This window comes from Podarcis tiliguerta (genome assembly GCF_965153285.1).
Source record: "Podarcis tiliguerta genome assembly, chromosome: Z".
In the NCBI taxonomy this organism is placed as follows: Eukaryota; Metazoa; Chordata; class Lepidosauria; order Squamata; family Lacertidae; genus Podarcis; species Podarcis tiliguerta.
Window position 1 is genome coordinate 21,279,328 of NC_139553.1, and position 121,025 is coordinate 21,400,352.

The 121,025-nt window shown below is 41.9% G+C and overlaps 2 protein-coding genes and 1 long non-coding RNA gene across 15 annotated transcripts in view; 2 read left to right on the top strand and 1 right to left on the bottom strand.

The window, feature by feature from the left end:
* The window catches only part of LOC310669639 (uncharacterized protein), a 7,783-nt gene extending 6,373 nt beyond the window's left edge, over positions 1–1,410 (top strand). For 2 of the 4 annotated variants that reach the window (XR_014507246.1, XM_083424066.1), the window contains one exon: positions 1–1,410. This exon is cut by the window's left edge and continues 1,016 nt beyond it. Coding sequence is in view for 2 of the 4 variants with exons in the window: in XM_083424065.1 (XP_083280191.1) it covers positions 204–284 (81 nt within the window). In the remaining 2 variants the exon portion in view is untranslated. The other 2 variants (XM_083424065.1, XM_083424067.1) reach the window with 2 other exon arrangements.
* An 18,621-nt stretch (positions 1,411–20,031) lies between these two features.
* On the top strand, positions 20,032–110,393 carry ATRX (ATRX chromatin remodeler). 10 transcript variants are annotated; one of them, XM_083423288.1, is made up of 36 exons: positions 20,032–20,629; positions 30,680–30,752; positions 32,406–32,506; positions 34,787–34,854; positions 35,710–35,762; positions 40,200–40,324; positions 43,197–43,316; positions 44,548–44,657; positions 46,389–46,456; positions 47,581–50,342; positions 55,574–55,649; positions 62,279–62,409; positions 63,088–63,267; positions 66,761–66,854; positions 69,582–69,684; positions 73,017–73,196; positions 74,733–74,871; positions 75,089–75,198; positions 76,867–77,013; positions 77,226–77,403; positions 80,323–80,460; positions 81,474–81,649; positions 83,381–83,498; positions 86,786–86,916; positions 87,202–87,290; positions 87,469–87,635; positions 92,194–92,341; positions 92,535–92,635; positions 94,078–94,186; positions 96,327–96,504; positions 97,427–97,621; positions 101,008–101,157; positions 102,147–102,272; positions 102,705–102,800; positions 104,576–104,704; positions 107,372–110,393. In XM_083423288.1, exons 4-36 carry the CDS (start codon positions 34,798–34,800, stop codon positions 107,672–107,674), a joined length of 6,987 nt encoding a protein of 2,328 aa, XP_083279414.1. In that variant the 5' UTR covers positions 20,032–20,629; positions 30,680–30,752; positions 32,406–32,506; positions 34,787–34,797; the 3' UTR covers positions 107,675–110,393. The 10 variants fall into 10 exon arrangements, with proteins under 10 accessions (XP_083279414.1, XP_083279409.1, XP_083279411.1 ...); XM_083423283.1 differs by lacking the exon at positions 30,680–30,752 and having other exon boundaries at positions 20,032–20,671; XM_083423285.1 differs by lacking the exon at positions 30,680–30,752.
* LOC310669783 lies at positions 89,262–91,720 on the bottom strand. The gene is made up of 2 exons (XR_014507385.1): positions 91,615–91,720; positions 89,262–91,507 (listed from the first exon to the last, which is right to left on the bottom strand). It is a non-coding gene; the product is annotated as an uncharacterized lncRNA (long non-coding RNA).
* Positions 110,394–121,025: the final 10,632 nt, after the last annotated feature.

Here is a 121,025-nt window from a genome sequence, read left to right on the forward strand (position 1 = left end):
AAAATTATAAAACAAATAACTTTCATTTGAACAAGGTTTCCCTCCATGCCACTAAGTTTATCTCCTTCTCTTCTGTCCTAACCATCTTACTTAGTGCCACAAACACTGAAGCATATTTCCTGCATATTTGATGGGCGTAGGCCCTGATCCAAACTTTTTGAGAAATTATTTCTAAAGAAATGTCTAATATTGTACATCAACAGGTTGTTCCCAATACAGCACTATCTCTTCTTTCATTAGAAAGTGACAGCAATTCCTGTTGGCTGTGGCAAGGATATGCTTAATGTGCTTCATTCTCTCAATTCCACTTCATTAGGCAGAGCAGCCGAGTGGAAGATAGGTTCAGGTCTTACTATCCAAAACTGGTTTGCTAGAATTTGAGAAAAAGCAAACTTAGAGTCACTATCTCAATACAGTAGAATGCTTTAAGGGTCAAGTTAAAAAAGACATTTTTGTTACAGAAAAATGTGGGGTTGGCTTTTATAGCTCAGCTCCCCATCAAGGGGCACAGTGTCCCCTGTCCATTATCAGTCAGAGAAGAATAGATGAAGGCAGGATCCAGGGAAAACAAGGCAGATCTCTCTGTTTTTTCTCTTGTAGGAGAGCCCACCCTCCCTTGCAAGGCAGTGAGGACCCAGAACAAGGGTGTGCAAGAACTTTTAAAGACTTTAGAAATTGCCCAGCCCCTTAGCCAAAGACCACCCAAAAAAACATACACCTGTCACATAAAGAGAACAGAAATTTGAGAGTGTGTAGCTTGCCTCTTGTCTGGCAAGATATCTAATCATGGTCACTGATTGCATTTACCAGGCGAACCTGAGCCATTCTTTTGAGCTGGTAAATATCTTATTTCCTGAATCCAGGTCACAGGCCTACCCTATTCATACACAAAATATGTTCTTAAGACAGGATTTGTAAGTGAAAAGAAGTACTGGGAAAGGTTTTTCCAAGACATTTCCTTCTGCAGAAGAAATATTTAGAGTCATTAGGAGAGCCAAAATGGCTTTTGGGATTGTTCTGTTTGCTAAAATAAAGTGTAATCTTCGCAGGGAATATTTCCAAAACTCTGAAGGGTGAAGAACTGGTTTTTTGTGCAGTATATGTCTGCTAGGTGTGCGTACCCTAAAATTTTATAACAATTTGAAACAACATGGTTTATGTTTATTATTTATGTCAACAAGTCAGCTTCCTTGATTAAACTTCCATTGACACATGTATCCCTGGGGGAGGGGGGTTAATTTCACATGTGAGTTATGCTATTTGTATTTACCTTAATACAAATACATTTGTATTTACTTGGTACAGAAGACAGCTTAAACACCATTTTTGTTTGGTTATGCTTGGAATTCAATTGTAGTTTTTATATGTCTATTGAAAATCAATAACATACATTTTTTTAAAAAAAAGATTGATGCTTTTTGAAAGCACGTGTAAGATCTATTTATTTATTATCTTTCATATTCTGTTTTTCATCCTCCGCCACACCTGAACTAATTGCAAGGAGCCATAGCTCAGTAGCAAAGAATTTGCTTTGCATGTATACAGTCCCAGGCTTAATCACTGGCTCTCCAGGCAGCACCGGGTGATCACTGGCTGAAACCCTGGAAAGCTGCTGCCAGTCAGTGTAGACAATACTGAGCTAGAAGGACCAACAGTCTGGCTCACTATAGCTCAGCTTCATCAGTTGCTTATGCATACAGCCTTATCTGGCAAGGCAATCTGCACCATGTTGTTGTCTGCAAAATGAGGCTGGTAGCCTTCCTGAAGGATTATTCAGTGTTTTAAAATAGAACAGGTAAGAGCGAAAGCATAGGGTCAAGCTGACCTTGAATAACATAAGCCAATCAGAAAAGGGTAAGTTCCAGGTAACTTCACGTTCTGTACTATGACATCAAGTGTGGCCTTGCAGGATGGTAACCCTATCTCCCTGTTGCATCCACCGCTCAGGAAAGGCTCTCTGCTGTATCTTCACAAACAACATTTTGCACTGCCTGGTAAGAAGAGTGTCAGAGTTTAGTGACAAAAGCTGAAGACACTTTGCTGCCTGGAATAATACTAGGAAATGGCATCTCCAGGGAATGGTAGTTTGTTAAGGTTGTTGAGTTAGAGCGCAGATATGAAATGTGGGGCTCAGGGACCAAATACAGTGGTACCTCAGGTTAAGTACTTAATTCGTTCCAGAGGTTCGTTCTTAACCTGAAACTGTTCTCAACCTGAAGCACCATTTTAGCTAAGGGGGCTTCTGCAGCTGCCGCGCCGCCGGAGCACGATTTCTGTTCTCATCCTGAAGCAAAGTTCTTAACCTGAGGTACTATTTCTGGGTTAGCGGAGTCTGTAACCTGAAGCGTATGTAACCCGAGGTACCACTGTGCAGCCCTTACAGGTCTCTCTGTTGGGCCTCAGGCCTGCCTTGCACCCTCTTTGAGTGTGTTTGACGCACTGAAATGTGTCTTTGGCTGGAGAAAAGGTGCTGTGGTTTGTGGTCTCACTTTGCCCCAACTTTCTCACCCCCTCCCCCCGCTTTCTTTTTCAGTTCTGCTGAATGACCTCTCTCTCACCTTTGCACCCGTGCTTACTCAGTTGGATGGAGAGACTGAAGCTCCTCTCTTTCAAAACTGAGAGTGAGCCTGCCTACCAGGAGGCAGCTGCACACACGCTGCATTTCACTTCAGCAGGACTTTTCGAGTTGCTCATTTGAAAGGAAGGGAAAGTAAAGATGCTATGAAATGGGGAGGAGAAATGTTGTGCTGAAGCAAGGTGGAATGAAATAGTGAAGGAAAATGTGGGGGGCGGGTTGGGGTGGAGAGGGAAAGCATGAATGCAGAAAAGCAAGGAGAACAAACTGCGGAAGGAAAATAGGGTTCAGGGAGGGGAGGGAAAGCGAAGGGCAGCAAGGGGTGGATTGGTGGTGGGCGCACAGAGCAGGGGGGAAGAGGCAGCCACATCTGAATAGGCCCACCACCCTGCCAGGAATTGCCCATGCTAAATAACAGTCAAACCATGACCAGAGTGCATTGCATTTGGGGCAAATATAATTAATAATAATAATAATAGAGCCCTGGACACAGAATTGACCTGCGCCTCCATGGACAGCTGTGGGTCCAAAATGACCCCCAGGCTGCACACCTGGTCCTTCAGGGGAACAGTTACCCCATTCAGGACGTGCCCGCCCCGGCCCCCCAAAACAACTTCTGTCTTGTCAGGATTCAACCTCAATCTGTTAGCCACCGTCCATCCTCCAACCGCCTCCAGACACTCACACAGGACCTTCACTGCCTTCACTGGTTCTGATTTAAAAGAGAGGTAGAGCTGGGTATCATCCGCATACTGATGAACACTCAGCCCAAACCCCCTGATGATCTCTCCCAGTGGCTTCATATAGATATTGAAAAACATGGGGGAGAGGATGGAACTCTGAGGCACCCCACAAGTGAGAGCCCGGGGGTCCGAACACTCATCCCCCAACATCGCTTTCTGGACACGGCCCAGGAGGAAGAAGCAGAAACACTGTATAACAGTGCCTCCAGCTCCTCTAGACAGTCCAGAAGGATGTTATGGTCGATAGTACTAAAGGCCGCTGAGAGATCAAGCAGAACTCAGAAACAGCTTTCATCATTGTCAGTCAATAGCCCTGGGTAACTCCGCATTCCAGCGGGCCACCAGGGAATTGGCTTAAAGACCATCAACATGATATAACATCCCCTACCATTCTCTGGAAACCATTTGGATCCATTAAGTGGCGGGAACGAACCATCTGAATCGATCCCACCTCCTTGCAGAGGGGAAAGGTCGTGGAGAAGTCCAGTAGCACCAATAAGTGATCCAACCATGGCACTTCTTTTGTTTCGCTTTTACTTAGTGTCAGATCACCCACATCCATAAAGGTCTAACACCATGTCTAAGGCATGTCCATGACTATGACTTGGGCCAAACCTATTCAGCATGGATGGTAAAATCCTCTAGGACAGGGGTGTCAAACTCAAATTCATCGGGGGCCGCATCAGCAGTTTGGTCACCCTCAAAGGGGCGGTTGTATCTGTAGGACTATGCGTCCACTCTTTATTATCATAAATTATTGTCACTGCATTCAATTATTACTGTTTTTTGTAATAATGTAGACGGTCCACTTTACATTTATTTTAAGGGTGTTTGGAGTGTGCGCGCGTGCCTCTCTCTCTCTCCCACTCATTGGCGAGGGGGGAGAGCGTGAGAGCAGCGGGGGGGGGCAGAGAGGGAGAGAAGAAAAGAAGAGCCCCAAAGTTGGCGTTTCTGAGAAAATAATTTCAGATGTTGCAAGGGGACGCGCCTCGGTGGAGGGCGGAGGGGGAGACACGGGAAGCACGGCCGTGGGAACCCCCCGATGTAACGTGGACGTGCATGGATCTGCTCGCAGAGAAGGAGCCGCTTGGCCGGAGCTGAGCAGACATAACAAAATTGTGTTATTAAACCAAACAGCGGCCGTTTCAGACAGACGGGGCTGCCGCTGCTGCTGCTGGTGGCGGTGGCAGCAAGGGAAACCTTCCGCAGAAGCCAAAAACGCTTTTCTCCCACCAAGAGGGATTCCAAGGTGGCTGAGGATTGGAAGAAAAGGGGAGTTTGGGGGGTGGGCGGGGAGGATCCAGCATCCCCGGAGAAGATCCAAGGCTGGAATAAAAAAGTTTCTCCAAGGAGAAAGACTCCCCCTCTGCGGCGCGGAGAGACCTGACCTTCCGCCTGCTCTTTTTGAGCAGTGAGCGGGAGAGAGAAGCCAGCTGCCCGCCTCGCTTCGGCCCCCAACGAAGAAGGCGCAAGTTGAGAGACGCGGGGACATTTGAAGCAGCAGCCACGTCCTTAAGAGCAACGGGGGGAGGCGAGTAGGGAGCCGCACCATGTAAACTTTCTTGTGTCAAAAAAAAAAAGCGAGAATAAAAGGTGAAGGTTGGCAGCCAGCGGCGGCTACACGGGCCACATGACGAGGTCTGACGGGCCGGATTCGGCCCGCGGGCCTTGTGTTTGACACCCGTGCTCTAGGACCAAGCAAACTAGGTGTCTCCAGGAGAACATCCACCACAACCTGAAGCAGCTTGGGCAGGGAATCCTTGGTGCAGCGGGGAGGTCAGTACACCAAAAGGTGTACTGCCCCTATTGCCCACCTTCCAGAACATGCACTCAGAAAACTGGGTCTTCCCAATAGGATGCCGGCTATAAGCTAATGACTTCCTAAAAATCACTGCAACCCATCCTCCCGCCCATATGACCTGGGTTGCTGTGTGTAAGAGAAGCCTGGTGGGCAAGCAGTGGCAAGTACAGTAGGGTTACCAGATATCCCCGCTTCCTGGGGACAGTCCGTGGATTTGCAAATCTGTCCCCGGGAAATGTGGCAGTGGCAGCCTCAGCAGCCCGGAGCCAGCCTGGTAGCACAGTTGGCTCTGACTGGCTTCAGGAGCTGCGGTGGCGCCCACCATTTTTCCTCGCCGGAAGTTCCCATATGATGTGTCTTGTGCACAACAAATCATATGTGGACTTCCGGCGAGGAAAAATGGCAGGTGCCACAGCAGCAAGCAGCTCCCGAAGCCATCCAGAGCCAACTGCGCTACCAGGCTGGCTCCAGGCTGCTGCTTGCTGCTGCCACCGCCACTGCCAAAGGGGAACCGGTGACGTCTGGCAGTACAGATCTCCTGCCCCCTTCCCCCTTTGTTTTGACTCATCGGGGGAGGCTCGGGAGTTGCGGGTGGGCAGCCGTTGCCTAGTTTATGTTTCACAAGGTGTGAAAGAAGGGTTTTGCACCTTGCCTGGCAAATAAACCATGTGCCTTGCACCCCTCCTGGTCAACAGCCACCTGCCCGTAACTCCTGAGCCTCCCCCAATCAGTCAAAACAAAGGGGGCAGGGGGCAGGGGGCAGGGGGAGGCTCGGGAGTCACGGGCGAGCAGCACACCATTGCCCAGTTCTTAAAAAACTCTGTGCATTTATGTTTCACAGGGTGTGAAAGAAGGGCTTTGCACCTTTATACAATATGCATGAGTGCTTGGGTCCAGGAACTTTTGCCTCACCATCCCCACTACTGACTCCCTGTTGCTACTCGGCTAAAAAAAAAAAGTGTCCCCGGATTCATTGAAAAAAATCTGGTAACCATAAAGTACAGGCCCATCTGACCTGGCATTGCACAGCAGCACCTTAAGTTCATGTGCCTTGCCTGATGTGTTGGACTAGTGACCATTTGAGTGAGACCCAGAGTTGGCATGGAGACCATGAAGTCTTGGGCTGCTTCTTCAGCAGCCTCCATGTGGTTATTGAAGTCACCCCAAACAATTGTGTTTTGGTCATCCAACAATGCCCCAGAGACTACCTCAGCCAGCCCAGTCAGGGATGCAGCTGTGCACCAGGGTGATCAGTAGACCAGCAGCACCCCCAATCTGTTTCTCTCATCCAACTCCAGTTGCAGACCCTCTAAGCCCATTCTAAGGTCAAGCGATTTTCTGGTCAAGGAGATTGTACTTGTATGGAGAATGGCAACCTTTGATTAGCCTGGTGCTGTACCATGTACTCATTTGGGCACAGCTGGGTAAGTTCAGTCTGACCCAGAACACTCAACCAAGTCTTGGTAATGCAGATCTGCCCATTCATCCATGATCAGATCATGGATAAGCGTGGTCTAATGGTGGACTGGCATTCAGCAGCAGCACCACTAGACCTGAGGGCTCAGTGGATATGCTAAAGGAGTCAAAGGGCTGGAACTAGAAATGGAGACCAAACACTTGGGTGGTAGTCAGCACCTCCACTCCAACTGTACCTTCCTCCACCCACAATCAATGAGATTGGAGCAGCAATTTCACCACTTCTTGCTACCTGCCCAGTCAGAGACATTAGTGTACCGCTTTTCATCCTTGTATACAGCTGAGGGCCACAGGCAGAAAACGAAGGCCCAGTAGTATGTGCATCCCACATTGTCAGAAAGAAGATGATAAATCCTCTTCAACTCTCCTCCCCTTGCCTCTCACTTAAGGGGAACCCCACTAAACCAAACTCCCCCTCAATCAGGCTTTAACCCGAGTCAGGGTCACAGGCCTGTCTACCACAATGGCCTGCAAATTCTGTGGTACCTCGGGTTACAGATGCTTCAGGTTTACAGATGCTTCAGGTTACAGACTCCGCTAACCCAGAAATAGTACCTCAGGTTAAGAACTTTACTTCAGGATGAGAACAGAAATCGCGTGGCAGAGGGAGGCCCCATTAGCTAAAATGGTACCTTAGGTTAAGAACGGACCTCCGGAACGAATTAAGTTCTTAACCCGAGGTACCACTGTATTTTTTTTTTATGTATTCTTCATTAAAGATTTTCTTGATTTATAAAGGTATGTGCAATGTCTCTCGTATTTCCCCCCCCATGTAACATTTTTGATTTTGATTTTTTTTACAAATCGGTTTCATTTGTTGAGACATTAGGAAGAATAGGAGGAAAGAGGTGGAGGGGGAAAAGATGAGTGTGGTTGGGGTTGGTTGGTGATGTTTCTATTTTACTTACCGTATTTTTCGCTCTATAAGACGCACCAGACCATAAGATGCACCTAGTTTTTGGAGGAGGAAAACAAGAAAAAAAATATTCTGAATCCCAGAAGCCAGGATAGCAAGCGGGATTGCTGCTCAGCGATCCCGCTTGCTGTCCTGGCTTATGGGATAGTCGCGCATAGCCTTTCCCAGGCAAGGGGAGCTTTCATCCCCCTGCGCAGGAGAGGCTGCACGTGGCTAAGGCTCCCCCAGGAGCCACGCTCCCTTTAAAGAGCGTTCAAAATGTGTGTGCGGCTCTTGGGGGCTTTTCCCCATGGAGGGAGAAAGGCAGCCCTTCTCCCTCCTCAGGTAAAAGCCCCGAACGCTCCATGCGGCTCTTTAAAGGGACTGCTGACCAGAGCCTCCCGCCTGCATTCACTCCATAAGATGCACACACATTTCCCCTTACTTTTTAGGAGGGGAAAAGTGCATCCTATAGAGCGAAAAAAATGGTAATATATGTGGGGTTTTGTGTTACACTGTATTTTGACTGACAGTGGGGGCACTCCTGCCCTGTGGCAACCCAAAGTAGCAACCACATTCGGGGGCAACCTTGCTATATGCAGCAGGCCCTGGATCCCACCCACACCCCAGCTGTATCCACTCAGCCAGCAACCAAACAATACAAACCACCCATCATCAGCCAGAAAAGCTTCTTCCCAGCAGACATGCAGCAAACATACCAGTACAGACAACACACAAGATTGATGCAGGCAGAAAACACACACACACACACACACACACACACACTTGCTGGCTGGGGGAGCAACCCAGACAGGGGTCAAGGTGGTGCAAATGAGTCCTTTCTTGCCGAGTCCTCTGTAGGTCTTCTTCATAGAATCACAGAATTGTAGAGTTGAAAGGGATCCCAGGGTCATGTAGTCCAACCTCCCGCAAGGCAGGAATAAATACTTTTTACTTAACTTTTAACATTTTTTTATTTATTATAACATTTCAGTAAAGAAGTAATATAACAAAGGTGAGGGAAGGGGAACACAAAGCACAACAAATCGAAAAGTACTTAAAACTGTGGCACAGAACAATACGTAAGTCTATAACAATTACAATTATTCTAACAAGTGTAAATATATTAAGAAATTGTTATGCTTATTATAAATGGATTCTAAATATCATTATATTTATCAACACACAATCCACATCTAAAAGTAAATGGTTCGTATTTTGCAAGTGTACTCATATCTTCTATCCGTCCTCCAGAGAAGGTCATGGCGTTTTCTTTCCAATGTATCAATATCAGTCTTTTAGTAGAAGTAAAGGTGTGGAAAAGTCCATTTATGTTGGTATGTGGTTTAGAATAACACTGTCATCTGACAATTTTAATTTCTCTCCCAAAGTAACATTTATATATCTTAATTCTTCCCTCCAAAATTTTTAAAGCGTATGACATTGCCTAAACAAACGTTTCAAAGAAGCATTTTCTTTATCACATCACCAGCGGCGTGCTGTCGTAGAAAGTCCATTTCTGTATAAACGCAGAGTCCAATAAATTCTAAACATTACTTTTTGTTGTATAAGACACTGTTTATAATCTAATGACATGCTAGCTACCAAAGTTAAAACAGTGTCCCACTGCATCAGTTCATTATGCCATTTGTTTCTCAGAAGTTGTACATCAAATTGACTAATTGAAACCAGTAAAAAAAGCAACCACTGGCTTTTTCACCTCAGTGGATTTAGTCCATTGTTCTAATATCTGAGGCATCATAGTTGCTATAAAAGCTGCTGATGCGAACAAAATATAGTAACGTACAGTATGTTGCAACTGCAAGTATTGCCGTTGGGCTGAATCCGGGCCAATTGGTATTTTTCTTTTAATATAACATACCTGTAGAATTCATCATTCTCATCTAGCCATTGTTGTTTTAACTCTCAACATAGGTGCACCATATAGCATCTTGACCCATTTAATAAATTCCAAAGAGAACCTGGATCTGTTTAATGTATCCTGCATATAATGTTTATGGATTTTATCATAAGCTTTTTCAGCATCTAATGATAAGGTCACAAACTGGTCTTTATTTTTATTTAAATCTATTAGACCAATATTTTCTGATGCTTGCCTAGTTTTTATAAACCCTGCCTGATCATTTCTTGATATAGATCACCTGTAACCTCTGTTGGTCTGCTCTCCACATTATGATTTAGTCTGAGAACCGTTACAGAAATACGATAAATAATAAAAAATATTAAATAAACAAGATACACCTATATGCCCAAAGTTAGAGTCAGGTAACCCAACCGTCTGCACACTGATGTCAGGTGTGGCCAGGCATGATGGCAGCCCTATCTCCCTGTTGCAGCCAGTCATGAAAGGTAGCAATGTTGTGCCTTCAGTGCCTTCTCTGACATCAGTTGGCACTGCTTGAAACAGTTTAGAGGCAACACTTAGAATTTTGCTTCCCTTCCCCCTGCCTGCTAGCAGGTTCTGAAAGCACGACCCCAGTTCCTTGTACATCAATGAAGTTAGATTCAGTTAGGTAGCCATGTTGGTCTGACGCAGTCAAAATATATATAAAAATTGTCCAGTAGCACCTTAGAGACTAACTAAGTTTGTTCTTGGTATAAGCTTTTGTGTGCATGCACATGAAAGCTTATACCAAGAACAAACTTAGTTGGTTTCTAAGATGCTACTGGACATTTTAAATTTATATATATATATCAATGAAGTTATTATCCCCAGTATTTTGTGTCCTGCCCACACTCCCGCACTCTGAAATATTGTCTCTCTCCTCTTCAGGACTCATTTTAAAGTTACTGTATTCTGATAAGGTTTGCAAACATATTCTTCCCAGCCACTGCGAGGTGCAGTCAATCTCTTGCCGGACGTCCTCCTCCCTGGAAGTGGAGAACATGGTCCAAGAAGCCAAACCTTTCCTGACAACACCACCTGTGCAGCCAGTTGTGTACTTCCAATATTTTCCTCTTCCACCCCCCCCCCAAAGCCCTTCAGTTTCATACCTAGAGTCTCATAGTCCCATGCTGTACATTGTAGGTTGTATCGATGTCTGGCAATATCAATGCTGTACATTGTTTGGCACTATCATTTCTATACACGTGGATCAGAAGTAAGGGGTTGTGGTCGGTGGGCTTGATAAGACTTGACAACTTCTTCGTCACTTCTTGAATCCTTGCACCTGGAAGACAGCACACCTTTCAGGACATTCTGTCACATATACACACAGCTCCCTCTGCCACCCCCTCACCACACAGCCACCTAAAACCACCATACGTCTCTTTCTCCCAGTGTAATTTTTCTAGAAAAAGAAGTGCCAGAACTTACCACCAACGCCTCCCTTGTGCTCTTATTATCTTGGAAGCGTCTTCTGGCGAGTCATGGCTGCAAAAAAGCAATGGTTCATCTTCCGGGAAGTGGCACGAATCCTTCTGTTCGCTGAACCTTGTCCAACCACCGAGTTCTGCAATGGCTGACTTCGTTGCTGTGGCACAGGATCCACGTCCATGGAAATGACCTGGGTGGCAGCCTGGTTCCCGACAGCTCCGCTACTGAGCATCACATCCCCAGGGTTTGCCTTCTGCATTTGGTGCTCGTCTACCTCCATAGGGGTACCCTCACTTTGCTGCTCTTCCACAGTAGTCTGCAGCGCTTTTTTATCTTTCTCGATGACTTGCGATATCTGGGTTTCAAGCAGTTGTATCTTGTCTTCCAGGAAGGCAACTAGCTTACACCTGTTGCATGTGTAGTGCTGTACCTTCTCAGGCAAAATAACAAACATAAGACAGGTGCCGCAAGTTACGGCAGCACCTCCGTTAACTTCCATGTTTTTTGCCGCCATGTATACTGTGGTGCAGTTCTCTGGGGTCCGCTCTCGAGCACTTCAGCTAAATGCCCTGGCAAACTCTCCTGGTTGTGAGCTCCCGGAGACTGAGAGCAGCTGTGTGGTGGCTGATATATCCACTCCCTCGAAGGTCAGTGACTCACTCCTCCCTTCAGCCTCACCTGCTCTGAGCAGCAACTCCTCCCCTTCAGACTGCACACTGTATCAAGGACATGGTAAAGCACACAAGCAAGTCCCCAGACAGCTAAGAAAACCAACCCGGTTTTAACCCAAAATACACATGGTCACTGGGGTAAGCAGTGAGGAATAGTTAATACTGTATGTAATTTGAAACGCTCAGAAGTTAGGTATATGAACTGACTTGTGCTAGATCAGTCTATTACCTGGATGTGTCTTCCTGTATTAAGATGGCCAGTTCTGTTGTAGCTTAGAGATTGATTATTGCTAAATCAACATTTTTGGCCAAAAGTCACCAGAATTGTTTCCCACGTTTTAATTTCCTTATGTTAAATAAATGCCATATTGTAAACTAATGTTTCCAATACTTGTAAGGATGCATTGTGAACATAATTACAATCCTGTTACAAGATATTGTGATAGTTATCCACAGTGCTATTTTTTCTATTTTTCTAGAAAAAGAGATGCTGGAACTCACCACAAATGCCTCCCTTTTTCTTTTATAATGGCATGGTGCCCACCTGAGAGGTGCCAGAACTGAGTTCTGGTGAGTTCTGGCTGGGGGAAAAAAGCCCTGGTTATCTAGCATCTTTTCTTGAGGTGGGAGAAAGTGCTCAGTATGAGATCCAAATACCATATTTTTGCTCTATAAGATGCACCCGACCATAAGACGCACCTAGTTTTTAGAGGAGGAAAACAAGAAAAAAAAATTCTGAATCAAATGTTGTTGAAGAGGAAGGAGGATCAGGCTAAGGCATCACAACAAGAGGCGGCGCGCAGACCTCCCTCTTGCTGTGCTGGGTTCACTGAAGAGGCTTTGCGCTGCTCTGCTTTGCTGAAGAGGCTTTGCGCTGCTCTGCTGAACCCAGCACAGCAAGAGGAGCATGGGGCATCTGTGCGCAGCCTGCCCGCTGCTCCCAAACCTTCCCAGGGTTGCAGGGGAAGTGGAGGCTGCCGGCAAAGCACTGCCCCCCCCCCCACCAAAGAGCAGCTCAGGAGCGTGCCGCACTCCGGCAATTTGGCTCCAGGGACACACATTCGCTCCATAAGACGCACAGACATTTCCCCTTACCTTTTAAGAGGAAAAAAGTGTTTCTTATGGAGCGAAAAATACAGTAATTAGTTTGTGTCCAAAGGCTTAAGTAGTGGGCCACAAACTAAGCACACACTGGTTTTTATATGATAGCACAGTCACAGAAGGAGCTCATGCTTGCAAAATCTGGTTTGTATTTTCTAGGGCCCATGAAGCCCATCAACTGAAGACATGTGGGAAATGATGTTGTCATTTAAATCCACTGGTTTGGGTCCTACCCTCCAGAGCAGGAGGTAACAAGCTCACTCCATCTTCCATGGGACAGCCCTTCAGATATTTGAAGATGGCTATCATACCTCCTCTCCGTCTCACACACCTTACTCCCTCAGCAAATATGTTAGTTCTGTTGTGTTTCACTGGGCTTATCCCTAGCTCTGGGAGCGTAGAACTGCAGTCTGCAAGATTGTGACATATGTTAACCATAATAGGGTGTAATATTTATATATATGTATATATTACCCCTTTCCCACAAAGTGGCATAATTTCCCAATTTCATCCTCATAAGAAACCTGTGAGGCAGGTTAGGTTGTCATGGCGACTCTCCCAAGGTCATCCAGTGAGTTATGTGGCCGAGTAGAAATTAGAATCTTGGACTCCCCAGTTCTAGTCCAACACTCTTCCAACCACTGCACCTCACACACTCAACACTTAACAATTGTTCTTTGCCAATATTTGAGATGTTTCAATCTAGTTTCAGTTCCCAGGAGCTAAGCATGATAGTCTCAAGCAGCAAAAACAAAAGTCTTGCAGCTCCTTAAAGACCTGAATTATGGCACAAATATTTCTGGCATAAAAATGTGCTTGTCTTTTAAAGTGACACAAGACTATCTTCTGTTTTGGAAAGAGGTACAAGATCTAATCAATCAATCAATCAATTTTACTTTTGTGTTTTACAATTTAAAGTACTTATTTTTACATCAAAATACCAGTGACTTCTCTTATTCTCTTTCCATGGTTCATTTTACATATCATAAATGCCTGCATATTTTACAAAGACTATACTATTCAGTATTCCATTATTGCATCCATCAAAACTTATTTACACTGTTGAATTTATCTTAATGCTGCTAGCGTTTTCAGTTGTACAGTTATTTCCCATATATTAAATAAACGTTTCACAATCTTCTCTAAACGTATGTTATTCTTGCTCTCTTATTCTATATGTTAAATCTGCAAGCTGCGCATATTATGTCAACTTGAGTTGCCGTTCTTCTTTGGTTGGGACCTTGCTCCTTTTCCATTTGTGGGCTAACAAAACATGGCCCGCAGTAGTAGCATACATAAATAACCTGTTTTGACAGCTGGGAATGTCAGTCTGGATTATCCCCAACAGAAAGAACTCTGTTTTGGGGGGAGAGAAATGACTTTTAAACAATTTTTCAATTCATTATGGATAATTTCCCAATATTCTTTCACCCTTTTACAAGTCCACCACATATGAAAAAACATTCCCTCAACCTCTTTGCATCTCTGGCACTGATCTGATTCAGTCTTATACATCTTAGCAAGCCTACTTGGAGTTAAATACCATAGGTAAATCATTTTCAAGTAGTTCTCCTTCAAAGAATTAACATGCTGTGAACTTCAAATCATTTTTCCAGAGTCTCACCCCAGAGGTTAAAATCTATATTATGACCTATATCTATTGCCCAGTGTGTCATTGAGACTTTGACAACCTGCCTTTTGTTTACCAGTCTAATAACAAATTGTACATTTTGGACAAAAGTTATTTATTTATTCATTCTCTTTTCATATTCTGTTTTTCATCCTGCACCACACCTGAACTAATTGCAAGGAGCCATAGCTCAGTGGCAGAGCATTAAGACAGCTCAGTGGCAGAGCATGTAGACAGTCCCAGGCTTAATCACTGGATCTCCAGGCAGCACCGGGTGAGCACTGGCTGAAACCCTGGAAAGCTGCTGCCAGTCAGTGTAGACAATACTGAGCTAGAAGGACCAACAGTCTGGCTCACTATAGCTCAGCTTCATCAGTTGCTTATGCATACAGCCTTATCTGGCGAGGCAATCTGCACCATGCTGTTGTCTGCAAAATGAGGCTGGTTGTCTTCCTGAAGGATTATTCAGTGCTTTAAAATAGAACAGGTAAGAGCGAAAGCATAGGGTCAAGCTGACCTTGAAAAACATAAGCCAATCAGAAAAGGGTAAGTTCCAGGTAACTTCATGTTGTTTACTATGATGTCAAGTGTGGCCTTGATGGTGGTAACCCTATCTCCCTGTTGCATCCACCACTCAGGAAAGGCAGTGCTATGCTCTCTGCTGTATCTTCACAAACACCATTTTGCACTGCCTGGTAAGAAGAGTGTCAGAGTTTAGTGACAAAAGCCGAAGACACTTTGCTGCCTGTAATAATACTAGGAAATAGCATCCCGTGGGAATGGTAGATTGTGAAGGTTTTGAGTTAGAGCGCGGACAGGAAATGTGAGGCTCAGAGACCAAATACAGCCCTTACAGGTCTCTCTGTGGGGCCTCAGGCCACCCTTTTCCAATCCCCTGCTTCCCTGTTGCATCCACCCATGATAGGCAGCAGTGCTGTGCCCTCTGCTGTATCTTTTCACTGATACCAGTATGCACTGCTTGGTTAAGAAGTCGTAAAAATTAGGGACAAGGATTTTGATTTTGTTTAGGTTAAGTTTTGGGGTGGACACTGTTGTCTTTCTAGTCACAGCTGCTCAACTTGTATATTTCTCTTTAAAAATTGGTATTTTTGAGATCCTGTTTTGGTTAACTTTCCCCCCCTGCAGCTAATTTTAATTCAGGACCTAGGTAAAGGGACCCCTGACCGTTAAGTCCAGTTGCGGACGACTCTGGGGTTGCGGTGATCATCTTGCTTTATTGGCCGAGGGAGCCGGCGTACAGCTTCCGGGTCATGTGGCCAGAATGACTAAGCTGCTGCTGGCGAACCAGAGCACCACACGGAAACGCCTTTTTTTTTTACCTTCCCGCAGGAGCGGTACCTATTTATCTACTTGCACTTTGACGTGCTTTTGAACTGCTAGGTGGGCAGGAGCTGGGACTGAGCAACGGGAGCTCACCCTGTTGCGGGGATTCGAACCGCCGACCTTCTGATTGGCAAGCCCTAGCCTCAGTGGTTTAGACCACAGCGCCACCCGCACCCCAATTTAGGACCTAGGTTCCATTAATTAGGGAATTTAAGTAAGGACCAGGGTCCTTTCATAGGAGCTCTAAGATCATATTGTTGCACACCACCCCTATCTCAGAGTTGCACAAAATTCCAAGGGTTCCAGAAACTTCCCAGGGTTTGGTCTCCTTGGAATGAGGGACAGCGGAGACTGCAGTGTCTGTACAACCTGAGCCTACTGTACATTGGAAGGGTTGGGCTCATAGCATTATTAACCCAAAATGTCTTGCTTTTCTCATAGTCCCCTGGATATTCCCAGGGGAACTGAAGGAAGCAATGGTATGTCCGCTCTTAAAGAAAACTTCACTAGATCCTTTAGATCTATCCAATTACCGCCCAGTTTCAAATCTCCCATATCTGGGTAAGGTAATTGAGAGAGCGGTTGCTGAACAGCTTGGTAGGTTTCTGGAGGAAACATCAGCTTTAGATCCATTTCAGTCCGGTTTCCGTCCTGGTTTTGGGACAGAGACGGCTCTGGTTGCCCTAACAGATTATCTCCGTAGACAACTGGATCGAGGCGGGTCAGGACTGCTGATCCTTTTAGATTTGTCAGCAGCCTTTGACATGGTCGATCATGATCTTCTGGACCACCGCCTCACAGACGTGGGGATACAGGGCATAGCCCGTAACTGGTTGTGCTCTTTTATCTCTAGTCGGGGACAGAGGGTGGCACTAGGGAGGGAGATGCCATCACGCCACTCCTTGGTGCGTGGAGTGCCGCAGGGTGCAATCCTCTCCCCGCTTTTTAACATCTTTATGCACCCCCTTGCCCAGATTGTCTGGTGCTTTGGGCTGGGTTGTCACCAATATGCTGATGACACTCAGCTCTATCTGCTGATGGATGGCCATACCGACTCGATCCCGGACACACTGACCAGATGTTTGGAAGCTGTGGCTGGATGGTTTCGTGGGAACCGATTGAAACTAAATCCTTCAAAGACAGAGGTCCTCTGGCTGTGCCGGGATGGTATGGGGATGAGGGACCAACTCCCTTCTCTTGTGGGGGCCCAATTAGTATCAGGCTTGACTACTGTAATTTGCTCTACGCGGGGCTGCCCTTGAAGCTGTCCCAGAAACTCCAGCAGGTGCAGAATGCTGCAGCGAGGCTTCTCACAGGGTCTCTGCCATGGGAGCATTTCACCCAGTGCTTTTCCAGCTGCACTGGCTCCTGGTGGAGTACAGGGTCAGATTTAAGGTGCTGGTTTTGACCTTTAAAGCCGTTCACGGCTAGGACCCTCGTACCTACGGGACTGCCTCTCCCAGTATGCCCCACGGAGGACCTTAAGGTCCATAAATAGCAACACCCTAGAGGTCCTGGGCCCTAAGGAAGTTAGATTAGCCTCAACCAGAGCCAGGGCCTTCTCAACACTGGCTCCGGCCTGGTGGAACTCTCTGTCTCATGAGACCAGGGCCCTGCGGGATCTGATTTCTTTCCGCAGGTCCTGTAAGACAGAGGTGTTCCATCTGGCCTTTGGCTTACAATCAGTTTGATTCCCTCCCCCTCTTTCTTTTTCCTTTCTCCTCCTGTGAAGAGGCTGCATCCTAATGTTTTAATGTTGTATTTTAATCTTTTTTAAAATTGTATTTTAATGAACTTGTTTTTATTATTGGTTTTTAGCTTCCCTGAGCCCGGTCTTGGCTGGGGATGGCGGGGTATAAATAAAAAATTATTATTATTATTATTATTGTCACAGGCTTGGATTCAAACAGCCAGCTTCTGCTTTTACCCTGCTCTCAGCTGTCACACACTCAGGCTTTTGTCTACCAGCCAGGTGAGGGAAGGGCCCCATCCATTTGCTCTTCTTTTGTTATACTAACAACAGTACTTAGAGCCATTAACTCACAAATAAACTACCTGACAAACAATGGAATCCATCCCTTATATTTTAACCTTTGATGGATCCAGGACCCCAGAAATTACAAGGGTCTCAGGCATCATGGAGGCTAACATCCAAAACTCACAACACTATTGACAAACAAAATTTCATTTCCCTTTTGAAGGAAAATGGTTTCGGTGCTATCATTGCTGACTGGTTAGAAGCAATGGCTATAGTTTTACCTGCTGTTTCTTCTTGTATTTGTAAGCACTAAATTTAAATTCATTTTTGTTTAAACTGAAGTTTTCATCAATTGTATGATAATTTGGTTTGAGAAGCATTGTATGTTAAATATTTATGAATAATGGATAAAATAAATGCCAAAGAAAAGGAACATATTTAGCAGAAAACCCTGATTCTGAATCCATTAGCATAAGTTTAATAATAATAATAATAATAATAATAATTTTTATTTATACCCTGCCCTCCCCAGCCAAGGCCAGGCTCAGGGCGGCTTACAAGCAATAATAAAAACAAGTTGAATGATTACAACTTAAAAACAAAATTAAAATACAACATTAAAATATTGAAACATTAAAATATTAAAATGTAGCCTCATCGCAGGAGGGGAAAGAAAAGAAAAAAGAAAGAGAGGGAGGGAATCAAATTGGCTCCAAGCCAAAGGCCAGGCAGAACAACTCTGTCTTACAGGCCCTGCGGAAAGAAATCAGATCCTGCAGGGCCCTGGTCTCATGAGGCAGAGAGCTCCACCAGGCCGGAGCCAGTGTTGAGAAGGCCCTGGCTCTGGTTGAGGCTACTCTAACTTCCTTAGGGCCCAGGACCTCTAGGGTGTTGCTATTTATGGACCTTAAGGTCCTCCGTGGGGCATACCAGGAGAGGCAGTCCTAGTTCCCCTGGGAATGCCCCTTGTCAAGGGACAAATTGATAATTTCAATAATTTCTGGACACTCCCTAATCAGCCAAGACGGGCACGGATCAAGGAGGCAGGTGGTGGGCCTACCAACTTGGAGGAGTCTATCCACATCAGCAGGGAGTATCCGATCGAAATGGTCCAACACTGGACCTGAAGTCAGTCGAGGGGCCTCCAGTTCAGTCACTGTATCTAAATTGGCAGGGAGGTCACAGCGGAGCAACGGGACTTTCTCCGCAAAAAAGCTCGTGAATGCCTCACAGCTGTGGGTCAAATTTGTGCTTAAATTTGGTTGTCCTCCTAAGGATGTTATTGACCTAATTATTCTAAAAAGTTGTGCCGGGCGTGAGCTAGCGGATGCAATGGAAGCTGCAAAGTAAGACTTCTTAGCAGCTTTCATAGCCATCTCATAGGCTTTCATAAGCGTCCTATAAGATGTTCTTGAGGCTCCGTCATGAGTCGGTCGCCATACTTGCTCTAGCCGTCTGAGATCCTGCTTCATTTTCCGAAACTCCTCAGTAAACCAAGGGGCCCGGTTTCGATGGGGTCGCAGAGGGCGCTTAGGCGCGATCTCATCAATGGCTGCCAAGAGCCGGTTATTCCAGTCCTCAACAAGGTCATCTAATGAGTCGCCAGGAGGAGCTGGGTCCCGCAAGGCTTGTCGGAATCTATCAGGTTCCATCAGTTTTCGCGGGTGAGCCCAAATAGGCTCGCCACCCAAGCAGGGGTTAGGAGTGGGAAGTCAATCTTGGCTTTCAGAGTGTAATGATCAGACCATGGCACTTCCACAGGGGGAGCATGATCACATCTATGCCAGCCCCAAAGATCAGATCCAGGGTGTGGCCTCCTTGATGAGTGGGGCCCAAAACAAACTGGGAGAGCCCTAGTGTTGCCATGCAAGTCACTAGGTCCAGAGCCTGTGAGGAGGGAGCGGCATTGGCATGGACTTTGAAGTCTCCCAAGACCAGTAGGCTTGGGAACTCCAAGGCCCAGCCCGCCACCACCTCCAGCAGGTCTGACAGGGTGGCTGCCGGTGTGCTGGGTGGTCGGTACGCCAGCCAGACAGCCAACTCTCCTTGGTGCCCCACACGAGACCAACACATTCAATGCCGGAGATCGCCGGTGATGGCAGAGCTCTGAAAGAGCATATACTGTATACTTACATACTGTACTCAGCAATGAAAAATCCTTACCTACCCTTAGTTAAAATAATAACATCTTATATGAGAAAAAATGATATGTTTAATGCCTGTAATTCTGGATTATCTCTCATACAGACAAACCACTATGGGGTAGTCATGGCCAGTGCTGGACTTTTTTTTCCTCTCTAATTTTTTTTGTAAAATTATAGAAGGAATAAATGAAAATTCCAAACACACAGGGAAACAGTTTCTGCAATAAAAAAAAATTGAGATCTGGAATACCTAAAAAACTCTAGCTGGATTATCTCTCACAAAAGAGCCACTATAGGGTAGTTATGGGCAGTGTTCGACTGTTTTTATTTTTCTAAATGTTACTGCACATAATATTAAACGGTACAATAAAGGAAAATTGCAAAAAGGCAACAACCACCAGCCCTACGTATTGTGGGAAAGCAAGTTTCTGGCGAGGTCAAGATGAATCGGCTGACCTTCACTTGGGATGAGGAAAGAGCAGGTGACGGTGCGGCCGCAGAGTCAAAAGCTCAACTCATCCTTCCCCGACAACGCTGGAGAGCTGAAGCTACACAAGCGCAGAGCGCGAGCGAGGCAGCCTAACGTCCCGCGCCATGACGTCATGCGCAGGTTTGAATGACGGCAGCTCCTGCTGGGGCCAATCCGGAGTGGCGACGATGCCGGGATGACGCAAACGACCCTAGCAACAGACTGAGCTCGGCCTCGTCCAATGAAAAAAAAAGAAGCGGGCCTCCGGCAACCTATCAGGCGCACCGGAGTGGGCGAGGGAAGGCGGCAGGAGGCTGGTCTCACACTCGCCGACAAGATGGCGACGGCAGCGATGGGGATGGCCGCGCCAGTCGCTTTGTTTCCAACCAGGGCTTGAAGCTCGCCTCCCACAGACCTGAACGGAAGTGACTGGAGCTGTGGAGAGATGACTGCGGAGCCCGTGAGGTACGCGGCGGCGCCTCGCTACTCTCCCGGCCATGGCGGGCGGTGAGGAATGGGAAGGCGTGGGGGGGTGGGGGAGGAGCCGGAGCTGAGGGGCAATCGCCCTCTCTGCCTCACGCGCGTGGCCTGCCGAGAGGGCGCGGAGGACAGATTAGACAACACCCCCTCCCGCCGGCTCCTCCCGCCATTTCTTCGAGGTCATTTTCTCAGCGGCAGCTCAGGGTGGGGGAGGGAGGGAGGTTGGGGAGGGCCGGGTGTCTCCCTTCCTGCCTGCGCATGCCCAGTGTGAGGCGAACCTCCCCCCTCCCCCCTCCACTGCGCCCCCTCCTGAGAGGCCGTTTTCTTTCCCTGGCGGGCGAGGGGGCGGGGCCACTGCAGAGGAAAGGGGCGGGGCTCCCTGCGCAGATCCTGCCACCCGTCCCCGCCCTTCCCTGCCACCCCCGCCCCTTTTGCCGGTCACTGATCAGAGTTGCGGGTCCCCTTCCACGCCCACCCAACCGCGCGCGCTGCTCATAGGGCTCCTGAGCGGCCTGTCTTTTACCGGAACCAGGCCTCGGTCGTCGGGGGGCCGGCGGCATGGTTGATGTTGATCGGCGGCCTTCACACGCTTTCCCATAGACTTTGCGGCGCCCTTTTAAATAGGGGCATCGCCTAGGAAGCATAGCTGTCAACGTTTCCCTTTTTTTAAGGGGAAGTTCCCTTATTCCGAATAGGATTCCTCGGAAGAAAAGGGAAAAGTTGACAGCTATTCTAGGAAGCCGCCTCGTGCCGTGCTACCGGTGCACGGTAGCGCAGCGTTGACTGCGCCAGTAGCCACCCGGAGCTTCAGCTTAGGGTAAGATGTCGAGGGTTGAATTTGGGCACTTTTGTTCTGCCACCCAGCTGCAGACCACGTCCATGCTTAGGGAACTGCTTTGTACCGAGTTGTGGGGAGGGTCGTCTAGCCCAGTGTTGCCTCTGTGTGGATTGGCAGCAACTGCCCATTGTTTTGGGCAAGAATCTTGCCCAGTTGTACCTGGAGCGGCTTGGGCGTTGAACCCTCGGGCTTTCTCTATGTAAGGCAACTGCCTTACTACTGAGTTACAGACGTTCCTCAAAACGTGGTCAGTACTCAGGGATGATGGAAGTTGCAGCTGAACAGCATCTGGAGGAGTCACAGATTACAGTCCTGGCATCTTTGGAAGGGTAACAGAGAGGGTGGGGCTGTAGTTCCATGTTGCCTACCTGGTGGTAAGTGCCATTGTGCAAAAGTTGGAAGAAATCATAGTTACCTACATGTGCAGTAGAGAGAGAGTACTCACACACAAAAAAACACATATACATAATAGCAATTATTAACCACCACAAGTGTGTTCTGCGAGCAATTGTTTGCATGGAAAGCATACCAGATTTGTTGTCCTGTTTTTAACTAATGTGATATATTGGTTCATATATTGGTTCATATGAGAGATGCTATTTTCCCTTCCGAGCATAATAATTCATAGTACAGCACATTATCTATGTCATGGAAACATTTTGAATAAGTTATTAAGAGGTTGCTTGAAAATGGGATCTGAAATGGATATGTGAATAAATGTATATTGCTCTTTAAAATGCTGGTGATTCATCACATGTACATGCTAGGTTGACTATTGGTTATCTTACCTGTGTGCTTGTTTTGAACTAGTGCTTGTGCTTTGTTTATACTGTATTGTAAAACATTGGTTTCCAAATTTTATTTATTTGCAAATTATGTAAGCAAACATCTCATACACTTTATGTCCCTATGGTCTCCAGCAAAATAGTAAGATGACTATTACAGTAAGCATAATAACATAAAATAATAAAATGAAACAATACAGTAAATGCAAGCAACAAACCAAAGAAGCAACAGCTTACTAAGAGAGTAACCTCTCCTTCTTTTTCCAGCTTATTTCTAGAGTAATTGGGAGGCAAGGAGGGTGGATCTGGATCTGGACCCTGGTGGAGGGGTGGGGTACCCTGCTGCAGACCTGAATTGGATCTCCCTCCTACTGCATGGCTATTTACTCTGGGGAAAATGGTTAACATAATTGCTAATTGTGTGAATTACGTCATGTCTAGTTACTTTCTTTGGAACTCTTATTTCCATTGCCTCTTAACCTTGCAGTATAGTTCTTTGTAGGCTTCTTTCTGTTGTATCACAATTGATGATAGATGGCTGGTATATAAATTCTTGTTCAACAACAAATTATTCAGAGTGTAAATATGCACAATGCTTCATATGTACAAAGTGTGTGATGTGGTTTTTGTGGCTTGTGTGTAGTGCTAAGTATTTCACAATGTGACCATTACGAGTTGGCTGCACATGGAATTAAATTTCCCTATTGTAAATTATAGTGTTCACAATTGAGAGAGAGAGAGAGTACAGTGGTACCTCAGGTTACATACGCTTCAGGTTACATACGCTTCAGGTTACAGACTCCGCTAACCCAGAAATAGTGACTCAGGTTAAGAACTTTGCTTCAGGATAAGAACAGAAATCGTGCTCCGGTGGCGTGGCAGCAGCAGGAGGCCCCATTAGCTAAAGTAGTGCTTCAGGTTAAGAACAGTTTCAGGTTAAGTACGGACCTCCGGAACAAATTAAGTACTTAACCCGAGGTACCACTGTATAAATATATCATTTCTTTTCTCTTCCACACAGATTGGTGAATCCTAAAGCTCAGACTTCTCTGCATTGTAAAAAAAAAGAAACTGAGTTCTTCTGTATTGAAACATGTTCACACACCTACACTTGCACTTCTTATCTGTACCAAAATTCCATTCTTCCCACTTCATGATTTTGTAGCCTACCTATAAAATGCTCCCCCTGAAAGCTACAGCAGTCTGCCTGACAAAGAATTCCAGAAGAAGTGTCAGCAGTGGTGGTGGTGGCTGCTGCTAAGATAGCGGCATGGCAACCTCAGTGCCTAGGCGGTAAGCTTGCACCACCTTGCCTGCCTGCCATTGGTGAAGGGTTTTGGGGGTGTACACTCCCCCAAGGTGCCTGGGCCAGAGGCTGCCATGCCTGCCACAAAGCATCAACTGGGTGTCAAAGTTGGAAGATCAAATCTGGCACAGGGAGGGAGGCAGCCCATGGTATCTGGTGCCCCAGGCTTTTCCCTCCCTCTGCAGGCTCCCCACAAACCTTTGAGAGACTGCTGTGCATCCAAAGGGACCACCCAAAGCACCCAGCTCAATGAGCCCCGGCCGTCTGAAGCCCACCCCTGGGGGTGCTAGGTGGCTTACATCTCTGCAGCCCAGCCTAGTCGAACTCCAAGCGAGGATGGCTCCCACTGCAGCAGTTCCTAGTGTCCTGGAACTGTCTGCACTTAAATCACCTGCTCCCTGGGAGGTTGTGTTCCTCTGGAGCCCTGGCAACCTAGGGATGCTGCCAGGCTCCAAGCTGGCCTAAGAGCACAGCCTGGCGGCTCCAACAATCCTGCGCCTTTGGCTGTGGCACACGCTCTCCACCGGCCTTGCTCATGCTGCCCTGGGTGGGGTTAGAGGGTGGGGAGATGGAGGGCCGCTAAAAACAGTGGTTTGCATGTTGGACCACCCTTATCTATATTGTAATCATTGTAATCCATGATTTTTTTAAAAGGATTTTTTTTAAAAAAGTATCAAATTTTAAAAATAAAATGCTTCTGGAGAAAAAAATCTTTCTAAAGATAGTTTTCTATTTAAGTTACATTATAGTCCAAAGGCTTTTCATCAGGAAATAAGGATTTGTTTTAAGTTTTTCATGTGTGCTAAAACTCAGTCTTAGCTTTTTTCTTAATTAAAAAAGGTTTAACCACATCAGTTAACAAACATGGATACATATGCTATAATGTTATTGCTTTAATTAAATAAATGGTTTAAATTGTTATTAAGGAAATGATTCTTTTTCTTCTTCCAATAAAGTACAGCAGAAAAGTTGTACAAATATAAACAGTTAACTTATTAAACCTCACAATAATTTCATAATTATCTGTGTATTTCTAATAGTATAACCATTTTTGATATCTCTAAAAACTACTCAGAAAATTTATTCTTCCAAAAATGAAACCTTCATATGGTCATACCTCAGGTTGAATGTGCTTCAGGTTGAGCGCTTTGGGGTTGTGCTCCGTGGCAACCCGGAAGTAACGGAGCATATTACTTCTGGGTTTCGCCGCTCGCACATGCGCAGACGCTCAAAATGACGTCACATGCATGCGCGGAAGCGGCAAAACTCGCCACACGCAGACGCGCCATCACGTTTTACATTCCATTCAGGATGAGAACGGGGCTCCGGAATGGATCCCGTTTGCATCCTGAGGTACCACTGTAGTGATTTAAATCGTGATTTAAATTTTATAATTGCTAATACTGGAAATTACATAGTTCTTATAACATGTATGGTCAGTATTTTGAAGAAGAGTGCAGTAATCTTATGTGTGATTAGTATCTTCAATTTTTAATGGACTTTGGTAGAAACGTGGTAAAACAAAAGAATACTATTCCTGTAAAGAAACTAACTAAATTATTTATTTGTAAGTTTGCATCCTGCCGTATCTTCCGGCTGTTAGAGAGCGCATAGAAACATATTGATTAGAAGGAGTTATTTATAGTGGTACCTCGGGTTAAGTACTTAATTCGTTCCGGAGGTTCGTACTTAACCTGAAAGTGTTCTTAACCTGAAGCACCACTTTAGCTAATGGGGCCTCCTGCTGCCGCCGTGCCGCCGGAGCACGATTTCTGTTCTCATCCTGAAGCAAAGTTCTTAACCTGAAGCACTATTTCTGGGTTAGCAGAGTCTGTAACCTGAAGCATATGTAACCCGAGGTACTACTGTAATAGTTTGAAGAGAGGCCTAGATGACTATTCTACAGTGTAAGAAATCCTCAATTGGACCAACAACTGGTGTGGGTCCAGTTCCGACCATGTGGAGATCTCTGGGTGGTGACTGACATCTCCATCTGGCTGGCTCCAGGCTTCCTATGCAGGTAAGCAGAAGAGCTTATTTACTGCATTTATATCCCATCTTTTTCTCCAAGGAGTACACAGTTCAGCCGCCTCCTCCTCAGGTAATCCCTACAACCACCTTGTGAAGTTGGTTAAGAGGTTGTGACTGGCCCCAGATCACCCAGTGAGCTTCCTAGAGTACTTCTATGGGGCAGCTATATAAGTAGGTAAATCAATATGGAGAAAGAAAATACCACTTAGAGAATGATCTGAAATATTTTTCTTGAAGCTTGAATTTGTTTTATTCTTGATTGTTAAGATGTTTGAATGTGATGTAAATTACTTTGATATTTTTCTTTGAAATATAAAGCGGTATATAAATGAAATTAATAATAATAGTACAATCTGTTCAACTTCAGAAACATTCAAAAACCAAAGCGTGGCTTCTGATTGGCTGCAGGAGCTTCCTGCACTCAGTTGGAAGCCACATCAGATGTTTGGCTTCCAAAGAAAGGTCACAAACCGGAACACTTCCGGGTTTGCGGCATTTAGGAGCCAAAACGTTTGAGCCGCAATGCATTCGAGAACCAAGGTACGACTGTAATAATGTTTCATTGCAAAAATAAAATGACACCTTGACATTCTGTTGTGGTGACCGTAACTCAAGGTGCCATTAGGCGATTAGTTTATATACCTGAGTTTCTACTACAGTGGTACCTCAGGTTAAGAACTTAATTCGTTCTGGAGGTCCGTTCTTAACCTGAAACTGTTCTTAACCTGAAGCACCACTTCAGCAAATGGGGCCTCCCGTTGCTGCTGTGCTGCCGCTGCACGATTTCTGTTCTCATCCTGAAGCAAAGTTCTTAACCCGAGGTACTAGTTCTGGATTAGCAGAGTCTGTAACCTGAAGCGTCTGTAACCTGAGGTACCACTGTATATCCCCCCCCCTGCTGCTTCACCCCCCCCAAAGAAAAGGCTTAGCTGTTGACAGAACTGACACGATCCCTTCACGTGTCTCAAAACCCTGTCATCCCCACATGCTAACATACCAAACACAAGTGGAACAAATTTTAAAAAATTCTCTGCCTTACAGAAAGCCTTGATTGCCTTTGCTTGCCAAGGTTTCTCTTCCCCCAACCCATTCCATTTTAAATTAAGCCTAGAGAAAACTGGGAGAGAGCTTAAGTACAGGCACTTCCCCATTTAAACTGGGGTTATGTTCCGAGGCATCATGCATTTTAGAGAAATTGCGCATATTGGGAGCACCATTGAAAAAGCCTGCAAACACACTCTAAACCTCTGGAAACCCTTTAAAAAACCCAAGCTCCGCCACAGTTGCTCCCTTCAAACCTCTTAGATTATTATTTACACTGGTGTTCCATCCTTACCAGCAGGCTTTGCATCTCTTTGCCATACCTTTTTCATGTTTTTATTTTTTATCTATAGACAGAATGCTTTAAAAATGTTTCCATAGGCTCTTCCTTTTGACCACCAGCAGAGATTAAATTGGGGGATATCTAGAACCTGGGTACTGGGTTGCTTTTTCTTCTTTCCAGTGTCTCTGCTTTCTTTTTGCTCTATATTGGCCAATCACAGTAACAAGCAAAATTAAATTCCCAAAATAGATAGGCTGAAGAAAGATTTGAGCTGCTGCTGCTCTGCCTGTGAGTATTGGGGAGGACCGCTCTGCCTTGAAGCCCATTCTCCACTTTGGGCCTGGGGGTGGGCCCCATACTCACCACCACAGCTTATAAGGCTCTAATAACACCAATTCTATCAAAGGAGGCACTAATGGGGCTTGGAATTACTACCGTGGAACGGCAAGGGAAGTATGGCGGTGGGGGCAGATCTTGTAGGCGAAGGGGTATGAGATATGGATATGCTTGTACCCCTTTCTACCTGTGCCCCATCCCCAGGGACGAAGGTAGGATGAGCAAGGACCACCTGTTTCCATCACTGGTGGTGTGCAATGCCAGGTCTATAGGCAACAAAACCGCCACCCTTGAGATTTATTTACCTTGCAGGGGGTTGACCTGGCTTGTGTAATGGAGACCTGGGTGCGCGAAGGGGAAACAGTTACCTTACGAGAGATGGCACCCCCAGGTTTCTCCGTCCACCAGTTGCGGACTGTGGGTTGGGGGGGTGGGGTGGGTTGGCATTGTTAATCTGGGAAGATTGTTCTTTCAGGCCTCTATCATTGTCGTTGATCCCCGGCATTGAATGTGTTAGCCTGGTGTAGGGTTCTGAGGAGAACTTGGCTGTCTTGCTGGTGTACCGGCCACCTAGTGTACCAGCAGCCACCCTGTCAGACCTGCTAGAGGTGGTGACCGCCTGGGCCTTGCAGTTCCCCAATCTATTAGTATTGGGGAACTTCAACGTACATGCGGATGCCGCCCCTTCCTTACAGGCTATGGATCTGGTGTCTTCCACGGCGACACTAGGGCTCTCTCCATTTGTTTTGGGCCCCGCACATAAAGCAGGCCACACGCTGGGCCTGATCTTTGGCGCAGGCATAGATGTGATCACATCCCCCACCATGGAGCTGCCATGGTCTGATCACTATGCTCTGAAAGCCAGGATTGACTTCCTGCTCCTACCTTGCTTAGGTGGTGATCTTATTTGGGCTCGCCTGCGAAGGCTGATGGATCCTGATAGATTCCATCAGGCCCTGCGGGATCCTGCTCCCCCTGGCGACTCATTGACTGAGCTTGTTGAGGTTTGGAATACCTGGCTGTTGGCGGCCATCAATGAGATCGCATCTAGGCGCCCTCTGCAACCCCACAGAAACTGGCCCCCCTGGTTTACCGAGGAGCTCCAGAAAATGAAGTGGGACCTCAGATGACTAGAGCGAGTATGGCAGGATGCCCGCAACTGACCCTCAAGAACATCTTATTGGGCGTTTATGAAAACCTATGAGATGGCAGTGAAGGCTGCTAAGAAGTCCTACTTCTCAGCCTCCATTGCACCCACTAGCTCTTGCCTGGCGCAACTTTTTAGTATAATTAGGTCTCTAATGTCCCTAGAGGGACAGTCAATTTAAATATAAATCAAGCACATAGCTGTTAGGCATTTGCAAGCTTTTTTGTGGAAAAATTCCTGACTCTCCACCATGACCTCCCTGCCAATTTGAATACAATAACAGAACTGGAGGCTCCTCGACTGTCTTCGGGTTCACTATTGGACCACTTCAACCGGATACTCCCAGCCGATGTGGACAAACTCCTCTGTGCCAGAAAGCCCACCACCTGTTGACCCGTGTCTGTCCTGGCTGATTAGAGCATGTCCAGACGAGGTGCGGGCCCCCCGGGTGAGATCATCAGTTTGTCCCTTGGCTCTGGGACATTCCCTGGGGAACTGAAGGAGGCAGTGGTGTGTTTGCTCTTAAATAAAACATCATTAGATCCTTTAGATCTATCCAATTACCACCCAGTTTTGAATCTTCTGTTCCTGGGTAAGGTGATTGAGAGAACAGTTGCTGAACAGCTTGGCGGATTTCTGGATGAAACATCGGCTTTGGATCCATTCCAGTCCGGTTTTTGCTCTGGTCATTGGACCAAGACGGCTCTGGCCACCCTAACAGATGACTTCTGTAGGCAGCTGGATTGAGGCGTGTCGGGGCTGTTGATTCTTTAAGATATGTCAGCAGCCTTTGACATGGTCAACCATGAACTTCTAGACCACCGCCTCGCCGACATGGGGATTTGGGGCACAGTCCTTCAGTGGCAGCGCTCATTCCTCTCTGGTTGGGGACAGAGGGTGGTGCTGCGGGGGGGGGGGGGGGAGCTGTTGTTGCACTACTTGGTGTGTGTAGTACTGCAGCGTGCAATTCTCTCCCCAATGCTTTTCAACATCTTTATGCGCTCCCTCACCCAGCTTGTCTGGAATTTTGGTTTGGGTTGCCATTAGTATACTGATGACACCCAACTCTGTCTGTTGATGGAAGGCTGTCCTGGCTTGGCCCCAGGCACACTGATTAGATGTTTGGAAGCTGTGGTTGGATGGCTACGTGGGAGCCGGTTGAAGTTAAATCCTTCGAAGACAGAGGTCCTTTGGCTGGGTTGGAATGATATGGGGTTGGGGGGACCAACTCCCATCCCTTGCGGGGGCACAATTAGTGATAGCGCCTTCTGTCAAGAGTTTGGGTGTAATCTTTGACGCCTCCCTTTCTATTGAGGTGCAGGTTACAGCTACAACCAAGGCAACATTTTTTCATCTCTGTTGAGCTAAGCAGTTGGTCCCTTACCTCTTTTGTCCTGACCTTGCCACTGTGATCCATGCGACGGTCACCTCCAGGCTTGATTATTGTAACTCGCTTTACATGGGGCTGCCCTTGAAACTGACCCAGAAGTTCCAGCGGGTGCAGAATGCCACGGTGACACTCCTTACGGGGTCTCTGCCATGGGATCACATTCACCCAGTGCTGTAGCAGCTGCTCTGGCTCCCGGTGGAGTACAGGATCAGGTTTAAGGTGCTGGTTTTAAGCTTTAAAGCCTTAAATGGCCTAGGACTCTTGTACCTAGGGACTTCTGGTATGCCCCACAGAGGACCTTACGGTCTGCTAAGAACAACACTTTGAAGATCCTGGGCCCCAGGGAAATTAGACTGGCATCGACCAGAGCCAGGGCCTTTTTTCGGCCGTTGCCCCAGCCTGGTGGAACGCTCTCCCGCACGAGACTAGGGCCCTGCGCAATTCGACATCTTTCTTAAGGGCCTGCAAGACGGAGCTGTTCCCCCAGGCCTTTGGGCAGGATGCAGTTTGACTTATTTTCCTTTGTATAAAATAAACCCGAAGGAGGCCCCCAACCCGGTCACAGGTCCTTGTATGCTCAGTGGAAACAGTTGGTCCTGGCAAATATTAACCACTCTCAATTCCAACCTGGTAATTGCCACCTGCACAGATTTTAACTTGTATTTTAATTAATTGATGTATTTTAATTAATTGATGTCTGTTTTTATGCATATTGTGTTGTTTTTATGATGTTAGCCGCTCTGAGCCTGGCGTTGGCTGGGGAGGGCGGGATTCAAATCATTGTTGTTGTTGTTACTATTATTATTATTGTGCTGATTAGAGTGGTTCTCGTATGTTATATTTTGAGAAAAAATGTTAAGATTGTGTTTCATTCTCAGCTAGATGATTCTTGGAAGAGGAGTTATCTACCAGCTGCACTGACTCCCGGTGGAGTACAGGATCAGGTTCAATGTGCTGGTTTTAACTTTTAAAGCCCTATATGGCCTTAGGATCCTTGTACCTACAGGACCTCCTCTCCTGGTATGTCCCACGGAGGACCTTATGGTCTTCAAACAAAAACACCTTGGAGGTCCCAGGCCACAGAGAGGTTAGGCTGGCCTCAACCAGAGCCAGGGCTTTTTTGGCTGTGGCTCCAATCTGGTAGAGAGTTCTGTCACAAGAGACTAGGGCCCTGCGGGATTTGACATCTTTCTGCAGGGTCTGCAAGACAGAGCTGTTCCACCAGGCCTTTGGCGAAGGCACAGCCTGACCCCCTCCTTTGGTAATTCTTCACAGAACTCCAGCCCAATGGTTGCCATCAATGTGATATGAGCTGGTTTTATAATGAATTGATTTTAGAATGCTGTATTATTTTACTGTTGTTAGCTGCTCTGAGCCCAGCTTCGGCTGGGGAGGGAGGGATATAAATAAATTATTATTGTTGTTAACATGGGCATGAAAATGTAGCAGAAACTGTATTTTAAAGCTCTTGATCCATGTGGTGGGCTCTGCACACAGAGAAATTCCACACCCCAGTTATATGCTCATATTTGCAGACACTGCATGCCACTTGTGACCAATCGAAGATGCCTGGGCACCAGGATGGTACCTGATGTCTCCACTATCTGGAGGTTCATGCCTTGGGATCCTTGATTTTGCTCGTTTTCACAGACCAACACATCCTTTGGAATTCTATCCATGATATTTTATCTGTACAATCAGAATGAATTTCAGGAACCAAAAAGTTGAATGGAAAGATACAACTTTTGAGCCTTCCGGCTCCAAAATGGCAACTAGACATTACGTTTTGGTGAAAGTAACCCTGGCTTAAGGAGCCATTGCACCTAGCTTTGAGTTTCTGACACTGGTCCTGACTAGGGCTGGGCAATGTTAGGTTTTCAACATTGCAATGTATCCTCAGCCAAACATCGTGTTTGGGGTGAAACTGCTTTAGCTCTCATCGCGGGAGCTGAGGCACTTTCACCCAAGCATCTGGCGGGCTGGGGCCAATGCAGTTGACTCCAGTTTGCTGGTCACCTCCTGAGTTAGCCCTAATGTTCCTGCCTCAGGGCTCCTTTCTGAGGTTGCCTTCGCCGATGCAGGGTTGGCAGGCTACCCCGCACCTCTCTCCCTGATGTTGGACCATGCGACAGTAGCCAACTGCGGAGGGTCTTAGGAGCAGCGGCAGTTTCGCCAGCGATATATTGTTGAGTGAAGCTTTCATTGTGGTCTGTTCCTCATACTGGTCCTGGGTGATAAGTCGCTACATCACCCAGGCCTAGTCCTGACCCTGAAATGGTTTGATGAGAATGTCATTAGGCTTCTCAGGCATCGGGGCATAGAACATTCCAAGGAGGGTAGATAGAACATGCATAGCAGTCAAGTGTGTAGACCTTGGAAGACAGGAGAACAGAATGAGTTTGTTTCTCCCCCCATCCTTCACTCCCCCTTTCACTTGAGGCTTATATTTGTTTCTTAACCCAAGAGATGTCTCGAAAACTGGACACTGCTATTTTTGAGAGAGTTTGAGATTTCATGTCATAATGGAAATAAAGCTTGTTTCACACTGTGACAATATTTACAAAAAGGCAAACATTCAAATGGTGCAATTTTTTTTTAAAACAGTGAAAGCAAGTTGACTACATTGGTGCAGAAGCTTCATGACTTTTTGGCTCACTCATCAGAAGAATCTGAGGATGCAAAGTCTCCTCCAAGCTTAACTATAGGTAAAACAGCCTTACTAATTAAAACCTGTTCAGATCTGTGCTCCTTGTATGTTCATTCTGTCATGCCATTCAACAAAACTATTTAGTTCTGAAATAATAATTACTGCTGTTGTGTTCTTGATGACTCTGAGAGGGGAGTTGTACCTTCTTTGATGTATTGTTTAGGCATCTGTAACTTAGGAAGTAACCTTGTGCAGTTTGTATAAGTTAATCTGCACCAGATCCAACCCCCTGCTGTGCCTAAGCGTGGTGGATGGAAAACAAGCCTTTAGAATAGTGTTATAGGCTGTATTGCTAGGTTACATGACTGAGCTGAACAGGCTTCAGATCCAGCCTAAGCACCTCCTTTCTAGTATCGCTACACTCCTGAAACACCTTTTGGGGCCTTACACTAAGCTGGGCTGAAGCAGGATGAGCAAATTATGCTGGTGTGTCTTTGGCTGAACTGGAGTTGAAGACTTAATGCTGGCTTAGCCAGGAATCACCTGCATCCTAAACTGCTCATTCTGGCTGATCTTGCCACCAATATGACTAAATCATTCACTTTATTAATATATATGTTAATAAATATGTCAGATATGTTTACCTTAATATGTTCAGTGTTTCCATAGTTCTTTATATTAGTTCTTTATATTAGTTCTGCTTACACAGCTCTAAGTAGTTTACGGTATTATCTTTCTGCCCATGCCAACCTTAGTTCTCATGTATTATGTTGAATGTTGCTAGGAGTTTTGTGGCAAATTCAGAAACCGTTGCAAAATAACATAGAAATAACTGCTACATTATCAGATCTGGGGAATTCTAATGATTAATGCTAATTACTGTAAAATAAACCACCTACTAAGATCTGAGAGAGTAGGGATCCTTGCATACATGGGCAAGGTCTGTGCGACAAGGTCTGCTCATGTATGAAAACAAAACTGAACATGTTACATGAAGAAAAACCAATCATTTCAAGTTGATGAGAGTGTTTGCAGCCTTCCAGCTTTCTTTTTATTCTGTCTTCATTCTTTCAGTTTTCAGGTTACTTCATGTTCAGTATCTCTTTAGATTACTAGTGTCTAGTAGTTTGCACTTGGGATTTTTGAGGCTAATTTTATAGGTACAGGTATAGCCCCATCACTTTCATGAGGGTTGGGTCCCTGTGCAAAGGCGAAATTGCACAAAGTCAGGAACCCCTGGAACTACCTTCCTGCAGGTGGAGGACTGCTTACTGGAGTCTGGGAAGGTCACAGGAGAACTTTATAACTTTAAATTTTGATAATTTGCAGTTCTGAAAAATTGAATGATTTATCTTATTCTTGTGTTTGTTTTTTGATTTACATTATAAATTGCCCTTGGCTGTAAACAATAACAGTCTGACTGATTTACATTTTTATGCAAATATTGGTGCTAAAAATTATGACCATCTGTTTTTGCATTGGAGAATCACTCTTTTCCAGGAACTGCAGATATGGATTAATTTTTGTCTAAGCAAAAATGTGGTTGCCATGGAAATGTGGAGGGTTGGGGGCAGTGTTAGAAATTGATATATGAAAGCCAGAAGCTAAATGGCACCTTAGACCTAGATTATTGCCGCAAGAACGAAATGTCTAGGCATACTTTTTTTATAACAAGAATGGAAAGCTAAAAACGAATGAACTGCAGCTAAAATATTGTGTTCATTTTTCACATGGTCTAGTCTTTCACTTGCCCACCCCTCTAATATTCTCTTCTCTAGTCTTCAGAGAGTAGCTGGAAGGGGGGAGGCAGAAAAAGGTCTTCCTTCCACTCTTCAGGTTTAATATGAAATCTTAGGTGCAATACTGTACCCAGAGCTCAGAAACCGCTCGCACTAATGAAATTCCCTGTTGCAAAATGCACCTAGAACAAGGGGAGTTTCAAACACTGGGTGGGGGGAGCATGTACTGTTGTGTACCTTTGGGAAGAAGTACCCCTTTGTTCATTAGTAGCTGACACTCTTCTCTTTCTCTCCCTTGTCCCCCACTTTTTCCAGAGGGAAATGGGGAATCAGCCTGCATTGTTGGTTGTCACTTTCTAAAGGTACTCTGTGACAATCTGATTTTATTTTTTGAAGAGAATCCTTGGTTTTTAGTGTTTCTTTATGATTTGATCTAGTACTAAATAAATACAACCCAGCCAGGATCAGTTTGAGTTGTTTGTGGAAGATAGTACAGTACTTTGCCTACAGTGTAGTTATATGCATTGTTGCTCTTTTGTGTATTTTGAATCATTACTATCCATCTTTACGCGTGAACATATTCCATCCGTTTCTTACAGATAAATTTGCTATGACGGAAAATATTCCAACTCCAGTTCCAACTCCAATGGAAAACTGCAGGGAAGAAGTAAGAACAAATTAGTAGCTTAGTTTATAATAATGAAAAACAGTTGTGGAAAGTGGTGATTGATTTCATATGAGCGCAGATTGCTTAGGTTACTTTCTCCATGGTGTAAGAGTGAATTTGTATAGAGCATCTATTTAGAAATGATTTTGTTTATATTTTTGGAAATTACCAGGATGTATAGTGCAGCTTTAATAAGCCAGTGATAACAAATGAACCACAACAATAATAACTTGGTTTTATTTTTTGGTATTTTGAAAACTTGAGGAATTATCTTATATTCAGCATATAAATTCAGTATTTTTTCAGTTCTTTCATTTTTATGAGATCCAGCTATTGGTTTATGGTTTTTTGTTTCAGAGGCAATTTTCTTCTTACAAATAATTTTTAAAAATTGTTTGTGCCCATTAAGCATCTCAACTGTGACTTTTAATTTTGTGGAGGATGATAATTTTACTGATTTTAGGATTTCTTAACCTAGAAAGATTGTATGTTCTGGCCTGTGGTTCATAATATTCATGCAAACTATATTGTTCATATGGACAGTGCTTTCCTGTATGAGATTTACAGATGTGCAAACCTTCCTGCCCTTGCTATACTTTATTAATGTGGCTGAAAGCAGATGGTAAGATCATCGAGATTTGAAGTCTAGTGTTTACTTTTATACAATTATTTAATTCCATTGCATTTTATAGTTTATATTTAAAGCACAAGCCCAGTTACATTTACATATATAAAAGTAGGGTAGAGTTGTCCTTAAACTTCATAGTAAGTTATGTATAAATTGATGTGCATGCATAGGGATGTTTAATTGTATATGGCTTGCGATTTTGTGTTTCCTCTCCCTTTCATATTCAGGGTAGCAGCTCTTCTGAAAAGTCCAAATCGTTATGTTCACCACGTTCCAAAAGGTTAGTTTGATATTCTGTTTACCAGTTTGAATTGCTTGCTACAGTGAGTCTGAAGGAACAACTCACTGTCTGTTAGAATCCATGGTGGTCATTTTAAGAAATAGTACATGTTACTATGTTACATATTTTTCTGTTTTTATACTGTAACCTTCCCTGTGATCCTTGGAAGAAGGGTGGTATATAACCCCTCCTTAAATTCTTATTTATTTTTAAAAACTTAAATACAAAACATAAAAAGTGAGTTTTTTAATATAAAAAATGAAGAAAGAGAAAGAAGTGTTGTATATTACTAAAACAAATGTTAACAGTTAACAAACACAATTTTAAACCTTCTGTATTTTGTATAAATGAGTTCCAAATTTCATTATACATATCCATGCAAAGTCTATGTCAATAAGCAATCTGCTCATAGGTGGCAACAGTAGTCAGCTTCAATCCATTGAATAAGTGGAGCCATACATTTATCGTTCCAGTGTAGCAATATCAGTCTTTTGGCCATAGTAAGGGCACGGAGAATCCAATTACGTTGTCCAGTTGTCAAATTCCATATAGTAGGTATGTAGTTGAAAAGAACATTATCATCTGAAAATTTTAGCTTTTTTTGCACAGACATATTTATCAATCAATCAATCTTTATTACGGTCCAGAGACCCAACAAATCATTACCAAGCAATACACAGTTCATACAGCCTACCTCCAGGTTAATCAAGCATTTTGTTTAGAATATAGGGCTCATTCTTGCAACCACCGATAAAAGCTTTGCCACTGCTAACGTTCTAGCATTTGTCCGGTCTTCCAGTAGGAACCTGACATAGTGAGCCTCTGATTTTCCCAGGAAAGATACCAGCAAGGGTAGTATCAGTTCAGCCCTGGCCTGCTCATATTTTGCACAATGCAGCAAAATATGTTTTATGGAATCGATGTCTTGAGCACACGAGCAAAGTCTGTCCTGGTAGGGAACTCCTCTCAACCTGCCATCCAACACTGCAGAGGGAAAGACATTTAGTCTGGCTTTGGTGAAAAGCCTTCGGTAGTTTGGTACTGTCATGTTTTTTATGTAAGATGTTAACTTAAAAACATACCCATATTGAACTCCTACTGCCAGCGGACTACAGACTGCATGTGATCGAGATCGCAAGTCACTGTGTGCATTATCCCATAATCTTTGCTTTAAAATCTTTTGGGCGCCTTCATAACCCAGGTAATAAAATTGGGGGGGGGGGGGACAGACCAATAGAGGTGGCTTTTTAAGCCATGGTTTTCTGCCATTTGCTGACAAATTCCTCATTGGTCAGGTGTTGGTACAAACTCTTCCCTAGATTAAACACTGAAATCCTGAGCCAATGTTTTAGGGCAGCCCACCACGCTTTAGTTGAAATTGGGCTTTCACCAGCTTCTAGCAGAAGTACGGAGTTGGGGACGCAGTTAGGTACCTGCAGCAGAGATTGTAGAAATTTTTCCTGAAAGCCATCTAGCTTTGGCAGGTCCCCATTATGCCAGACATTTGCTGCATACAGAAGTTGGGAAACAGGCTTTGTGTTGAAAACCCTTAAGGCTGCTGGAACATATTTGCCGCCCTTTGTGAAGAAAAATCTAAGTATGGCTAGCTTTGCAATCTCCGCCTTTTGAAGGAGGTTTGCCAATGGTGCTTCCAAGATCCTGTATGATGGAATGTGAGCCTAGATAACTGAATATTGAATATTGCAGCAATATCAGTCTTTCGGCCATAGTAAGGGCATGGAGAATCCAATTACGTTGTCCAGTTGTCAAATTCCATATAGTAGGTATGTAGTTCAAAAGAACATTATCACCTGAAAATTTTAGCTTTTTTTGCACAGACATATTTATATAATTCACTACTTTTTTCCAAAACATAGTAAGTATAGGACATTGTAAAAATGTGTGTTTTAAAGAAGCATTATTTCCAACATAATGCTGTCTCAAGACAGTCCTTTTCTATACAAACGTAATGGAGACCAATAAATTATAAATATTATTTTCTGTTGTGTAAGTAATGATTTAAGGTTCATTGACACCCTTGCTATAGAAGTTAAAACACTCCCATTGTCAAGGGAGTGTCCAATTCTTTATTCCATTCATTTCTTAACATCTCCATATGAAATTGATTTATTTGTAACAAATATCTTTAAAAAGTAATCATGGGTTTTTTAGTTCTAAAGGATTTAACCAGTTTTTTTAGTATCTCAGGTGTCTCAGAAGCTGAAAATGCTGATCCAAACATAATTGTTAAAAAATGTTGTAGTTGTAATTGTAAATTGTAGTTGTAAATATTGCCATGGATTACATCCGATAGCTGATATTTGTCTCATAACACAATGTAAAAATTCATTGTTAAATTTCAGTTGATCCAAAGTCAATACATCCACGTCCATCCAAATTTCCTTATCACCATATTTTTCTTAATTTTTGATGGCTTTCTCCGTAAAGTCAATTTACTGTGGGAAAAGGGCTCAAGTTGTTTTTATTAGGCATCACATTCCATAACTTTCTAACAGACACACAGTCGTACCTTGGTTCTCGAATGCCTTGGTACTTGTACGTTTTGGCTCCCAAACGCTGCAAACCCTGAAGTGAGTTTTCTGGTTTGTGAATGTTTTTCAGAAGCCAAATGTTTGATGTGGCTTGCGCTTGAGTGCAGGAAGCTCCTGCAGCCAATCAGAAGCCACGCCTTGGTTTTCAAACGGTTTTGGGAGTCAAACATACTGCCGGAACAGATTAAGTTCGAGAACAAGATACCACTCTAATTATTTCGAGAGATACCAGAGTTCTAATGTATTTTGATCCTCATACTGTTTATCCAAACAAAAGTGCTATATGTGTATATTCCAAAGTTGTCCAAATTGGAAAAATACAGTGGTACTTTGGGTTAAGTACTTAATTGGTTCCAGAGGTCTGTACTTAATTTGAAACTGTTCTTAACCTGAAGCACCACTTTAGCTAATGGGGCCTCCTGCTGCCACCGCGCTGCCAGAGCATGATTTCTGTTCTGAACCTGAAGCAAAGTTCTTAACCTGAAGCACTATTTCTGGGTTAGCAGAGTCTGTAACCTGAAGCATATGTAACCTGAAGCGTATGTAACCCGAGGTACCACTGTAACACCAATTGTTGGCTTTCATCATTTAATGCTTGACAATAAATATGCATGATAATATAGCTCCAGATTCAGAATCCTGAATCCTTCCCCCTTAATTTGTAATTGCATTTTCTGTAAAGATATTCTCAGAATCGAAGACTCTCTCCCTAGAATTTTTTTTATTTTCTGAAAATACTTTCCAAGATAGATGAACTAGGATTCCCCTTAGAATATAAATTAATCTGGGAATAATGTTCATTTTGAGAGCAGTCCCCTTCCCAAAAGGAGTAAAGTTTAATGATTCCCACCTATCAATATCTGAAGAAACCTCTCTTTATATTTTATTTAAATTGCATATTACTAATTGAGTTATAGGGGACGCGGGTGGCACTGTGGTCTAAATCACACAGCCTAAGGCTTGCCGATCAGAAGGTTGGCGTTTCGAATCCCCACGATGGGGTAAGCTCCGGTTGCTCGGTCCTTGCTCCTGCCCACCTAGCAGTTTGAAAGCACGTCAAAGTGCAAGTAGATAAATAGGTACTTCTCCGGTGGGAGGGTAAATGGTGTTTCCGTGCGTTGCTCTGGTTCACCAGAAGCAGCTTAGTTATGCTAGCCACAAGACCTGGAAGCGGTACACCGGCTCCCTCGGCCAATAAAGCAAGATGAGCACCGCAACCCCAGAGTCGGTCACAACTGGACTTAACCGTCAGGGGTCCCTTTACTGTTACCTTTAATTGGTATAGGCATACCTAAATATTTAATAGATTCACTACAAATACGGAATTAATACTCCAGGTCAGGCATAGGCAAACTCGGCCCTCCAGATGTTTTGGGGCAACTCCCATCATCCCTATTTAACAGGACCAGTGGTCAGGGATGATGGGAATTGTAGTCTCAAAACATCTGTAGGGCCAAGTTTGCCTAAGCCTACTCCAGGTGGTATATAAATTGAATGAATGAATGAACTAATAAATAAAGGTATAGATACGGTATTTCTTGTTTTCTTTTTCTAATCATGTAATTCAGTCAGCCTTTAAGCTTTCAAAAATGGGTCAAATATGACTTTCTTAGCAATAAGCCACTTCGGCATATAAGCAATACACGTACTAATAAAAATAGTAATGGGTAATTAATACAGCATTATGTAAATTTGGCATTATATTTTCAGTGTTTGTAATCTGCGCATCTTACAGCTCAGTTTCATTGGCCATTAAATTGCCTATTTATATAATACTATTCACTAGATTCTGTTGTCTAAAAGAATGTTTTGATAAATAGTGGAGATAATTTGGCTTCACATGTACTGGTTGTAGTATAAATATATGTGTCTGCTGCTCATGCAGGAAACCTACAGTTGTAACAAAGTATGTTGGCTCAGATGATGAACAGACCTTAGATGAAACCACAAATCAAGATGTTTCAAATGAAAACTCCGAAAATGAAGTTGATATGAAAAGCTTGCCTAAAGGTAACTTATTCCATAAATTATGAAATATTCTAACAGCATACTGTGTATATTAAAATTTAGCTAGGATACTGCCTGTACATGCCACCTAGAAGCATTGAAACTTGTAATTTCAGTGAAACTGGGATAAAACTGGAAATTATTTTTGTTCCTTTTGTCAAGAACTCATCCCTGGGAATTTTCTTAAAGCTTCAGAGCAGCAAAATATCGAATCCCTCATTATGTAAAACATGTTTTCCCTCTCTGCTTTACTTTGTTACTTCAAGTTAGGGGTGGCTAGTGTGTAGCCACCAGACATTGTTGGATTCCAGCTTCTGTCAGCCCCAGGTAGCATGGCCCATAGGGATGGTGAGAATATGAATCCTGGAGCCCAGCAACATCTGTAGGATGTTTTTCTATGATAACTGTGTTGGAAGTGGGGCAAACAATTATTTGCAAAATCCTAGACTAATGGTTCCCAATTGGTGGCTCATGGCACATACACATCAACTGTCTGGGACAGCCTGCTTTTTTGACGGGGGGTGGCATCTTGCGTGGGTCATGTGACACCATGATTTCCAAAAGTAGGGGGTTGGCTTTTGAAAAAGAAGGGGAGGGGTCTGCTATACTTAGCTAATTGGGAACCAGCATCATTGGACTAGGAATGGATGTTGCGATATTGCTGAGTGCTGCTGCTTAAAAGAGCAGCGTCATGTTTATTTCTCATGTCTCATAGGATGTGGTGGATTCTCCTTCATTGGAGGTTTCTAAGCAGAGGTTGGATGGTTATCTGTCAGTGATGCTTTAGTTGAGATTCCTGCATTGGAGGGAATTCAGCTAGATAACAAACAGGGTCGCTTAACTTGACAATTCTATGATTCACAGGGAATCCATTCCATTGTTGAACAGATCTTACTATCAGAAAGTTATCCTCAGGATGTTTACTCAGAATCTCTTTTCTTATAACTTGAAGCTGTTGGGGTTGAGTCCTACCCCATCCCCCAGGGCAGGAGAAGTCTTTCATTCTTTCTACCGTTTATCTCACTTTTTTGAATGTTTTGCAATCTGCTGTAGGAAGGCAAATGGGTCACTCTTGTTTCACTCTTGTACATTTTTTACCCATATATCAATCTGCCTTCCATGCTCCAGGTAATGGTATATACTTGTGAAGAGATAATCTTTTACATATATTGCTTACATATATTGAAGGGTGAAGGGTGACAACTTTTTTATTCCCAGCGCCCACTAATGCATCTTTCTTGATGGTAAAATTTCCTTACCGCCCACCAGTGCTCTAGGGAAGAAGGATTCAGCTTGTGCCGTAGAACCCCCTACCACCCACCTAGAATTCTGAAATGCCCACTTGTGGGCAGTAAGGACCAGGTTGACAACCCCTGGTTTAGTCTGTTTCTTTTGAATCGGTTATACCCCCCAGTTTCTACATTCTAGTCATGAGTCTCATCCCACCAAGTTTCAGTAATGCCTATTAGGTCATATTTGACATCCTGCATAAAGAGCTCAATTTTTTCTTGCCTGTTTCCCATACTCTGTGCATTGGTATAGAGATAGCTTAAACTATGAGTTAATTCCTCCACCTGCTTCCTTCTTGTAGTTTTCTACCTTTTAGCAGCTTTCTGTAGCATTGCCTCAGTTTCCTATGCATCAATGAAGCTATTATCCCCAGTACCATTTGTTCCCTAGTCATCTCTAATATTGTCTCCCTCCCCTTCCGGATTTAATTTAAAGTTCTGTTAGTCAGGTTTTTGAGACTGTCAGCCAACACATTTCCAACTACTTTGAGGTGCAACTCCTCTCTTGCCAGAAGTCCTTCCTCAAGGAAATGGAGAACATGGTCTTAAGATGCCTATGCCTAACCTTTCCTGATGACATCACCAGCACAGTCAGCGGTCTACCTCAGTATTTTCCTCTCCCTGGGCCATGAGCTTCCAACAGGAAGAAATGATGAAAAAAACACCTGTGCCCCAAGGCCCTTCAATTTCCAAGCCAGAGTCCTTTGCTATACATTGAAAGCTGTGACTGACAGAATTGTTTGTACATGCATGACTCATAAGGAAGGGGCTGTGGTCAGTGGACTTTATAAGACCTGGCAACTTTGTGAATCTTTGCACCTGAAAAACTGCACACCTCCCAGGACATCTTGTTGCTTTCTGTCTCTATCCTCAGTAGAGAGTAATGTATCACCACCATTAACATCCTCTGGTAAAACACATGCCATTCTGTTTTGAATTTCCCCATTGTCTCGAGTGGCAGCCGGTAAAACAGCCCAGAAAGGGCATAGTCCATGCTTTGTATTACTGAATGTATTTTGAGAGAGGGAAGACCACTTGTACTTGCTGTGATTGGTTTCTGCAGTGCACGTATGACAAATAGTTGCAACCTTAATTTCAAATGGTCTAATATTATGACAGCTATTAATGTTCCTGGCCATTTCATGGGAGTGAGGGTAAGGGGAACATGGCAATTTAGTCTACTTTCAGCATAAGATATGGGGTGAAAGGAATGAGGACTAATAGAAGCATCACCGCCTGTTTATAAGAGTAGGAATAGACGGCTAGTGGCCTGAGGCTTAATATAACCCATAACTATTTTTTCCCTGGTCCTCTGATGGTCTTGCCAGAACTATGCTAAATTTCTGTGTGATAGATATGGAACATGAATGAATGCAATTTCTCTTTTAGGCTTTGTGTATAGTATGTTAATCTCCATATTTGTATGCCCAGCACTATGTGAGCCACATGTACTGTATAACTTTGATGCCTTTTGTGTTAGATGAGTTGGTCATCCTTTCAGTAAGAGTATAGGAAAACCCTGCTAGACTTTTATATTACAATTCTGCATTTAATAATTTGGTGTAATTTTTAAATTGTCATCTTAGGTACAATTGTTGTACAGCCAGAGCCAGTACGTAATGAAGACAAAGATGACTTTAAAGGACCTGAATTTAGGAACAGAAATACTGCTAGAACGAAACCTGAAGCTCAAAAGAAGCGTGGAGGTAAATGCACTTGAATTAAGTTCAATGATGCATTTAAATCATTCTATTATCATTATTAAAAAGTCTGAATTACCTCTGCATTCTTGATGCTTGTGAGCTTTCTAGAGACACTGGATTGACCACTGTAGTAAACAGACTGCTTGATAATGAGATGGGACCCTTTGTCTGACCTAGTGCAGCAATTCTTGTGTTCCTAGGCATCAATGAATTCTAGAATAGTTTCACCAGTGCAAGGGCAGCTGTGCCCTTAAAAGAATTTGGGAGCAAGGAGTAAGGCTGAGTTGTTGATGGGAAGAAAGATCAAGGGACTTTGCATAATTTGCCTCCTGTAATGTGCAACTTTACTTTTGGATGCCAAAACTGATGATTGCATCGTAGTGGATTTTTTTAAAGCTGCAATCAATACTTAAAAGATTTTTCAGTATCTTTAAGAATAATATAGTAATATGTTATGAATATTACGTCATAATAGGATTGCAGAAGAATTATAACTAAAATTAGTTTTTGAAAAGCAGCAAATAGAAAAGGGGAGCCCCTTTTGTGAATTACAGAAAATCCTAATATCAGTCGGATGATTAGGGAGATAGTGAAGCAGAAAGAAGATAAATGGGAGGTGGGATGAAGGGTATGTTATTGTGCGTTGGATGGAAAGGAGTCAGCTTAGCAGGTTACAAGCAATTGTTCAGGGGCAATATTTTTCTTTAGGTGTTTTTGTTTAGTTTTTAAAAATAATTTTAATACAACATTTCCCCCTCTGTTTTCTTTAGTCTTTCCTCATTTGAAATGTGAATAATGTTAAAAGCTTTGATAAATTTGTGCTCTTGGGTGAATTAAATGTTATTTTTATGCTCACAACGTAGACTGCAATTCTGCATCCCGTTGAACAATCAAATTCCCAATGCAGTTGTTAAATCTCTAGCAAAACTGAATGCAGGATTGCAATCTGTGAAGTCAATCTTTAAGATTTTTTACTGATTATTTAGGTTGCGCCATTCCATAAGAAGCTAATTTAATATTTATGTGAATCCAATGCTTCAGGGGGAAGAAAATAATTCTTAACTGGTTACAACAGTTTTCTTTAGCCTTTTAAAGATACCTCTGCAATTGGTGATATTGCAGAAGTAGTGACACTCAGAGTCCTTCTAACAATGACATGCAAGCTAAGTTGTGTTGGAAAAAGGAGGTTTTTGTAGAAGAAAAATTGATATGGTCCTTCTGACTTTTTTTGTAGAGGAAGGGCTACATGGTATTGTGAGCTGTACAGCTTGTGGTCAGCAGGTGAATCATTTTCAAAAGGATTCAATCTATAGACATCCCACATTAAAAGTACTTATATGTAAGGTATGTAAATGTTGGATGTGTGTGTATACCCTCTTATGTGTATATAGAATTCAAATTTTTCACTCAGGCTTAGAACAAAACCTGCTACCCACAAGAGACAGGGTTCATTGAGGCAGATGACAGGTGGTTCCATTCCCACAGTGTGTGTAGATAGATACATCAATTTACTTTCTCTCACATAAGGGAACGACAGTCTTTTATTTCAGTGATAAGTTTTAAGTTACTGCACTTGGTGACACTGCGTCCAAGGAGGGTCGCTTATGTATCTTTCCCATTCAAAATATTGGTATCCTAGCCTTCACTGAGGCAGATTTCTCTAGGGAAGATGCATTGGTTAGTATGATGAGGATGAACTGCAATGAGCCTTGGACATGTGCGCCTGCCCCTCCCACTTCACTGCAAGGAGGTATTCAGAAGCTTCCATTTCCTTAATCTCAGTCTGCTATGTTATATGGTTTGACAAACTTTGTAAATGTTTTGTAAAAGCCAATTTCATCACCTATGGTTTGATTCAAATTACTCATAACAGTAACCACAGTTTAGGATCCAGATGACCTAGCAAGGCTTTTGCTTAACCAGAAGTGAGCGGTTCCGAATTCCCCCTTGCGGTTATGTCAGGGGCTTGCTGTGGCTCATTCTTGTCATGCTAAACTATGTTTTAGCGTGACATCTGGGCACAATCTGGATGCATTAGTGAAAGAAAAAAGGAATGCATCTCTGTGCATATGACATATATATATATATATATATATATATATGTGTGTGTGTGTCATTTCTTGCTTCCACCAGATACTTGTGATATGCAGGTCCTGTCTCTGTGTCCCACTCTCCAATCCATTGTCATATTGTTCTATTGTGGATTTCATTTTTAGTCATTTCAGACATTTTTAAAATCGGAAGGCAGGGTATAAATGAAGTGTTAGATATTTTGATAGCCCCGCAGAAAAGCTAGCTGTCTACTTTTCCATGTTCTATAGTACTTTAGAGAGATGGCTTAATTATGGGGGGGGGGCTATTTTTGCATTCATTTAACAATAAACCATGCTTTGGCGCTCCATAGGCAAGCAGGAACAAATTTTATAATACGTTTACAGACAAATGAAAACACTAAAATCATACAATTTGTAACATACAAAGAGTTAAAATACATGTTATATAAACTAAGTATAAAAGCAAACTAAGATGCAATAAAATTAATATCTTTATAGAACTTTGCAGCAGAAAAGAGAAATTTAGCAAGTGTTTCTATTATTATTTTGTTCATGTCAGCCAGTAAGTTGCCCAGATGCCATTCAAAAGTTATTCTTGGTGTTTTAGTAGGATGAAAGTAAATCTATTTTGCACCTCTCTACAAAAAGGACATGTATTAATGTTTACATTGCTCCTTTCTTGTAGTGGTGGAGCTCTTTGTAAAACCCAGCCATCCAGTTGAGGAGAAGGAGAGCAATTAAATGTAGCCCTAGGGGGAAAAAAATCAGCCAATATTTCAGAACATTCAGGCTTGGTCCTTCAAAAAGGCAAATGACAGAATAACCCCCAGTATCCTTAATCTGCACATCAAGAATAAGTTTTGCCTGGCAGTGCCTTGAGTATGAAGAAGTTTCTTTCTATTGTGCAAAGTTTATTCACTTTAACAGCAGTATGAGGTCAATAATAATGTTTAGTGTATATTATTACATAGTCTGCAAAATTGTTAAGGTTTCTGAAAGAAGAAATTTATTTTCTTCATAGACTTGCTTCAAATATTATATGAGTGATGACATCAGCCGTGATGCAGATGGAATTGATGAACAGTGTAGGTAGGTGTATAAATATTCCTCAATATCCTAAAATTTTATAGTGAACAGGGGCATATTTGAGCCTACATTGATCAGTATTAGCGAGTACATTTCTTGAAGTGCTTGCCAGTATTTATAGTCCGGATATAAAGAACCATGCAGCTTGTTACTTGCACTGTAAGTGATTTCTGGACTTTAGTTTCTTCAACAGCACTTTGCCCTCATAACTCATGGCAAGCTGTTTTGAAACTGAATGAAATATCAGAGTAGTTATACTGGGGCTTCTTTGTTGAAAGAAAAAAGTCAAAAGCCCAAGTCTCAAGTGCTCTTTTGGCTTCTGACCTAAATTATGAATGTTATGTTAAAGTAACATCGTATATAGCATTGTATAAAGTTGATTAAAACATTTCAGTGGTTATGATATAACATTTTGTATATCATTTTTTTCTTGCTAGTACAAGTATATTCCAGCCAATTGGTTAAGTCAGCTTTTCCCAACCAAGTACCTCCCCTCTGTGTGTTTTGGACTAGAACTCCCATCAGCCCCAGCCAGTGATTGTGCTGTCTTGGGTGAATGGGAGTTATAATCTAAGGCAACTGGATGGCACCTAGACTGTGGGGGATAGCTGAATTCTAAAGTGCAGAAAGAAATGGAAAGTTAGTATGGAGTAAAAAATTATATTCAAGTTCTCCATGCTCCTGTGTACTTTGAGCCCCTTTTGGATGAAAGATTCCTGCACTGCAGGGGGTTGGACTGGATGATCCTCGTGGTCCCTTCCAACTCTGATTCTATGATCTATGATTTTTCTTATTTAACTTGCATGCTGTCTTGCCACTGTGCATGTACAACACAGGTGCAATAAAATTGAGGGGGGGAGGATGTGGATTTAGCGGTGCAGGACATTATGTGTGTTGAGGCAAATGTGTCACTAGCTCTGCCTGAAAGCAGTATTTGTGAAAATAGCACTAAATTTCTCTTGTTTTCTCTGGATACTTGTATCTTTCTGATACCAGCTTAGCTATTTGCACTTCTGAGAAATATTTTTGATGATCAATAACTGACTTTAGATACTTATGTAACAGAGTTTTCCTAATTTATGCCAACATATTTTTTAAAAAATATATTCAAACTTTATTAATTTCAGATGGTGTGCTGAAGGTGGAAACTTAATTTGCTGTGACTTTTGCCATAACGCCTTCTGCAAAAAATGTATATTACGAAACTTAGGACGAAAAGAACTGTCAACCATACTGGATGAAAACAGTCAATGGCATTGCTATATCTGCCAACCAGAACCTTTGCTGGACTTGGTTACTGCCTGTGATAGTGTGTTTGAAAATTTAGAACAATTATTACAGCAAAATAAAAAGAGAATCAGAGTTGACAATGACAAAGGTAAAATATATGATAATACGCTTAAATATTCGTCGAAGAAAAATAGTTCAAGTTGTAATGGAGAAGAAAAGAAACAAAACCATCCACATTCTGGTGCTCTAACCTATTCCTACAAAGCACTGATGGTGCCAAAAGTCCTGCTTAAAAAAACTAAAAAACTAGTTGAAACGACAACAAATATGAATGCTAGTTTTGTTAATTTTTTGAAGCAGGCAATTGAAAATTCTGAAATAAACCCGACGGTGCAATTACGTCAGCTGAAGGCTTTCAAATCTGTGTTGAGTGACATAAAAAAGGCTCATATGGCATTGGACGAAGATCTGAATTTTGAGATTCGGTCTCTAGATTTTAAAACCAAACAAAAAAACACCAAGGATAGTGAAACTGCAATTAATTTGGATACCGGTGAAGAGAAGAAAACGGAAGGGAAAGAAATAAAAGAGCATAAAGTTGGATTAGAAGTCAGTGAACATACAGATCCAAATGTACCAATAATCGATCAATCAGGAAGCAAAAAACCCAACTGCAAAGATAAAAAAGCTGTGAAAATTGATCTTCAGTATGAACCCAATAGAGCTGAGGCAACAGATATGGATATTGTATCAATTCCCTCATCAGTTCCTGAAGATATTTTTGAATCTTGTATGGAAGCACAAAAAGCTGCCGGTGAACAGGGCAGTGGAAGTAGAGCAACAGAGCAAGGGGCAGTAAATGCAGATATAAGATCTAAAGACAGCAGGAAAGGAATGAAATTGCTACCAACAACAAAAGTAACAAAAACATTGGTTGTGAAACTGACTCCAGTTTCCCTCTCTAGTTCTTCTGTAAAAGCTGAAGATCCAGATGGAAAGGCAGAAAAGGAAGATGAGCTCGAAGACGGGAAAGAAAATCATGGCACTGAATGTCCACCTGAAAGTAAAATTACTCCTTTGGTAGAAGATCATGATCTGAGAAGGTCTCCACGTGTTAAAACTACACCTCTGAGACGCCCAACAGACATGAACACCTTACTATGTAATTCAGAAGAGGACAGCAATGATGTGTACAGTGAAAAACAAAGGACAAAATCCACACCATCTAAAAGGAAAAAAGATAAGCCAGACTCTCCTGTTACTACAGTTCACAGTCCTCAGTCTAACACATTTTCTGAGACAAACAAACCAGACACAATGGACCAAAGCTCTGATTCTGATGAGGTGCCTGCAGTCCTGCGAGCAGCAACCGCAAGCAGCCACAGTACTTCAGATACTGACAGCAACAGTGAAACACCCAAGGATGTGTTAAATGCTTTAAAGAGGCGGCCAGTGAAGATGGACAATGGAAAGCGTAAAAGAAAAAGTTCCAGTTCTGGATCAGATTCCGATGCTAAAGAGGAAAAAGCAAAGCAGGATTTGGTTGCGGCTGCGAAAAAACAACGCCAGAACGGTTCAGATTCTTCCAATAATGATTCTGAGTTGGAGAGAGAGAATTTTAGTAAAACAGAGTCTGCAAGAAAAGCTGCAAAAAAAGAACCAAAGAAAGATAATGATTCTTCAGAAGAGGAACCAATTAAAGAAGGAAAAAGAAATTCCAAGCAGAAGGGTGAAGTGTGCAATGAAGTTGATGATGTTGAAGTCTCTGCTCCAGGAAAAGAAAAGCTAGACAATTCTTTGGAAGATGCACCTTGTAAAGAGCTAGGTGTTAAGGGGAGACGAACAAGGGATTTCAAAGGGAGAGCCTCCAAAGGTAAACAGAATATGTCTCCAGAAAAAGAGAGTAGCATTTCAGGCAAGATATGCGAACCACTGGCAAAGGAAGGACGTGATGTTTCTTCTGATGATATAGGACTGTCACTAAAGCCAGAACAAACTGGTGAATCATCAGATGATGCTAGAAATAAAGCTAAAAAAGGCACAGAAGGAAAGGAAAGTGGAAATCGGAGAAAAATTTCTACAAGGGGACAAGGTGATTCCTCTTCTGAAATGGAGAAGTTTTCTCCTGAAAAAGAGAGGAGTTCTTCTGGAAGTAAAGGCAAGAAACAAAGTACTGCTGAAAATAAAAAGAACTCAAGAGAAAGGGTTTCTAAGAAGTTGCAGGGTAACGCTTCAGACACTGCAAAGTCTCCCAAAAATGAACAGGTCTGTGATACTTCAGAAGATAATTTAAATGTAAAAAGAAACAATGCTAAAGAAAAGAAAAAAGTAAGCCCCAAAAGAAGAAATTCCAAACAAGTTAGAGGTGACTTGCTTTCCTCTTCTGAGGAAGACTCGTATGAGGAGAAAAAGAAAAAAAAAAGAGGGGCAGTCACTAAGGGAAATTCCAAGAGTAATCGTAAAGAGAGAGGGAATATTAATGTTAAAAAGGCAAAGAATGAAACCCTCAATTCCACTACCACATCATCATCATCATCCAATGAAGCTGAAAACGAGGACCTGAATTCAGCAGGCGAGGCAAGCAGTGATGAACAGAAAATTAAGCCCGTGACAGAAAGTTTATTGGCACCAGCAACAATTGGATTTTGTCAGTCTTCAGGTGTGCAAAAGTTTTAAATCTAATTTTTTTGTTATTAATACAAAAAAGTGTTTGCAGCCTTTTAGCATAATTTAGAAATTCTAGCACTTCTCTGATAAAACAAAACAAGTGCCTTAAAGTTTGAATGTAGTTGGAAATCCTTACTTGTATGGTGTGTGTATGGGTTTTGCAGTTTAAGATATGAATTTCCATTTTTTAGTTGATACTTAAAGGTAAAGGTAAAGGTACCCCTGCCCGTACGGGCCAGTCTTGACAGACTCTAGGGTTGTGCGCCCATCTCACTTAAGAGGCCGAGGGCCAGCGCTGTCCAGAGACACTTCCGGGTCACGTGGCCAGCGTGACAAGCTGCATCTGGTGAGCCAGCGCAGCACACGGAACGCCGTTTACCTTCCCGCCAGTAAGCGGTCCCTATTTATCTACTTGCACCCAAGGGTGCTTTCGAACTGCTAGGTTGGCAGGCGCTGGGACCGAACGACGGGAGCGCACCCCGCCGTGGGGATTAGAACCGCCGACCTTTCGATCGGCAAGCCCTAGGCGCTGAGGCTTTTACCCACAGCGCCACCCGCGTCCCAAGTTGATACTTAATCATGTATCAAAACCCCATTTTGGTTTTTAAATGATGTTCAAAAAATGCTGAAATGTTGATGATTTCTATAGCACTCAAATTGATTTCTATAGCACTGTCCTGTTTCCTATAGTGCCCAAGTCCTGGGGAGCTGACAAACAGGACATGCGTAAGAGCCCTCTCCTGCTGTTCCCCAGAAACTGATATCCATTGGTAGCCTTCTCCTCCATGAATTTGTCTAATTCTCTCCTGTGGTCTTCTAAGGTAGAGATATCCAGACATCTTGTGGAGGTGAATTCCAAAGGTTAATTATGTGCAATGTAAAGAAGTACTTGACCTATGGAGCTGTGAATTTGTCTTACTGCTAAAGTCACCTAGAATTGCATCCCTAGGTTCATGGTGTAACAATAATAATTCAACATGCACTTCCATTATAACTTCAGTTGTGAAATTCAGTCCAGCAGTTTTAAGTATATACAGTAGGAACCAGGACAAAGTATGTTACAGATGGGGAACCTGTGGCTCTTGCCTTATAGTTATCTCCAGATCACATCATTCCTGGCCATTGGCCATACTACATGGGGCAGACAGGAGCTAGAGTACAACAACACTGGAAACTACAGGTTTCCTGTCTCTGGGATAAGGTGAATACCAAGGTTTCAACCCTATACCCATTTAGGAATAAACTGCATGAAAGAAAATGGGACTGACTTCTGACTAGGCTTGTGTCTAGTTGTGCTGTGAGTCCAGTTGCATTTATTATTGAATGTCACCTCAGAATGTCTCACAGAGGAGCGTAAAGAACTGTGATAGCTGAAATCTGAATGTTCACCAGTTCATTAATTGGATATCCCCTTTGGATCCCCCCTCCCTTTATTCTCTCTAAAACTGAGTAAACTAAAGTTTTCTCATACCATCCTGTTGTCCACAGTTTATAATTTTCAAATACTCAAGAAGATAGTCACAGTTAAGCTGAATTTTGCTGTAGTATGAAAGATGAGCACTTATATGATGCTGTTCAGATTTATAAACATTCCTGGTAGTTTCTGGGTAATTGATTCCTGGGTGATTGAATTTATCAGGGCTAGAAAGCAGATGTGGTATAGCCCAGTGTGGTTTGTTTAGAGTTTGATCAGCCTTTAGGAGGATTGGCCCCCTGGTATACACCAGAGCTTAGAGCGAGGAAAAAAGCTGGGAGACAGCTTGAATGCAAGTGGAGGAAAGATCTGAATGAATGCAACCGAACACTGGTAAGGGCTCATTATCAAGCCTACCTAGTGGCAGTGAAGACAGCGAAGAAGGCATCCTTTGCTGCCTGCATTGCATCCTCATCATGTCATCTGGCAGAGCTTTTCTCTGCAGGGCCTTTTACAGGCTGGCCCAAAGGAGGTGATAGAACCAACTGTAGCTTGCTGTGATTTGTTTGCAAAGCATTTTGAGGATAAAATTGCTTGTATCCACCAAGACCTTGACTGTTGTTGTAGCAGATGGATCTCATGGGGTGTTCTGAGCACTGTCTAGTCCAGGCATAGGCAAGCTCGGCCCTCTAGATGTTTGGGGACTACAACTCCCATCATCCCTAGCTAACAGGACCAGTGGTCAGGGATGATGGGAGTTGTAGTCCCAAAACATCTGGAGGGCCAAGTTTGCCTATGCCTGGTCTAGTCCTGTTGTGTTGGATGAGTCTCAGTAAGGCTCGAGGATTGCACAAGGTGCTTGGTTCAGTCAGGCCGACCACTTGCACTCTGGACCCTTGCCCCTCTTGGCTGATAAAATTCAGCAGGGAGGGGACAGCTGCCTGGGCCAGGGAGGTGATCAGTGCCTCTTTACGAGAAGGGGTGGTCCCTGCCTGTTTGAAGGAGGCAGTGGCAAAACCACTCGTTAAGAAACCTTCCCTGGATTCGGAAAACCTAACTAACTACTGGCCAGTTGCTAATCTCCCTTTCCTGGGCAAGGTCCTGGAGCGAGTAATCACAGAGCAAATCCAGGTGCTTTTGGAAGAAACTGATTTTCTGGATCCATTTCAATTGGGGTTTAGGCCTGGTTTTGGCACAGAAACTGCCTTGGTTGCCCTGTATGATGACCTCTGTCTAGAGAGAGACAAGGGAAACAGGCCCCTTTTAATGGTTCTTTACTTTTCAGCAGCTTTCGATACCATCAACCATGGTATCCTTCTGGAGCAACTCTCCGAACAAGGGGGTGGGTGACACCGCTTTGCGGTGGTTCCAGTCCTACTTGAATAGTCGCTCCCAGAGGGTGTTACTTTTCAGCCCCGTGGAACATTCAATGTGGAGTTCCTTAGGGCTCAGTCCTATCCCCCATGTTGTTTAACATCTACATGAAACCACTGGTTGGGGTTATCTGGAGGTTTGGAGTACGTTGTCAGCAGTATGCTGATGACACTCAGCTCTATTTCCCCTTTACATCTGCAGGTGAGGCAGTGGAAGTGCTGGACCAGTGCCTTGCCTTGGAAATGAACTGGATGAGAGCCCAATCTGAAGCTCAATCCAGATAAGACTGAGGCACTGTTAGTGGGTGATTCCCTAGACCGGATGGGTGGGAGATTGCCTGCTCTTGATGGGGTTACACTTCCTCTGAAGGAGCAGGTTCATAGCTTGGGGGTACTCCTGGATTTATTAGGTATTTTGTGATTTTATATCTTGATTTTATTCTGTGAATCACCCTGAGACCCCCGGGTATAGGGCGGTACATAAATTCAGTTGATGATGATGATAATAGTTCCTTATGTAACTGAAATACTTGAAGAGAGGAGCACTGTTAGATTTAAATGTTGAAGGATAATAGCTTTAGCTAAAACATGTGAAAAGAAATCTAGTAGATACTGGTACTGCAAAATGTTGATGTTTGAAGTTTTGGAGTTTTTAAAAGCAATTGGATTCTGGTCAGAGCAGCCTAGGATTAGAGGTCTGTTTTAGGAAGGAAAATATGTAAATGAGGAATGGACAGCAGTGCAACACACATGGAAGGTAGGAAACTTAAATGTGTCCTAGTTAACTGCAGTGCAGCTTCTGATGATGGTGCACCGTCTCTTTTCTAAAACTGAAAGTTCATTTTGTCATTATTGGAACAGGTATTTGCATTGTGTGTTGACAGTTTCTTGGTAATTTGGAAGAGGGAAGTATTCGGGGTACTAACTAATTCCACCTTAAGCACAGAATAGCCATGCATAGAAAGTTGCAATATCGCTTCACTCCATAACAAGCGTTCCCAATCACAGCTCTGGCCAAGCACCCTTTCCTCTCAAATGGGTGACTTACCGCTCCTCTCAGGGCTGTAGGCAGTAGAAGCAGGACAAATTGCTTTCCTTTCACCCTCCTCTTACAAACTGACAGCATTCTGTAGCGCATGGTGATGACTGAGCATGCTTCATCTTCATTTGGTTATTTTCTTTCGAGAGAGGCGTGGCACTATGCTGATACTTCCTCCTTGCTTCTCAGTAGCTTGTTATAGCTCAATTTCTATTGGCATGGGGCACTGAATTCACTTGGAGTTACCATAGACATTTAAATAATATTTGCTATTCCTAGAGCATATGAATTTTAGTTTAAAAGATTGTGAATGGGGAGATCAGAATGAAAACATTGGGATGAGGTGGGCAGAAAGAGAAGACACACCTATAAGAGTAAGAGAGTGGGAGGTCTTGCCTACCCTTCTAACTGTTTCTTTTCCTTCCTCCCACCGCCAAGTCTGCAGGGAGCTAAGCTGAGAATGGTGGACCCTCTTTATGTTCTTCGTGTTTCTTGCACCGCTGTGCTTTGTAATTGGAGGGGCTGGTTCTTCTGGATGAGTGCGAATTGACCCAAATCTGTAGAGTACCAGTATATTACACACAGTGAATCTGGTTAATCTACAATTGGCAGCTATTTTTTTGTGCATGTAAACTGCAGTGATCATTACAAAGGATGTTACAAAAATGGTATTACCGTATATTTCGCTCTATAGGACACACTTTTTCCCCTTCAAAAATGAAGGGGAAATGTGTGTGCGTCCTATGGAGCGAAGACGCCATAGCCCCATGACCCTCTCCCGGCTGGAGAGGTGACGCGCGGCTGTGGCAGGAGCCTCTATAGCCGCGCGTCACCTCTCCAGGCGGGAGAGCGCGTGCGGGGCTAAAGAAGCCCCCCGCGACCCTCTCCCGGCTGGAGAGGTGACGTGCGGCTATGGCAGGAGCCTCTCCGCTGCGCCTTTCCGCTGCTCCTGACCCCTCTCGCTCTCCAGGCTTCCAAGGTAGCCTGAATGCACCTTAAACGGCACCTTGTTTTAGAGCGGGAAAACAAGAGGGGGAAAGTTCTCCCCCTCTCTGCGCAGCGCCTCCTGCCGCTTCGCTGAAGGGGCGCTGGGCAGAGAGGGGGAGAATTTTTTTTTTCTTGTTCTCCCCCCCCCCAAAAACAAAGGGCGTCCTATTGTCCAGTGCATCCTATGGTGCGAAAAATACGGTAGTTTTCTTTTCCTCTGTTTATTATTACTTTTATTATTCTGTTCTTAATTTTATATAGCAGTCCTTAGAAAAGGATGAGTTGCATTTAGTAACTGTAAGAAACGTTGACGATCACTATTCAGGTGATTGATGATATAGCATTTTATGTGATAAAAGTTTATTCTGCTTGTGCCAAATATATTCCCTTTACCCCTCCCACTTCCCAAGGAGACGAAGGAGACAATAAATCGCAGACTGTACCAATGGAAGAGGAGGAAGATGATGACGACGATCCTGAGAATAGGTATGATTCCATCCGTAAGGACTTTAAAAAGATTATAACACACCCTAGGCGTGGGCGCAAACAAGAGCAACGGAACAGCAAGCAGGTTGTAAAAACCAGAAGTGCCTGCCTTGTAAAGACTCGCTCACAGGCTTCCCGCAAGTTTGAACGAGGGGCCAGAAAACAAACCCCCAAATCCAGAAATGAAAAGAAACTAAGAAAATAGTGATAATTCACACACCTTGCATAGGGTGTGTTATAAATGCATTGCAGCACTGTCTGTTTTAAGTTTCCATGTAAAATGCAGATTTTGTGTAACTTTAACACAATTTGATAATTATGGGTACCTGTAGGAATAAGAAATACCGTTTAGCTGGTATTGTGACACAAATTTTTGTTTTGGGTATTGAATATTTTTGAATTGGTTTGCTCATTCATTCTTAAGAAAACCTGATTAGAAAGTAGAGCCATGCTTTTGAAGAAATCCGTTCTGTTGTATCCAGAAAGATTCACTTTTAAATTTAAATGTGAATATCTGGTGGCATTAATATAATGAATGACTGGTTTTTTTTAAAAAAAAACACACACACCCATTCCTGTCATTGAGGTTTTATTGGCATTGTTTGGGGGTGTTCAGTCACATGTTAAATTAAACGTGCATATATGCATATATGATATTGAAGTTCAATGTTAAAGTATTGCTGTAGTCAAAAGCTTTTAGTTTTGTAGGCCATACGATAGGGCTGGGCGATATATCAAAACATCGTGCAAAACAGGTTTGAAGTCCATATTGTAGTAATGGTTTCATAATTTTTGACCTGGCAATATATTGTGAATCATAATGTGTGCATGCGTGTGCACTATACAAAAATCACAATGTGCGAAAAACCGTAAAACCCACCACTGCTTCTCTTGATTCCTGCAGCCTCTCTTAACTCTGCTGGCTCGGCTTTCTGCTGTCTCCTGCAGGAGGAAGCGAATCACAAGAGCAGCTGCTGGAAAAATCACAATGTGGGAAAAATCATGAAGCCAGCCATTGTCTCTATATAGCTCCATCCTTATTTCAGACATTGTGATATATCAGTATATTGCCGTGTTTAGCTGATGATAGATTACAGTGTTGAAAACCAGATATCGCCCAGCCCTACCATATGGTTTCCTAATACCTAAATTCTGTAATGGAAGAAATTGCCAAATAGTATACTGGAGGGTGGGGGGAAGAGAAGAAGAAACAGTTGAATAAAGTGAATTTTTTATTGGGAGATTTGTTGGAATACCAAGAGTACTTACTACCAAGGCATCTAAATTCTAATGTTGGTTACCAGAAAGTTTCTTTTCTGGGCTCTGTTTCTACAAACTCAATAACTATGTTTTGGAATGAGGTGTCTTTGATAATGATATGTTCAATCAGCTTTGTGGGGTTAAGAATTGTTTGTTACCAATTTATCTGGCTTTTACATACAGAGGAGAGCTTTTTGTTTCTCCCTAAAGTGAATATTAATACTTGTCCTGCTATATGCACCTGGCTATAGATTAAAATGCTGCTAATCTAGCTGTTACTTGCTTTTCACACACAGCGTTAAAACAAATGTATAAAGGAATGTTTAAAATAATTGTTTAAAGATTGGCAGTATAAAACGATGAGCATACTTTTGAACAAAATGGGACTTTATAAAAAGGTGCAAACTTGAGTCCCTTTTTAATTACTAGATTTTTAATTTTTAGTAGGTATTTTTAGTTAGAAAGTTGTTAGGTGCTTGCTTGGAGTATTATACTTTATTACTTAATACATAGCATGGAGTATTATACTTTATTTCTTAATACATAGCAGATGTATCTTGAAATAATGAAGAATAATTATATCTAATACATCAGTTCCTGAAATTTTATTTAAAGGGGGGGGGGGGAACATAATGAATACAAGCAGGTCCCGCTATCGGAACAAAATGCGTTCCCAGCAAATTGTTTGTCAGCTGAGCATTTGCATAACAAGCTGATGATTTCCATTTTTTCTTATGGAAACATTTCTAACCTATGTTTTTTGCCTGAAACTGCTGCAGACAATTAACAAAAGCCAAACAAAAGAAAATCTGATTTGTTCAATCACTCCTGCTCCCTAATATGTCCGATCTTTTTAATAGAATCATAGAATTTGAGTTGGAAGGGATCTAAGGGTCATCTAGTCCAACCCCCTGCAATTCAGAAATCTCAGCTAAAGCATCCATGACAGATGACCATCCAACCTCCGCTTATAAACCTCCAAGGAAGGAGAATCCACCACCTTTCGTGGGAGTCTGTTCCACTGCTGAACAGCTCTTACTGTCGGAAAGCTTTTCCAAATGTTTAGTCAAAATTTCATTTCTTCTAACTTGAAGCTATTGGTTCGAGTCCTACCCCCCAGAGCAGGAGAAAACAAGCACGCTCACTCTTCCATGTGTTATTCCTTAAGACATTTGAAGATGGCTATCATATCTCCTCTCAGTCTCCTCTTTCCAGGCTAAACATACCCTGCTCCTTCAAGTTCTCCTCATAATGTTTAGTTTCCAGACCCTTGATCATCTTGGTTGTCCTCCTCTACACACGTTCCAGCTTGTCAACATCTTTCTTAAATTTTGGTGCCTAGAATTGGACACAGTATTCCAGGTGTGGTCTGACCAACGCAGAATAAAGTGGTACTATTACTTCCCTTGATTTCGACAGTATACTTCTGTTGATGCAGCCTAGAATAGTGTTAGCTTTTTTTTTTTTTTTTTTGGGTGCATCTAATTTATGGATCTAAGTCCCCTAGATCCTTAAGTCAGATATCTGAGCAGCCAGTTTTGCAGTTTGGCAGCAAACATTTTGGTCAGAAACCATGGATGAAGCAATGTTTTTTCCCGTTCCAGTGCTTTTTTCTGGGGGGTACTCAAGGATGTGCAGCACTAGCACTTTTTTCTAAAAGAAAAATACTAGTTAAAATTGTGGCACTTACTGTAACAACAGTAAGTGCCACAAGCACTTTTTTTTCTAGAAGGAAAAGCACTTCTCTATCCATGGTTTCTGCCCCAAATGGCTTCTGCCAAACAGCAAAACTGGCTGCTAAGATACCTGAATTAGACATTCTTGTAGTGAGGTTTGGGTATGTTCAGATAACTGAGATTTTGGATAACGAGCTTTCCAATAGTGGACCTGCTTGTACTGTTTAATCCAGGAAAGAATAAATCTACCTCTCTTAGATGGAGTTGGTGTTCATCAAATAGTCTTCGCCAGTATGCAAGGTGAATTTTGGCTGACTTGTATTATATCTTTTTGCAATGCTTTATGTTGTACCAGAATTAAGAAAATCATGTTGTACCAGAATTAAGAAAATGCAATTTAAAGAGTCTATTCACTGACTATGTATGTTAGATAGATCCAAAGAGCTGCTAAGGACTTCCATAAGACACGAGCACTTCTGGTCTTCCTTCCAACCCTTCATCCCCAAGCAGTGACTGCTGTGGAATAAAGGGATGCAGCTTGGGGTATTTCCCCATCCCATTTGCACACCAAAATGCTTTCTTCCAGCATATGGGGCTATTCGGATCTTAACCATAGTGATTACTGTTAAGGGTTTGGTGACTTCTTCCTTGATATACCAATCCCAGACTTCCAAGTAAATGCACTTAGGTTTGCAATTTAATGGTTGCTTGTTTTTTGGTCAAAAGACCCATTTCCACCAGGCCAAAGAGGGATGCTAGATATTTGTTGTAATGTTACAGCTTAGGCTGTACCTACAGCTTTCTTTTTCTGACAAAACTATTATTTTAACATGTTTCTTCCTAAAGTGTAGAAATAATCTTTTGCCAAAGTGCAATATTTTAGTGGGTCATAAAATAACACAGAGTGTCATATTTCATTGTGGTGTGTATTTGTTTCTTCTTGGTTTGTCTGAAATTTGAAATAGTACTGTTTTAATATGTTTGGAGTTATTTTTGTTCATTAAGAGATTCATAGTGTATTCATGCACAATGACTTTGAAGTATTTGATGGATGCAATAAATTTTTGTAAAACATGTTTCTTGTCCAAGCATTTAATTTAAGAAATGTAGACTGCCAGTTTTTCTACAAAGATGGTAGGGCACAATTTATTGAGGTATTTTCTTTCATATTAAAAAAATGTCCACATATTAGTCAATTTTGTGGTCCGCTAGGTTAAAGCTGTGTTAAAGCATGAAACATCATTAATAAACGAAACATGACTTGTGCATGCATTAAGGATTTATCATTTTCTTTCAGATGCAATAGTCTGCATGATGCAAGCACGTGTCCTGGCAAATTGCATAACACTTTCCTTCCCACAATATCAAGAGTATTTCATTGATTTGTTGGTTGTGTGAGTGAGTCAGCTTAGGAGCTGCCATTGATGTCTATGGAAAAGGCAGCAGGCACATGCGTGGTATTAATCTTGCATTGTAGTTATAACCGCAAATGACTGCACAGTATTTGAAATGGGGCAAAATGTGGTCTCTCTTCAGTGCTGTAAATGAAATGAGTATCAATGTGCTAATCAGCTATGCTTATTGGGGGCGGAGGCGGGAGGCCCTAGACACTGATAAAACTGCAAAGGAGTGCCAGTTCATTAATCAAATTCTGTATGAAAGCAGGAATTCATCCCTCAAATACTTTACAAATGATTGTTTTATTAAGGTACAGTGGTTGACCAGAACCATGATTTAAAACAGTTGCTTTGTTCACATGTTAGGGTAAACAAAGTTAATGATTTACCCAGAATGCACAGATGGCTCCTGTCCTAGTATGGGCAAGAGCAGCAAGTCATGAGGTGAAACCAAGTTTTCTTCTGAGCTTACCAATCATGGTTTGAGCATACAAACCATGATATCCAATTTGGATGCAACACTTAAACCAGAAATCATGGATTTGTTACTTCTGCAAAGTGGGAATGATCTCCATGTCTATGTTAAAGCAATAATTATTATTTACCATGACATGCAAACTGTACTAATACATATAATAAAGTTCAAGCAAGAGAAAGAAGTGAACTAAAGTCCCATTAATAAATAAATGGAACTCAGCTTATTTCATTGGGACTAAAACAGTGGTTCCCATAGTGAATGGTACTGCCCCCAGGAGGGTGATGCGATTTCCTAGGGGGGCACTATGTTGATCACTAGAGCCTTGTATTATTTTTAAAGTTTTACTCTTTTCACTTTCAAAGCTATTTCCTTTGATAATGTTTGTTTGTATTTATGATTTTGAGTTGTCATGAGTCACAAGATAGCCAATCATTGGTAATAGCTTTTGATTTTCTTATAAATTAGTTACAGTACATCTGTGATAGGTGAAGGTTTGTGCATGTTTGGTAAGTAGTTATATATAAACACTTTATGCTATAAATTTCCTTCACCTTACGATTTTTTAGTAATAATGCGTAAAATATTTTTCATGCAATATCTGGTATCAATGGATCAAATTCTTGAATTAATTAAACTAAATAGTTTTAATTGTATTTTGAATAAATGTGCAGTTACCATTTTGAATTTTATTGTGTTAATATCTTCCTTAGTGGGTTGTGCAAGACCCTTAATCTGAATTCTGCTTTTTATAGGGTAGGGGGCACTGGAAACGAGTTTATAGAACCATGGGGGTGGTGGCCTGAAAAGAATTGGGATCTAGTGGACTAATTTGGCTGGCTTCAGACTTGTTGCTTTCAGAATTGTGCCCTACATACACCAAAGCCATCCTACTGTGAGGGAGATGGTTTGTCTCTTCTTGTAAACAAACAAACAAACAAACAAACAAATAGGCAAGTAAATAAGTTAACTAAGTTAATAATTATATATATAAATAAATGAATAATAGGAAGTAAATGTTAGCTTAATAATAAGCTAATAGCAAATAAGTGAATAAATAGGTGAGTAAATAAGTACATAATAAATAAATAAGTAAATAAATTAAAAGTCATTCCATAAGTATGCAAACAAACAAACAAATGAATAAGTAAATGAGTGAATAAAGCTCACTTGATTGGTAATGGGATGTGGGATAGTTATTTTTTAAATTGAGTCCTTATCAAGAACTCGGTAACTAAATTCTGTTTGAATGCACTTTATTTTTTATAACTCATGCGACTCACTTCTGCATTTGGTGGCCATAGAAATACAGTATTTTTTTATAAACTGCTAAATGTGTAAGGAGATTGTTGGATAGACCAGTGCTATAATCTAAAATGCTTTCTTGGGATGTGGTTTTCTGCCCTTCAGAGATACGGATTTCTTGTGATATTTTGGAGGCTACCAAGATTGATGTGGGAATCTAATATTCAGTTAGATATTGCTGTGCAGCTATGATTATGACTCATGAGAGGGTGACACTGAAAGGAGGCATATAAAAGTGTAACCATGTCATGGTACCAAGTCAGCAAAATAAATACTTCTGAAATTGCAAGGCTGTTTGACATTATTAGGGGGAAAATCAGCCTTTTCTTCCACAAGCAGGTTAATCCACCAAATTACTCTTCCATTTCCAGCTTTACTCTTGCTCAGTTCTTAAAATTCTCTGTTCAGGTTTGTTTTCAACCATTAATCTTGCTTGGTTATTATGCATTTACTTTGGCATTTACTGATTTTTATTGCTGAACCAATGGAATACACCTTTTTTGTTTTACTTCAAAGAATTGCCAAGAAAATGCTTTTAGAAGAAATCAAAGCCAATCTTTCCTCAGAGGATGAAACTTCTTCTGATGAAGAATCTGATGAAGAGAAAAAGAAGAAAGGAAAGCATTATGAAAAAAGAGGTGACAATGGTGAGCACCACATAGTAATACAATAAGAGTACTAAAATGTGATTTGTGACCTGGGTGGGCATTCTACCATATAGAGGGACTGTTATTTTCAAATTCATTGTCGTTTCAAAATATTTAGTAAGAGACTAATCAGCAAAGCACCTTTTAAACAAAATATGTAAATTGACCAAACATAGAACTTAGAACTGTATTTCTCACAGTACTTAATGGTAAGTACTGACACTCCTTTTTTCCTGAACATGTTGCAGCCATTTTGTGCTGGTACCCACAGCACTTTCATCAATATATGAGTACCAGCACCTCATTTTAGACCAAAAGAAGCTCTAATTGAACTCATATCGCAGCTAGTTGTGAGCAGATAGCTATTATAGCCATCCGCTCACAGTGTAAGGTTGTGCTGAAGCGTTCATATAATGCCTTCAGTCCTATGACACTCTTAACTATAACTTGAATACTTAATTATTTGCACAATATCATTCACATATTAAAAAGAACTGAAATGTGTTCTTCTTAGTGAATAGATTTAATAAATAATAATAAAGTAATAACTGCTAAACTCAAATCCTTCATAATGTAGATGGTATGTATTGTCATTACCTCCCTTTGATACTGATACGAGCTGGAAAAATAAATTGTATGGGAGAAGCTTTATGTTGGTTCCCCCCCTTTTTGTGACAGGAGAGAATGAACAGGAAGATGAGTCTGACTCTGATTCAGATGCTGATGGGGCTAAGAAACCCAGATACAGACACCGCTTGTTAAGACATAAGTTGACCACGAGTGATGGAGAGTCTGAGGAAGAGAAAAAGGAAAAAGCTAAAGAGGCAAAAGAAGTTAAACGCAGGAACAGAAGGAAAGGTACAAAATCTAAAATGTGTGGTGTGTGTCTACATATCAGGGGCTGTATAGGCAGCCATTATTTTGCTAACATATTGGTCCTTGAAGATAGTGGTACAATTCTTATTGCTACTTTATTGGAATGCATCTGTCAAATAGCTGATAATCCATACTCTGGCAGTTCTTGAAGCAAGAATTAAAAATGCTTATTTATTCACATGAAAGGCTTATTTACCACTTTTCAGGAAATGGTCTTTCAAAGTTGTTTACAGTCTCATTGAAGTATATCAATAAAGTACAACAATAGAATACCAGTACTATTGGACAAATGAGCATGGACTAGTGGGGTAGATGCAGCAGAAACCTCTTAAGATGTGTGTGCCAATCCCTCACTGATAATGGCATATCTCCAAGGGGTCTCACATTGATTAGGGTAGATGAAATCAGGTAGGATGATGCAGAAGGTCAAACAATTCAGGAAAGGGATAATTTAGTTGTGTATTGGGTTCGGAGAGAAAGGCCAGTATTTTTAGAGCATTTTTGTTTTCCCAAGGTTTTGGGAATGCCCAGTGAGAATTGTTTACTTTGAACAGCAGATCTAATGATTCACAAACTTCTTTTCCTTAGTTCCAAAATTGTTTAGCCATGACATTGAGACAAATTATTATTGCTTGAGGCCGATGACCATTACAGTATAAAACATAAAAACAAAAATGCCAGTCCATATCACTTACCCAAACTACAACCATATCACCCTGAATATGGCCAGTTTTATCTGATCTCAAAAGTGCCATGTGAAACAGATTGTTGTTGTTGAACATGCAGAAGCTTAAAACCCCTTGACCTTGTGGAATTACTTCTGCATCCTGGTCATTATAAAAAAATAATTGAGCAGCGAGTTTAGAATTCTGTTGAATCAGCTGCTACTTGATAGTTGAAATCATGATGATTCAGCATGCGAACTTAAAAACATTGTATGTCTTGAAATGATAAATACATAGATTTAGGGAGTTCTCACCTTTTCCCAAATGTTTATTCTAATCTTAATTTAGAACTTTAAATTATCTTCCTGTTTTAGAACTAGCTTGCGCATCCCCAGGAGGCTCTTGACTTGTGTTCTTTGTTTGGGATGGGAGATTACTGTGGAAGAGGAAATCCCACTGGATGCGTGCCAGGCAACAGACACACATACCGTGCAATCCTATGTATATCTACTTGGAAGTATGTCTCGTTATCAATAGAGCGTACTCCCAGGTAGGTGTGTATGGTGTTGCAGCCTTGTTGGGCCTAACATCTGAGTAGACATTTCTAGGATTTCACTGTTAAGTAAGCTCTTTGGATTCTGGCCTTAATAAGTATTTAGAGGGCATGAATGCAAGCAGATTGAGACTGCACTGGTGTTTTGCATCCGGTGTCACTTTCTCTGTTTATTTTCTTCCATTTCTTCACAATTAAAAAAGAAGTTTACCAAAGTCAGGTATTGTCTGCTACTGTTTGTTTTATTTTTATACAAATAAGATAATTACATTTCATTGTTCTGCCTAATTCTGCTGAACTGTTTTAGCATAAGTTTTATTTTGGATAGCACTGAAAATAATATACCTGTTGAAACAGCTTTATATCTTTACTCAGTAAGCACTAGGATGCCACCATCCTTCACTTGCTTAAAGGTAGGAAAAAATGAACTGCCTTCAGGCAAGTGGAGGATCATAATACCCACTTGGTAGTGTCCTAGTATCTCTGAAATTCCTTACAGGTAAATACCAGCAGTATCTTCTGTACTTTTCTTAGCCCCTTTCCCCTGTTTTTTGTTAGAAACTCAGAAGTCCTAAACCCTCATTATTCTTCACCCACATTTAAATAATGAAATAAGTGTTTCTTCTGAAACATGCCAGTGTGTGATCAGCAGGTGGCACAGGTTCTACTTTTCTCTTTTTGTTATTTTTTGTAATATTGGACATATTTCTACAGTTGTCTCACAACTTGTGTGTGGGGGTGGGTACATTCTGGGGACGTAGTCAAAATTACATATAGTTTAAAAGAACCCCATTGAACATACCCACATGGCCACCCTTACCTTCTGGAGCCGGCACACTGATTGAGTCCTACCCCCTGAAGCAAGGCCCAGGCTCTGGAAGGTTCCTGCAAAATCTCTCAGGGCCATTTGAGTTCTTAGAAGAGCCTCCCAGAGCCTAGTAAGCAAATCTGAAAGCTTAAAAGCTCTTTATGGCTGGAGAAGCCTGTGCAAAAAGAGCTTTTCAGCTCTCCACCTTCCATGCATTTGATTTGTGTGATTTCAACTGGCCAGACATCACCTACTTAAAGGTTTTGTATTAATTTTTAAAGCCCTGAAGATTTCAGGTCCAAGGTGCCTCAGGGGTTCCCTGAGTCCTTAAGTCGCAGCTCAGTCACTGTGATCATCTGCAGTACCGTTGTTTGTCATTCCCTGAGTTGGTGAGGCTGATTTGGCAAAAATGAGAAACTGACCATTTTGTGTCATCAGTATTCTGTGGAATACTCCTTTCGTGCAGGAGGCACACAAAGAAAGGTCTTAAATTATGATCTAAGGGTTCATATGGAGAGAGGCAGTCCTTGAGGTATAATGGTCCTGAGCTGCTGAAGCCTGTATAGGTTGAAACCAGTACTTTCCAGGCAATATATGCTCAAACCATCTTGCTTTGGTGAGCAATCTGGTCACTGAATTCTGCGCTAGCTGAAATTTCCAAACCACCTTCAGAGGCAGCTCTACATATAACTAATTTAATCTAACCTAGAGGTTACCAGAGCCTAGGCAACAGAAGTTAGGCTACTCCTGTTTAGAGAGGGGCACAGCTGGGCCACCAGCTGAAACTGGAAGGCATGCCGCCCCACTGAGGCAACCTGTGCCACAAGTGACAACAGTGGATCCATAAGTATCCCCAAGCTGCAGTACTAGCTGCATCAGAGGGTGTGTAACCTCCATCAAGAGCAGGCAACACCCCATCTATCCAGTCTAGGGAACCACCCACCAACAAGTTGCTCAGTCTTATCTGGACAAACCCCACATGAATTGAAGACAGTTAAAACAATTAAAAAACACTAATACAGTCAAAATGTAGCAGTGGTCCAGTCTCTGCTTTTAACTGGTTCCACACTCCAGAGATGTACATTTCAGGTGCAGAGGTTACAAGATTACTCCTGCTCTCAGCTGTGGGCTGGCTTGCGTGAAGCTGAGTATTTCAGCAGTTGGAATGTTAGTAGCAGGGAGTGGGTAACTGTGGTTGGTGAAAGGATTGAAATCCCTCTTATTACCCTCTCTCCTGTTTGCCCTTTGCCACAAACTGAATTCTCTTGGTTCCTGGACCAAAATAAAAAAAGTTGAAAATTTGCAAATTAATTGCATTCAAGATGTGAGTCAACTGTACTTCTAGTGGCTTTCTATTAAAATGTTGATAAATGATGGTCAAGTACTTAACTACAAATGTTTTAATACCGATGCAGCAATTATGATACCAATTTTTGTTTAACCTTAAAGTAAGCAGTGAGGATTCAGATAATTCGGAGGCAAATGAATCTGGAGTCAGTGAAGAAGTCAGTGAATCTGAAGATGATCAGCGTCCTAGAACAAGGTAAGGTAAAGTAAAGGTAAAGGTACCCCTGCCCGTACGGGCCAGTCTTGACAGACTCTAGGGTTGTGCGCCCATGTCACTCAAAGAGGCCAAGGGCCAGCGCTGTCCGAAGACACTTCCGGGTCACGTGGCCAGCGTGACATCGCTGCTCTGGCGAGCCAGAGCCGCACACGGAAACGCCATTTACCTTCCCGCTAGTAAGCGGTCCCTATTTATCTACTTGCACCCAGGGGTGCTTTCGAACTGCTAGGTTGGCAGGCGCTGGGACTGAACAGCGGGAGCGCACCCCACCGTGGGGATTCGAACCGCCAACCTTTCGATCGGCAAGCCCTAGGCACTGAGGCTTTAACCCACAGCGCCACCCGTGTCCCTTAGAACAAGGTACTTCACTCTAAAAATATGCTCTTGAGAGTTTGATTTTCAGCCCGGAACTGTATTGCATATCTTTCTTTCTGGGGTGGGGGAAGATGTGAAAACTGAAGGATAACTTATTCAGTCCATGTTTTAAAGTAAACCAACCTGGTTTGCACTTCCCAAACTAGCATGCCGTTTTTCTGTTTTTAAACATCTACAGATTTTTGATGTAGGCCAGGGGTCCGCAACCTTTAAAGCAAAAAGAGCCACATGGACCCGTTTCCGAAGAAAAAACAACTGGGAGCCGCAAAAGCCTCGACATTATAAAAAATAACTTTTTTGTCACTTTTTTATTATTTCTTATTATTTTATTTTTTATTTTTTATGATTTATTATTATTATTTATTATTTATTATTATTTGACCCCTCAGAATTACCCCTCCTCATAGAAATAAACGTTAAATTAACAAGTTACCTTTTTTTGTGTGTGTGTTCTTCACTCCCCTTCAAAACAGTGACCAGCGTACATGTCCCCTTTCAATGCAGTGACCAGCGTACATGCCCCTTACAATGTAGCGGGCGGGCGGGCGGGCGGGAAGGTGACGTTGGGATGGTGCGTGACTAATGCACACACCACCCCCATGCGACGTCACAGCCAGTACAGCGCCCGCCACAGTGGGGAGTGTCGGGGCGCACAATGCGCCTCCTCCCCTTGCTAGTAGGGGCTCTGGAGCCATGGGTTGCTGACCCCTGATGTAGGCCTTCGCTCAGAAAGGTTCCAAAATGCATATAAAATAACATGCCTTTCTGGACAAAATGCAAACAAATATAATGTGTCTTATTGGACTAAATGCAGATTGATATAGGAAAGCTGGATAAAACAGATTAATGAGTGATGAACACGTGTGAAACTGACACAGGAAATCGCCCACCCCCCCAAAATAGAACAGAACTGGTCCATAGCCCAGGCAATGGTCGATAGGAAATCCCCAAGGCAGTGCATCAAACTTCATGTGAGGCTTAGCTACTAAACCATCAGAAATGGTTCAGACATTGTTTTTATTTGCCTTTATACTACTATTTTACTGTACTACAGTTCTACTGTTTTTACTGTCCATATTGCTTATAATGATCCTGCATAATGTTTTTATGTTGTAGATTTTAAAGAATTTTAAGCAGTTTATCAATTCTAAAAATTTTATATATCTTCAGCTTAAGTTGTAAAACAGACAACCCTTAAATCTCTTCAGACCAATGTTCCTCTACTGCAATACATAATATTAGGTCAACAATTAGTCAACAAGGAGTTCATTAATATGAATACTTTACCACAAGTTTAACATAGTATGTTCTACCTCTACTGCTGGAGGCAGCATGGATTTGAATACCAAGTGCTGGGTATCACAGGTGCTGGCAATTGCAGGTGAATATAAAGTGCTGGTGTTGCAGTTCTGTAGTGCTCGTGTTTTGCCTGCTGGCTTTCCATTGGAAAAGGGTAAAGGTAAAGGACCCCTGGATGGTTAAGTCCAGTCAAAGGCAACTATGGGGTTACGACACTCATCTTGCTTTCAGGCCGAGGGAGCTGGTATTTGTCCACAGACATCTTTCCGGGTCATGTGGCCAGCAGGACTAAACCACTTCTGGTGCAGCGGGACACTGATGGAAGCCTGAGCACACAGAAACACTGTTTACCTTCCTGCCACAGTGGTACCTATTTATCTACTTGCACTGCTGTGCTTTTGAACAGCTAGGTTGGCAGGAGCTGGGACAGAGCAACAGGAGCTCCCCATATTTCGTGAATTCAAACTGCTGATCTTCCAATTGACAAGCCCAAGAGGCTAAGTGGTTTAGACCACAGTGTCACCCACATCCCTGCATCTTCCCATTGGTACACCTGGTTAGTCACTGTGAGAACAGAGTGCTAAACTAGATGGGGCTTTAACCTGATCCAGCAGGGCTGTTCTTATGTTCTTATACCAAAACAGTTCATTGTGTTATAAACATTATTAAGGGGTCATTAATTTCAAGTTTGTTGCAACTACCAGTTTCTTAATTCCTTAAGCAGGAGTGCATTCCTGGTTATCTGAGTCATTAGTTTTTGAGTAGAGCATAGGAAAAGAGGCCATCATCATAGTGCTTCATTATGAAACATTGGTGCAGGTGAAACTAGAGGCGTTAATTAGTTAATAACAAGTAGCAGAAACAACCGCTACAGTTTGTGTTCAAATTGATGCATGATATATTTAATCTTCTGGCAGAGGAAGTGAAAATGACATTTCCACTGTTAAGTTCAGTTTTGGATCTGTTGGTTTAGTAGTAATTGAGCAGAAAATCCATGAACAGAAGATCTGTGAATCCTCTTCAATGTTTCAGATCTGCCAAGAAAGCTGAATTAGAAGAAAATCAGCGAAGTTACAAGCAGAAGAAGAAAAGAAGACGCATAAAAGTCCAGGAGGATTCATCCAGTGAGAACAAGGTATTGCACAGAAATAAGTTCTGTGGCCTTGAGGATTTAGAGTGCACATGTCAAATAGCGCCTTTCCCCACAGTAAAAGGCAAACTCCATTTAAACCTGAAGAGAGTTTCTAAAAAAGGTTTAGTATGGCAGAGGGATGGGTCAGCTCTTCAAGGTGAGTGAGGGAGTCAGAACTGTCATTTTGTATGATGCTGTTAAGTCCTTTGCATGATCCTAAGAATCTCTTTGGATCCTGGCCTCTCTTTATTATTCTTGTGAAATAAATTACCATGACTTTATTTATATGCTGCTTTTCCACACACAAAAATTAAAAAGAGTTGCTCAAAGCAGCTTACACCAAGGAGAACAGCAATACATCACAAAATCTAAAACCTCAGGAACACTTTCATGTTAACAGGAAGACTAAAATAACAAAATAATGACAGAAGTAGCAGCATACAAAAGTAATATTTATTTGCTGTATATGTAACAACATTGAATTTAACCATGTATTTCCTGGCAGTGGCAAAAATGACTGAGCTTCACCCTGAATGTAGAAACACCATTCCTCACATTCCCCCTACTGTTTCAGCTTCTTACAAGGCTTTTTTATAATTTTGGTGTTTTCCATGGGTGACAGGCCATCACATGGGTGTTGCTTCGCCACCTATTATCCAAGGAAACAAATGATTATAGAGTTGAGTTCAAGGCTGCTTCCTGCCCTCATTCAGTCCATTACCTGCCTTCATCTTGGGGTGGACATGTCAGCTTTACTCTTAACTTAGCCTGTCTCTCTTTGTAATTGCTGACCTTGGATCCATTGTGAGTTTTTCTAACTTGTGTGAGTGGTTGAGTGTGTTACTGTTTTTAAGCTTTCCTCCACCACTGTGTTTTAGCCTTTTGTTCCCTTGATCACATGTTTTTTAAAGTTCACCTTTATTCTGTGGTTTTTTTCCCCTCCTCCTGGCTGAATTTCTCACTATTTTTTCCTCACCTTGTTTGAAGCAGCCTAGCTGCTAGCTCAAGACCTCTTTCTGTCAACCATCCCGGTCATGTTTTGGGCTCTTCACACTTGGTAAAACCAATGGTTCCTGTTGTCATACCAGCTCTACACTTCCAACTCTCAGCACAAGCTCCTTTACGTTCCTCTATCAGTTTGCCTCTCACTATTGGTAGACCTCCATTCAACATCTCAACAAAGGGGTCCCATTTCGGGATGCCAGATGCTAGTCTCTTAAGGTTTTTTTGGGGGGGTCCATTGCCAGGGTGAGTTTTTAGAACAACTGCATCTGTTTGCCACACCTCAGAAGCCTCGGCTGCCAAAGTTCAGTGCAAGGTAGCAAGTAGAAGGGGCTCTGGGCATCAGTGCCCTGTCAACCTAGCCCCCATCCCCTGATTATTGTTTGCCTTTCCTCCTCTTCCACTTCTGGCCCAGACTCTCAGGTAGCTGTGATTGGAATGGCCTCAGTACTGCTGGTGCCATTTTGACCTGACAGCCTAGCATTTGAGTGGCGCCATCTAAAGCATTCTGAACTGCATAGGTGGTGACTACTATTCTAGCATCCCATTGACCAATAGAAGATACCAGAGCATGTGGTAAACCATTCATGAGTGGTGCTGGTTTGAAGGTATAATTCATTTAGTGCCCATCCACTGTTGAAATTCTTCTTGAAAGATGCCTCCCTGTTCTTGCCTCCTGTAGCACACTGCTTTCCATCTTAGGAGTCTTCACAAAGTGCTGCAAGCTCTCCAGTGGCTTTCTTTGAGCTTCACACTGTTCCTCTAGGAATTCTTTCCTTTAAGGTGCTCTTCCTCATCACCATCGCATCAGCTCTGTGTGTTTCCAACCTGGGACCCCTGTCTACTGACTGGTTCCTCTGTGTTTTCAAAGACTCTGTAGTTCTCTGAACCGATCCAGCCTTCATTTGCAAGGGGAATTATTGCTTTTTATCACAACCCAGGGCAGTTTATTTGCCTTCTTTCTGTTCAAATCTAAGTCATCCCCTTGATCTTTAGAAGGCATGGCACTCCCTCACTGTCCAGTGGACCTTCAGTTGAGGTATATAGTAACTGCACAACATATTGTCTCCTTTCATCCACAATCCTTGGGCAAGAAGTTCTCTCGAACTGCAATAACTTGTTGGCTGAAAGCCTGTATTTCTTTTGGCTACGAGTCTTCTAATTTACCTGTGCTTTCAAATATCATAGCCCATTCTACTAGATCAGCTTTGGTTGCGGTGGCCTTTGCGACCAATGCCTTGCTTCAGGACATATGCAAGGCCACGGCCCAGCGTTACAAAATGGATAAATTTGCATATGCAGATGCTTCTCTTGGGTGGCGAGTTTTTACAACAGGTGCTTCTGCAGATCTAATTCATACATCCGCTGCTCCCCCCCCCAACTATTGAGAATGTCTCTTTTGGTACATTCCATGTGATGGCTTGCCACCCATAGAAAGTGGACTATTGGTCTCACCTGAATAGTCAATTTCATGGATGTCACACCACCACAACCCCCCACCCCCTTCTATGGGTGGGCTGCAAATCTATGTAGGCTCTTTCCTTTGCCAAGGTCCATTTCTCTTGTCTATTGGTTCAAGTTTGTTTGTGCATGAGTTGACTTCTCTTCTTCCAGTATTCATTTTGTTAATCATCTGCTCTGGCTCTGTGTCATTCTCGTCAGAAAATGGATTGAATGAGGGCAGGAAGCAGCCTTGAACCCTGTTTTCTGCCTTGGACAATAGGTAGTGAAGTAACACCCATTCAGGTAAGACAAATGGTTGGATTCAACTGGTAGTATCTAATAGAATATGCGACTGCCATATGGTAGTATTTTTTTGGTGGAGCTTCTAAAAGAATTAAATATGCCCCATGAAGGGTTTATTACTGCAACATGTTGTAATTGCTGTACTCAGAATAAATTGTAGTTTGCCACTGTTGCACTTCTTACTTTCGATTCCCTCCTTTTTGTCCTACACTGCATGGCAAGCCACTTTTGAAACAGGAGGACCTTCAAAAACAGTTTGTGTTGCAACTTTGGGGTATTTAGGGTGCTTCTGAAATACACTAAGGGCATCCTTGTTCGGTAAGTGCTCACGCGAATAAGTACATACAATAGTGACAAACTAGCCATTCAGTTTTGAAAACTTCTTTTCTCGTGCACTTTATTCAGCTACGGTTGCCGTGTATTGTATACTACTAATACTTGGCACCATTTAAAATAATATTAAGTAGCTAGGTTCATATTAGTGTCTTTATTTTCAAGACTATTCATTGTTTCCTTTTTATTACAACACTCAACGTGCATGAAAATATGGTAGACTTTCAATCAGTATTTTCTTCTGATTTTGACAGAGTAATTCTGATGATGATGATAATGATGATTCGAAATCTCCCGGGAAAGGCAGGAAAAAAATACGGAAGATACTTAAAGATGATAAGCTCAGAAGAGAAACTCAAAATGCTCTGAAAGAAGAGGAAGAGAGAAGAAGGCGCATTGCGGAAAGGGAACGTGAGAGGGAGAAGCTAAGAGAAGTAAGTTTGCTTATTATATACAAAGGGCATCAGGGGTTAGTCTGTTTGTTGTTAGCTTTGAACACTTTGGTGCTGGGGAATCTTAATAATCCTACCAGGTGCTGGTAGTACCTTGAAAGCACTAAGAGGGAATTATAATAGAAAACTTCAGTGTGCAGTAGCATTTCCTGGGAAACGTAAAATGCTACAAACATTTTAAACGTATTCATTCATTATTATAACTCTTACCAACAAACTACTCTTTCAGACACATGCTTACGATATTTTTATTTACCCAAGCCCATTCTAGTTGATATTTTAAACAATAGGTGTACCTCCAGGTAGGGCTAGAAAAACCTGTCTGAAACTCTGAACAGCCAGTGCTAGTTAGTGTTAACTATACTGAACTAGATGGCCCAGCAGCAATTGATCTCAAGTAGCTTCCTGTGTTCCTTTGGAGGACAGTTTTCATCTGTCCTCCAGACCAGATGAATCCTCCCAAATAGCCTCCTTCCCTGTTTTGCTCATGGATGCCTTCTGTCAGTGGGGCAACAAACGCTGGATAGTACCCATGTGTGAAAAGTACAATAATGTTGAGAGAACACTTGTTGGATGTATTTAACAACTTTAAGAAAAATTACTCTTGATTATCCAATCTTTTGTGAAAACATGGAACTGTTAAGGTTGTTGGTGTATCTAACTCAATGTTTTCTACACTGATTGGTAGCAGCTCATTAAGGTTTCAGACAGAAATCTCACCCAGCCCTACATGGAGTACTGGGATTGAACACAGCAACATAGACAAGCACACCCACAAGCATCTGCTAGCGACCTTGTAGCAACCTCTGCTTCAGCGTATTTGAGGTAGCGACCTCTGCTTCAGAGTATCTGAAGGAGTGTGTATACACACGAAAGCTCATACCTAGAAAGCTTATACTTAGTTGGTCTTTAAGGTGCTACTGCAATTGTTTTTTAAAAAATGAAAGATTCTTTTAAAGACTGTCTTAAGACAAAAATAGTAGATTCTCTTAAGAGAGTTCTTATTGGATTATCTTTTAATAATTTTTCTTTATCTTTCATCTTGTTATTTATTACGTCTCCTAGCTTGTGATTAAGAGAATCTCCTGTTGTTGCATGAAACAAATTATTCAAAGATCCAACTGTTAGCAGGTTAGAAGCAAGCATTACTGCATTCCCCAGAAACAGGATATAGATTTAACCCAGGGCACTTTCATTTCTAGCTTAACTATTATTTATGCTTTAGCTCATTTCTTTTGACCAGAGTGCCTCCATTTTCCAACACTGTCCCCATACACATATGAAGCAGCAATATGCAGTTTTCAAATGAAGTCCATGACTATGATGCAAGCCTCATTTGTTGACTTGGCATGGAACGCTCCCTGTCAAATACAGAGTAATTGTTTCATATCTTGGGATAAATCCATTTTCTTGCAACTGAAAAAGTGAGGCTTCACAATATTTATTCTGGTGTTAGCTCTGAGTAGCTTTGTTGTTTCTGTAACAGCTTGAATTAATTGCACACAAAAATCTTTCCAGGTGATAGAACTAGAAGATACACCAATGAAATGTCCAATTACAACTAAGCTGGTTTTAGATGAAGATGAAGAAACCAAAGAACCTATAGTACAAGTTCATCGTGACATAGTTACAAAGCTGAAGCCACATCAAGTTGATGGTAAGAAACTGTGGCAGGAGCTTTGCCCCCAAAACTCTGGATTTCTATGAGTTTACCTTTTTAACTGGTAGGGTTAGAGAGATGTTGCCATGTTCTGTGACTGCCATTATAAGCCAAAGCAAGAAATAGTGCTTGTTTATTGCTGATTTTTTAAAAAAATAAGTAGTGCAGAGTATTTAAAATTTCTATAAGGATCTTTTGAAAATATTACTTCTAGGTGTACAGTTTATGTGGGATTGCTGTTGTGAATCTGTGAAAAAAACAAGGAAATCTGCAGGCTCTGGATGCATTCTTGCCCACTGTATGGGTCTGGGAAAGACCTTGCAGGTATGTTTAAAGAATTTGTTGGCAGGGATAGAACTTGCTCTTTCTAGCTTTGGTAAAAGCTGCAGCATCGTGTAAATGTAAAAGCCTTCTCCCGACTATTTGTGTGTGTTTTCCCATTGCCTTTTTTAGCCTTATTGTTATAGTTTCCATCTTAAGGCAATAATACAATATCCAGTTTATTTGTAGTCGCTGTAGGGAGAATAGCTTGGTGCAGGGAGGAGAGATTTTATTACATCTTGATACCACTCTTCCTCCACGGGGCTCAAACACTTTCCATGAAGGGTGGGTATCCAGTTTTATCCTCTGAACAATTGTGTGAGATAGGTAAGACTGAGAAAACAGCTTGTCCCCAAATCATCCAGTGAGCTTGATAGTTGATCTGGGAATTTGAACTTTAGCTTCCCCTGTGCTGATCCAACATTCTGTTCTGCACAATCAGAATGAATTTCAAGAACGAGAACACTTTTTCTGTGCAGCCTGAGCAGGGACAGTCATCATTAAGAAAAGAGATAGGAATAGGCTAACATATAAGTGGACTGTCCCTGGATCAAGCGACTTTTCTTTAAGTTTTCAAGTTCTTAACCTAGCTGGTCATCTGAACTAGCCAGATGTTTAACTGAGAATCAATCACAGTCAGTCCATCATTTGAAAAGTAGGACCTTATAGCTGTCTTGCCCAAAAATGGGAACTAGACATTCCATTTTGGGACTGTAATCTTAATTTGGCACCTAGCTCATATATCTGAGTATCTAACACTGCGCGTGCGCGCACACACGATGTTACTTCTTTCAAAAAAGAACTGGCAGAAGCATAGTGTAGCTGTGTTGATTACTGGAAGAATGTTCCTTTGTTGTAGTATTACAGTCATTGAACACCTAGCCCCTAAAACAATAAAAAAACTAAAAAAGAAAATTGAGAAATATCTAACAAAATATCATGGGCATGCACATGCCCATCACAACTTATAACATGAGTGATGGTTGGCTCCCTGTGATGCTTGTGAAATTTTGTTCCTTAAAGCAGTCTCAAAGCAGTAGATGTGCTATCTTAGGGAAATACTGAATTTTTTTCAGGTATAACAATGCATTCTGGGAAAATGCTGTAACCTTGCAGGGGAGAAAACATAATAGGAAAATATCAGGACTGCACCCAATAAATGAGTAAAAGGCTATGCATGTGTTGTTCTACAGTCAGACGTTTGGAAGGCTGAGTGTTTGAGGGGGTATCTTTTGCCTCTCTGGGTAGCATTTTCCCCCCAACCTGAATATAAACAAAGTATACCTTTAAGTGCCAGAGTTTCCTTGGGTTTTCCTACACTAAAGTTGTTCATCTTGGAATGGATTAACATGCTATGCACAAGCCCCTTTTCACACACAAACACCTGGCAGTGAATTTAACTACCTAGAGAGAGATGATCCACTAAACAGCTATATTGGAAGAAATCAAAATTAGTTGGTTGCATAACAAATACACGCAGCAAGCTTAATACAAGGAGAAAGGCTTTGATTCACACACAAACCCCTAATAAATAATTCATTATGAAAATCAGCTAGTTTTGCCCCATGTTAGTCACCACATTTTTTAAAAAGCATATTTGTAGCTGCTTTTTTCTTTATGAAAATGTGAAGACATATATTGAAGGTGATTTGTTTGTTCTCTCTCTTGAAGGTAGTTAGTTTTCTTCATACTATCCTGTTGTGCGACAAGATGGATTTCAGGACAGCTCTTGTTGTTTGTCCGCTGAACACAGCCCTGAATTGGTTGAATGAATTTGAGAAATGGCAAGAAGGCTTAGAAGACGATGAGAAACTTGAGGTATGTATAATTCACGATGGACTTCAGGGTACATTCAGTTTCAATCATGAAAAATTACATAATTAAGAAATGCAAACAATAACATTTGTGTTGAATGTGTGAGAAGTTTATCCATTGAATATGAGCATTTTCAGTATTTAACATTCTGCAAGTACATTAATGGCATGTTTGGTTGGGGGTGGAAATTCAGTTTTTTTGTCTGTTTTCACAAGGTCTGTGAACTAGCAACAGTGAAACGCCCTCAAGAGAGAAGCTATCTGCTCCAAAGATGGCAGGATGAAGGGGGTGTAATGATCATAGGCTATGAGATGTACCGTAACCTTGCACAAGGGAGAAATGTGAAGAGCAGGAAACTCAAGGAAATATTTAACAAAGCACTGGTTGATCCAGGTAAGCCAGAATGTTATGCAAATCGTTTTATGTGAACCATTCATAATGATCACATCGCTTTGATGCTTCCTCTGTTGCATGGGACATTGATGGATAGGTAGTTCATCCATTACATATTTGGAAGCAGGTATGTGTAAAGTGGGTCCCTCTAGCAGCTGGAGTTCCACACACAAAACACAACTCTGCAGTCTTCTCCAGCTTCCCAAGAGGAATTCCAACCATGCCAGAATAGAAGCATTGAAACCTCCTCTCAGAAAAGAGGAGAGGAGGTGGTCTCCCTTCTCTTTTCTACACTCCTACCCCTTCTGCAATAAAATGCTGGTGTTTGGGGGTTCTGGAGAGTGGGGAAAAGGTGTTTTTGCTTTCTGTTCTCTTAAAACTTTCCTGTATAGTGCAGGAAGGGAAGTTTTTTGTACCTCATGGCATGCAACTCCCGAGTTCTAACCTCATCATCCAGGATCATTTACTTTAAGTTGTTAGGAGTTGGAAGAGGCCACGTATTCCCAGCTGCCTCCCATTCGCCTCCCCTCTCCCTTCTCAATGGGCACCTCAATATGTCATATGTCTTGAAAGCACAGGGTCTTCTTGTCAGACTGTTTTGGGGTTTCATATTAATTCCTGGAACAATGCTGCAGCAATACATTTGGTGTTTCTTATTTTGTCGATCGTTTATATATGATTGGTTGTTTATGTCTGTATTATGATGACATTTCTGCATAGTATCTTAGATTGAGGATTGAAATCTTTCTCTGTAGTCAGTTGTATTTAATCCTTACTTCTTCTGTGACTATATTGTTGTTTTTTTAAACTTTTTAAAATTCAAAACTAGAACAAAACATATTATCCAGAAACATATCATCCTTATTCCCCCCCCCATTTTTCCTCCCTCCCCCCACCCTCCCACACAACCCCCCCCGACCCCCACCCCCCCCGGCTTCCCTCAGTTCCAGTCTTTGATTTCTCTAAGAATGCTGTTTTCTGCATGTTACACAGTTGTATAGATCCTCAAACTATTTAGCTGATTATCATCAATAGAAAGGTTTGTGAATGTTTATTCAAAGCCAGCCAAGGAGTCCAGTTCGCTTTCTTGCGTCTTCAAATACTTTGTAAAGGGTTCCCATTCATCTTTAAAGTCACAGTTATCCTTGTCCCATAGCTTATATGTCAATTTTGCCAGTTCTGCATAGTCCATCAATTTTTCTTGCCATGATTCTTTAGTTGGGGTTTCTTCAGTCTTCCATCCTTGTGCTATTAGAACTCTCGCGGCCGTTGTTACATACATGAAGATGTTTTTCAGCTTTTTTGGCAGATCTTTCCCTACAATCCCTAGCAAAAATGCTTCAGGTTTTTAAACAAATGTTAAATGGAACATTTTCTTCAATTCATTGTATATCATTTCCCAAATTTTTAAAATTACATTACAATCCCACCACATATGATAAAATGTCCCCTCCTTTTCCTTACACTTCCAACATATATTTGAACTAGTTTTGTCCATTTTCCCTAACTGCACTGGTGTTGTGTACCATCTGTACATCATCTTCATGTAATTCTTTTTCAGTAGGGAACAATCTGTAAATTTTAAATCAGTTTTCCATAATTTTCCCCAATCTTCCATCATAATGCTGTGATCTACATCTTGTGCCCATTTAATCATAACTGATTTTAACTCTTCATCTTTCGTCTCCCATTCTAATAATATGCTGTATGCGGCCTTCAGTAATTTCACTTTCCCTTCAATCACTTCCGTTTGAAACCTAGATCTTGTGTAACTGAATCCTTTCTTGCTGTCTTTTTTATGTGTTTCATATAGTTGTCGTTAATGTGACCAACTGTGAAAGTGGTCTTTGATCTCATCGTAATCTCTTAATTTCCATTTTCCATCATGGTCTGTGACTATATTGTATCTATATGCATTCCTGTGTAGCAAGGGAGTCCCCTGAGTATGTAGGAACTGTTGCCTTGTTTTTATTTTTGCTTTAGTCCCCCCCATATATTTGTCTATCCTCCCTCCAATACTTGAAAGGCTAATGACTGCCCATCTACTAACATGTACCTGTAGGGTAAGGGTAATGTACTGAATAGATCTGCCAGGTGGCATTTTCTTTCACCTTGGAGAAATGGTTAAATTCAAGACATAGTTTTGTACAAGGTGTTGCCCATCTTGCTAACTTGACTTGGATATTGCTGAAAATTAATTATGGAGAATGATCATTTTTACAGGATTATAGTCAAGATTGACTTTATTTCTACGGTCCAGTAGATGGTGGTATAGCCTGGAATTATAAATGCACATTGAGAAATACTGCTAGAGAGAATCTGCATGGTTAATTTCTTGGGACACTTTTCAAGGGAATTGCTACAGAACGCTGTGTTTTGTAATCCGTGGACCAACACATAATGTTCAATAAGCTGTTGGATCAATTGATGTTGTTTCTTGCACATATTTATTAAAGTTGTGATTATCATGTTAATCTTGCCTTTCTGGCCTATAGGTATTAAAAACTACCAAAGGTAATCCTCTTGTTTTCTATTTGAGAAAATGCCAAGGAAAATCATAGCTAGTATGAAATACCCAGTAATCTTCTACCACGTTCAGGAGGGTCACATTATGCACATTGAAAAGCTGTTGCACATGAGCAATTTCTTGAAATATCTTATTTTGAGCACAGAGGTGCCATGGCAGTACAGGGAAGATAGAGAACTTGCCCTTTCTAGACTGGAAATGCATATCTTCCATCTGGACTCTCATGAGTGAATGTTTTGCCACATTTGTAGGTGTAGGTGTAGGTGTAGTTACCACTGGATAAAAGTAGAAGTGGCAGTTAAGCTGCATGTTTGTAAGAAGCCTGTCAAGTATTTCTTCTTGGTATCAGCAAGATTCAAAGTAGGCTCTCCCCCCGCCCTTTTTTAAACCAGGCCCTGACTTTGTCATATGTGATGAAGGACACATACTGAAAAATGAAGCGTCTGCTGTTTCTAAAGCTATGAATTCTATAAGATCCAGGAGGAGGATCATTCTTACAGGAACTCCATTGCAAAACAACCTCATAGAATGTAAGTACAATTTGAGTTGGTTGCTGATGACCTGAATGGGTTGGGTATCATCCCTCAACACATGATGGAGGCAGGAGAGCAAAGAACTCTGGGAGCCAGGTGCAGTCCCCTCAGTTTTTTCTTTCCTGCCTGAACATCTATTTTATATATGTCTGTGATTTCAGTAAAATAAAATTTAAAAGCTTTGTTAATATGAGGAAGTGAGTATTCCTGAAGCCTTGATTTTCTTCTTCACTTGTAATCCTCAGGTGTATTCAGTTATTTCCTTTGTCAGTCACACTCAGAGTAGATCCATTGAAATTATTAAACTTTACTAATTTAGGTCCAGAAAACTTACTGAGTCTACTATCAGCAAAACTTGGTTGGATACACTGCATGGTGTTTTTTTAAACATGTGCCTGTGCTTCAGCTGTTATTACCTACACAGTGTTACCACATTTATCAAATTATCAAATATGCCTGAGAGAACTTTCCTTAGGTTTATTCCCTGTCTTTTTTTAGCAATAGACTTCATGTGATTTAATATGGGTATGCAAGCATTGTATACTTACCAGGTTTGATATAGTCTGCAAACCTACAATCCTGTGCCATGGAAGGGCAGGATTCAAATGATCTTCTGTTGGGTCCCAATATGCATGCTCACGCACATATACTCGATTTGTCCCACAGAGTGTGCTCTTCCCTGTGTACACAACTCCTGCCTCTGCAATATGCAGACCGGAGGTCTTGAAAGGAAGGGACTGGAGTGCGTCACCTGCTCATAAATGGTGTGACTGAACTGGATGCATGGAAGAGCTTTGCAGTAGGCAGAGAGGAGAGTCCTGGCTGGACCCTCCAGGGCTTCCAGAAGTATTAATGTATGCAGAGTACAAGACTGTAGTGCCCCTTTAAACAGTTTTCTTTTGAACTTGCTTGCCAAATAGGAAATGACATGGTGCATTTAAAAAATATTTCATGGGAGCTATTTTGGCATAGAAACCTATATAGCTAAAGTTTAATTTGTGGTTCCTTAGATCACTGCATGGTTAACTTTATCAAGGAGAATTTGCTTGGGTCAATTAAGGAGTTCCGAAATCGATTTATAAATCCCATCCAGAATGGTCAGTGTGCGGACTCTACCTTGGCTGATGTCAGGGTGATGAAAAAACGTGCCCACATCTTGTATGAAATGTTAAATGGATGCGTTCAGGTATGTGAATCTTTGCTTTTTATTGCCTTGCAATCTGAGAGTTAAGGATTACTTAACTTTTAACAGCTTTTGAATTCTGTTTATTTGTATTGACCAAAGATACACTTCTTTCAGTTCTTTAATGACAATAGGAATTTGCAGAAAAAAGAAGAAAAATCACTGTAAGTTGTTACAGTGGCTTATAAAGGAGTATAGGATGCAGCTTTATGATTTACAGAATCAATAGTAAAACATTCTGAGAGGAAAGGGATGTAATTACAATGTGTTCCATTGCCTAAAACAAAATAATTACCATTTTTTACTTATTTCATAAAATTTATACACTGATTGATTGTAGAAAACCTCAAAGAGTTTACAAAAAGAAAAAAGAAAATTGAGTAAAAATAACATTATTTTAAATACTGTACATACAAAAGTTAAAATACCAAAACAGATTAAAATTACCTCAATGCATCTGGGTAGGCTTGTCTAAACAGGAAAGCTTTTAGCAGGCACCAAAAAGGGTTCAATGGGCAGGGAGTTCCAAAGTGCAGGTGTTGCTACACTATATGATTGGCGAGTTCTTAAAATTGTGGAACAGGTATTATGTGGCAGCTGTAGTAGTGCCAGTTCTGCCAATCAAAGTGGGCACATGTGGGGTGGGATAATTTCATACTTAAACTGCCCCTAGTTCTTAGGGGTTTTATATCCTAATAATAACACCTTGAACTTGCTCTGGTAGAAAAGCTACATTCAGTGCTGATCTCTGAGCACAGATGTTATATCCTGACAAGGCCTCGCTCATGTCATCAGTCATGCTGCAGCATTCTGCACTAACTGCAGTTTCCAGATCAAGTGCAAGAGAAGTCCAACATAGAACACTTCAGTAATCTAGTCTTGGAAGTAACCAATGCCTTAACTACTATAGCCAGGTCCAGGAATGACTGTAGCTGTTGAACCAACTGCAGTTGGTAAAAGGAACTTATAGCCATTGAGGATATCTGAACCTCCAGTGTCAGAAGCACTTCAAAACTGAACTTCAGGGAGAGTGTAACTTCATCCAGAGTAGGCAACTGATCAATTTCTCAGATAGAGGAGCTGCTTGCCCATAGTTTCTCCATATTGCCAGGATTCAAGCTCAGCTTGTTTTCCCTCATCCATTTCACTACCATGCCCAGGGACCGCACTGCCTCTCCTGATCCAGATGTTATGGAGTAGATGTCAATCATCAGGGCAAACCAGGGTGACACAGTCTCGTGGCCAGGCCTGAACCCAGATTGGAATGGAGCTAAATAATCTGTGTTCTCCAAGAATGCCTCCAGCTGCCCCACCACAGCGCTATCCACCACGTTCTCTAAAATGGGGGTGGGGGTATTGGAAACTGGCCAATAGCTGTTCCAATCCAAACGGTCCAGGGCTGATATGTTTAGGAGCAGTTGCACCACTGCCTTTTTCAGTGCAGCAGGGACCACCCCTTCACTCTGCACCTCAGCCCACCTCTGCTGGATTTAGTAAGCCAGGAGGGACAGGGGTCACGGGGCGCAAGGTCGGACACATGGCTGCCAGCAAAAAAAATTATGTGATAAACATTTGAATTCTGGATTGTGGATTCCTACATTATAAATGTCTTTCACCAAGTTTTGTTTTCTGTAGTTTAGATTTTGGAGCTGTCCAATGTTTAGTTGGTTTGCTAATTGTACTATTATTTAACAATATTCTATGGCACATTAAAAAAATACTTACAATTTACAGAGGAAAGATTATACAGCATTAACAAAGTTCCTGCCACCAAAATATGAATATGTTCTGGCTGTTAGAATGACTCCTCTTCAGTGTAAACTGTATCAATTCTACTTGGATAATCTAACAGGTAAGTGATCATCCATTATCACTTTGGGCTTTATTTTATTTGATTCCATTGCATCCTTGAGCTCTATGTGTGGATGCAGGTCTAACTGTCCAGAGGCTTTTTGCTGTGACAGTTTTGTTAAATTTCTACACTAGCCTCAAAGTTTAGACCCTGCATGTGAAATGCTGCAGTTTGTGTGTTCAGCCGGCATTCAGGGGAAAGGCTGCTTTGAAAGTTTAAGTCAGTTATTGTCGTCAGATTTTAATGCCAACAAGGAGCTGATCCATGGGATCTTGTTGACGGTGTGTGGTGTGGAAGTGGATTTGCACTTATTCGCTGGACCCATAGGTAGCCCATGTGGGCAGCGCATTTTGATAATGCCTATTAGACAGGAGTGCCTGGCATGCTCTGGTCCATGGGGTCACGAAGAGTCGGACACAACTAAATGACTAAACAACAAATTAGCGAAAAATTGAGTGTGTGTAATCCAGGATTGCACGATCAAATCCCACAAGGCAGTGAAAGGTGGTCAAGGTATGAAAAACAACTGGGTATGTTTAGCCTGGAGAAGAGAAGACTGAGGGCTCTCACACAGCAGAACTTTGATCTTCTGCCCCAGAGGACAGGACGAGGTCTAATTGGCTTAGGTTATAGGAGAAAAGATTTTAGTTGAACGTGAGGATATATGTCTTGTCAGTAAGAGTAGCTTGGCAATGGAACCAATGAGCTAGAGAAATTGTGGGATTTCCCTGGCTAGAGATCTTCAAGCAGAGGCTGGACCGTCATCTGTTAGGAATACTCTAGGTCAGGATTAACTATATTGGGAAGAGCATTGAACTAGATTGTCTCCAAGGTCCTCTTCAGTTTATTGGGCTTGGAGAATTCTCTGTTTAAGGGCTGCCTTAGATCATACTGAACTTCCATTCATATGGGTTTCTCTATCCCTTGTAGAGTATATCTCTATATTGTACAGAGGTGCCTCGCAAGATGAAATTAATTCGTTCCGCGAGTCTCTTCGTCTAGCGGTTTTTTCCATCTTGCGAAGCAACCCTATTAGCGGATTAGCGTTATTAGCGGTTTAGCGGATATTAGCGCTATTAAAGGCTTAAGCGATTAGCGGATTAGCTGCTAAAAGGCTATTAGCGGTTTAGCGGCTTAGAAAAAGGGGGTGGGGAGCGGAAAAAAATCTCAAGACTCGCAAGACATTTTCGTCTTGCGAAGCAAGCCCATAGGGAAATTCGTCCTGCGAAGCGCATTGAAAAACTGAAAACCCTTTCGTCTAGCGGGTTTTCCGTCTTGCGAGGCATTCGTCTTGTGGGGTACCACTGTATTTGGACTCCTTTATTGTTCTGCTGGTGATTGCGTATGACTATATTCAAGACTGGTAGTCCTCCTGCACTGTTGCTGCCACTGATGGCAGAGTGCCGAATGAAGGAGAGGAAATCTTTCTCCATTCCTCCCTCCCTCTGCCAGCAAGGTTGCTTGGGCGGGGGGCAGGAATGGGACAAGCTCTAAAGTGATGGATGGTTGGGGTTGAGTCAGCTTTTAAGGGCATGAGAGGAGGGGGATTGGAAAAGCTATGGGGAAGGTGGGCTGAGCAAAGTGTGAGATGAAGACGTTTTTTGGGACATGCTCTGAGGGAATGGGGGGAAGGATATTGTGGGAATGAGCTGTGAAAGGGAGCTTGAATTTTTGGACAAGCTGTGAAGGGAATGTTTTTGTAGGGCAAGGTGTAAAGGGAGGAGTTGAGATGTTAAGTGAGGGAGGATTGGATGAGGTGTAGTGGGAGCAGGGTTGGCCAGCAGTGTTAGAAACTGTGATAGAAAAGCTAGGAACCAAATGGCTTCTGGGACCTGAGTTGTGGGTGGCAAAACAGAATGTCTAGTTGCCACTGGGGGGGACAGCAACACTTTATGTTTATTATTGTGATAAGCGTGAATTGATAAGCAATTCACATAAGTGACACATTGTTAATATCACATTTTTAGTCGAAATTGTTAATACATGTTTAATTTTGTGCTGACAATAAAAATTGGTACCATACTCCAGTTTTCCAAGTGCTCTACTCTTTTTTTGTTAAACTGCTTAACATATTGTCTATCCTTGACATATACTTTGAGGCTTCAAAGCACATACATGTCAGTAATCCTTGAGCATCAGCCAGGCACAAAAAAATGGCACCCAGTCTTTTGGGTGTGCTCACAAATGGAGACTCTTTAGACGCAAAATGCTCCTGGCACCCTGCTAATTTCAAACCCTCTTGGCCAGATGTAAATGTAGGGGGCTGGCAATAAGGGTGTGTGGGCTGGCAGGGCTGGTGAGCAGTGTGAGGAGGAGTGGCAAGCCCAAGTACACCAATATGCACAATTCAGAAGGAATTGTTACATTTTTAAGATGTTGGGGAAAAATACCACCAATATACTGAATGTTGCACAAGCTAAAGTATTTTTATAGCATTTGCATACACAGAAATTCTGGAAATTTTTGAGGCACTGTAGATAAGCCAATTCATTATTTCTTTGGGTTTATTTCCATAATCCCTGCCACTTAGGGAATTGTTAAATAGACATTTTATGTTGTTGTCTGAATTAGATTTATATCTCACCAGTGTTGCTGCGTAATATCCAGAAAAGCTATACTTCTTTGATCATTATTGAATAACAATTACAGACCCCAGCTTAAAATGTTAAGGTCCAATCATTTAACATTTCTGATGTTTAAAAACACCATGTTTATAGACTTTCTCAGAATTTGCAGCCCAGACGAACATCAGTCAGGGATACAGTATTCAGTTTTATATTTTTAAACCAGGTTTAAGTCCATAGAAATAAAGTTGGCATTTAGTTAAGATCGCAAGAAGAGCTTTCTGGATCAGGGCAGTAGGCCTTCTAGTCCTACTAATGAGCCCTGCTCTCACAGTGGCCAACCAGATGTCTGTGAGAATCTTGCAAGCAAGACCGAAGCGCAAGACCCACCCACCCAGCATGGTTTCCAGAAACTGGAATTCAGAAACATATAAGCTCCAAAACTTACTGCCAAGAAATTAAACAGCATGTGTGTAGATATGTTGTTACAGATTATCAAATATGAGGAACAGCAGGAATTTCAAAATTTTAATAATTTAAGCAGAAGAAAATGTTGATTCAGTCATTTAAATAATTTCCTCTGTTATAAGAGATGTTGTACCTGTGGAAGAAGCTTGTGTGAGAGAGAGGTGGGCAGGAGAGATGTATTTTTAAGAAGCAAATGCTAATTTGGCTAACTTCAAGTATGAATATTTTAGTTTAACTTCTGAACTCTATTGTCAGGTGTCGGCAACAGCGGTGAAGGTGGAAGAGGCAAAGCTGGAGCTAAGCTCTTCCAGGATTTCCAGATGTTAAGCAGAATTTGGACTCATCCTTGGTGCTTGCAGCTGGATTATATTAGCAAAGAAAATAAGGTAAATCACATCTGTCTGTCTCTAATGAAAGTTTCAGTGAGACATGCCAAGTCCTAGACAGTTTCACTGAAATAATTGAAATTTATTTTCGGTATGACAGCTAGTTATTTTTTTAATATATTTTAGTTGTAACTGCTAACCACTTTTCCTATGTGTTTTGTCATTACTAAAATAGTCCCTTACTCACCCTGGCATTGTTCAGATGAGTGAACAGATGTTCTAAACGCTTAAGCAAGGACAGCTAAACTTCTCTTCTAAAAATATGCAATTTGGTGTTTTGTTCAGGGCTATTTTGATGAAGATAGTCTTGATGAATTCATAGCTTCTGATTCTGATGAAACATCAGTGAGCTTAAGCTCTGAGGAAGAGATCAAGTAAGTTGAACCGTTCCACATAAACTGTAAATGTATTTACTCTGAGTTGGTGAAATTTGTGTTTGTTGTTTAATTACATTTTTTAACAACAACAACATACAACCCCCCCCAAAAAAAACCACCCTAACTTTGCAAGTGTTTTTTTTATAATAATGAGCATCAAATGTTATGCTTATAGGAAGAAAAAATCGAAGGGTAAAAAAAAGGAGAGTAGCAGCAGTGAAAGTGGAAGTGATAATGATGTTGAAGTGATTAAAGTCTGGAATTCAAGATCTCGTGGAGGTGGAGAAGGAAACATAGAAGAACCAATAAACAATCCTCCAGCCATTGCAAAATCAGATGAAGGTAATGAGGGATTTCAGCTAAATTTCAAAATTTAGACACCATTTCAGAGGAAATTCACCATACAGGACTGGAGTAGAAACGATAATGTTGTGTGTCCTACTCTGAAGCTCACTCAAAATATCAGCTTATTATACAGTGGTATCTCTGGTTATGTACTTAATTCATTCCGGAGGTCCGTTTTTAACCTGAAACAGTTCTTAACCTGAGGTACCACTTTAGCTAATGGGGCCTCCCGCTGCTGCTGTGCTGCCGACACGCGATTTCTGTTCTCATCCTGAAGTAAAGTTCTTCACCTGAGGTACTACTTCTGGGTTAGCGGAGCCTGTAACCTGAAGTGTTTGTAACCTGAAGTGTTTAAAAAATGTTTTAAACAAAGTAAATCAGTCAATCAAAAAGTACTTATACTTTTCTGGGTAAAGCCCTCCCTCAGTAAAAAATATTATTAGTTTGATGTAAGTTATGCTTCCAAGTAATTTACAAAACTTGAACACTTCCAGTGCAGGCCCATAATGATCTTCCTTTCATCCATACACCTGTGATTCACCCTGCTTTTTAAACACTGCCTTTCAGCTCTCAGAAGGGCCCACAAAGCTTAGATTAAATCAACACAATCAAAATGAATTGTAAATCATACAAAATCAGAGAGGGTAAAAACAAGCCAGTAGTCGCATAAAGGTAGTAGTTTCTGTTTCTGAGGGTGAATGGTTTTTGAAAGGCAGCTTATGAATCTGTTAAAGTAAAATAAACCAAAGGTGGAAGAGATAGGTTTTTACTACCTTCCTGAAAGCAATTAATGGGGAAATCATTCTGATTTCTCTTGGGAGGTTTTGGTGCGATGACTGAAAACATTGCACCCCATATTCTCAGTGGCAAAACACATAGCAAAGCTTCTAAGGGTGAATGCAGTTTGTAGACTTGTTCATGCAGGAACAAAAGGTCCTTCAAATATCTGGGTTCCATCCATCTAAGAATTCTATTGGTATTAAGTAGCATTTTGAATTGGGCCTGGAAATAAACTGGAAACCAGTAAAAATTAAACAGGAATGTAGTGTCATAAGGTCCAAAAAGCTGACACCAGAGATTAGTTGGGTCACCTGATTTTTCACCAGCTATAACTTTTGAATATTTTTAAAAGGCAACCTGAAGCAGAATGTGTTAAAACGGCATTAAAGCAATTTTTTAAACTTCCAAAAGGACTGCTTGAGAGAGGATTGCAGAACTGTCCCTTGCAGCTCCTCTCCCAGCTGAACTAACATTTGATAATTGCAGCTTCTCTAAGGAGAAAAATGTCTAAAGGTGACAGATTGTATGGGAAGGGCTGGTGGGTAGGGAAAAGTTGCATACATCCCCCCTCCTTTGCACCCCTTTCCTCATTAGAGATACTATTTAGTATGTGCTTGGGACAGATATATGTTTAATTTTTCAGATCAGCCAGAATCCCTTCTAGTTTGGCTTTGAGACTGGAAGTGCATTAAAATTGAAGATGTAATCAAAGCATCCAAATGACAAAAAGCAGTCCGTAGCAGGTACCAATGATTGCAGGTACCAGGGAGCCAAGCAGATTATGAGGATAGATAGGGACAGTTCAGTGAAAAGCAAGTCTGGGAAGGTATTTTTTGGGGGTGGGGGGGTGGGGCGTTATGGCCCATGCATATGCTTTTAGGATTGTGATCAAGGACTGCAATCTAAGGCCTACTTTCTAGGAAGTGCATTCTGTTGAACTCAGTCTGCCAGTCAGGCTGGAGAGATGTATTAGGTTGGGAGCATTACAAACAATTCTGTCTTAAAAGTAGCTGGAAGGTCTAGAGCTCTCACTTATATGAACTCTGTTTCCTCTCCTCACACTATCCAGGGCCTTAAGATGTTACATGATTGCTGTATTCCATATGCCCTTTGCATTCCATACAAGGGAGGTATGGAGCATAGCAACATGAGAACTGGCCTTTTCAGTGGTGACTCTTTACATGTGGAATGCTTTCCCCAAGGGTGCCATCCTTATCGGTTTTCAGACATCAGGCAAAAAAAAAAAAAAAAATTGACCCAGGCTTCTTACCTTTAATTTGGAGAGCATTAGGTATATTTGTGCCTTATTTCTTGATCATCTTATTGTGTATATCTTATTTTTAGCAAGTGAGTTTTTTGGACTACCAATAAGATAATACAAGGAAAGAATTCTGTGGAAGAGCATGCTGCAATTAGTAACCATATCAAAGTTTTCAAGACTCCCCCCCCCCCAAAAAAAATTAACAATAAGTAACACATGACTGAAGTAAAATTAAAGCCACAAAATTTATAGTACTGCCTAAAGAATGTCGGTAACATAAATAAAGTCAACCCTGGAATCTTGTATCAAGTTATAAATTTGTAGATGTATTTGTGTATGTGTTGGAAGTCATCACAGTGAAAGGAATGCAGATAGCTAATGGACCTCCAGTATTTTCCAATTTTAATTCAATTCAGATCTAAAGTTTCGCATCAAAATAGTTCCACAGTCCAAAAGGCATCACACCTAACTCTTGAGTGCAACAGTTAAACCTTTCCCTCACTAAATTTTAAATAGCAGACCTCCTCCCAAGCTAGGAAATAGCTGGTAAGGAAACAGCTAGCTACTTTAAATGAATTCAGATCTCCAGGGTCTAATGAGCTGACCCAATGGTACTAAAGGAGCTTGTAGATTAACTCTTGTAGAGCCTGTCTATTTATGGCCAGACTGCAGACTGGGGATGAGCAAATGTCCTAAAAGGAGAAGAAAGGACCCAAGTTTCTATTGATGAGCTTGAAGTTGAAACCAGAAAAGGTTATAGAACAGATGATTAAATGCTCACTCTGTGAGCACTTAGAAAAGGATGCTCTGGTTACTAAGACCCAGCATGTGTTTCTCAAAAAACAAGTCATGCTTAACATGAGTCAACAGTATGATGCAGCATCCAATTTGCAGACAACATCAAACTGTGAGGGGCACAGAAGACAGAATCGGGATTCAATATGATCTTAACAGATTGGAGACTAGGTCCAAACTAACAAAATAATTTTCAACAGGGGCAAATGTAAAGTTCTATACTTAGGTAGGAAAAACCAGCTTTAAAATTATAAAATGGGGGACATTTGGCTTGCCAGTAGTGGCATGTGGAAATGTTCTACGGGTCTCAGTAGGTAACGAGCTGAACATGAGTCAGTGTGATGCAGCAGCAAAAAAAGCTAATGCTGTTTTGGTTGCATCAACAGAAGTACAGCATCCAGATCAAGGGAAGAAATAGTACTATTCTCTTCTGCCTTGGTCAGACTACACCTGGGGTACTGTGTCCAATTCTGGACACCACAATTTTAAAAGGCTAGAATGTATGCTGAGGAGTGGGAGACCAAGATGATCAAGGGTCTGGAAACCAAGCCTTAAGAGAAACAGTTGAGGGAGTTGGGTATGTTTCACCTGGAAAAGAAGAGGCTAAGAGGAGATATGATAGCTGTCTTCAAATATCTAAAGGGCTGTCACATGGAAGATGGACCAAGCTTGTTTTCTCCTGCTCTAGAGGGTAGGACCCAAAGCAATGCTTCAAGTTGCAAGAAAGGAGATTCCAAATAAACCATCAGGAAGAACTTTGTGAGAGTAAGAGCTTTTAGACAGTGGAATGGACTCCCTTGTCTCCCTCAATGGAGGTTTTTAAGCAGAGGTTGGATGGCCATCTATCTTGAATGCTTTAGTTGAGATTCCTGCATTGTGGGGGTTTGACTAGATGACCCTCAGGACCCTTCCAATTCTACAATTCTGTGATTCTATGAATTTGGCATAGGGATATCTTAGCCTTTGAGTTCCTTAAAAAGAGCCCTCTGGGGGTTTAGGATGGGTAGTGCACCACCCCCACTTAGTGAGAAGCCTGTTTTTGTAATTTTGTATTTTTCTGCTTTTTCTGTTTCTGTTTCTTTTTTTGTCTTACCTTTTGTGTCAAAAACTTAATAAAAAATATTATAAAAAAAGAGAAGCCTCCACTGATATGCAGAAATCAGAACAGAAAATCATGTCATTCTTGGAGCTAACATCAGTCGTGAACAGTGGGAGAGTGGTGGAAAAAGTGTGGTGGAGAGAAGTGTGCAAGCCTCCCCCCCCCCCCCCCCCGGCCAGCACAAGCTGGCAGGGCTCGGGGAATATTGCCTTCTCCTGAAGAGTTTTAAGCCCTTGCTGTAATTTGAGTTTCAAATGTTGTAAATGGTTCATGTTTCAGAGGAAATGACAGCTGTGTAAGCTATCCAGATATTGTGTTAACTATATTAGAAAACATAGTTGGTAAGCAATTTTGAGTTAAAACCAACATTGAAGACGCTTCCCTTTTGCTTTTTTGAAATGCATTTCTTGCAGTCAAGGCTGAAAAAGTATTGCTTACTGATTTATGCCTTATGGAAAATATGTCAATAAAGCAGACATAAATGTAGCATTACTGCTACAGGCATTTAAAACAGGATAAAAGCAGCATAAAATCTACCACAGTAAAAAAAACAAAACCCTGAAAAATGTCTTAAGATACATATATTAAGGTGTTTGTTTGTTTTTTGTATTTTCCCGTAGGTAAATCTACTTCCAACCCAGGCAGCCCAGCTCCAGATTGGTACAAGGATTTTGTCACTGATGCGGATGCTGAAGTGTTGGAGCATTCTGGAAAGATGATGCTTCTTTTTGAAATTCTTCGCATGGCTGAGGAGCTCGGGGATAAAGTGTAAGAGTCATTCTGGAAAGATTCCAAAGCATTTGTGCTTTAAGCAGACTTGGCTTTTTAGAATTGGCAGATTTAGATTAACATTCTGCTTTATATCCATAAAGTGTGTCAATGATACTGAGAGTGGTGAGGCAAATTGGTGTGCTAGTTAAATTGAAAACTAGTAACTATTCCTCTTTTTCTCAACTTTCAGCTTAGTATTCAGCCAGTCTCTGATATCACTGGATTTGATAGAAGATTTTCTGGAGTTGGCAAACCGGGACAAAGAAGAAGACAAACCTATTATATATAAAGGCAAGTGTAGAAATGCAAGATTTGCAGAACTAGAAGTATTGTGAGACAAGTCATTTTTTAACTACAGTGGTACCTCAGTTTACAGTTGTACCTCGGTTTACGAACTTAATCCCTTCCGGAAGTCCATTCTTAAACCGAATCTATTCTTATACTGAGGCACGCTTTCCCTAATGAGGCCTCCCGCCGCCGCTGCCTTTCTACCATTCGGCTTCCATTTTTAGACCAAGGTAAACTTCACAAACTAGGACACTACTTCCGGTTTTGTGGAGTTTGTAAACGGAATAGTTCGAAAACAGGGCTGTTCTTAAACCGAGGTACCACTGTACTGTTTAATTTTTGGGTTTTAAACAAAAAACTCTGGTACTTGGAGACTTAAGGAAGTTCAACAGGAGAAAGGTTTTGATTTTACAGAACAAAATTGGTAAAACAAAAGATGTATTAGGAGATAGGATTCTTTCAAGAAACTGTATGTGTTATAGGCTTCTAAACAAGATGGTAAACACACAGCTTCTTTTGATTTCAGCTTATTAAGATAACTGTTTGAGTGTTATAGCTTAGATCTTAATACTTGGGCTCCAAGGTGGTACTTTCTGTCACTTTCCCAGGCTTCTATAAATCACAACCCAGAGGCTCCTCTAGCATTATAACAGATCAAGGGATCACCATACCTCCCCTAACTGGTTTGGGATTGTTCTCTTTCTCTAAACATTCTCTTCCCTTCTTACTGTATTGAGATATAGAGTGTTCTGTAACAACTCTTCTTTTCCTGTCCCCAATTGAGCTTCCCAGTTATTCTTCTTTGGCTGCAGATATTTTCCTCAGAGTGGGTGTTCAAGAGGTATACTCCTATCAAGCTGAATGCCAAGAACTGCAGCTCTCACCTTGAACTGCTTTTCTTTTCCCAAAGTGCTAGCTCAACCTCTCTGTGGCTAGCTGTACCCACAGCCAATCAGAGAGAGGCTCCAGCTAAGCACCGTGGTGAAATTCTGCTGCACTGCACCACTAAACTCTGGTCTAGCTAAGCTTTCCATCACAACTTTGTTTGTTTGAAGCATGCATATCATGCAAGCAGCTCACATTTGAATTTGTAAACCATATCATTATTTACTAAGTTCATTCATAATAAATGTTTTCCTAATCCTGCTTATCTTCCAGTAGGTTTCATCTGACTCCTATTCTCCAAAATAGGGTCAGTCAAATTTGAACAGTTTAACAGTTTGCCTTTCTATCCCCTCCATAAATGTGAATTCCTTAGATTGTGAAAATATATCTTACTGGACTTTGTAAACACATCTTCCAGGGATACAGTGTGGGCAAAAGATTTGGATTATGCCGCTCAGCAGGGAAGCTAAAGAGGAAGAACTATGGGGGTCAGTAAGCATAAGACTTGCCCCTATGTCTTATTCAATTGATATATAATTATTTGGTTTTTAAATTCCTAGGTGAAGGGAAATGGTTCAGAAATATAGATTATTATCGTTTAGATGGCTCTACAACAGCACAATCAAGAAAGAAGTGGGCTGAAGAATTTAATGATGTAACGAATGTCAGGTAAAAGAAACCCACACCCTTTTCTGCTTGTAAATTTATATAAGTGATAAAAGTATATCTTTTTCAACCATTGTAATGCATCTAGGAAATGAGCCCTGTGAAGCAGTCATTAGTGCTAGGGCACTTTGTTCCCCCAAGCTAGTTTATAAATGCCACAGACTGCAGTCCTATACTCACTTGCCCAGGAAAAAGCCTGTGTTGCATTGTCAGGAAATAAAAAATAGTGAGAATTAACTTATATGTAAGTAGGTTTAATATTGAATCTTCAACCGCAGCAAGTCATACTTGCTTTATTTATTTCATAAAATTTATATAGCGCTTGATTTTTTTTAAAAAAAGCAACCCTCAAAGTGCTTTACAAAAAGAACAATTTACCTGTAAAAAAATTATAACCTTCAAACAATAATTAAGATCGACAATAAGCTACAAACTAGATTAAAGCACATTTTAAAAACAGTTAATTTCAATAAAATATTTTAAAGAGTTAATACATATTCTGACTTTGGCAAGAATCTCCTTTGGGACCAGACCACGCAGAAGGCGGGAGAGCAGGAAGACCCAGTTGGGCTAGGCCATCCTACTACACCCAGAGTCCATGTGACTGTTCTGAGCCAGCCTGTCATTGGCTAGTGGTGCGCAGTTGGTTTGGAGTAGACCTAAGACATAATTCCCTGCCCACCCCTCTTATTAACTCCTGGGTCTTTTATTGGGGATCCATCCTAGGCATTGTTCAGTGCCTTTTGACTTCCTCTCCCTCCTTTGGGGGCCTTGGGGTAAGGGCCAGTTCAATTTGGGGGCTGATATTCCTGCCACACACACTAGTTGACAACAGTGGGTGGAGCAGCATACATTTAGTAACTGTCCTTAGTAACTGTCCTTCCCCAATAGCCATCTTAGCAACAGCAGCAGTCCAGCACTCTGAGACTTGGGGTTGCTGTTCCTGCTGTTCCATCTGCCATCAATAAAGTTGTGGCCTATTTTAACCCACTCAGTTCCTGTCCTTGTTTTTCTGGCCTTGCTTTGGTCCCTGCTGCTGGCATAATTAGTTACTTCCTCTCTTAATGAGAAGAAATGCATTTGATGTTTGGATTTCATTTAAGAAAGGGCTTCTGTCGCTACGTTAAAGGCTTCCTGTTGAGTTAGTTGATTATAGGTTTGTGCTGACACATGTCCCGCCCTTTGATGTGACAAACTTGCTGTTCACAACACATGTGTGGATTTAGACAATTTTTGACCATAGTAAGGTAAATCTCTCTAGTATTCCTCTGCATGTGAGTGCTGAACTAAAAAGTAGATAAATCCTTAGGTAATCCTTATTGTAACTTGCAGTTTCGCAGGGAGACGGGGAGCGTTCAACCCCCATGCTTTGTTCAGTTTTGATCAGGCTTACCTATGTGGCACTGACACCACCCCCCATGTTTGTTTCTTATTGCATTTGTTAGGTGTTTTATACAAAAAAGAATTGCCTTAAAGTGACACAACATCAAAATAAAATACAGATAAAAGAAAAGGAAAAAAACCCAGATAAACGAGTTTAGTATCGTGTGCACATAGTCTGTTTCACTAAATATAGTTTTCCTAGATTTCAAGTGTTCCACTCATACTTTTTGATGTATATTTATAACTGTCTTCCACAGTTATATTAGATTGCTTCAGTTATATAGTAGATTGCTTCAGCAGTATAACCAACAATCACCACAGCCTGTTAAAATTTTGTTTTGCTTTTTAGTTTGACAAACTGTTCAGATACCTTGGGACATGGCTTGGTGATTCGGAGCTCCTTATGGGCACATCTGCTCCGTCCTGCTCTCATGGTTTACTATTACATCAAAGTGGTATTTACTACAGTAACTGCTAAGTGTTGTTTTCACTTAAGCAACAAATTTAAATTATGGGCCAATGTGAAATAAGGTACAAGGTTGTCTATGGGCATGAGAATTTCCCAGTAGATGAAAAATACTACACACTATAAATATTGCAAAAATAAAACACAATAATATCACATTTTTAAACAACCACCATCTTGTTTGTCACTCAAACTAATGAATATTCCTTTGATTTGGGGAGGGGAGGGAAGTATCTGTTTAAATGAATTAAGAATGATTGTGAGAGGAATTAAAATTTACTTTCCTTTTTGCAGAGGCCGTTTGTTTATTATCTCTACTAAAGCAGGATCCCTTGGAATAAACCTGGTGGCTGCAAATAGAGTAATTATTTTTGATGCTTCTTGGAATCCATCATATGATATCCAGAGTATTTTCAGGGTTTATCGCTTTGGGCAAAATAAACCAGTGTTTGTGTACCGCTTCTTGGCTCAGGTAGGTTTTAATTAAATGCTTTCCATGTGATGTGTGTATGGTTCTAGATAAGTTCAACAATATCTTCTAGAAAATAGTGTGGTATGACTAGATTCACCCTTGTTTTTTGTCTTCTCATATTTGTTAGCTTCAGTGTAGTTTTAGACTTAAGAAATTGAAGCAAGTTTCCAGAAGAAAACATGAAGCTCTAAAAATCAACCATACCCACCATGTACAGTGGTACCTCAGTTTAAGAACAGCCCTGTTTATGAACTATTCAGTTTACAAACTCCACAAAACCGGAAATAGTGTCTTGGTTTGAAAACTTTACCTCGGTCTAAGAACGGAATCCAAAAGGTGGAAGGGAACTGGCAGCGGGAGGCCTCATTAGGGAAAGCGCCCCTCGGTTTAAGAACGGACCTCCAGAACAGGTTAAGTTCTTAAACCGAGGTACCACTGTATATTCTTTCAAACTGTGTGACTTGACATTCTCAGAAATTTTAGGAAACACACAAAAGTTGCCCTTCAGCAACTCAGTGGTGCAGTACCTCTAAAGACAGAGGTTCCATCCAATTATCCATACATTTGTCATATTTCCCCCTTTAAAGACATCTGAACCAGCAGCCGCCACCACATGTTTCACTGCAATGAATTCTGAAAGGTTTTTAATTTATTTTTTATTTACGTACTTGCCACCTTGCATTCAATAAGGTTTGAAAGAGTGGCATATTTTTGCATCAGGTGAGTTAAAGTGTTTTCTTTCATCTTGAAACTACAGCCAACCAGCTTCATTGGGTATCTCGTTCGTCAGCAGTAGGGTGTGTGTGTGTGTGTGTGTGTGTTGCAAAACAGTGGCAGAGAGATTGAGGGAACTCTGGGTTGGTGGTTGGGTTCTCTCATATGTGTGTGTGGACATAAATTATAATGTATTTTTGTTTTGAAGGGAACAATGGAAGACAAGATCTACGATCGTCAAGTAACTAAACAGTCACTGTCTTTCCGGGTGGTTGATCAGCAACAGGTTGAACGCCATTTTACCATGAATGAACTCACTGAGCTGTATACTTTTGAGCCAGACTTGTTGGATGATCCTAATTCAGAAAAGAAGAAAAAAAGGGATACACCTATGTTACCAAAAGTAAGTCAATATGTACAGTTAGCACCTACAATACCAAAATATTTAGGTATGTGCCTTTTTGTGGGGGGAGCAGGGAGTAAATATGAATTGTCATGCAGAATGAAACCAAGGATCTTTTTAGCCCTTCCGTCTGTCTTGAGCAGTACATGCAGGTCCCGATCCACTTGCTCGCTATGTGAAAAGAATTATGCCTGATCCTCACTATAAACTCAGAACACTAGGAGTTTGCTCACTTAATTATTTTCTTGCTTGTTTGATAGTAGGCAACAGCCATTTTCAGGCAGAAACCAGGCAGGGAGGGAGGGGGCAAGATTGGATGAACCAGAGAGTTGGAGAGATCGGACAAATCAGGTCTTCTTTCTACATTGCATTTCCTAAGTCCAGGCATTTCACTTGCAAATTTGGCACTTTGAAATTGAAGTAGGAAATGTGGGGGATGGGTTAGCATTACAAAATCTCCACCAGAATAAAAGGCATGACCTGCGAAAAATAATGAAATGGAGTCATCATTCTGCTGCTAATCCCTGGACTGCTTTCCACATAACAGTTTAATTCGCAGAAGTGGTTTTTGCAAGTCACTCCCATGACAAGTGCCTCAAAGTGTGAAGGGTTGTGCTCTTGCCTCATTCATGGGATTGCACAGCATCCAGCTTCTTAGTTTCATAATGGCTTAATAATGTTCTCAGATGTGTATGAGGATTCATTTCCTGGAGGATTTATTTAGCAGGCTTGGCTTTCTCTGCCAAGTTTCCTTTTTTAACACCTGAGTCCTCAGTTGTACATTATGAACTCTTACATACTTCATTTCATTCATTTTGATTTATTGCTGCCTGATCAAGAGAGCTACCTAACAATGTCTCAGTGCCAGTCCATATTGTACATTCCTTGGAACTCTTGTTGGCTTTTATTGCCTGCTAATTTTTGAGTCCTGGGAGATTGCTCCTTGAATAGAATGCCCTGACGAATTCTGATTCACCACTCCCATAATATCTAGTGATGGTTCACTTTGTTGCACTTAATACTACATTACCAAGCAGTCCTAATGATTAGAACATTGCAGCCGCACCTGAAGCTCTGCCAGCAGTTTGTTGTGTTTTTACCTTATTTTACAAATTTCCTATGCTGCTTAACTTCTGGTGAAGCTTCCAGAATTGCAGGTTAGGGTTCCATTTTTTAAAAAAAAATTAATAATCAGTGCATACATTTTTTCTATCTATACAAGAACAAAAAGTTCAGCCTTTTAGATTCACTATTTTGGCCCTTAATTGGTCACTTTGGTAAAAGTAAATTGAATATAAAAGGTCACAACTCCTAGTCCCCACCCCCTTCAGCTCTCCTTAGTTTGTTTCCATGCTTAGTTCCATAAGTACTGATGTTACACCACAGTGTGCGATAAAGAAACCAGATATTGCTGAATGTGGTATTGTACTGAACAGTATAGATGTTGATGAATTGCAAAAATTCCAAAAAGAGCGAAAATTGCCAAAGTTCATTTATTTGTACCATGTCTGGAATGGAAATCAATCCAGCAAATGAGGGGGTATTTGCGGTTGATGCTTTCACTCTGCAGATGATATGTAAGGTTGTGGGAATTTTTTTAACAAAACAATTTGCATTGTATTTTCTTTGCTTTGAAAAGAAGGGAGACTTGTTGAGTGCAATTCACATCAGAAAACAATATTCCTATCAATATTGAAGTGTTACTGAAGAGTTCATTGAAACAATGTTTCAAGAATCATGCTAACATTAAGAAATGTTTTACTGGGGCATGTTGGTGGGTGGTTGTTGAGTTTTTTTAAAAAGTACTGTTGAGTAGAGATGTTGAGAAGGCATAACTTTCCATTCTAAACGGTATTTGTTGCCAAAATGCATTATTCATCTTGTTATCTGCTGTGGTGAAATTACATAACTTACATAATTAATGTTACATTCTCTGATAGTATTGCACCCAACAAGTTTCTCTCACTCATCAATTTGAAGATTGAATATTTGGCAGGTTGGTTTCATTGCCTAACCCTGTGTTAAATAGAAAGAGATGTTGCAGTGTGCTTCTTAAGATTATGAGCTTGAAATTATTGGACAACTTTCAGATTGGTTCATGAACTCACTAGTTGAGAAGTATCTAAAGTGATATCTCAACTGAAAAAATTACTGAAAAAGTAAACATTTTTATCCTGTGCTTAAAGGAAAATTGAAAGAACACAACTTGAAAACTTTCTTGGGATATCATCTTTATGAAAAAATTCAAAGTTTTATTTTGGGAGGAAATAAGTTGGAAAATAGAGATGATTTTGGAGGGCAACTTTTTAGAAATTGGCTTTAAAAGATGGACATACATTGTGTCCCAAAGCTGAACTTGTTAGTGAGATACTTTTGTGGTTCTTACTTTTCTACACATGTTTTGCTCAAGCTGTCTTTACACTGAAACTTAGAATTTTTTAATGTATAGATTTGAAAAGCAGCTAGGGAGATTTTGTATGATACTGTATAAAAGCCATTTGTAACATCAATATTCTAGCAAAGATTTTACATTTTTGAAATAAATCTTAACACAAATTCCTTCATTAAACATGCACTTTGAATTGTGGGAGACCATAAATAAATAGTTTATAAATTTTTTACCTTTCAAGCCTTGACCTTTATTGAATACAAGTTGCATTTCAGACAAAGAAATGCAGATCTACCCAGTTGCGTATAATTTAAACCACATTTTGATGACTCTGTTGGCATGGTATATATGGATTAAATTGCACTGTATTCAACAGTATTGTTACCATAGGAACGAAGGCAAATGCATGTCTGAGAACTCTCCAGCCATTTTAAGTCCTCTTACGTAGCATGGAAGAGAGCTCCTTTGTGCTAATTTAATTTTTGAATCTGGCCTTTTTTCAACTTCCATCTACATAGTTTTACTACTCTACTTTTTTGTTCTTCCCAGTTACTGATATGCTTTGTGATCAGTTTTATTCTATGGATGTGTTTGGGGGTTTGTGACTTAAAAGTGGAGGTTATATCTCACCTGAAGACGAGGTGCCTATCTGTCCTGTTAGCCCTGTAACACCTCCCCCCTGAAACAGGTTCACAGTTCGGGTGTGCTCCTGGAATCAGCTTTGAGGCTGGATGCCCAGGTCTCTGCAGTGGGCAGGAGTGCATTTGCACAGTTAAAAACTGAATTCCCCGCCTGGGGGGAACCAAATTGGACTTCAAAAGCTAAATGTCACCAAAAGCTTGATTAGGCCATAGAAATGAGACTGCTGAGGAAACAAACTTTCCTCCTTCCGCTGCTTTAATATCCCCTGATGAGAAGCATGCATCAGGACCTGCCACTTGCCCTTAAAGAATTTTTATATGTGCTTACTGAATGTTCTGGCATTTTTATTTACCAGGATACAATTCTAGCTGAACTCCTCCAGATCTGCAAAGAACATATAGTGGGCTATCATGAACATGATTCCCTCCTGGACCACAAAGAGGAAGAAGAATTGACTGAAGAGGAGAGGAAGGCGGCTTGGGATGAATATGAAGCTGAAAAGAAGGTAGGATGCCTTAAGCCATTTAGATCAATTTCGTTCTGTGACTCAGACAATTGTTCTGCATCTTCAGTATGTTTGGGCAAGGTATACCTCAGAAAACAGGAGCCTTGAGTTTCCAGTATAGACAGACTTTAGTAGATGGATTTGGCTTGTGATCAAAAAATGCATTTGCTAGAGGAATCCTTGTAGAGTTTGGCTGTTAAATGTGAAGAGCTCTTATTGTTTTCACTGCCCTACCCCAGTACTACTAATTTGTTATTGACTGGATTGGCAGTGAAGCACTGCTTCATATAAACCACACAAGAAGGAAGACACAGTTAAAATAAAGATAAGCAAAAATCAGGAATTCTTCATGCCCCAGTTCTGAATATATCATTTCAGTGCCTTGTTAAGGCATTTACTATGATTTCACACATTTGGTTTGGGGCTTAAACAAAACTGTACACTGTATTTCCAGAAAAATAAGTGTTATCCATTTCTATCTGTAAAAGACCAAACATCTCCTTTCCCGTCCAATTACTAGAAAGCCCTCCCAAAATTTTGGTTTGGTTTATTGAAATAAGCATATTGTGATGACTGATGTCTACCTGTGCTTGGTGAGTCTGCAGAACTGAGGAAGGTAGCAGCCTATTTCCTAAACTACACTCCTACATTCTTCAAGGGGATGGCGCCAGAGCCCAACCTAATAGTAATCTTATAATTCAAAAGCATCAATTCTTCGGCAATCCGCCTTCTTTATGGTCCAGCTCTCACTTCCATACATCACTACTGGGAAAACCATAGCTTTAACTATACAGACCTTTGTTGGCAAGGTGATGTCTCTGCTTTTTAAGATGCTGTCTAGGTTTGTCATTGCTTTTCTCCCAAGAAGCAGGTGTCTTTTAATTTCGTGACTGCTGTCACCATCTGCAGTGATCATTCAGGTGAGTACCAGTCATATATTCTCAAACCTTCAGCTTTGAATACTCAGAAGAGCTACCTCTGTTTTTCAGGGCCTGACGATGCGTTTCAACATGCCAATGGGGGCAAACATGTTCCCCACCAACTTTAATGCTCAGGCTCCATATATTCCTTTCAATTTGGCAGCATTGTCTGCTATGAGCAATCAGCAGCTTGAGGTAGGTGGGAAAGTTTCAAATACCATTAACATGATAGTTGCTTCATGCTGAGGATGCCTTACATAGTCATATTATTGCGCCCGACAATGAACCTAGTTCTTTTGCTTCACAATGAAAGTGCTGTGTGCATTGACTTGAAAGATGCTCGTTTCTAGGCTGTTTTGTGAAAGTTACTCCTTAATGTAGTTAAATAAAAACCAGAGGAGCAGAGTTGCCTCTCACAATTAAATTGTTTACGTGAGAAACACAGTAGTGTTTGAAATTATTTTCCATTCAGTAGCCCAACATGTGATTAGACATGTATGTGATTGGACATGGTAGTTGTATCATGGAAGCATTATAAAGAAGCTAGGTAGGAATGGAATTTCACTATATTTGTAGATATCTTAATCTATAGTTATTCAGCAACTCTTAATCATACTTTTCTTTCAGGACCTCATTAATCAAGGCAGAGAAAAAGTTTTGGAAGCTACCAACAATGTTACTGGAGCAAGAATTCAACCCCTTGAAGACATCATTTCCAGTATAGTAAGTAAACTCACTGCTGATAAGAGCCATTTTTGCATACATTTCAGAGAACTGCATTAAATGCTGATTATAGCTTGCAATATGTTTTCCCCCCTTCCTTCAGTAATACTGAGATTGCAGATTAATCAATTGGCTGCAGTGCTGTGAGGAAGAAATCTGTTTCAGGCATTTAAAAAGCCCAGTCCTATGGTAATTTACTTATAAACTATACTGTATCTCTGGGGTCAGGAACCTTTTTCAGCCATGGGCCGGTCCACCATCCCTCAGACCATGTGGTTGGCCAGACTATATTTGGGGGGGGGGGGGGAATGAATGGATTCTTATGCCCCACAAATAACCCAGAGATGCATTTTAAATAAAATTACACATTCTACTCATATAAAAACACGCTGATTCCCGGACCATCTGTGGGCCGGATTTAGAAGGCATTTGGTCCGCATCCGGCCCACAGGCCTTAGGTTGCCCAACCCTTCTGTATCTGGGGGAGCTTTCTTTCAGGGAGGCCTATGTAGGATGACTCCATTAATTTGTTTCTTTATTGTCTTGGCCAAATAAACCCTTCTAAACTGATTTCTGTTATAATATCGCATAGTATTCAGTTAAGAGTTAAATGGGATGAATGACATCTGAACACAATACAGCCATAGTTAAGTTCTATTTTTTTCTTTGGAGATGTAAGCACATACTTCTAATCCATCAGTCAAAATCAGTGGAGCTTTTAAGTGTTTTGGAGTTGCAGGTTGTAGGTTGTACATGAGGTTATGTTAAGACTGTTGCAGACAATGATTGTCAACTCTGGCACTTATTTTAATGGATGACATCTATATATTTTGTGGGGGGGGGGGGGGAGGACTTCATAAATAAGGTTTGTGCTAAAATGTTACCAAATCAGCATCCTGTCAGCAGCCAAGCAAAATATGCCATTTTCAATTTGTAAAAGATTTAGGATTTATATTATATTATGAACTGAAACTGTAATTGCATAATTTTGTATCAGCATGATCTACTTTAATTTTTATGAATGCTTCTTTTTATGAGCAGCTTAATAAAATAACTGTCTGTTTACATTTCTGCAGAATACCAGATACTTCTCTATCTGCATTTCCAAATAGTCCTTATCCCTTTGCAATTTGTACTCTCTCCCTTCTTCCCTTCCCTCTCCCCAGTCTATCAGCTGTCATTCAAAGAGGAAAATTACACATATCTGTTGGGCATGCAAAGTTCAGAGAGGTGCCTAACAGAGCGCTTTAGAACCCTAGATCCTCTTTAGAATCGTAGCCCTGGTACATTCAGCAGGCATAATCCTTGAGGAAATGGTAGATTACCCAGAGAACCATTACTTCTCCTCCCGTCTTTCAGTTTGCCTTCTCCACCTGATATCCAAGACCTTTGGGACACCTTGCTCTCACCTGTTCTCACATGTCTTGTCCAAGGTGGGTGACCTCCAAGCAGCCCTTCTGCAGCTGTTGAACTGGAACAAGCACCACCCCTTCCTTCTCTACAGCATTACTACCAAACAAGACACTCGAGTAGAGATGAAGAATATGTGGATAGACAAAACCTGCACATGAAGGAAAAATCCCAGTGACCCATATTATGCCTGTCTTCAGCCAGAGCAGTCTGTTGCAGTATCTCAGCAGATTTATTTTAGACCATTTTTTGAAAACTGAGTTGCTGTATTCTCAAGGCAAAAACTCTCTGTTGACACATTTCAGAACAAATAGAGGCTCTATAAGAACTACTGCTAAAACCCTCTGTTGTGTTTTCATTTGCAGTGGAAGGAGAATCTGACGCTCACAGAGTCCCAGGTCCAGTCTTTAGCTCTAAGCCGACAAGCAACCCAGGAGTTGGATGTTAAGCGCCGGGAGGCCATCTATAATGATGTCCTGACAAAGCAGCAGATGGTAAGACTCACAAACACTTCTTGATTCAGGTAGACACATGGAAAAAACAAACAGGGCAGTAATGTAGAAGCACATTTGAAAAGGGGAGCTATTAACTGATTTATCCCACCCCAAGTGCTTACAAGACCTTTATTAGCATTGTGGATATCAATCTTACACCTCCCTAGGTCTCACTTGCAGGTTAGAGGCATCCCTGCAGTTGCTTGAGCTGTAATTTACATAGTGTGATGCAGCTTGCCTTTCTTGCTCCTAATCTGCATCAGCTCTTTTTTAGCAGCTTAGATTTAGCTTGGTGAGAGCTGGGTGTTTATCACCTTGCCAAGAAATCCTGCTGCAGAAAAAAAGATGTCATGCACAGGTACAGTTCAAGTGAGTTTTAACCATATGTAGTACTGAAAAGGTTAATTTTTATTTTTATTTTAAAGAAAACAGGAGCTTTATATGGCTCAAGAATGAGAGCTAGTTATAACAACAGAATTGAAAATCTAATGATACTGGGTCTTCAAATTAGCCCCACCTGTATCACCGTTAATCCCAGTTGCATTGCATCCTTCCATGTACTCACCTACAAAAACAAACCCAAGTTGATGTGAAAAAAAGAAAAAGGCCTATATACTTTGGTTAATCTCTATAAAAAGGATAACTCTATTACAGCAGACCAAATTATGGAAAAAAATGAGAGGGTACAATGTGAATTAGCTATTCATACATCAGGTTATATACATTTTATTTCAAACCAAGCAATTAAATCCTAAGCACTCACATCATGGCATCTTCTGAAAAAATATTTCTAAATACAACTCAGCCTTCCCAAAAAAAATTCTGCTGACACTACATAAAATACTCAGTGTTCTGGCCACTGAGTGATGCTCAGCTACTAAACAACTTTGGGAAACTGGCCTAGACACTAAAATTGAAGAAGCTGACTGGAACAATCTGCGGGCAAAAAAACCTTTTTAAATCAGTATCAACCCACATAAGCTAATTTATAGATGGCATGTATCACTGCTTAGTGTGTGTGTGGGGGGGGGGGGGACTTGCTTTCATCCTCCATCCACCCTCCCACCTGTAATATGAAGATAGTTTTGCTGCCCTAACTTAACAAGGCTGTTGTAAGAATTTCAGAGATAGTCATACCTCATGTTACGTTTGCTTCAGGTTGCATGTTTTCAGGTTGTGTCCCATGGTGACCCGGAAATAACGGAACAGGTTACTTCCAGGTTTTGCCACATGCGCAGATGCGCAAAATGACCAAATCAAATCAAATTTTATTAAACGGTCACAGACCAGATTGACTCGTACAGCTAGTCAGCGAAGCATAACACCAGAAAAGACAAAGGACAATTTCAATGCAGATTAGGCCATAACAGCAATTTAAAATTAGGCAGCATGAATAGAATTAAGTATTTGCCTGCATATTGACATTGGCAAGCTCTTGTTTCCTACGCCTAATAGCGGCTACACAGAATTTGGCAACATTGATCGTAATTTCAGGAACCTTATCTTCTACCAAGGCTCTCATACGTTGGAGTTCTGGTACATTTTTAAGCTTTAGTAGAACTGGGGTGCACAAAATGACATCACATGCATGTTCAGAAGCAGTGAATCACGACTCGCCGATGCGCAGACACGGGTTGCGTTCTGTTCAGGTTGTGAACAGGCCTCCGGAACGGATCCCGTTCACAACCAGAGATACCACTGTAATCTGTTTCTTGAGCCCTTGGGGTAGGGGGTGGAGGATATTGTGTTTTTTCTTCTTTTTTATGTATTTTGTGTTTTTTTCTTGTATTTTTATGCTTTGAACCAGCCTGAGATCTAGTGATGAAGGGTGGAATAATAATAATAATAATAATAATAATAATAATAATAATAATAATAATAATAATTCTTCTATGTAAATACTACTGCAACAAGGAAATTTGTTTCATTCTCTGTATTTTATTTTAAAAGCACTATGCAGACCTTGATGATCAGTATAAAGTCAATATAATTCATAGCACTTCTGAAAGAAAAATCAATTTCTTTAGAAATAGATATAAACAATCTTGAATGAGCAGAACTGAAGTAGTCCTTCACCAGACATTTTTTATATTCTTTTCAAGTTCACCTCCTTGCTAACCAAATACTTTTGGCTGGAAATCAGTGCTTCTTAACACTAAGGAATTTACATGCATGTTATATAAGGTCTTGCAGGGTTTTTCATGTTATATTATGAACCCTGAAACTTTTTCCCAGGCGTTCTGTCAGACTGGAAGTATTTTCTTGTGTGGTGTTTGCCACAAAATACTTGCTTGGTCATTCACATAAGAATTTTCAGGTTGCTGGATGGGGTGGGGTGGAGATGGAAAATGGTACTAGAGGAGAGAATGTTGTAACTGATATATGGGAGCAATTTCACAGAGAGTGCTTGCCCCGATGGCAACCAAGATAAAGGTTGCTTGCAACACAATGGGTGAGTCATTAGGGGACTGTGGTCCGAAATGGTATTGCTAACTGGTGCCTCCAGTCACTAGCTTGAAAATGCCGCCACATTAGTGATGGTGGTAGCGCTGCAACAAGTATCAAGTTTCAGGTTAAAATCAATTTGTCAGGGATACTGTGGCTGAAGGGAAAGGCATTATTGAGACAGGCCATGCCCTTATAACAGCTCCACTTTTCCCTCCACAGCTAATCGGTTGTGTTCAGAGGATTCTGATGAGCAGAAGACTCCATCAGCAGTACAGCCAGCAGCAGCCACAGCAGCTGACCTACCAGCAAGCAGCGCAGCACGTGGCTCAGCAAGCAGCCATGAGTCATGCAATGATGCCAAAGCCGGGTTTGATTATGAATCCTTCCAACTTCCAACAGATAGATATGAGAGGGATGTATCAATCTGTTGCTGGTGCAATGCAGCACCCACCCCCCTTGCAGCGGGCTCCTCTTCCAATGAGCGGCAAAGGCCCAGGACCATCCCAAGGGAAACCAATGTGATTATTTTGCACTAAAAGTTTTTAAGGATTGTTAAAATCACAGAGTGAGAGAGAACTTTTTTTATTTTTTTAGGAATCAATGGCTTAACAGAACTCAACTGTTTAAATAGTTTGAATGATTTCCGCCCCCCCCCCCAGCTTAATCGGCACGTTCCATTGTAATTATTCACTTTGTTTTAATAAGACATAATGCCCCCTCCCCGATATTTAGTGGTGTTGCCTAGAATCTTCTTACATGTGTTGAGTACAGGAGATATCCAGTTGTTTTCAGTGAAAACAGGTCCTTTCCATAACATTAGGGGCTGTACAGGTTTCCTGTTTAAACTCCTATGCTTGCTGTTAATAGCCATAAAAACAGCCATTAAATGGGAGAAACTTAGTGAAGTAACACAGATCTGTATATTTTGGTTGTCTCACACACAAATGTGCACAGCTGAGTTCTTGGTTAAAGTTGATTCCTCAAATTATGGAACTTTTTATAATCTTTCACAAAATAGAAAGTGTAAAGACAGAACTGACACGGAAATTTATTCTAATCTTAGAATTTGTGATGGGGAAAAAACCATAAGATTTTAAAATGATCTTAAAACAGAACTGAGTGCAATATTTTTAAATACTACTGCTTTTAAACTTCCAAGTCATGCAGGTTTTTTTAGAAACTCTCTGCAGCCTTAAGTTAAAGCCTGAGAAGTTGCTGTTTCCTCTAGCCTTCTGCCACTTTTATTTCATGTATGTGATGGAATAATATCAATAATTTTTTATCCTTCACCAGTATACTTCTACCATGTGCTCGTTCCGATGCAAAGCACATTTTTTTGACTCCTTTATACTGGTGCTAGGGTCTCATCCTGTTGCCGGCAGTAGGATGGTTGTGGACAGGCTAAGAGAAATATTCTCCTGGTACTTTGGCGCTCAAATATGGTGGCAGTGGTTGGGATTGAGCCTGTCTTCAGTAAGCAGTTTTGAAATGGCTAGAACAATTTGCTCTTTAACCACATGAAGGAATGTGCTTTCACAGTTTGCAGTACTGTCAAGAGTTGTGAAATAATTCCTTGTTTTATAGATAAGAATCTCATTTTACCCTGTATTCCTTTCCCACCCTATTTCCCCCTTTTTAAAAATATAAATATGAAAGTGGAAGAAACAGCTTGGTTTTTTTTGTTTTTGTTTGTTTGTTTCTGTGCTGGAGGGAGAAGTAAATTTCCAAATAATTATGCTTCATTAACAGCTGCTTTTACAACATGAAAGTGGAATAGTTGTCTGTTTTCTGGGCTTATGAAGACCCACTAAATCTTTTTCTCGCATTAGTCTAGCTGATGTTTCCAGAAGAAAATACAGCTATTGGAACACAGGCATAAAATTAAATGACAGGTGCATATGAGGCATTGGAGAAGGAGCAAGTAAAGAGTAGGGTTATTTTGGAGATTTATGAACGCTAGGTAGGATTCACACCACTGAAAAAGCAAGAGTTGCTAATTTGTAGTCTAAAATTTCTTATTTTTTATCTATAATGCGCTTTGAGTCCCTGTCAGAGAAAAAGGCAGGGTATAAATAAATATATAATAATAATAAAAGTTTGGCTTTATGAATCATTCTAGAAGAATGGTTATGTTTTATTTCTCCTATCTGAGTGAATCAGTCAGCACCCAGGCAATGTTAATTTTGGGAAAGATTCAATTTTGCAGTGAAAATCCTTTGGTTGGTAATAGAACACAGCTTGATCATTGCAGCAGATTTAACCATAAGTTGCTGTTTTCAGCTCTTTTAACAATGGGAAGACATCCTGAGCCCTTGTTCAGCTAGTGGTGTGATTCATTTCTTTAATTTGGTGAGAAGGGAAATGCTCAAAGATTGCTATATTTGCTTCAGAAAACTGAAAATAGAGATTCCTTGACAAATGCTTGAAGGCAAATGGTAGCTGCCCAGGATATTCCTACATTTTGTAAAATAGAGCTGGGAATCTGAGTGGCATTTTTACATCAACTCAGGAGACTAAAGTTTTCACCAACTTTTTAAAGACAACACTTTTTCTCAACCTCAACAACAGAAAAAAGGCAACTGGTGTGGATGAGGATGTCTTGGAGACAAGAAGCATTGAACTAAAACTTGGACCACTTTTCATACATATTTCTCACTTGGCATATAGCTGCATAATAACGTGCTTTTTAGTATAGCGTCAAGTTTTAACCAACATTTAATGACAGAAATGTCATCAGTTATTAAAAAAAACTCATTTTTATATTTGTTTTAAATGTTTACCTAGTTGAAATAGCTTATATAAGATGATAAATTGTTGCTCGTAATACAGTTTTGCCTGCTAAATTCTCCACCTTTTGTAACCTGTTTATTCCTTTGGATGTAAAGCGTTTTTGCTTAGTATTGTGATATTGTACATGTTTTTGTCCCACTTGCATAGTAATGTTTCAGTCCCTTGACCAGCTTTGGCTGCTGAAATCATACAGCTGTTAAGACTTGGCCTATGTTTTTATTTTGTTTTTAAGACAGTTTTTCAGTTGTGTATTAAATATCATAAGAGTACTGTAGAAAATATGTCACTTCTTATAAGGCTGTTTTGTAAAATATATATTAAGGACTGGAAACGTGTTTCTAAGGAGAAGCATTCAAGTATGGCAATACGCTATCTGTGTTTTCACCATTCGAAGTGCTGTTTGGTAGTTAAAGCTATTTAATATCTGATTTAATAAAGTGACCAAAATGGATTAATTTCTGTTGTGCTGCTTTGCTAACACGACAAGTCAAGCTCTTGATATAGCTAACCAGTGCCAGATCTGGAGATTTGAGAGACCCCTAGATTTTGATAAACCATAAACTTTGTCTGAATAGTAATATTCCTGAAACACTAATATTTATGACCCATATACATCATGGCCAAATGTACTTCCCAAAAGCTGCATTTTCTATACAGTGTTACCTCAGGTTACAAACGCTTCAGGTTACAAACTCCGCTAACCTGGAAGAGTTACCTCAAGTTGAGAACTTTGCCCCAAGATGAGAACTTGGGGCAAAGTTGCGTGCTGGTGGCGCAGCAGCAGCAGCAAGAGGCCCCATTAGTGAAAGCACACCTCTAGTTAAGAACAGTTTCAGGTTAAGAATGGACCTCTGGAACGAATTATGTTCGTAACTAGAGGTACTTGGTTCTCAAACTTAATCAGTTCCAGGAGTCAGTTCAACTCCTGGAACCCTTCGAAACCCAAGGCACGGCTTCTAATTGGCTGCAGAAGCTTCCTGCAGTCAAGCGGAAGCTGTGTTGGATGTTTGGCTCCTGAAAAACATTCGCAAACTGGAACAATTCCAGGTTTGTGGCGTTCAGGTGCCGATTTGTTCGACAACTAAGCTGTTCGAGAACCAAGGTACCACTGTACTGTGAGATGCACCTGAATATGGATTATGATCTTGTTAGTTCATCCATTCCAACAGCTCCCTGTAAAGCTCAGTTTGAGCAGCAGCTTTTCCTTTGCAGGTTTACTAGTTTTAATTGCTGTGGAGAACCTTCAATTCAGTTCATAGAACAGTTCATGGAACTCAACTTTTGCTATTCGAACACCAATTAAAAAAATAACAAATATCCATCCTAACAAGACAAAGGTATCCCAAGTGTTTCCATTCATATTCACGGTCACAAAAGTTTTGCTGGATTTAAAAAGACAGGTAGAGAGAGATGCCATTGTGAATTTTGTGTGTGAGTGAGGAAGGATTTATACTATACATTTATGCTTTAAGCTGAGCTGGATCCAGCAACACCATTTCTCTGATCCTGCACACCCTGTAGAGCAGTATGCACTGCCTGTACATCTTGCTGCTTCTCTAATCTTTGGAGGTTTAGTCAGATTTTAAAAAATGATTTAAAAACCCTTTAAAACATATTATTATTAAAAACTAGTACCGGAAATGGGGAAACTCTGTCTTGCTTTCACAAACATCCACAACTGCTTACCTGCTGCTTTTGTGGTGCAGAACACATGCATATTGCAACCAGGTGGATAAGGTCTGTTGCATGAATCTTTCCATCTAATCATACCACCATATCTTGGAGGAATACTGATCCGAAGAAAATGACATGTAATCAGCCTGCCACATGATCTAGTTGGGGTTTTTTTTTGCGGGGGGGAACGGGACGACAAGTACTGGAACCTCAGGAAGCAACTCGCAGTGCAGTGCCATGGGGTGGGGAGCAAGGTACAGCGGGTACTGGGTTTTCATACTGGCATTGTCTAAAGCAGGAATGTGGAGCTTTGGGCCCAGGGGCCAAATATGATCACCTAGACCTCTATGGCCCTCTGAACTTTATCCAAACCACACCCTGCATCAGCCAGCTTATCCCCCCTTGGGGTTTTTTGACTGAATGGAACATACCCTTGAACTCTTGCTTTTGTGCCTTTTTCTTGCCTGTAAGGGAACAAGCCTGCTGCACTTTTGTAAAGTACACATTTGTTGCTCTGCCGATTTCCCCCTGTAGCCCTCCCACCAGTGATATGTAGGCCCCAGAAAGTTCCCCAGAAGGAAATAGGGCCATTGGGCTGAAATACGTTTTCCACTCTGGTCCAGAGCTTTAAATGAATCAAGAGTTGCAGGTCTTGGGTGTTGAAGGAAATCTAATCACCTTTTGTTGGTGGTTCTGATAGCTTTGGCCCAGTGGCCAATGATAAATTTAACTTAGTAACATTTTGCAAAAAACATGACAGAAATGCTGGGAAGTCTGGCCTTGTGTTGAATGTGCCTAGAACCAAGCGTCAGAGAGACCAGAACAAGCTGCTTTTAACTGGTCTGCAGGCAGAGAAGGGTATCCTGATTTCCTGGGGGGGGGGGCTGCGGGAGGTGCGGGGAGGATGGCAGCTGCTAAAGTTCCTTTTACAGTGCGCTTGAATCACCAGAGTTCTTGGCTCTTTTGGTTTAATGGTTCCAGTGCTCTAATGAGGCATAATGACAACTGAAGAACTCTGCTTCAGATTTAAGAGAAACCCCAAATGACAGCAATGCTTGAGACCCAGAATTGAAGGGACACATGCACAAGAACATCAGAGGAGCCCTGCTGGGTCAGGCCAGTGGCCCATCTTGTCCAGCATCATGTTTTCACACTGGCCACCCAGTAGCACCCAAGTAGCACCCAAACACCAGAACCTTTTCATCTGTGGTTCCCAGCAACTGGCATTCAGAAGCATTGCTGCCATCATAGGCTATCAATGGCCATCTCCTCCATGAATTGTCTAATGATCCTTTAAAGCCATATAGGTTAGTGGCCATTGATGCCTCCTGTGGGATCCGTAATTGAAAGTCTTTCTTTTCTCTGCCCTGAATCTTCTAACGTTCAGTTTCATTGGGTGTGCACAAGTTCTAGTGTTACGAGGCAGGGAGAAAATCTCGTATCTACTCTGCCGTGCATAATTTTATAAACTTCTATCATGTCAGCTATTATACCTTCTCTGAAAATTCCCACTAGAAATGGTGAGCATGCTGAATTTTTGCCCACTATGCATGTGCCCTCCTCTCCCCAAAGGCCATCCTTAAACCCTGCAAAGAACTCAAGTTTCATGAGTTACAAAGCCAGCTATCCTACTGCAGCTCTTTGATCGATTAGGCTGGCAAATGCTACATTTTCTAGATTAGATTGGAAGGCATTTTGCGGACAGGATGAAGCCTCCCTCTGGGCTCGGTGGCAGGATCTTCAGAGCTTCTTCAAGTAGGAGGAGGCGTCCCACCCTCCAGTCCTAAACCCTGACTGCGGTTGCGTTGTGTTGCTCCCCCCCCCTCTGGTGGAAATCCCTATATGCGAACATTTTATGCGTGGTTTTTCTTTTTCTATTGTTTCTCCTCCTAAATTTGGTGTATTTGGTGTATTTGAGACTGTCTGGGTGTTTTTTGTTTCTTCCCTACAAGTTTTTCCTGGGGGTGGGGTTTCCCCTTTACAGGCTTTACCTTTCCTTCTTTCATGTGCTCATAAAAGTAAAAAATAAAACACCAAAATATTTCTTTCCTTTTTTTTTTTTTGCCTTTTCCTGTCAGTCTTGGAACCCTCCCCCACATTCATACAGTCAGAGGAGGAGTCCCCAGGTTGACTGGCACAGCCAGTTTGATTTTGTGGAGGTGGTGAAGATCCTCAAGGCAAGGGCGTGGAGTATGGTGGGTCCTACAATCATTGAGTGGGAATGCCATTTTCTTTCTTTCTTTCTTTCTTTCTTTCTTTCTTTCTTTCTTTCTTTCTTTCTTTCTTTCTTTCTCTCTCTTTCTCCCTCTCAGTAAACTCCCCTCAGTAAACTCCCCTCTGTGCTTCCTAATATCGGAACAGAGAATCAAGGAAATATTCTACACAATAATTGTAGATGTGACTGGTGAATACCATGTTTGATTGAAAATGTCATGGAAGGATATGAGACTTCAAGGAAGTCATCAGTCCCATGTCCTGGCTAATGCCCTTACTTCTTTAACCAGTTTTTCTAATAATGCAATTGGCCATACCTTTTGTCACCACCAAGAGATATGCAGATATTCTAAGCCAGGGGTGTCAAACTCAAATTCATCGGGGGCCGCATCAGCAGTTTGGTCACCCTCAAAGGGGCGGTTGTATCTGTAGGACTATGCGTCCACTCTTTATTATCATAAATTATTGTCACTGCATTCAATTATTACTGTTTTTTGTAATAATGTAGACGGTCCACTTTACATTTATTTTAAGGGTGTTTGGAGTGTGCGCGCGTGCCTCTCTCTCTCTCCCACTCATTGGCGAGGGGGGAGAGCGTGAGAGCAGCGGGGGGGGGCAGAGAGGGAGAGAAGAAAAGAAGAGCCCCAAAGTTGGCGTTTCTGAGAAAATAATTTCAGATGTTGCAAGGGGACGCGCCTCGGTGGAGGGCGGAGGGGGAGACACGGGAAGCACGGCCGTGGGAACCCCCCGATGTAACGTGGACGTGCATGGATCTGCTCGCAGAGAAGGAGCCGCTTGGCCGGAGCTGAGCAGACATAACAAAATTGTGTTATTAAACCAAACAGCGGCCGTTTCAGACAGACGGGGCTGCCGCTGCTGCTGCTGGTGGCGGTGGCAGCAAGGGAAACCTTCCGCAGAAGCCAAAAACGCTTTTCTCCCACCAAGAGGGATTCCAAGGTGGCTGAGGATTGGAAGAAAAGGGGAGTTTGGGGGGTGGGCGGGGAGGATCCAGCATCCCCGGAGAAGATCCAAGGCTGGAATAAAAAAGTTTCTCCAAGGAGAAAGACTCCCCCTCTGCGGCGCGGAGAGACCTGACCTTCCGCCTGCTCTTTTTGAGCAGTGAGCGGGAGAGAGAAGCCAGCTGCCCGCCTCGCTTCGGCCCCCAACGAAGAAGGCGCAAGTTGAGAGACGCGGGGACATTTGAAGCAGCAGCCACGTCCTTAAGAGCAACGGGGGGAGGCGAGTAGGGAGCCGCACCATGTAAACTTTCTTGTGTCAAAAAAAAAAAGCGAGAATAAAAGGTGAAGGTTGGCAGCCAGCGGCGGCTACACGGGCCACATGACGAGGTCTGACGGGCCGGATTCGGCCCGCGGGCCTTGTGTTTGACACCCGTGTTCTAAGCCTTACAGCCTTCCTCAACCTGTGGGTCCTCAGATATTGTTGAATTACAACTCCCATCACCCCTAGCTAGCAATGCCAGAGCTCAGAGATGATGGGAGTTGTAGTCCAACAACATCTGGGGACCCACAGGTTGGGAACGGCTAAGCTTTCCCAATGGAGCACAATTTTCTTTTTCTGCCCCAGCATACTGCTCCATTTTAAGGCGAGATCCCGCAACACTCGTTTTGAGCAGGGGCACCTGTTCTGGCAACTTTGTCACTTCGCCCTGCATTTATACCTCCCCCCCCCCCAACCACCCATGTCTGTGTGGCCAGTGCAACCCTTCCAACAAACCAGATGTGCAGTGATTTGGACCTGGGCTTGGTGACATTCTACAAATCCAGGCTCAAGAAAACCTGAAGATCTCTAGAATAAAAGCATATGGACAGCAGAGCTCCTACCTCTAGATCATAAGTCAGGTAAGTATACCAAGGAACCTTCCTGAGTAGAAATAGCTGCACACCATTTTAGATGCTTCCTCCAAAGGAAGTTTTTCAACCCAGACTAGAATCTAATGTTGAAAACCAAATAACACAGAAAGACCTGATTGAAACTGTAAGAGGAAAACAATATATTCACTTCACCCCAGTACTATTGAGGGAGGGGAGATGTATCTGGGAGCAGAGGAGTTCAGGTGATCAGGGGGCACTGAATTGCAGTGGTTCAGGTAGGGGGAGGTAAGGTGTAAGAAGTGGAGCAGACCATGTAAAGGGCAGACGGTACCCTGGGGAATTGCAGTTGTCCTATCAGCCAGCCTTCAGGTATATGGCTCTTGTTGAAGGCCAGGATGGCTATGAGTAAGACCTCCCTCATCCATGATCTCATTATGAATGAGGAGGCTGATCTGGTCTGTATCACTGAGACTTGGGTGGGTGAACAGGCTGGAATTGGTCTCACACAGCTGTAGTCACCTGGATACTTGGTGCAGCATCAGGGCAGACTTGAAAGTCATAGAATCATACAATAGTAGAGCTGGAAGGGTTCCTGAAAGCAGATGAATCTTGAGGTGTCCGGAACACTGTCTAGTCCTGTTACGTTGGATGAGTTTCGACTAATAAGTCTCAAGAATGTGGATCGGTTGGGGCACTTGAGCTCTGGACCTTTGCCCCCCTTGTCTGACAAAAACTAGCAGGGAATGTTAGCTACCTGGGCCTGAGAAGTGATTGATGTCTCATTGTGAGAGTGGGTAGTCCCTGCCTGCTTGAAGCAGGCTGTATTAAAACCACTCCTCAGGAAGTCCTCACTGGATTTTGAAAACCTAAGTAACTACTGGCCAATTGCTAATCTCTGTGGTGGCTCCCCACTTGTATAGCATCCTACAAGTGTCCAGGGACACTCACCTGGTGCCTTCATTAAGTATCTTTAGGCACCAGGCTAACCATTCCTCTTCTCCCAGGCCTTTGGCTAATTAAATAATTTTTGGCCTTTTGAACTGGTGTTTGTGTGTGTGTATTGTTTTAGTTTGTTGTTATGGTATGTATTTTTTTGTTGCTATATTGTAAACCGCCCTGTGATCCTCAGATGAAGGGTGGTATAAAAATTTAATAAATAATAACATTTTACTAATATTAATACACCACTAATTCACCTAACATATCAAAGCCGTTTACAACATTAAAATGATAGAAAACATACAATAAAAGCATTAAAACAACAAAAAAATCTTAAAGGCAAGCATCAACAAATCATTGTGGGAGATATACTCTTTAAAAAAGTTTTCATTAGGCATTTAAAAGTTGGCACAGAAGGCCCACTTAATCTCTATTGGCAAGGTGTTCCACAGGGCTGGGGAAATGACACCAAAGGGTCAGTTTCTCATTGTTGTCAAGTAAGCCTCACCAACTCTGGGAACGACCAACAATGTTCCTGCAGGTGATCACAGTGACTGAGCTGGGATAGAAGGACTCAGGCAACCCCTGAGACACCTTGGACCTGAACTCTTCAGGGCTTTTAAAATTAATACAAAACCTTTAGGTAGTTGATGTCTGAAATCATACAAACTGAATGCACAGAAGGCAGACAGCTTAGAAGCTCTTTTTGCACAGGGTTTTCCTGACTCAAAAAAGAGCTTCCAAGCTCTCAGACTTTTTACAGGGCTTTGGGAGGCTCCTGCGAGAACTCAAATGGCCCTGAGAGATTTTGCAGGAGCCTTCCAGAGCTTGCGTGAGAGTCTCCCAGATCCTGTGATATTTAAAACTTATATATAGTGAATGCTCTACAGGACAGGAGAGAATGTTTTAGGCAATGGAAAAATATTGGCCACACAATTCCTACACCCTTTTAAAAAGATGGCATTTAAGGTGGGAAAAGAGATTGCAAGCCTTCACAGAAGGCTATGCAAACAGTGCAAAGGAAAGGGACACATCTGACTCTCAGCCTGTTGTGAAGGAGGTATTCGATAGTTGCAGCAACCTGAGCAAACTAAAGCTCCTAGAATTCTTTGTGGGAAGCCATGATTGTTTAAAGTGGAATCATAAATGTAGGTGTGAATGTGGCCTATGTGTAAGAGATGAGAGAGAATTAGTTTCTGGAGAGAGAGTGAGAAAACTGCATTTCCTATAATTCTTTGGAGAAAGCTGTGAGTCTAAAGTGGTATGATCAGTACTTTCTTTTCCTAGAAAAAGAGGTGCTTGAACTCGCCATGAACACCTCCTTTGTTCTCTTGGAATAGCAATGGTGCCTACCTGAGAGGTGCCGGAACTGAGTTCCAGAAAGTTCTAACTGAAAAAAAGGGCCCTGGGTATGATACCAGTGGCGTAGCGTGGGGGGTGCAGGGGGGGCCGGCCGCACCGGGCGCAACATCTGGGGGGGGGGGCGCTCGCACTCGCAGCTCTCTGCCCCTACCTGGCTCACTCACTCTCTCTCACTGCAGTGCTGGCTGTGTGAATCCGATCCGAGCCGCCGGGTCGCCGCCCACTGTGGAGGGGAGGGTGCCAGGCGTGCGGTGCGGTGTAGAGAGAGAGCAAGGGACTATCTGGGGGAGGGACAGTGCAGCGGGGGGGGGGCGCAAATTACTTGCCTTGCCCCGGGTCGCTGCCCACTGTGGAGGGGAGGCTGTCAGGTGTGCGGTGCGGTGCGGAGAGAGAGCAAGGGACTATCTGGGGGAGGGACAGTGCAGCGGGGGGGGGCGCAAATTATTTGCCTTGCCCCGGGTGCTGACAACCCATGCTACGCCACTGTATGATACTACTTCAAATGTAGGGTGCAAATGCATCTCCTTGTCTACTGTCACTGGTTTGAGTCTATTTCACTTTGTAAAGTTCACGTTTGTTGCTCTGCTCCTTTCTGTCACTTTTTTGTTGCTTTTGTTTTAAATAAGAGGCTTCCAGGGATTACAAGAGGAATGTCTCTTCCAGGCGAAGCACACCCAGTCCTTCAACCTTTCCTGATAGGGCTTATTCCCCATGCCCCTGACCACCATCATCGCCTTCCTCCTGAACCTGTTTCACATGTTGCGCAGAACTTCCCATAATACGCCAAGTGAGATCTGACTAGATCTGACTGGTGTAAAGCGGAATGATTACTTGCTTTGTGACTTGGAAGCTATGGCTGTATTAATGCAGCTTGAAAACACATTAGCTTTATTTTATTTTTTTGCAGCCATTTCACAGAACATCTGGCTCACTTTCAGCTTGTGTTTGATTGCAAACTTGAGATCTTTTTTGTACGTCCAAACAGCAATCCATGTACATATGTGGCTATCCTATGCCTGTGCATATGATTGTTATTTATGTATGTGTGGCTAAATGCATAACTTTAGGTTTGTCTAGGCTGAATTTCATTTTGTCACTTTCAGCTCTTCCAGCCAGTTGCTTTTGGTTTTCCAGCCTGACACAGTCATTTTACTATATTCCAAGAAGTGATTTATTAGTCCATTGTTGGTTGAGTAGGACAGAAAAGTCCTGTGCATCCAGTCTGCTGGATCTGGCCAGTGGCCCATCTAGTCCAGCATCCTGTTCCCAGAGTTCCCTGTGGGAAACCTGTAAGCAGAAAAGCATTTCCAGCAACTGGTATTCAGAGGCATTATTGCTTCTAACTTCAGTGTATTTGACAAGTTGTCTGGTGTATCGAATCCCTGCGGCGGGGTGCGCTCCCGTTGTTTGGTCCCAGCGCCTGCCAACCTAGCAGTTCGAAAGCATGTCAAAGTACAAGTAGATAAATAGGGACCGCTTACTAGCAGGAAGGTAAATGGCGTTTCCGTGTGTGGCTCTGGCTCCCCAGAGCAGTGATGTCACGCTGGCCACGTGACCCGGAAGTGTCTCCGGACAGCGCTGGCCCCCGGCCTCTTGAGTGAGATGGGCGCACAACCCTAGAGTCTGTCAAGACTGGCCCGTACGGGCAGGGGTACCTTTACCTTTACCTGGTGTATCTGACAAGGGCTGAAAATGGGTCAGGGCATGCGTGTACACAAGCTCTGCCCCTGACAGTCCAGCTGGTGCTCAAACTTTCCATTCTGACCTTCATGCACCACACGCAAAAGTGGAGCTGGTGTGCAGGAGAATGTTGGAGGAGGGGTGGGTGGGAAATGCTCACACACAGAAGCCCCCAGGTTCAATCCCTGTCTTCTCCTGGTTGGTTTGGGAAGGACTCCTCCCTGGAAAGCCACTGACAATCATTGTCAACAGTACTGAGCTAGGTGGACCAATGGAGTGATGTGGCATATGGCAGCTCCCTCCATTCCCCCACAAATGCCTCCATATGTTCCACCACTTGCCTACAGCTAGACTCAGCTGTGTAAGGTTCAAAAGAGTCAACCCCTCTGCCTTCATTGATCTATATGTGTTCCTCCCCACTGCCTTCTCCACCTATTTGTAAATTGAGATTGTTAGCTCATATTAGCAGTCTGCTACCTATGTAGAAAGTGATGTGTAAATAAGAAATGGATGCAGAGATGTATCCACTGTTGGTTTTGTTTTCGCAAAGCAGGGCACTTGATTTTCATTGATCCCTCTGGTGCTTCCCAAAAGCTTATTAGAGTTGGGGAGCTGCAAATGGTGTGTGTTTAGGGGAACTTGTGAGACAGTTCCCAAAGAAGAAATGGATCCCACAATGCTGACCTCTTTATGCTACAGGTGGATATACTGAATTAAAAAGCTGCGGAAACTCTCAGAATATACATTCAGGCTCCCATTGCTTCGCGTGGCATAAAATACTCTTCCAGCTTTAATATCCTAACAGAAAACCTGAAGGCAAATTAATTGAAACCCATTTGATGTTTACCTTTGAGCAGAACCACTCCTACCATTAGGCAAAGTGAGGAAATCGCCTCAGGTGGAAGATGTTGGGGCGGGGGTGGGGGCAGGCAGCCACCCTCCTTTGTTGGAGAGCAGAGCTATGTGATTCCCACAGCCTCTGTAAACTAGCTTGCTGCCCCCAGGGGGCAGTAGTGGATGTTACCTCACTGCCAGGGTTGGAGTCAGATTCAACTGCCAGTCTAGTTAGTCTCTGTTCATGGCATGGAGGGTGCCCTCTTGTCCTTTGCCTCAGGCAGCAGAATGTCTGGGTTCCACTCTATCCCAAAGCATCATAATTAAGAAGCCCATCCTCTTCTGCAGTATCTTATTTTATCTCTTACTTGCTAACTGGTTGCTACTCCTGTTCTTTATGCTTCTTTTTATGGTCTTAGAGCATATCCAGTTGGGTATCTTATTGCTGGTGTATGCTCCCAGTGCGAATTTATAATTGTACTGGGCTGCCTGCTCCTTCTATTGAGATATTAATGTTCTTTGACACCCCCATGTTTCTCCTGCATTGG

Excerpts from the sequence above, each read along its gene's own strand:
- ATRX (XM_083423283.1), top strand. The coding sequence starts at position 20,610 with ATGACTGCGGAGCCCGTGAGGTACGCGGCGGCGCCTCGCTACTCTCCC. Across the intron at positions 20,672-32,405 it reads TCTCCCGGCCATGGCGGGCG|TGAAAGCAAGTTGACTACAT; the intron begins GTGAGGAATGGG and ends TTTTTAAAACAG. Across the intron at positions 104,705-107,371 it reads TCCTGACAAAGCAGCAGATG|CTAATCGGTTGTGTTCAGAG; the intron begins GTAAGACTCACA and ends TTCCCTCCACAG.